We start from the raw sequence: 103,595 nt of genomic DNA, 5'->3' as shown, positions 1-103,595 counted from the left end.
CATCGCAGAACAGCAAGCGCAAAGGTTCAGTGGCCGAAAGTAGCGTGCATCCAGGCAGAAATTTGAAATGACTAAAGTCTTGTGAGTTCACAAGAATAAGAATAAGAGGAATATGAAGTTCAAAAAGTGGCAAAAATTGAACTACGATAACAGATCATCAGGGTATGAAAGATCAGGGCCACAAGAGAGACTCCTGGGATGCCCTTAATGTGCCATATCTTAAACTGGATGGTGGTTTTGTGAGTATACACAAATATAAAATTCATTGAGCAGTGTACTTTCTTCCTCAGCCATAGGCTCCAGAATCCTCTCTGGCCTCCCAGGCTCCAGTCTCTCCTTTCCAGTTCATCACCTACATAGCCTTAGAGGCTACGTAGCCAACCAGGTCCCTCTCCTGCCCCAGCCCTCTATAACTCACTGGCAATAGTAAACCTCTCCTACGCATTATTATAACAGTCTACATCTTCAACTTGCTATTTATTCTATATTCAAAGAGAAAGAAGAGAGAATGACATGTTAAGACTCTTCTAACAAAGACAATGCAGTCTATGGAGATTTTAAAGTTACAGACATAACACACAGATTTAAAAGTTACAGATGTAAAACATAGATGGAATCTGGGCACGGCTAGTCAAGTTCTTTGCTTTAAAGTCTCTCATGAGGACACAAAGTGTCAGCTGGGGTTCCAGTCTCATTTGAAGGCTCAGCTGAGGAGGAATCACTTCCAGTCATACTTGCTGAGAAAATTCAGATTCTTAAGGGACGTTGGAACAAGGACCTCGGTTCCTTGCTAGCTATTGACCAGAAGCTACCTGTCCTCAGTCCCTACCCATGGGTTTCTGCATAGGGTGGTTCACAACCTGGCAGCTGACTTCTTCATCAAAGTGAGCAAGTGAGTGAGAAGAAAGAGAAAGAGTCCAGGGAGGACTGAAGTCATAGTCTATTATAACTGAATCTTGAAACGAACATCCCCTCACTCATGCCTTAGAAGCCTGTCAGTAGGTCTGGTGCACTTACACAGAAAGGGGGTTACACAAGGACTATACTCACTGCTACTAAAAGAAGTAAAAGCTAGACCTTGCCTATAGCACAGACTTAACCCTCAGAACCAAAAACAATTAAAAGAAGAAGAGGAAGAAAGAAGAAGGAGGAGGAGGAGGAGGAGGGGAAGGGGAGGAGGAGGGAACGGGGAGGAGGAGAAACAATAGACACTCTACAGTGTGCTGTGTGGCTAGGCTGTGATGTTTAATAAATCAGGTATATTGTATGTGTGTGCTTGTGGCACTGGGGATTGAACAGGGGCACTTTATCACTGAGCTACATCCCCAGTAATTTTTTTTTCCTGATACAGGGTCTGACTAACTTATCTAGGCACCCTTGAACTTGCAATCCTCCTTACTCAGCTTTGAGAGTAGCTGGGATTAAAGGCATCCTTGACGTGTCTTTGTGTGTGTGTGTGTGTATGCGTGCACTTGCGGCTTGCTCTGGCACATGTGTTAAGTGAGAGAACAGGTTAAAATGTGGAATGCTTCACAAATTTGCATGTCATCCTTGTGCAGGGACCATGTTAATCTTCTCCATATTGTTCCAACTTTAGTATATGTACTGCCAAAGCAAGCACCCATCTTTTTAAAAAAAATATATTTTTAAAGTTGTAGATGGACACAATGCCTTTATTTCACTTATTTATTTTTCTGTGGTGCTGAGGATCGAACCCAGTGCTTCACAAGTGCTAGGCAAGTGCTCTACCACTGAGCCACAACCCCAGCCCCCAGCCTTCTTTTTTTTTTAATTACTTTTTTTTCTAATAAAACTTTATTTACAAAGACAGGACTGGGAATATTTGACCCATAGGCCATGACTTGCTGATCTTTGCCGTGTACTATTTGTTATAACACATCAAACTGGACATATATTTAAATATCTGAAAGTGGGAAGATATGGAATTCAACCTCAATACCATGAGGGGTTCTTCTATTCCCAGCTGAGACAGATTCTTTTTTTAAACAGTCCTGGAGATCATGCCATGTTCAGTGTGTTTGACTTACAATATTTTCCATTTATGAGGGTTTTACCAGATTGGAACCCTATCATAAGCTGAAGAGCATTTGTATGTTAACCAGGGTAATTTATACATAGCATAAATTTATTGCTGGAGGCTGAGAAGTCCAAAGTCAAAGTATAAGTAAATTTAGTGTCTGATGAGGGCTCCCTCTCTGCTTCAAAGATGGCACCTTACCAGGCATGGTGGCCCATGGTCATAATCCCAGCAGGAGGATAGCAAGTTTGAGGCAAAGGCACGTAGTTGCTCTCTTCTCAAGGCAAAGGTCTTCCTTAAGACTTTTTTTTTTTTTTTTTTTTTTTTTTGGTACTAGAGCTTGAACCAGGACACTTTATACCCCCATCCCTTTTCTTTTTCTTTTTTTTTAAGATTGTCTTTTTAAAATATATACCTTGGGGCTGGGGAGATAGCTCAGTTGGTAGAGTGCTTGCCTTGCAAGCACAAGGCCCTGAGTTCAATCCCCAGCTCCGCAATAAATAAATAAATAAAATAAAATATATACCTTTATTGGTGCTGAGGATAGAACCCAGGGCCTCACTCATTCTAGGCGAGTGCTCTACCACTGAGCTACAGTCCCAGCCCCCTTTCCTTTTTAAATTTTGAAACAGAGTCTCACTGAGTCGCCGAGGCTGGCCCCAAACTTGTGATCCTCCTGCCTCACCTCCTGAGTCGCTGGGGTTACAGGTGTGTGCCCCACACCTCACTCTTGATTCTTCTCTTTTCCTCAGGATTGACTGGGAGTGTAGCTCACTGTCACTGCCTCACACATTCAGAGAATACTGGACCATGTATCACCAGTTCAGGAAAAGACTCGATTTCAAAATTCAAAAAACATTCAATGTCTATGAATGCATGTCACTTCTACACCATAATAAAATCGAAAGATCATAAGTTGGATCATTGTAAGGTGGAAATCATCTGTATTTTGTTTTAGAGCAGCCCACATGAACTCGAACACTGTCCAACAGAATCCCCAACAGAGTATAGTTAGTACTAGTTTCTCTCTTTTACTGATGATGCAAAGGCAGAAAGAAGCTGAGGACCGTGTAGTCATGCACCTTGCTATTCACACCCTGTTCCTTGCCAGAGACCACTGGCTCCTACCCTCATACCTATGCTTACCAGCATCTCAGGAAAGTGAGAAGATGAACACAGTCTTGGCCTGATGGCAGACTTGTCCTGAAGGTTCTAATTACCATGCAACCCATCTTCCCTCTAGGTCACTTTGAGTTGCTTTTCTGACACTAGAAATGAACAGCCTGGGCTGGGGTTGTGGCTTAGTGGTGGAGCCCTTGCCTGGGACTTGTAAGGCATTGAATTAGATCCTCGGTACCACATACAAATAAATGAATAAAATAAAGCTCTTGTGTCCATCTACAACTAGAAATATTTTTTTAAAATGAACAGGCTGACTAATAAATTCAAGGGCATGCAGTTACAGGCAGGAAGAACAATAAGAACAAAAACGTTTAGGGGCCCAGAAAGAGTTATTTCTGGGGTGAGAAATCAAGTTGTTTTGCAAAAAAATCCCTCCAGAGAGGCCATGGGAGTGTCTGCCCCAGAAGCTTGTGAGAAACATGGTCCTGACCTCACCTTCCTCCTCTACCTCATATCATTCCACCCAAAATGTACTCTAGTGACTCTTGCTGGTGAGCTCTCCAATTCCTGCCAAAACACTGCCAGGATCCAAGATCTCCATGGAAACTGTGTGTTTATTCAGGGCAGGCATCAGTGTCTGTCTTGGGAGAAGGTGACTCCAATGATTTTCCTCACCTCCTCGAGGATCTCAGCCAAGAGCTCACTTTCTGCCAGAGGAATCATAGGACTTTCCTTCAGGCCTAGGAGAGAATGCAATGAGGCTCCTTTTAGCCACACACCACAACCAAAAACAAATAAACAAACAAACAAAAAAAACCCCAAACAACAACAAAACACTATAATTCCCACAATTCCCCAAAGATAGGCATACTTGGTTTAGATAGGTGGGTGCCCCAGGGCATTCTGGGAAATGCAGTCCCAAATCAGCCACCTGTGCATCTGATGGTGGGGGGCAGGTGACATCTACCTCCCAGGCCTGGCCCCTGCATTGCCCTCCACATTCTTACCTTTGCGTAGGCACTCGCGGACATGAATGGCTTCGTATCTCATGCCTGACCCATTCATAAAATTAAACTTCTTTGGGACTTGGGGCAGTGGGAACTCCTTATGCTCGTCATTCACCACCAGATTTGTTGGGCACCAGGATGGGAAAACCTGGGGGAAGATAGAAAGTGGCATGCCACCCTCACCAACAGGGCTGCTAGGGTCTTCCACCCTAGAGCATGCCAGGTGAGGCTCACCGGCCTCCCTCCGGACCCTGGTGACTGAGGGTGTGCCCCCTCCATCCCAGGTTTGGGCCCTACCCTCTCTCTGGTTGCGGGGGATGGGGTTGTTTCTTAGTGGTGCCACTGTCATACTAAAATCCTGTTGTCTCCCCAAAAGCAAACTTCTATGCTTGCGGCCAAGTGCTCCTTAGGCCCAACGAGGAGGGGTTATCTTCATATCTTTGTGAATCCCCTTAGCAAGAAGGATGTTCAGGGGCTGGGGAGATAGCTTAGTCGGTAGAGTGCTTGCCTTGTAAGCATAAAACCCTGGGTTCGATCCCCAGCACCCAAAAAAAAAAAAAAAAAAACCAGAAGGATGTTCAGACCATCCAGCACCTTCTTATTGACTAGGAGGCCTCTTCTTTAACCCCAGAGCCCCAGGAACTTAAATTGTTGCCATCCTCATTTCTAGTCCAAAACAAAAATACAGAGGCATGGTTGAGATCCCTCAGAAACCCAGGACAAGGCTCAAGTTCTTATTTCTTTTCCTTTCTCTTCCTTCCTTTTGCTTTCCCTTCCTCCCTTCCCTATCCCACCCTATCTTCATCTCTTCCTCCTCCACTCCCTCCCTCCCTCCCTCCCTTCCCCTTTCCCTTCCTCCCTCCCTTCCCTTCTCCCTCCCTCCCTCCCTTCCCAGTGCTGGGGCTGGAATGCAGGGCCTTGTGCAAGCTAAGCAAGTACTCTACCACACCGCTACATCTCCAGTCCAAGAATAGAATTTTTTCTGTGAGGAAGCCCAGTGAGGTTGACCTTTGATAACATCCAGATCCTTCCCTGGAAGGTATTCCAAACACAACTGCATATTTAGAAATGTGGCTGATAAGAACTGATTCTTGGGGCTGGGGTTGTGGCTCAGTGTAGAGTGCTTGCCTAGCATGTTTGAGGCACTGGGTTCAATTCTCAGCACCACATATAAATAAACGAGTAAAACAAAGGTCTATCAACATCTAAAAAATATTTTAAAAAATAAAAAAAGAACTGGTTTCTTGCTGGGTGTGGTGGCACAACACTGTAATCCCAGCAACTAGGGAGGCTGAGGCAAGAGGATTGCCAAGTTCAAGGTCAGTCTCAGCAACTTAGTGAGACTATCTCGGGAAAAAAAAAAAAAAAAGAGAACTGAGGTATAGCTCCATGATAAGGTGTCCTGGGTTCAATCCCCAGTACCAAAAACAAACAAATAAAAACAGTGGTTTCTTGGACCTGGGTGTGGCTCGGTGGTAGAGCACATGCTTAGCATGTGTCAGGCTCTGGGTTCTTTTCAGGACTAAGGACACTTGGCACTGGCACTCCAATAGGTTCACCCTCTGGAAGGACCTCAGAGGCTCAAACCCCATCATTCGACTTGGTTGTCAAGGAGGATGGGCTCTGTAGAAATGGGGTAAGAAATGGGTGGTTGAGGCCAGTTCCCTAGTTGCCCTTCTGATGCTGAGGGCTGATTGCCAGCACTCAGGCCTGTAGTCCCTCACCTGGACCATGCCCTTGGTACCGCTCACAGAGGCCACGTTGGGGAGCTTTGTGCTGATGCTACAGGTGAAGGTGCCATGGACCCCTCCTGGGTACTGAAGTAGCACTGAGACAGTGTCGTCCACACCTGGAAGGAAGTCACAGGGCAGGGCGGGGCTGAGTCTCTGGGGTGAGACTGCATGGGCCTCAAATTCTGCTCATGGAAACTTGGCCCAGAGACCTTGCTTCTTATACAGCATTGAAAAAGAATAAGGTACGAAAATATGAATGATCCTCAAAAACACTGCTGAGTCAAAGAACCAGACACAAAAGGTCACACGTTGCATGATTCCATTCATATGGCGTGTCCCCAGTTGGCAAATCTGTAGATCTAGAATGTAGAGTAGTGATTGTTTACAATGGGGGGAGGAGAGGGGAGAATTGGGGAGTTATAGTTAAGGACTTGGGGAGGGTTGTGGGTTTTTTGGGGGGTAGTTTTTTTTTTTTTTTTTGATTGAACCACCCAGGGGCACTTAACCACTGAGTCACATCCCCAGCCCTTTTTATTTCTTGTTTTATTTTTTATTTTGAGACAGGGTCTCACTAAGTTGCTAAGGGCCTCACTAAGTTGCTGAGGTTGGCTTTGAACTTGCAATCTTCCTGCCTCAGCCTCCTGAGTCACTGGGATTATAGGTGTACATCACCACACACAGCTTTAATTCTATTTTTTTAAACAATATCTTCATTGTATTTATTTATTTTTATGTGGTGCTGAGGATTGAACCCAGTACCTCACACATGCTAGGCAAGCGCTCTACCACTGAGTCACAGCCCCAGTTCTGATTATTTGAGACGTGCTCACTAAGTTGTCCAGGCTGGCTTCTAACTTGCAATCCCCTTGCCTTGGCCTCAAGAGTAGCTTGGATTAGACGTGTGGACTGCCACCACCTGGCTAAAAATTCTTTTTCCTGTATTGGGGTTTGAACCCAGGGCTCTGTGCGTGCCAACAAGCACTTTGCCACTGAACTATATCCCTAGCCCTGAAATTATTTTTATTTCGTTTGTGTGTTCTCTCCATTTTTGTTTGTTCATTCATTTAATGATTGCTATTGGAAGGCACTGTTTTAGAGTAATTCTCTTTGCAACAAAGTCTTCCTGAGACAACTTCAAAAAATAATAACCATTTATATTTCTTCTTCTTTCTTTCTTTTTTTTGTACTAGGGGTTGAACCCAGGGGCACTTAAGCACTGAGCTACATCCCCAGTTCTTTTTATTTAATTTTTAAAAAATTATTTAAAAATTTTTTTAGTTGTAGATGGACCCAATACTTTTATTTCATTTATTTTTATGTGGTGCTCAGGAACAAACCCAGTACCTCACATGTGCTAGGCAAGTGCTCTGCCACTGAGTTACAATTCCAACCCTTTATTTTCATTTTGAAACAGAATCTCGCTAAGCTGCTGAGTCTGCCTTGAACTTGGGATCCTCCTGCCTCAGCTTCCTAAGTTGCTGCAGTTATAGGTGGGTGCCATCACATTTGGCTCATGGTTTATACTTCTTTTCTTTTCTTTTTTTAAAAAACATTTTTGGTTGTCAATGGACCTTTATTTTATTGACTTATTTATACGTGGTGCTGATAATTGAACGCAATCCTCACACAGGCTAGGTAAGTGCTCTACCACTGAGCCACAACCCCAACCCTGGTTTATATTTCTTTTTTAAAATATTTTTTAGTTGTAGATTGACATAACTTTATTTATTTATTTATTTTTCTGTGATACTGAGGATCAAACCCAGTGCCTCACAGGTGCAAGGCAAGTGCTCTACCACTGAGCCCCAGCCCCAGCCCTCAGGGTTTATATCTCTTAACTGGTGACCATTTGCTGCAACCATTACTTCATCAACTCCCACAATAACCCTATTATTGACACTTTACTAGTCAAGTATTAAGACTCAGAGACATGGAGGCACTTGCCCAAAATCACACAGTAAAGTCCCAGTACACAGCTTACCTGCTTTTCAACACTGATCTTCCCTGATTATCCTTGGGAAGGTCCTCCAGCTGATTCTCATGACTTGGGAGACTTGTTCCTAGCAGGGGGCTCCCAGAGAGAAAGGCTTACTCCTACTGCCTGCCATCAAGGAGTCTAGCATTGACAATACCTGTCTCGTGGAGTCTTCCCACTGCTGAAATCTTCTCTGGCTTCTGCCCTCCGAAGACCATGGAAATGAACTGGGAGCAGTAGATTCCAAGGTCCAGCACACTGCCACCAGCTTGGGCCCAGTCTGTGGTCCTGGGTATTTGGTTAAGGTTCTGCCCAAATTCTACCCGAACCACTCGAAGATCCCCCACAGTTCCCTGGGCCAAAACAGATCTCAGAGCCTCCATGGCAGGGAAAAAACGGGTCCAGATGGCCTGCAAATCACAGAAGAGAAATTATAGGGCACAGGAAGAGAAGGAGCAAGGTCAGGGCCCAGGAATTGACCACCCAGTTCTTTTCCCTCCTGGGCTCCAGTCTTGAGGAGGCACCTACTTCTCCCATTCTCCAAAATAGGGGTCCCTTCCCTCCAAACCTGCCTGTCTGTCCTTATTCTTCCTCATTGGGACCATCACCCCCATTGAATTGTGTCCCCTGCCTCATTCATGTGTTGAATTCTTAACTCCCCAGAACCTCTGAGATTGAGTGTATATGGAGACAGAGTTTGTTTGTTGTTTTTGAGATGGGGTCTCACTACGTTGCTCAGGCTGGTCTCAGACTCCCAGGCTCAAGCAATCCCCCTCCTCAGCCTCCTGAGTAGCTGGGACTATGGAAGCACCCCACCTCTGAGTTTTTTAGAGTGGTAACTAGGTTAACATGAAGTCATGAGGGTGGGTTATAATCCAATATGACTCGTGTCCTTATGAGAAGAGGAAATTGAGACAGATACACCAGAAGGAAGACCACGTGAAGATGTGGAGAAGCTGCCATCTGCAGGCCAAAGAGAGAGACCTCAGAAGAAACCAGTCCCACTTAAACCTTGATCTTAGACTTTTGGCCTCTGGATTTGTAAGAAAATACATTTCTGTTGTTTAAACAACCTTGTTCATGGTGCTTGAGTATGACGGCCCCAGCAAGCTAATAGGCCCAGTCTGTTCCCTGATGTTGGTTCACCCTCCATATGGCCCTGAGATAGCTGGGCCCCGCCTGCTTGAAAAACAGGATCCCTTCAGCTTAAGAAAATTTCTTAGGGGAGATGGAGACAGCCAGATTAGCTCCAGTGTAAGGGGTTAACAGACACTAGAAAATGAGGAGTTAAGAAGTATACCAGTCTTCAAGCCTGTGGAATTAAGATAATGCACCAGGAGAGGAGAGGGTGGGAAGACAGCTCTGCCCTATGAGTCTGTGCAGTCAACAGGGACACCAAGAAGCCTGAGTCAAGAAAGACAGGTCACGGGGGGCTAGGGAGATAGCTCAGTTGGTAGAGTATTTGCCTTGCAAGCACAAAGCCCTGGGTTCGATCCCCAGCACTGAAAAAAAAAAAAAAAAAGAAAGGTCACTAAAATCAAACCCACTGAGATAGGACAACAGTCTTCCTGTTCTGGAAATAATATTAGGGACTCTTTCAGATGACAAGGGGCAGATTCCAGGTGGTGAGGGACAAATGCATGCATAGAACAATCACTAACGTCTCCTACAGACACCTTTACTCTAGCAGCATAAAGAAAATCACACTGGCAACAGAGGCTGAAGGAGACATGTGCAGTGGGAAGAAGCTTGGCAAAGCAGAACAACTGCTACGAAAATCCTGTCTCCACACGCCATAGCAGCAAGAGACCAAGTCCCATGTCAGGCGTGGTGGCACACTGCACCTGCAATACTAGTGAATTGGGAGGCCAAGGTAGGAGGGTTGCAAATTGGAGGCCAGCCTGAGCAACTTAGCAAGACCCTGTCTCAAAATATAAAATAAAAGGGGCTGGGGATGTGACTCAGTGGTAGAGCATCCCTGGGATCAATCCCCAGTCCACTAAAAGTAAAATAAAAAATACTTTAAAAGAATAAAGAGCCTTGTACCTATCCTAGTTGTGCCCTCATCTGATTCTTCTGATGGAAAGTACAAGAATCCATCAACTCGGTGACAGTCCCAGAGGGATCTTTTCTTCTCTAAGAGCTGACTCTGTGTTACCTCTGCTCAATACCCTTCTATGGTTCTCCATTTCCAAATGGCAGTTCCCTTTCACTTGGAACATATTATAGGCAAGATATTGTGTACATGCTTTGCATTATAAACCCTCCCAGCATTTCTGCCTGGTGGTCAACAGCATGTCTACTTCATTGATGAGAAAACTGAGGCTCTCAGGTCCTATCATTTGCCCTAGGTTACACAGTAAGTACAGAATTGGTGTCCTTAGGAACCATCACACTCCCCAGCATTGAAATTGCTTCTAGGTGCTATATGGCACTCCAGGTACTGCCTACTGCCATTTGGCAACCATCTTAATTTCTGACAATCTCCTGGACCCTTGGATAGATAAATCTAACAAGGGCAAAGCAATGGTTGCTAGATGTTGAGGGTTGGTAGAGGGTTCCTTGGTCCATCTAACCTTGATCCCTGGCAATTCACCAAAACTAAGCCCTTTTTGAAAGATTGAAAAATGATTCACACAATCCAAGCAAGCCCTGCCATGCTTGCCGAGTGCCAAAAGCTGTGTCTCTCAGTGATAGATGTTGCCAGTAGATTAAACTACATCCTGGTAAACGCACTAACCCGGGTCCATTTCTGTGCCCGTCTTCACTGTTGGCAAACTCTTTCCTGTGTTCTCCCAAAAATGTCTACTGGCAACCATAAACTCGCCTAGCGACAGCAAGCAAAGCGATGTCAGATGCTGGAAGGGCCGGTCCACCCTCACCTCCATAAGGAAGAGGCCCCGCGAGCGGGCCTCCGCTACCATCTCCCGAACTTCCGCGGCGTTCACGCCCATGGGCTTCTCACACAGGACGGCTTTGCCAGCTCTCAGGCACAGCAGCACCGCGGCCTTGTGCTGGGGATGCTGGGTGCCAATATAGGCCACCTCTAGGGTGAAAGGAAGGAGGTCGGTCAAGAGGTCAGCAGCCCTGCCCACCCCAGACCCGTGGGACCCTCCCACAGTTTAAAGGCCTCGCCCCCAGGTCCCAGGGACACAGAGGACTGTCCCATCGTTCTCCCATGAGGAAGCAACTAAGCAAATGCTGTTGCCTCTAACCATTCTCTACCAGCAAATCTATTTCCAGCCTTCGAAATGAAGGTAAGAAATCGCTGCGTCAGCATGGTGCGGTGGCTCATGCCTGTAATACCAGCGATTCGAGAGGCTGAGACCAGAGGATCACGAGTTCAAAGCCTCAGCAGTTTAACGAGGTGCTAAGCAACTCAGTAAGACCCTGTCTCTAAATAAAATACAAATAAGGGCTGGGGATGTGGCTCAGTGGTAAGTGCTCAGAATTCAATCCCCAGTACCAAAAAAGAAAAAAGAAAAAAAAAGAAAAGAAAAGAAATAGCAGCGTCCTCACGTCCTCACCACTCCAGCAGGAGGTAGATACTATAATTTTTATATGATTGCCAAATGAGTAAACTGAGAAAGGTAAGCAGAAGGAAAAATCGAGAATTCTGGCAGCCTGACTCCAGAGCCAGGTTTTGTCCACAATGCAGTCACGCCTCTTTTCCTTTTTTTTTTTTTTTTTTTTAAATTTTTGGTGCTGGGAATCGAATCCATGACCTTGTGCTTGCAAGGCAAACACTTTACCAACTGAGCTATCTCCCCAGCCCCTAGGCCATGCCTCTTGATCCAGGGCAATCCAGAACATTAGACACCCTGGTCACAGAGTCGTGCCCCCCACACACTTTTTTTTTTTTTTTTTTTTTTTAAGAGAAGGGGATCTCGCTGTGTTGCTGTGTTGCCCAGGTTGATCTCGAACTCCTGGGATCAAGTAATCCAATCCTTCTACCTCAGTCTTCGGAGTAGCTGGGACTGCAGGTGCGTGACTCATAGGGTCTATTTAGGCCCTCGCCACTCACCCACATTCGGGTCCTTGGCCAATTCTTCATAGGAGCCATAGGCCTTGGGGATGTCATGCTCCAGTGCAAACTCCTTCGCCCGGTTCAGGTCGCGGGCAGCCACCGCCACCACCTGAAAGGGCGCCAGGGTCAGATCCAGGGGGTGGACCAGGAATGGAAGACAGGTGATGGAGGGGGCGCCGGGTAGGGAGAGATTAAGTGCTCCAAGACCCAGAGGGGAGATGCGGTCGTGGGGAAGGAGGTGACGGGGGCGCTGGACCCTTGGGTCCTGGGAAAGGGAGATCTTGGGAAAACAGTCCTTCTCGTCACAGTAGTTCAGATCAAGGAACCCCCCCCCCCCCCAAACCTCAAGCACAGGACAGAGGTGGAGAAGGAGCCAGCAGATAAACAGGTAGTTAACTGCCTTGGGAACTCAGAAACCTGGGATCCTCCCTCGCGGCTCAGCCCCCGGAGTCCGCCCACCCTCGTCGCCTGTTAGAAAGGGCTGACCTGGTGCTCGGAGCGAGGCAGCGCGCACAGCACGGTCGTGAAGTCGTTGGAAATAAGGCCGGCTGCCACAATGCCCCAACGGAGAGCCATCCTTACGAGTCTGGGTCGCGAAACCCTGGGCGCTGGGGGGGTCTCCAGCAGGGGTAGGAAGACTGAGGCTCCGCCCACCAGGGGGCGAGTCTCTGCCCACAGCTCCCGTAGCTGCCACGCCGCTTCTCATTAGCCTTGAGTCCCAAGAGCAAAGGGGGCGGTCGTTTGGGTCTAGCATCCCATTGGAAGAGCGCCCAGTGTGGCTCCGCCTCCCAGGGGCCGCGGGGCGGGCTGGGGGGCGCGGTGAGCTTTACATTCTATTTCCAAATTGTGGCTTGAAAGTCTTGTGCTCTAAATTTTGCTCTCTGGACTTTGTCGCGACCTTTCCCACTTTACTGCTTTTGTGTATTTGTGTAAAGGTTAATTGGGGTCCAGCGATAAGGATTAATTAAGGGGAGAGCAATAAAGAGGCAAGCTCATGGGCTGGGGTTGTGGCTCAGTGGTAGAGCTTGCCTATCATGTGCGAGGCACTGGGTTCGGTTCTCAGCACCGCATATAAATAAATAAAATAAAGGTCCATTAACAACTAAAAAATATTTAAAAAAAAAAAAAAAAAAAAAGAGGCAAGCACACAGGATGGCAAAGAGCAAGAAGTGGCCCCTGTGGTAAAGCCAGTCCAGTTAGTCCAGTTTATTATATTCCAGGGTCATATCAAGTTACCTAGGTACGTGCAGATCACATAACTTGCTTGCCTCTCAGAGTACCAAAGGTAATTATAACAAGATAAAGCCTCCAGTCCTCAAGGACAGAGGAGTTGCAGAGCATTTCTAAGCCATTCAAACAGAAGGGCTATTATTGTCCTAGGAGTTTGCTCCACTCGAGGACATCGCTGAAATCCCTACATATTTGTGCGTGCGGTGCTGGGGATGCGACCCAGGACCCCGCACCTGCTAGACAAGCAAGCTACACCTGCAGCCCCAACAACACTTTACTGACAAAGCCTGAGCCATTAAAGAGTTGTCGAGAGAGAGAGAGAGAGAGAGAGAGAGAGAGAGAGAGAGAGAGAGAGAAGGAAGGGACAGCAGAGGTAACAGTCATTTCTAAATCTGGAGAGCCCTCCCCATAGACAGGCCACCAGGAACACTTTCCTTCTTTGATGTAATTTCTCACCACACACCTGGGAACTAATTTCTATTGCCTCGGGTTCACAGTGGGGCAAACTGAGACGCAGAGAGCCTTGTAAGTCTTTTGGGGTGGGGTTCACAGCAGGAGGGGAAAACCTGGTAACTGACAGCTTCCAGAGGGTGTATCTTTGGAAACCAGGCTGTTCTCCTCCTCCTCCTCCTCCTCCTGGACCTTGTGCATGCTAGGCAAGTGCTCTACCATTGAGCCACCGCACCCCCACGCCAGCCCTTCTGCCTGGCCAGGTTGTAACAGGGCAGTGGGGTAGGTTTTATGGAAGTTGAAGAAAGTAACAGGGGAGAGCCTGGGAGACAGTTGTGGTTTATTGGACAAGTTTGAAAGAGATTGTGACTGCTCAAGAAGCATTCAGGGGCCACAGGCTGGCAGCCCCTCCATATGTCCTGGTGTTTTGTACAGTGTGGCAGGCTGGAGGAGGTGACATGTGTCCTTTCCATTGTGTCCTCACTAACGTGTCCATCCTCACTCAGAAATATATGTAATTTGTTCTAATTAGGTATACATGACAGTAGAATGCATTTTGACCCATCACACATAAATGGAGTGTGACTTCTCATTCATCTGGTGGTACATGATGTAGTTATGCAGGTCATGTGATCATATAGGCACATAGGGTAATAATGTCTGATGCATTCTACTATCTTTCCTACCCATATGTCCCCTCCCCTCCCTTCACTCCCCTCTGTCTAGTCCAAATTACCTCTATTTTTCACCCCCTCCCCTTATTGTGAATTTAGCATCTGCATACCAGAGAAAACATTCAACCTTTCCTTCTTTGGATTGACTTATTTCACATAGCATAATATTCCCCAATTCCATCCATTTACCAGCAAATGCCATAATTTCATTTTTATTTAATACTGAGTAGTATTCCATTGTGTAGATGTACCACATTTTCTTCATCCTTTTTATTAAATTTATTTTTATTGTAAACAAATGGGATACATGTTGTTTCTGTTTGTACATGGAGTAACAGCATACCATTTGCATAATCATACATTTACATAGGGTAATGATGTTTGATTCATTCTGTTATTTTTTTCCTTCCCCCCCACCCCTCCCACCCCTCCCACCCCTCTTTTCCCTCTATACAGTCCCTTCTTCCTCCATTCTTGCCCCCTCCCTCTCCCCATTATGTGTCATCATCCACTTATCAGTGAGATCATTCGCCTTTTGGATTTTTGAGATTGGCTTATCTCACTTAGCATGATATTCTCCAATTTCATCCATTTGCCTGCAAATGCCATAATTTTATTATTCTTTATAGCTGAGTAATATTCCATTGTATATATATATATACCACAGTTTCTTTATCCATTCATCCATTGAAGGACATCTAGGTTGGTTCCACAATCTGGCTATTGTGAATTGAGCAGCTGTGAACATTGATGTGACTGTATCTCTGTAGTATGCTAATTTGAAGTCCTTTGGGTATAGGCTGAGGAGAGGGATAGCTGGGTCAAATGGTGGGTCCATTCCAAGTTTTCTAAGGAATCTCCACACTGCTTTCCAGAGTGGCTGTACTAATTTGCAACCCCACCAGCAATGTATGAGTGTACCTTTTTCCCCACATCCTCATCAACACCTATTGTTGCTTGTATTCTTGATAATCGCCATTCTAATTGGGGTGAGATGGAATCTTAGTGTAGTTTTGATTTGCATTTCTCTTATTACTAAAGATGGTGAACATTTTTTCATATGTTTGTTGATTGCTTGTAGATCTTCTTCTGTGAAGCATCTGTTCATATCCTTAGCCCATTTGTTGATTGGGTTATTTGTATTCTTGGTGTAGAGTTTTTTGAGTTCTTTATATATTCTGGAAATTAGTGCTCTATCTGAAGTATGAGTGGCAGAGATATTCTCCCACTCTGTAGGTTCTCTCTTCGCATTGCTACTAGTTTCCTTTGCTGAGAGAAAGCTATTTAGTTTGAATCTATCCCAGTTATTGATTCTTGGTTTTATTTCTTGTGCCATGGGAGTCCTGTTAAGGAAGTCTGATCCTAAGCCAACAAGTTGAAGATTTTGACCTACTTTTTCTTCTATAAGATGCAGGGTCTCTGGTCTGATTTCAAGGTCCTTGATCCATTGTGAGTTGATTTTTGTGCATGGTGAGAGATAGGAGTTTAGTTTTATTCTGTTGCATATGAACTTCCAGTTTTCCCAGCACCATTTGTTGAAGAGACTATCTTTTCTCCATTGCATATTTTTGGCACCTTTGTCTAGGATGAGAAAATTGTATTTATTTGGGTTTGTGTCCATGTCCTCTATTCTGTACCATTGATCTACCTGTCTATTTTGGTGCCAATACCATGCCGTTTTTGTTACTACTGCTTTATAGTATAGTTGAAGTTCTGGTATTGCGATACCCCCTGCTTCATTCTTCCTGCTAAGGATTGCTTTAGCTATTCTGGGTTTCTTATTCTTCCAGATGAATTTCATAATTGCTTGCTCTGTTTCTGTAAGGTACATCATTGGGATTTTAATTGGAATTGCATTGAATCTGTATAGCACTTTTGGTAGTATGGCCATTTTGACAATATTAATTCTACCTATTTAAGAACATGGGAGATCTTTCCATCTTCTAAGGTGTTCCTCAATTTCTTTCTTCAATGTTTTGTAGTTTTCATTATAGAGATCTTTTACTTCTTTGGTTCTTCATCCTTTTATCTGTTGAAGATCATCTGGGTTGATTCCATAGTTTAGCTATTGTGAGTTGAGCTGCTGTAAACATAGATGTGGCTGTGTTACTGTAGTATGCTGATTTTAAGTCCTTTGGGTATAAACCTAGGTGTGGGATGTCTGGGTCAAATGGTGGCTCCATTCCAAATTAACTTGGGAATCTCAGAGAGGTGTTTTACACCTTAGGCCACAGAAGCAGTGACATCATCAGTATCAGCTTACTTAGTTTGCTTGTGTGACCAGCATCCCAAGGAGTAACTGTCCCAGTGTACATGCAAGAAAGTAGCTTTCTACAGATAACACTGACTTGCCCTAGTTTCCACGGTGCCCAAGAGAAAGCCAGTGTCCTTCTAGACGATAGGTATCTGTACCTTCTCGTCCAGGCTTGCTCTCATTGTTCCCTTAACTTGGCTATGTTTTGGGGAACAGAAAGGGAGCATTTGGGGACATTGTGTTTTATTGACACCCTTTTCTTTAGGGATGATACATTTTTCAATGCATTTGTTTTTACAAATAATATTTTAAATTTATGATAGGCTCATATGAATGTAACCTCATTGTAAGTCAATGAGCATTTGTACTTCTATCAATGATTACTTAATTAGAACTTGAATTAACTGTGTTCTCCTGGGTTATTTTACAGTAGCAAACAGTTCCTTGAATCTCATGGATTATTTTTTACCCAAGGCTGCATGCCCAGTGAAGGTGGCCGGGCTTTTTCAGCAAAGTAACTCAGGCATGCAGACTGCCATGTGCTCTGTTAATCTGTCATGGGAGGAAGAACTGTGACCAACATGTGCTGGATCTAAAAACTTTTGGTTTCAAGAAAACTTTAGGCTCATTTTTTTTTCCAATATGGGGATTGAACCCAGGAAAGTTCTACCACTGAGCTGTGCCCCCAGCCCTTTTTATTTTATTTAGAGATAGGACATTCCTAAATTGCCCAGGCTGGCCTCAAACTTGTGATCCTCCTGCCTCAGTCTCCCAAGTATCTAGGATTAAAGGCATATGCCCACACCTGGTGGGAATGGGACTATTTCTAACTGCCAGACACATTGTGTTAAGGACTTTGCAGGAAGGTGCTAGAGAACTATGATTCCAAAAAAAGAAAGGTGGTAGGTGAGCGTGATGGAAGATGGGGCCAAAAAGTAGAGGGGAGACATTGTGCAGGGATGGTAGGAGACATTCTCAGTGGGGGGCAGTGGGGACAAGCAGCTCCTTCTTGCAGTACCTGCCATTAACATCACTCATAGTCACTCCGTAAACATTTGATGCTGGACTTGGCCACAGACTGGGGGACTCTGGGGATGGGGAGGGAGTGAGAGGATGAAGAAGGTGGTGGCTGGCACTGAAGAGAGCCCAGGCATGCTAGAAGCCCCAGAGAGGAACCTACACCAGCCTGATGTGCTAGCAGACGGCTCCATCTGTCTCATAGAGTGACACAAATAAGTGTCTTATTTTGTCTCTCCTTCAGCAGAATTCAAGCCCAGTGAGGACCGAGTCTGGTTTGTTCACTGCTGGGTCCGAGACAGTGCCTAATGGGTGCCTAATGGGTTCATTCATCTTGAGGGTTCGATGAATGGATGGGTGGATGGATGGATGGATGGATGGATGAGGTCCTAGAGAGAGTGCAAATGATTCTCAGACACAAAGCATGCCTGGTGGGAAAGCATGACCCTCACATCCTTCCTTCCCCCTCCTCTCCTGTTTTCTTTTTCTTTATTTATTTTTGGTACCAGGGGTTGAACTCAGGGGGAACCACTGAGCCATATCTCAACTCTTTTTTTTTTTTTTTTTTGCGGTGCTGGGGATTGAACCTAGGGCTTTGTGCATGTGAGGCAAGCACTCTACCAGCTGAGCTATATCCCCAGCCCCCCTATTTCTTCTTTTTAAGACAGGATCTCACTAAGTTGCGTAGGGCCTCTCTAAATTGCTGAAACTGGCTTTGGATTCATGATCCTCTTGCCTCAGCCTCCTGAGCTGCTGGGATTACAGGTGTGTGACACTAAGCCTGGCTCTTTTTCTCAAACTCTTTAAAAATTTTGCTGTATTAAGAAAAAGGGATGGGAGTGTGTGTGGCGGGGGGAGGTGCATGTGCGTGCTGGGCATGCTGGTATGTGCCTGGTCTGTAATCCTGGAGACTGGTCTTGAGAGGCTGAAGCAGGAGGATCACAAGTTCTAGGCCAGCCTCAGCAATTTAGGAAAACATAGGACTGGGGCTGTAACCCAGTGGCACAGTGCTTGCCTGGACTGAGCAAGGTCCCAGGTTCAATCCCCAGTATCAAAAAATAAATAAATAAAAATAAAGTCCACACAGGAACTTCTAACCATGTAAGGGATGGGCAGCGGTGCTTGGCAGAGATCATAGCATTTATTCATTAACTTGTTTGCCAGCCAGAATACTTGGAGTGCAGATTCAGTGCCAAAAAAAGAACACTGCATAATGTTTGAGGGTTTGGGGCCCAGCCTGACTGGGTCTCTGCCACTTACTAGCTGTGGGACCTTGAGGACAAACACCTCAGCTTCCCTTATTTACTTTGTCTGCAAAATGGTGCCAATAATAGTTTGTTGTGAAGATAAAATCAATTATTATAACGTGCTGGGGACAGCACCTGCCACGTCCTAAGTGCTATGGAAGAGTGAGCTACTACTATATGTCACTGTGTATTTGCTACTGTGATGAATGATGACCCTCCTAGTAGTAGTAGTAGTAGCAGTAGTCATATTAAGAGAATTCTGAAGCTGGGCACAGCGGCACATGCCTGTAACCCAGCGGCTTGGGAGGCTTGAGGCAAGAGGATCACGAGTTCGAAGCCAGCCTCAGCAATTTAGCAAGACCCTAAGCAACTCAGTAAGATCCTGTCTCTAAATAAAATAGCTTTTAAAAAACTGGGGATGTGACTGAGTGGTAAAGAGCTCATGGATTCAATCCCTGCTATAAAAAAAAAAAAAAAAAAAAAAGAGGATTCTGGTTGCTGCTCTCAGTACCTCCAGGGTGCAGTAGGGGAGAGATTAAGAAGATTATTGGTGTTGGGCTGGAGTTGTAACTCAGTGGTAGAGCACTTGCCTAGCACGTGTGAGGCACTGGGTTTGATTCTTAGCACCACATAAAGAATAAATAATATGTATTTAAAAAAAGAAGATATTGGTCTTGAAGTGATGATACTTATCATGGGAAATGCACAGTGCCAGTTTAAAACCAGAAGACGAGAGGCTAGAGGCTGGGAAGAGGCAGGCTAGGGCAAAGGTGTGGCAGGAGAGGACGAGAGGTGAGCTGAAACTGAGACTGGGGTTTTGAGGGTACAGGGGAGTTGACCAGGCAGAACAGGAGGGACAAGACTAGGGGACCCATGAGCCAGAGGCTGTGGGGGATGATAGGGCAAAATGAGCCCCATGGTCTGGTCTGGTGATGAGCAGACCCCTCAGGGGAATGTTCCGAGATGGGAGACTGCGGGGAGGAGTGGAGAGGAAAGCAGTGGCTAATTCCATTTTCCGTTGCTATCACTGAATATCAAAGACTGGATAACGTGTGAAGAATAGAGTTTTTTATTTTATTTTTATTTTTTTTTCCGGTGCTGGGGATCAAACCCATGGCCTGTGCTTGCAAGGCAAGCACTCTACCGACTGAGCTATCTCCCCAGCCCTAAGAATAGAGTTTTATTGCCAGATGTGGTAGCACATGCCTATAATCCAGAGACTCAGGAGGCTGAGGCAGGAGGATTGCAAGTTCAAGGCCAACCTCAGCAACTTAGAGAGACTCTGTCTCAAAATAAAAAATTAAAAAGGGCTGGGGATGTGGTTTATGGTAGAGTGCCCTGATTCAACCCCAGTACTAACAGATAGATAGATAGATAGATACATAGTTTACTTAGCTCACAGTTCTGGAGGCTAGGAAGGGACCACCATGGAGCCCACATCTGTTCTACTTCTGGTCAGGGCTTTCTTGCTTTAGCATAACACGACAGGGCATTTGTAGCGAGACATAGCAAGAGAGGGTGAGAGAGCTCACCTTTATTTATTTTTATTTTCTGTGGTCCTGGAGATCCAACCAAGGGCCTCCCACATGATAGCAAACCTCTACCTCTGAGCTACACCACAGCCCAGAGCTGCCTTTGATAACAAACACACTCCTTGAATCCTTGAATCCACGCTCTCATTCATTAATCAAATTAATACATTAACCCCTGACTCTGCCTCGTGACTCAGTGACCTCTCAAAGGTTCCAGGACTCAAATGCCATTAACATATTACTTTGGGGATTGTTTCCAACACTTGACATTTGGGGACAGGCCAAGGCAAGATGGCTCACTCTCAGAGCCCCCCGACTCTTTCCTGAGTCTGTTTCTTTCATTTTCTTTCCTTTTTTTTAAAATGAAAAATATTTTAATAGACACACATACCAAAAAAGTCAAAAACAATAAAATCAAAAAGCATTGAAAGCATTACATAGTGCAAACACCAAAACGATAGAGAGCTATTAACTTAGTGGTGCTTATAAAAACTAGGCAAGAACACATGAAGACACCTCCCTCAGTCCTCGTTTAGTAAGCCAGTCACCACTCTGAATTACTTTAAATTTCCTCTTTCTCCTACTTTTTGAAACCTCCTTTGCTATTGCTGTTGACGATGACTACGACTGATTAGAAGGACTTGGAAAGCTGCATGTTCCCTATATCCCAGCAGGGCACTTTACGCCACTTCCTCAAGCTTATGTAGGAAGAATTTTTGCACATCAAGACCAAGGCAGTTCTATCAGGATGGACTCTTCCATCCAAATTTGCACGATTCTCTCAGGACACCAGGTAACAGAACTCTTCTAATTGAGTCTCATATCAAGGACAGGACAGAAGCCAGAAGTGTGGGTTTTAGTAAGCAACACAGGCTCTGCTCGGCAGGCATGAAGGAGAATTTGTGCTCAGCTTCCAGGACATGAGGTATTCTGAATATATACCCCAAGGCTTGGTCTAGCGAGAATGCAATGACTTCTCATGCCTTCTTCAAGGCAACAGTAGGTTTTAAAGGTGCTCCCCCACACTTAATCCCCAGAACAAACCATGAGGTAGAAAGGGTCGGTGTGCGTGTGCTCATTTTACAAATGATAAAACTGAAGCTTAAAGACGTTCAGAACTAAGACTCAAGTCAGTGGGATAATCTTTCTCTATCCAAGAGGCACTGATCAGTGCATAGCTATGAACTACAGAAAAGTCCTACTCAGAGGTTGATTATGACTCCTGTGCCAAGTGTCGAGGAAGCCATGTTCCTTTCACTTTCCAACAAAACTCTTTTTTTTTTTTTTTTTTTTTGGTACCAGGGTTTGAACTCAGGGGCACATGACCACTGAGCCACATCCCCGGCCCTTTTTCATATTTTGTTTAGAGTCAGGGTCACACTGAGTTGCTTAGGGTCATGTTAAATTGCTGAGGCTGGCTTTGAACTTGAGATCCTCCTGCCTTGGTCTCACCCTTAGATTCTTTACTGTGATGAAGTCAAGGTCCTGGAAGGTTTGAGTAGCAGTCTCCTGTCTCCTTGGACCCCCACATAGTGACAAGAGTAAATGATGATGATCTGGTTTGGAACCTCACAGAAGCTGGAGTGTTTGGGGTTGAGATTAAACATCAACAGAGCCAAGAGCAGGAGGGGGTACAGAAGAAAGACAAGTTCAAGGGGCAGGAGAGGCCCCAGTGCCTGCAGCTGCTGGTAGACAGGTCCCACCAAGGGCTCAACACAGACCCTGGGCTTAACAGGTGAGCAGGGACTCAACAGGATGGGGGTGGGGGGTTCAGCCCAGGGCGTGGGACATGAGGGAGTGAGGAGACACGTGGGCCAGAACATAGCGTGTTTTAAGAGATGAAGACTCAGAAGGGAGGCAGGAAGTCAGACGCCCAGAGATGGAAGTACTTGTTTTTTTCTGTCTGCCATGACCACATATTTAGTGGCTTAAAATGACACAAACATATTCTCCCACAGTTCTGGAGATCAGAAGCCCAAAAATGGGCCTCATTGGGCTAAAATAAAAATGTCTGCAGGGACAGACATGATGGCACACTCCTGTGATTCCAGCGACTCAGGAGGCTGAGGAGGATCTCTAGTTGGAGGCCAGCCTCAGAAATTTAGCAAGACTCTCAGCAACTTGGCAAGACCCTGTCTCAAAACAATTTTTTTTTTAAAGGACTGGGGATGTAGCTCAGTGGTAAAGAGCCCTTTGGTTCAAAGCTCTAGTACTCCTCCCAAATGTGAGAAGGGCTGGTTTCTTCTGGAGGCTCTATGGGGAGTGCTAATCTTCTGTTACTGTGACAAAACACCTGAGACCATCAATTTTTAAGGAGGGATGATTTATTTTGGTGCATGGTTTCAGTCTATGGTCACTTGACCTTGTTGCTTTGGACCTGTGGTGACATGCATCATGGTGGGAGCACAGGGCAGAAGCTGCTTACTTCATGGAGGTCGGGAAGCAAAAAGAGAGGAGAGGTGGGATCCCAATATCTCGTTCAAGGGCACACCCCCAATGACCTATCTCTCTCCCATTAGGCTCCACCTCTTAAAGGTTCCACCAACTCTGGATAGCACTACAGATTGACAGCTAAATCACAGGTTTCCCTACCTTCTCCAGCCTCTGGCAGCTGCTTATATTTGTTGGCTCATGGCCTTCCTCACTCTGAAGTTCTGTTGTCACATCACCTCCCACCATTATATCCTCACTGCACTCCAATAAAGACCTTTCAGATTCTATGGGGTTCACCAGGAGAATGCAGGATCATCTCCCCAAATCAAGACCCTTAACTCATCTCATCTGAAGAGTCCATTTTGCCACACAAGGTCACATAGTCACAGGTTCTGCAAATTAGGACATGAAGATCACTGGGGAACTAGTATCCTGATACCCCAAGGAGAGGGTTTTAAACGTTCACTTTATTGATATTGACCAGTGGTGAAGCCAACATGTGAGTAGACCATTGCCATTGAAAGGAGAGTTACAATTCCCAGGGGGACATACCCAGGAGGGAGGAGCCCCAGGGTGGGTCAGAACATGGGAACCCCTGAGCAGAGCTTCCATGGCAGTTTCTGTGGGACTCACTGGTGGGGCCTGGGAGCAGGCATAGACTAGGCTAGTTAGAATCACTGCAGCAAGCTCTGGGGAAGGAGCTCGTCTTGATTGGTCCAGCCCTTGGCCTTGGGGTGATCATGGACCGAATGTTAAGAGTCCCCGATACAGGAGATTGGAGGGGTGAGCTCTGAATTGGCTGGGACTCGTATGAAACATGAGTACAGATGTTCCTGGACAGACCTGTGGGACCGGACAGTCCAAGGAGAGAGTCATCATTTAAAAACATGTGTCCAGGGACCCGGGCAGGACAGTTTGGTATAGAGCACTTGCCTGGCCTGTGCCAGACCCTGGGTTTCAGCCCCAGCACTGAGACAAAACAAAATCCCTCGAACTTTCCAAACAGGTGAACTTCACTGTAAACAAACAAAAAAAGTATGGGAGCTGGACACAGTAGTGCATGCTGGCAATCCCAACTAGTCAGGAAGTCAAGGCAGGAGGATCCCAAGTTGGAGACCATCCTGGGCAACTTAGGGACCCTGTCTCTAAATAAAATGAAAAGGGCTGGGGATGTAGCTCCAGGGTAGAGTGCTTGCTTTTTATTTTTTTGAGGTGCTGGAGTCTCACACAGCTAACCAAGCGCTCTACCATCAGACTACATGCTTAGACCATCAATAACGGCCGAGAGACATCAATAATTGTCTATCTTATGCCAAAGGATGACTGGCTCTTGCTTGCTTTAAACTAAAATAAAATGCATAGAACTAAAATAAAATCAGGTGCTCCTACTAGACTTATTTAAACAGAATTTCAGTGCTGGGGATGTAGCTGGGTGGTACAGCATTTGCCTAGCATGTTTGAGACTCTGGGTTCCATCCCCAGCACCCACACAAAACAAAAACTAGAATTTAATCTCAACAAATATTCTCTTCTTTTCCCAACTTGGTTCCAGGAAAGTGTCTCCATTCCAGTGAGAATCACCACTGGTAGATGCCATCTTGGTGGACCATGCCATCACTTACGCCTCAGGGCCACTGGGACGTAAGAAAAGAGCTGCATGGGTCGGGGGCTTTGGGGACAGATTACTCTTCCACTTACAATGCTCAGGACAGGATGTGGTCTCTTCCTTTGCCAGATGTTGGTAAAGATATGTGACATCAGAGCAGCTGCAGCTACTTTGGGACCACGGGGGAGTTCCACAGATGGGGGATGGGAGAACCTGGTTCCCTGACAACCCTGAAGCCTTCCTACCTTGGGCTTCTTTCTTTTTTCTTTTTTTAAGCTCAGGTTTGTGTTTTCTCTCCTTGTGACTAAAGGGGTCCCATGGGAAGCCAGTAAACTTGTGAGGAGCAGACTGTAAGAGGACTGTGGCAGGTGACATGCGGGTGACATTTTGGAGGGAACAGCATATACACATGGACACAGAAGCATGTTTGTTCCACACAGTGCATTGAGATGGAACTGGAGCACAGTGCAGGGGAGGAGCCCTGGGAGATGAGGTCTAAAGCACGGGCAGGACCAACCTTCAGGGCCTCCCAGGTGAGGTTAAGGGGCTGGGACTGGGTCTTGGGGGGGCAGGGGGAGCTCCAAATACCTCCCAGGGCAGTGTGGGGTGGGGCTGGGGGCCAAGAGGTGGCTGGAAGCCAGGGGTCCAGGGAGAGTCCAGACTCCAGGTAGCAGAGCTAACCAGCTATGCTGAGAGCCCTCCTGTCCCTCAGCATTCAGCCACAGAAAGGACACTGAGGCATCACTGGTCCCACCAAAAGTAGGACAAGGTCTTGCAGGACCATCTAAGTTCCCATAAACCAGAAGAAGCTGGGCCCAGAGCAGCAGGCAGGATTCCAGGCAGCTGTGGGGACACAAGAAGCCTGAGCAACCTCAACCAGGGGCAGCTGAGGCCAAACCCTCTGGGAAGGCAGGCACAGAGCTGGTGCTCCTGAGAGCAAGCAGGGGCATCCCCAAATTAAGCTGACCCAGTGGGTACCTGATTGGACATGAGAGAAGGCAGGCCCCAGGGAAGGGACAGGAAGAAAGAACCACAGACTCAGAAGCTAGGAAAGCTGAGACCTGCAATATGGTCGTATACAGGGCCTGAGAAGCAATGCATGAAACGCTACCCTGTCCCCCTCCTCTTGGAGGTCGTGTGCTGCTGACCCTGGAGAAGGCTGGCTGAGAGACTTCCTCCAGCTCCTGTCAGCTGTCACTGTAGGAATGAGGAGGGCTGGGGTTCCTGGAGGATCATAGGTGCTGAGAATCCAGCTGGGGCACCTCAGGAGGCTGTTCAGGAATCTTCTTTTCAGAAGTATCAACATCCTTCTGGTCACCAGCTGGAGCTGGGACAGGGACATCACCTGGAAATGGAGGAGGAAATGGTGACACCCAGTCCTAACCCAGGAACCCAGGAGTCCCAGCCCTCCTGCCTCGGCCCAGGACCAGCACCTGTGTCGGGGTGGAACTTGAGCTCTCCTTCAGGGCTGGCAGGGGGTGCGTTACGGGCCTCCTGCTCCTGCTTCCTTTGCTCCATGTGCAGAACGGCCTATAGGAGTGGGGCACACAAGGAGGTTATGACACTGGCTTTCCAACTTGCACGGGCCTGGGTCCCCAAACTGAGACTCCACTGCAACCTGTTAAGTGGTCTTGGGCTAGTCCCCTTTCTATGGGCCTCAGTTTTTCTCAATCACTGAGAGGTAGGCTTAATCCTAATTAAGGATCCAGTTCTCTTCTGTCATGGCTTGAATGCTGCCTTGGGACAGGGAAGCCCTCACCGAATCCTTCTCTTCCCTGCCTGGCCTTTCCCCCTCATCAACATTCCCACTGCGCTCATCTAACATGGCGGTCACGGTACAGCCAGCAAACGACTGCCCTTACTTAAGATGGCAGCTGAGGATCTACCAGTGATTAACAAGGTGGACACAGGCCTTCCCAGTCTCTGGGCACCCAGATGGACAAGGACAGTGCCACCAGAGACCCAGAGGAAGGGCCCAACTTCCCCAGTCAGCTCAGTCAGTCACCTGCTGCAGCTCTCTCTTCTGGGCTTCCAGGCGGCCCTGAGACCGCCCTAAGGCCTCTGTCTCCTGGCTGAGGCGCTGGGCCTTGGCATTCAGCTCTGCCTCCCGGGCGGCCAGCTCCTCCTCAAAACGCCTCAGCTCTTCCTCTGTGTAGGCTGGGTGCATTTCCACTGTCTGCAAGGTCCCAGACAAGGGTCATCAATAGGGCCAACTCCAGCCTTGTCCCACCCATGTTGGAGAGGGCTCTGCCAAAAGAGGCTTAGAGAAGGCTGGGAGGCTAGAGGTGTGTAGGTAAAAGAGACCCCAGCGGAGGTGGAGTGTGTGATAAAGGGCTAGAAAGAAGACAGCACAGAGACCCAGAAATATGGGACAGATACCTACAGAAAAGGGGACAAAGACCCAGAGAGTATGAAAAGCTGCCAGAGATCTTGAAAGAAAAGTTAGAACTGGGAAAGCAAAATATTTAGGCTCCAGATTGTTCCCAATGTTCTTACCTCCCATCCCTCCCCAGTGTCCCCATATTCCTTCCTCTGTGTGGACGCAAGGAACTCCTCCAGGGTCACTAGCCGGTCCTGGTTTGTGTCCACCTGGGGAACCAGAACAGGGTAAGGGCCAAGAGCTGAGGCCAGTGCCCTCCCTGGCCCATTTCCCCATCTCACATTCTTCATCACGTGCTCCCGCATGCGCAGGCGCTCCTCCTCCATCTCCCGCATGTCATCCTCCTCGTTCTTTGGGTCGTACACCTTCTCCAGCTGCGGGGTTGTGTGAGAATTATAAAGTACTGAGAGGGCCAGGATAACTTCTTGATACACCAGACAACTTCAACACCCAGCAGGACTCGCCTCACAACCTCTCTGCCCTAGGGGCTGCTGGGAATTGTAGTCGTCCCTGAACTCCCACCCAGGAAGACTGAAGGGGACCAAGAGGACCCCTGAGGGGACATGTGGCTGATGTGGGTGTTCCCTCTGCCCACAGCTTCTAGGACACTCACCTCCTTCGTGAAGAGGGCCTCTAGCTCCTGCTCATCCAGGACGCCATCACTGTTGATGTCTGAGGGGGAGGAGACAGCAAGGTGTCTAGGGGACAGAGGACGGGGTGGGTCTGATTTCCAAGGGACCAACTGGTAAAGAAATTTTGGGACTGATATGGGGATTACCAGGGGACAGGTAATGATGGGTCTCTGGCAGTGGAATGGTGACATGCAGGTTCCAGCACCCCTGCTAGGCCCATTTGCTAGGACAGCTCATTCCCTCGTAACCAGAGTCCTGAGAATGGAGATGAGTTGGGCCCACTGTCACACGGGACTCTCTCTGTACTTAGTACCCGGTACTTCAGACACAGTATCAGCCCCTTTGCACAGAATCCAGGGTGGGTAGGGACCTCTGCCTCCCAGGGCTGAGCCAGGGCTACCTCCAGTTGCCAGGGACCTCATCCAGCTTCGGGGCTCCAAGCTCACCATATTCCCTGTCTCTGCCCCTCCCTTTTCTGCTCATACCGGATCAACAACCTGTTTCTACTGAGGCATCCCAGAACCCTTGACTATTTCCTTAGCTTCCACTGTTCCTCTAAGGCTGAGCCTCCAGTCTCCTTTGCCAGTTTCCATCTCAATTCTTTTGCTGACCTCTATGTATCTGGTGCACCCCAGGGATCTGGCTTGGGGGCCACTTCTTCACCTATACTGGATCTGTGCTATCTAATGTGAGAGTCGCCAGTCACATGGGCTGTTTAAATTTAAAATATTAAGATTTAACAAAATTTAGGGTTGGGGATGTAGCTCAGTAGTAGAGCGCCTCTGTGTTCAAGTCCCAGAACCTAAAAATAAAAGATTAAATACAATTTGAATCTCAGTTTAGCAGTCCCACTTGCTACGTGGCAATACTAATAGCTGTAGGTGGCTGGTGGCTGTCATACTGGAGAAGGCAAACATGGTACTTTTCCCATCAGAGTTCTACTGGCCAGGACCTTCCCTGGATGCACTCTTCCAGCTTTTCAGATTTGAGAGTCATCCACAAATAGCCTCCACACTTGAACATGCAACTGTCTACTCTCCCTCTCTACCTGGATGTGTAACAGACACTCTAATTTAACCCGAGCAGACCCACCTTCCCCAGCAATCACATCCGTCTCATGTCTAGAGGGAAACCAGAAGGTTCCTTGAAGTTGCTTGGGACAAATACCTTGGAGCCACCTTTGACCCTCTTACAAATAATCCAGTTTACTTGCAAGATCTACCAGCTGGACTTTCAAGGTGATTCCAGACTCCAAGCACTTCTCCCTATTTTCCATGGTCCAGCCACTCACATTTCACCCTCCTCACTAGACTCCTGGCTTTGGCCCTTTCCCTAGAGTCTGTCCTCAACATAGCACTCAGGTAGATTATGAAATCCAAGTTCCTTTTCCTTGCCACAGGGCCCCTGGTGGAGGCTGCAACCTCTGCAATCACTCTTCATGCATTCTGCTCCCACAGCCTGGAATCCCAAGTTCATGCTCCCTACGTGAGCTTGCTGTCCCCCATCTAAAATGTTCTTCCTCCAAACAGCCACAAAGTGCAAACTTTGTGGAGTTTGTTGTTCAAATGTGCTCTCTTGAAACTCGCAGCCACTGCAGCCACACGGGGCAACTGCAATTGGCATCAAGTACCACAAAAAAACACAAATGAAATAAGCCAGTCACAAAAAAGGCAAATTCTGTATGATTCTACTCAGATAGAGACGGAGAGCAGAAGCGTGGCTGCCAGGGGCTGGAGTGAGGGGTTAACAGGCAGTTGTTTGATGGGTACAGAGTTTCAGCTATGCTAGATGAAAAGATTCCCTGGGAACTGGATCACAACAATGTAAATATACTTTATGCTACTGAACTTTATGTGCATTTAAAAATGATTAACATGGGGGCTGGGGTTGTGGCTCAGTGGGAGAGCACTTGCCTAGCATGCATGAAGCACTGGGTTCAATTCTCAGCACCACATAAAAAAATAAATAAATAAAGTTACTGTGTCCATCTACAACTAAAAATTTAAAAAAAATTTTTTAAAAAAAGATTAACTAACAAGGCAAAAAAAATTTGTTTTTGGTACTGGGGATTAAACTCAGGGGTACTCTACCACTGAACTATATCCCCATCCCTTTTTATTTTTTATTTTGAGACAGGTTCTCACTAAGTTGCTATGGGTCTCACTAAGTTGTCCAGGCTGGGCTTGAATTTGTGATTATCCTGCCTCAGGCCCTCCTAATCACTGGGATTACTGGTGTGTGTCACTATGCCTGGCTGAAAAAAAAATTAAATAAAAAGACTTCATTTATCAAAACTAAGAAAGAAAACAAAAATTCAGTTCCTCAGTCAGTAGTCCAACTACTCAGTAGCCACATGGACTATTGGCCACCATGCTGGGCAACATGGCTGTGGGTCTCCTCACTACAGAAGCTTCCAGTTGGACCCTATAATTTCACAAAACCCTGCCTGATACAAGTTATCTACAGAGGCTACTGAAATCCCTTAACCTAGCTGTCTTCTTTCCATCTCCTGAGACTCCTGCAGAACTCATTTCATTGATTCTGAGATACCTTTTCCTCTTCTGTATTTTATCATCCCTAAAATTGAGATGCATCTGATGGATGGTGTTATCAGTTTAACTGGCTTCTGTAAAACCCTAGTGCCTCTCACTCACCTCTCTCATAAGTCACTAAAATACAGTATGATCTATTTGCCGACTGCCTCGATTGGGGGAATTCTGTCTTGCTCAGTTTTATCCACAGGGTCTTAACAAAGCTTGGTCCACACCAGTGAGCCTAGTTAATATCTGCTAGAAGAACAAATTAGGTTCTACGAAGCCCTGGTGATAAGTGAAGCTTCTGGGGTCAGGGACCGGGGAACACCTGGCAGGGTCTGGCAACACAGGCCCCTTCTCAAACAAAGAGGAATGTGCCTCTGATCCACTACAGAGAAATGGCTTTCCAGGGTTCTGGACGTCTGGTTAGTAGGGAGCAGCCAAACCTGGGTGACAGGGTTCCCATAGGGGATCAGGGTTTCTGGGCTGCTGTGGTTTGGGGGGCACTCAGGCCTCATCTGAGATGTCCTAAAAGAGGCTCAGCCCTTCCAGGAAAGATCCTATCCCTAGCAAAAGGGAGGACCAGGGCCTTCGGGTCAACCAGGGGAGATGAGTTCAGGCCTCTGAGGCCTGATTAAGCCCCAGTGGAATGGGAAGACCCCTCTCGGCAATCAGGCTGGGTCAGAGACTCCAGGTACAGCCTGGGTCTGGGACACCCTCCCCACCTTACCATGCAGTATGAAGAAGGTCTTGGGGTTAAACCTGTTGGGGTCTAATCCGTCCAGTTCCTCCCATACCTCCTTCAACTGGGCTTGGCTGCCCTGTGGAGGGGAGAGGCAGCAGCTCATGAGCAAGGAGTCTGGATGTCATGGGACAGAATTAGAGAACTCTTTACCCCATCCAACAAATATTCCCCTCAAGTAAAATAAAAATCAAGAAAACTACAATTCCCAGTAGCCCCTGGGACAGGCTAATACAGTAACAGGGGCTTTTGCCTCAGGGGCTCCTGGAAGTTGTAGTTCTTCAACTACTTCAGTCTTGTGGTGCTCTGAGAGCTGAACATGGGCACACATGAGCAACCTTACAGGCACATTGACTTTGGGGTGCTCCCGGTGCCGGCGCTGTTGCTCTTCCAGCTTCCTCTCTGCCTCTTTCCGCTGTTCCTCACCCAGTGACTCTAGGTAACGGCGTCTCTCATGTTCCTTGAGCATCTCGTAGCGTTTGAATTCCTCATGATGGGCAGCATCATACTGTGCAAGGTCCCGGGTGGCCTGTGGAAAGGCAGGAGGTCACTCACCAAGTTCTAGCCCTGGACAGGCCCTCGGCTGGGAACCTGGTCAGAGGCAGCTCCAACCTACACCTATGCCAAGACCCATGACCTGATCTCACTATCTTGCTCTCTGTGGCTATTCCTGCCCTAGAACACTCCCTCCTCTCTGTTTAGAAGCGAGTATATGAGTTGTGCAATAGCAACTTTGACCTGCTTCTCTCTACTCTTATCATGAGTTCTTGGAGAAATAAGTAAGGAACAACATGGTAGGTGGTCTAACATGGAAAGCAATGTAGTTGGATGCCCAGGATTCAAATCCAGGGTCTATGGTGTGATCAAATCTCAATAGCTATATAATTTTTCTTTCTTTTTTTTTTTTTTTTTTTTGGTGGTATCAGGGATTGAACTTGAACCACCCAGGGGCACTTAACCACTAAGCCACATCCCTAGCCCATTTTTAATTTTATTTTGAGACAGGGTCTCTTCAAGTTGCTTAGGGACTTGCTAAGTTGCTGAGGCTGACTTTGAACTTGCAATCTTCCTGCCTCATCCTCATGAGCTGCTGGGATTACAGGCATGCACCATGGTGCCTGGAAAATTTATGTTGTTTTATGCCACCAAGTCTCGTGATTTGTTGTTACAGTAGCCCCAGGAAACACCCCATGAGACGCTGTTGATATCTGACCCACAGAGCTCTAAGGGTAGTGAAAAGCCAGGTATGGTGATGTACACCTGTGGCCCCAGATAATTAGGAGGCTGAGGTGGAAGAACTACTTGAACCCAGGAGTTCAATATCAGCCTAGGCAACATACAGCCAGACTCCAGCTCTGAGGCAGGAGGACACAAATTCCACACCAGCCTGAGCAGCTCAGTGAGACCTTGTCTCAAAAGTTAAAAAAAATATTTAAAAGGTCTGGGGATGTAGCTCAGTGGTAAAGAACTCCTGAGTTCAAACTCCACCATAAAAAAAAAAAAAAAAAAGAAAGAAAGATAGGGGCTTGGGTTGTGGCTCAATGGTAGTGCGATTACCTGGCATATTTGAAGCACTGGTTTTGATTCTCAGCACCACATTTAAATAAATAAAATAAAGGTTAATTGACAACTAATATGTATGTATACAAAAGAAACAATAAGGTAATGAATCATGCTGTTTTAAGCTAAGTTTGTGACCATTTGTTATAGCAGCAATAGAAAACTAATACAGCATGTGTGGACAGACTGCAGAGAGGGAGTCTCAACCTGGATGGCTGTACCTCCAGGAGACAGATGTCAATGTTGGGAAACATTTTAGCTTGTCACAAAATGGGGAGATCTATAAGCATCTATTGAGAGATCTATAAGCAACTATTGGGAGGAGACTAAAGCTGCTGTAAACAGCCTACAATGCACAGGACAGACCCCAACACAGCTATAGGTGGTGGAGGCAGAAGCAGAGATCCCCATGAAGACATGAGACAGACAGGGTAGAGACAGTGGGACTAGAGAGAAGTGGATGGTTTCTGGAATGTTTCAAAAATAAGTGGCAAGAAATTTATCAGGCAATTTGGGGGAGTATCTCAGTGGAAGAGTGATTGCCTGCTGGGTGTGAAGTCCTGAGTCTGAACCCCAGCACTACAAAAAACAAAATTCATTTGTCAACAAAATGTCTGATGTTATTATTTATCTTCATGACCACTAGATGGAGCACCAGAGGAACCAGAAAAGAAGGGCCTGAGCCAGGCAGGTCCAGAGAGAGGGCAGAATCTCTCCTGGGAGTGCTGGGGAGTTAGGGAAAGGGCCATGAGCAAGGCAGCGGCCAGGTAGGCCTGGCAGCCTCTTCCACTCCCCAGGCCTCTCCTTGGCCTTTCCCACAAGACAGGGCTATTGACCTCATTTCTTAGATGCAGAATCTTGGTTCCTTCGGCCCCTATAACAAGGGACTACTCTTTTATTTGGGGGCTGGGGATATAGCTCAGTATTTGGTACTGGGCATGGAACCCAGGGGTACTCTCCCACTGGGCTACATCCCAAGCCCTTTTGATTTTCTGCAAAGTTGCCCAGACTAGCCTCAAACTTGCAATCCTCCTGCTTAAGCCACCAGAGTCGCTGGGATTACACGCAAGCACCAACCCAACTTACCAAGAACTTAATGACTTAAAGTGATACAAACTGATCACCTCATACTGGAGTCCAGGTGTGAAATTAGTTTCACTAGGTGGAAATCAAGGTGTTGGTGGAGACAGAATCCCTCTACAGATTCTGAGGGAGAATCCTCCTCACCTTCTCTGGCTTCGAGAGCTGATTCTGTAGCCCAGGGACCCTTCCCCATCTGCAAAGCCAGCAGCATGGCATCTGGCTCCAGCTATCCCCACTGCCTTCTGTTTCTTTTTCTGCAGTGCCAGGGATGGAACCCAGGGCCTCATGCATGCTAGGCAAGCTCTCTACAACTGTGCCACACCCCCAGCCTGGACTTCTGCTTCTATAATCCAATCTCCCTCTGCTCCCCTAGGGCCCACCTGGATAATGTAGGATCGTTGCATCATCTCAAGATCTTTCATTAATCACACCTTCCATGTCAAATAATAGTCACAGGTTCTGGGATTAGGACACAGGCACCTTGGGAGGGCACTGTTGGGCCTGCCATGAAGTCACAGAGAGAACAGTCCCTACCGCAAACCACATAGGAAGGACAAGGCCAGGGGGCAGCAGAGCCAGGCCTGAGGGCAGCAAAGTCCACCCTGCCTACACCTGCAGCTCTCCTGCAGACACCTGGGGGAGGCCTTCTAGAGACCAGCACCCTGAAAAGCTTCCTTCGGTGCCCTTCAGCCCAGCCCCTCCATACCGTCTGGATGAGCAGCTCCAGGTCTCGGGCCTCAAATGTGTGCTGGTTCTGTGGGTCCAGGTGTTCAAACTGCTTCAGAAGATTTAGGTGATCCACTTGCACATCTGGATGAGGGAAAGTTCAAACCAACACATGGAGCTGGGTGCGGTGGCGCACACCTGTAATCCCAGCTACTAGGGGGCTCAGGAAGGAGAATCAAGAGTCTGAAGCCAGGCTCAGCAACTTGGTGAGGCCCTAAGCAACTTAGCAAGACTCTGTCTCAAAATGAAAAATGAACAAGGGCTGGGGATGTGGCTCAGTGCATGAGGCCCTGGAGTGAATCCCCAGTTCAGCAAAAACCAAACAATAAAACACGAAGGACTTCCTTTCTTTCATCTTGGCCAGGCATGCCCTAAGGGAAGTTACAGAGGGTGCAGGGAAACCCAGAGGACCACCACCTGGGCCTGCGGGAATCAGGGTGGGCATCCTAGAGGAGATGATCCCACCACTGAGTCAGATGCTTCAAACGCTTACCACACGCCAGGCCCTGCTCTAAGCACTTAAACTACGTAAGTCACTGACTTTTCACAACAAACTGATAAGGTGGGTTCTATCATTAGCCCCATTTTATGGATGTGAAAACTGAAGCTGAGAGGGGATCTGACTTTGGACACAGCAGGAAACAATCTGTCACCTGGCATACATCTGGCCTAGAAAGATGAAAAGCACAACCGGGGAATGACCACGTCACCAAAGAGGACGCTAACACACAAGGGGAGGTTCTTCTGAGCAGGACAGTGAGGGTGGGTCAGTGAGAAGGCTGAAGTGGCATTCCCAATGAGTCCAAAGCTCCGCAATGCAAAGAGCACTAAGAAAGAACGTCACAGGCAGAGGGGACCCAACGGGCGAAGGTCCTGAGGTAAGCAACGCCTATCATCCTCCATCAATTACTAACGATGCTGTGCTAGAGGCCCACAGGAGGGCACAGGCACCTGTCAATGGGGGCAGGTGGGTGTGGGGCGGGGGTCGGTCTGGCCTCCCAGCAGCAATGGGACAGCAAACTTGAGTCCTGGGAACCTGGGGAGCCACCCAGAGCCTCTGCGCACTAGATGAGCGCTCTGCCACTGAGCATCCCCAGTCCACACGGCAGGTGCTGAACCAGGTGGGGCAGGACTTGACCTGGGGGTCACACCAGGCTAAATAACTGTCTCATAAAAGTGATCCAGGTCCTCATCCCTGGAACCTGTGAAATCCGTGACCTTGGACTGTGACACTCCCTTGAGATGGGGAGTGCTCCTGAACTGTCAGAGGGAGTCCGAAACATCGTCACGGGTCCTCTGAGACCAATAGAAGGCAAAGGGAAGACTAAAGAGAGAGACTACGCAGCTGGCTTTGCAGACAGCAGAAGGAGCTGCCGCCAAGAAATGCAGTCCTGCATGCTGCAAAGGACAAAGGTGCCCCGAGAGGCCCCCAGGGCCTTGCTCAACCTTCACTCCACCCAGGAAGACCGATTCCCAGTGTCCCCTCTCCAGACTGAGACAGCACACGCGTGCTGTTTTAAGTGCCCCAGTGCCGTGTCTGTGTCTCTATCCCTCAGACTCACGTGCTGTAGCTCGATTCCCAGCGTGAGAGCGCTGAGGGGGCCTCGAGGGCTCTGTCCTCACAAACGCAACCAGTGTCCTCATAAGAGAGGCCTGGGGGGGGCTGGTGCCTCTGCTCCTTAGGGAACACAGCAGTGCCACCTGTGAGGAACGAGCCCTTAGCAGACGCCGAGTCTGCGGGGGCCTTATCTTGGACTTCCAGCCCCCAGCACTGTGAGCAATCAATGTAAACAGAACACAAAGCTCGAGGTACTTTGCCAGAGTGGTCAAAGGAAACGAAGGCCCATTAGCTGCTCCCAGTGGCCACGCTGTGGAAATCAGAACAAAGGGAACAAGCGTGGCAGCTGGGACCCCCGGGAGGGCGAGGACGGCAGCTGGACTGGGCAGCAATGGAGGAGAGAAAAGGTCAGGTTTGGGGATGTTTTGGCTTTTTTTTTCCTTTTGGTCCTGGGGACTGAGTCCAGGGGTGCTCTACCACTGAGCCGCATCCCCAGCCCTTTTTATTTTTCACTTTGAGACAGGGCCTTGCTAAGTTGCTGAGGCTGGCCTCCACCTTGCAAATCACCTGCCTCAGCCTCCTGCAGCACTGGGATTTCAGGCCTGCACTACTGCACTAGCTCAGGTGTGGGTGTGATTTGAGCTGTGAAGGGAACAACAACAACAACCGCACAGCGATGCTTGGTACACACCAAGCAGCCAACACATAGGAGGGATTTTTCTTCTTAGTGACAAGGGAACTCTGAATATACCAGAGACTGAAATGGAACCCTTAAAGCAGCAGGCACAGATGGACGGTAGGAAGGCCACAACCGCAGGTTCCAGACCACGCTCATCCTCCTCCCCCCACCTCACAGATGCAGCACCAGCCCAGGGCCGGCATAAGAGGACTCAGCACGTCTGGTCCACAGGTGGGAGTCGGATGGGCGGATGGGAAAGCCAAGTCCAGCCTCCTGTCTACCCTCAGCATCACCTGTCAACAACACTCAGCGTCCCCCACCTGTGCCATCAGCACCTCATGGGTGTCAGGAGATGAAAGGAGAAGTTGCAGACACCAGAACGTATCACAAAGCCACAATGATGAAAGAGGATGGTTCACAGGAGCCAAAAGGTACAAACAACCCCAACGTCTGTCCATCAACTGGTGAGTGGCCAAACAAAATATCCAGAAAATGGAACATTATCCAACTCTAAACATGGATGGGACCACGTGGATGAACCTGATGCAGAGGGACAGAAGCCAGGTGTAAAAGGCCACATACGTATGAAATGTCCACAAGAGGCAAATCCAGAGAGGCAGGAGGCCAATGAGCAGCCATCAGGGGAGAGTAGTAGAGTGAAGCTAATGGAACTGGGTTTCTTTCTGGGGTGATGAAAACATTCTAAGAGTGACTTTGGTGATAGTTGCTCCATACCTGTGTATTCCCTAAAAACCAATGAACCATAGATGGGGGAACTGCAGGCATACACATCCTATTTCAATAAAGGTATTTAAAAGAAAGAGCATGTCGGGGAGCTCAGAGTAGAGCTTGCCTGGCACATGTGAGGCACTGGGTTTGATCCTCAGCACCACATAAAACTAAATAAATAAAATAAAGGTATCGTGTCTATATACAACTAAAAATATTTTAAAAAATTAAAAAGAGAGAGAGAAAGAAAAAAAGAAAGAAAAGAAAGAGCACAGTCTAGGCACCTATGCCAACAAACCCTGTACAGCATCTGGACGTAGGAGGGGGGTCTCAGAATCGAAGCCTGCCCAGTTCATTAAGAAATTATTATTATTTTTTTAAAGCTGAATAAAGCAACTACGCAATACAGCCCCAGTTCTTCTGCCATGTGAAGACACAGTGAAAAGGGCCACCTATGAAGCCGAGGGCGGCCCCCGCCAGACATCGGATCTGTTGCCGCCTTGAGCGCAGACTTCCCAGCCTCCAGAACAGTGAGTATCACGTATTCCACTTGTCCAATGTGTGTGTGTGTGTGTGTGTGTGTGTGTGTGTGTGTGTGTGTGTGTGTCTGATATAAATGCTAAGAAGCTACAGTCTTTCCAGAGGGGAGGGCAAAGAAAGAAACGAAGGGGGCCCAGGGTGCAGCCAGGCAGTCGAGCACTTGCCTAGCGTGCGCAAGGCCCTGGGTTCCATCCCCAGCATCGCAAAACAAATTAATGACCATGATGTTTTAAAAAGAATATCAAAACAGTGAAATGGAAAACATATGAAGGAATGTTAGCGTGAAATCATGGCAGGGAGGAAAGTCAAGCAACCTCTTATGCACATTTTACAGGAGAGTGAGGTTCCATCTGCCCAGAGGTCTGGAAGCCAGGCCACCCCACCCTGACCCGCCTGTGCTCACTGGTCTCCTGTTCTGCATCCATCTTGGCTTTGAGCAGCATCCGCAGCCGTGACACCTCCTGTCGCTTGAGCTCATCCAGCTTGGTGCGGACATGGTGGCTGACGAAGTCCAGTTCTCGGCTCAGTTTCCCACTCTGCCAGGAGAGATATGAGACACCAGTCAGGCTAGGTACCCAGAGAAGGCACCATGGACAGCCTCATCCTCCCCTGCTCACAGCTGACCCTGGCTTCCCAGAGCCTACAGGACCAGGTCCTAGCCTCTCAGCCTGGCATGTGAGGCCCTGACTTCCTAAGAGACTGCAGCTCCCATCACATATCAAGTCATGTGTTTGGTTCCAGTTGCATTAATCAGGTGTGGGCACCCACATTCACAAGGCTGTTGCCCACCACAGGGCCTTTGCACATGCTATCCCCACTGCTGGGATGCATGTCCATCATCCCTACCTAGCCTAACCAGACCCTCACTGTCCTTCAAAACTCAAAGCATATGGGACCTCTCTCATTCAAGGATCCCCGATCCACCCTGTGCTGAATACAGTGCTTCTCAGAACTACCTCTATCATCACCTTGCTTCTCAGAATCAGAGATGACCATGCCCCTCTTTCGCTCACAGGACCCCCCAGTGTTCCCATGACACTAAGGTCCTGCAAGTCTCCCTGTCTTTAAGTCAGCACGAGGAGCCAACGGCAAGCAGCTTGAGGCACCAGAAAGCTCCTTCTGCACACACATTTCCTCCTGCCTGAAGCCACATGCTAACTTCCGTACCTCGGACACTCCCACCTGGTACTCAACCTTACTCAGCATCTCCTGTCCCCAGATGCTCTCTCCCCCTCATCAGATTGGATAGGCTCTGTTTGGGGCTTCCCTTTGAGACTTCAATGGTGTACTTTGTGACTCACGTCCACCTCTCTAGCCCACAGGGAGCTTGGCTCTTGCAGACACCACAGGACAAGGTGACCACAGTAGCTGTCACAGCAACAGCAAGTAATCCTGCCTGCTAAGTCCATCCTCTAACCCAGACCACAGCCCCAACTGACAGGTGTACAAACTGAGGCCCAGGAAGAGAAGCAACATGGGCCAAGGCCCTCAGACAGTGTATATGGATGGAAAATCAGTTTCCAGCCTGATGACCACTGGAGTCAGGTCTCACAGGACCAGGAGTCCTGGGATTTGGAATTCAAACCCCAAACCTGATGCACTGTAATGCAGCACACCCTTTTCCTGGATCTCAAAACTGAGGCCAAGCTGGGTGTGGTGGCCACACCTGTAATCCCAGCAGCTCAGGAGGCTTAGGCAGGAAGATCACAGGTTCAAAGCCAGTCACAGCGTTTAGTGAGACCCTAATCAACTCAGTGAGAACCTATCTCTAAACAAACAGGGGATGTGGCTTAATGTTTAAGCGCCCCTGGTTTCGATCCCTGTATGAAAAAAAAAAAAATAACAGCCCCCTTCCCCAAACTGGGGCCAATATCACTGCCACCAGCACAATGATGACTGGCATTTATGGCCAGGTCAGGACTTGAAGTGGGGCGACTGCTGATTCACAGACTTTGCTCCCAGCAGGGAAACTGCCCATTTCCAGAGGGGGAAACCAAGGGAGAGAGAGAAGTGACCATCTGCCTGGGACAAGAAAAGGTGGAACTGAGATTGAACCTGGAAGAGACCCACTCAAGAAGGTGCCTGACTGGCCTCTCTGAAGTCACTTCCCAGTTGTGTCCTGGACACACGGTGGCTTCCTGGGTCTGTTTCCTGAGCTGGAAGTGGTTGTCCCACTCAGGGGCCAACTGGATTGGGACAGATGGGAGCTCCAGGAGGGTCTGGAGGTTTCCAGGAGGACCAGGGCCACCTCCCAATCTGTCTCAGTCCTTGGGGCCCCTCCCGGGCCAAGGTTTGGGACAACTCTGGGCTGGAACAGTGAGTGGCTCTTCCACATTTCCATGCGGAGGTTGGGGACAGGGTCAGGCAGCTCTATCTTCCCACAGGGAACTTCCAGGGGATGCTGCCTGGGGCTGGGCTAGAAGGGGGTTGCTGTGGTACCAAGCTCAGTCAGCCCCTGGGTGAGTAAACACTGCTACCAGGGCCTCAGTGTCCCCCTCTGTGAAATAGGGACAGTCAAGGCTCCCTTGGAGGCTGAAGATGAGAATGAGCGAGAGAGCCCAGCGCCTCTACACTTTGACTCCTTCCTCTGTAGAAGGTGCCATGCTCAGCACTCTGACAAACCGACCCCACGGGGCCCGTGCACCTTGAGCCCTCTGCATGTCCTCCCTCTCCCACACAGTCTGACTGTGAGGGACCTCATGAGGCGAACTCCATTATTATCCCCATTTTATACAGGAAAAAACTGAGGGACAGCAAAGTGAGGTTCCATACCTGGTAAGTGGTAAGAGACAAGACTAGAAGATGCCCATCTGACTTCCCCCTTCCTCACATATTCTAGGGGGCTCCCAAATCCCTTCCCAGCTATGTGTCCCTGAGAAGCACCCTTTTCTCCTTGAGTTTCACTTTCTAGAACCCGGTCAGAGCTGGAGCCCCATGACCCCTGTGGGACCCATATTTGCTCTACAAGCAAGACCCCCCACCCCCACCTTGATATCCTCGGCGTTGGCAGCCTGCAGCTTCTCCCGGAAGTGCCCGTCTGTCTCCAGCACGTTGATGACCTCCTGTAGGTACCGGTGGTAGTAGAGGCCCGTGTCCTGAGGCAACAAGGACAGACATAGCAGCCCACCTCTACCCTCTCTGGTTCCTTCCCATAGACAGAAACTCAGTCCCACTCTTGAGTGGCAGCTGAGCAACCCAGGGACTTGCCCCATGGAGCAGGAGCCAACTTCATGAGATAAGATCTCGGGGGCCAGCAGACCTGGGTTCCAACCCCCATTGGGTGTGTGATCACAGGCCAGATGCCTGACCCCTGGGCCACAGTCTTCACCCTTCCCAGGTCTGCAGTGAAGATGAAATGAGTCATTCGGATATACACCCAGCCCAGCGCTGACGCACGGGTGCCTAGAGGGTGCGTCCTTTTTGGGAAACAGCGAAACACACTATGGTTGGTTCACTCTTCAACCAGCACTGACAGAGCCCTACTATGGGCCAGGAGCTATTCTAGGGGATAGCAAGTGACAAGACAAAGATTGTTGGCCTCCTGTCTTATCCCTGAGCTTTACTCTTTCTCTCTATAAAAGGGACAATATAGTCATCCCTCCGTAGGGATGATGGATTGGTTCCAGAACACCAATACATACCAAACTCCATAATGCTCAAGTCCCCTATATAAATAATGTAGTATTTGCACATAACCTACCTGCATCTTCTTGTATACTTTATTCATGTATTTATTTTGAGGTCTTGGGAATGGAACCCAGGGGCTCATGCATAGAGGCCACTCTCCCACTGTGCTACATCCTCAGGCCACCTTACTCAGGTTTATAAGCCTCCATTCTTTCTATTAATCTTGGAATAAAAAAGTAAAATCTCAGCTGGGTGCAGTAGTGCACACCTGTGATCCCAGGTAGGCTTGAGGCAGGAGGATCATAAGTTCAAGGCCATTCTAGGCAAATTAGCAAGACCCTGTCCCAAAATAAACAACAAAAAGGGTTGAACTGTGGCTCAGTGGCAGAGTAGCCCTGGGTTCAATCCTCACTAAAAAAAAAAAATAATAATAATAATAAATTCTCTACCATGGTTCACAAGATCCCACATGATCTCCTCTCTCCCTTGCTCCAGCCCCACTGGTCTCTTCAAAGTCCCTCAAAACACTCTGCTCTCTCCCACCACAATGCCTTTTCCCAGACTGTTCCCTTCCCACTCACACTTCCTTCCCTGCCTTTGATCCAACATTCTTCCCTCTCCGACTTCAAGTCAGTTCACCTGTCCTGCCCTCCCTGATCCTCACCCCATCACCCCAGGCCCTGTTCTGTCTTCTCTCTCAGTGAGCCAGGCTGGTCTAAGGGGTCAGGGGTGTTACAATAGCTAGTTTTAGTGATTAGCACTGTTCTGACTCAGAAGATGCTCAAGAGAATGAACAATGGACAAGGGACTCAAAGGTGCCCTTCTGTTTGCAAAGATTTCACCGGATGAACACCTAACATACTGGGTGGGTACCTGCCACACAAGATTGTTGATATGATCTATCCCAAGATGCAGTGACCTGTCCATCCTCAGGCCACAGATCAGGGTGCTGGATCTTTAAAGTTCCAACTCTTCTAAGGGCAAAGGTTTCATCCTTGATAAACACTTGTTGGAATTAATAAACTGCCCTTTTTGTAATTTAAATTACATCTCCATGAGCTCCACGCAGTAAGACTACCCTAGCTAATTAGTATGGTATTGCTGTGGGGCTGCTGGAAATAACGTTCTTTCCCCTCAACCCCCAAATTCCTTCTTCCGCGGGGAGGATCTTAAAACAAACAGGTTTACGTGGGGAGAGATGCTGACATTTCACTTAAAATCTGACTTGATTTCCACATTTCTGAGTCAGGGACCCCCAGTTTTTCACCAAGTCACATCCCTAGGTACTGCAAAGAATGGCAGGTAAATGGTGAGGCATGGAGTCCCTGGAGTATTCGGCCAGTGGGGAGGGGTCGGAGGGCTTGTGTGCGCGGGCGCGGGGATTGTACCACTACAAACCTCTGGCCAGAGAGCAGGGCAGGAATACTCACCGGGCTCTCGGTCGCGGGGCTCTCCTTCTCCGGCACCCCCCGCTCCAGGGGCACAGCCAGCCCGGCCCGCAGCAGCAGCGGTGGCAGGAGGAGGAAGAGGGCTCCGTGCGCCCAAGTGGGAGGCATGGCGGCGTGGTCTGTGGAGGAGGAAGGGAGGCGGAGAGCTGGATAATGAACGATTGTCCCAAGCCTCGCTCTTGCCCGGACCCGGAGCGCAACCCCGGGCCGCCCCCACTTCCAACAAGCAAGAGTCAATGCATTTCGTTACGTGTGACCCAGTATACCAGGCCTCTAGTCTTCCCTTCCTCCAACACCGGAGTCCGGGTCCTCACATCCAGGAGTCCTCGCTCCCAACACCCCGTTCCTCAGACTGAAGCTCCAAGATCTTGACCTCCGCCTGCCCAGACCCCAGGCCCCCAGCCTCCTCTTCTCCCAGGACCTACAAGTACCGGCACTCAACCCATCCTCCTCCAGGGCTCAGTGTTCCAGCCCTCTGGCCCGCATCCTCCCCAGCACTCGGATCTGGAACCCCAGACCCTCACCTCTCTTCACTGCAGAGGGCGTTTTCCCGGGCAAGGACCTCCCCTGCGTTTCGGGTGATTTCCCTCCTAGGCCACGCCTACTTTCCAGCGGAGGATCCTCCCTAGGAGCTTGATTGGTCCACGTTAGCTCAGGACTCCTGCGCCCGGGTCTAACGGCGCCACCCCTTGCGGAAGCTTCTCCCCTATTCTCGAAAGTCTCAGCTCCCTTCTTACAAGCTCCGCCTCTTAACGCAACATTTCCTGCCTTGTAGGCAACCAGAGCGAAGACCTTTAAAGAGAACTACAGCTCCCGGCAGGGCGGGGAAAAAAATGAGTCTACTTCCGCGGACATCTTGGCTTCATGGGAATTGTAGTTTTCCCATTTATGTTCGCCCACAGGCACTTGCAAGTTACAGCTCACCAGCAATTGCACAGCTCACCTTACAAGTTTCTTACAAGTGATACGTAGAGCGAGATTGTGAAGCGGCCTCTCTCAGGGTCCTTTAAGAAAGAGCCGTATTTCGTTCCAATTCAGAATGCCTGGAGCAGGGTTGCCTGGCTGCAGAGGTGACCCCGGGTCATTGCTTTGTTGAAAGTGGAGCACGGGGGACCAGGAAGGCAGGAACTAAGGCAGGGCCTAGTGAGAATCCTCCTCACTCTCAGCCTTTTTTCTTACCCTGCCTACTTCCCAGAGACCCAGAGATTAGATCCCCAGCTCCCAAGAGAGGGTCAGGTAGGTTTAAAGTTTGGCCACAGAGGGTGAACACTGAGGCTGAATGAGAGAAGCTCTCCAAGCAGGAGGGAGAAGTGGGTGTCTCCAGGATCCCAGGCAGGTGGACTCTGAGGGTCTGGGACCACTGGAGGTTCCAGGTGTTGGGGACCCAGAGCCTTGATGCCTGGGTGCAGGAAAGACAAGTATTTGGGGAGAAAGAACTGGGCTCCTGGGTTTCTGATGTTGATAAAGCTGAAATCAGACTACTGGGTCTCATTCAGTCAGGTATGCGGCAATTTGGGCTGTGTGGGTCCAGGAGAGAAATTAGGTTTAGGATTAGGTGTTGAAGGATAGCCTCCACTAGGATGTTGGATCTGTGGCCTGACTTTGTGTCTTACTTCTCCAGAATGTCTCGGGAGAATGACACTTGGAAGAAAGAGTGAGTGGGGACACTAAACGGGCAGTGGTGGAGTGGAGGTGAAAGCAGAAATGTAAAGCTTGATTGTGCCCCCTATGCATTCTCTGTCTCTTTCTCTCAGCTTGGCATCATAACCATGTTTACAGGCTCGGTACCATCAGCCTTGCAGGAAGGGGCTGGGAATCTGGACTCCTGGGTCCTACAGGGAGGGAGCAACTAGTGAAGACTCCTGGGTCTGAAGTAGGAGGGATGGGGGCCTGGACTCCAGAGTCCGGAGACAGCAAGGGCCTAGGATCTCTATTCCTGGATTCTAGATGGTCCAGTTCTGAGGAAAAGATCTTCAGAACTGGGGGAGCAGTGCCAAGTTCTGCACCTTCTGTGACCTCACATGTGCTCAGAACCCAAGTTGGGCAGGTAGTAGGATAAAAGGGAAGAGCTCTTGAGCAAGGGAGGTGCCCTGCTTGCTGTCACCACAGACCTATATCTCTCTCAGGACCCTGGGGGATGAACTTGCTGCTCTACGGTTGCAGAAGCTGGAACAGCAGGTACTAATGCCCAGGAATCTTGCCACCCCTTCTCTTCCATTTTCCAAACTTCCTCAGAAGCCCCATCCCCAGGATTTGCTGGTTCCAGGATCACAATGGTCTCTGTGAATCTCAAGTTTAGAGACTTCTGGGTCCCTGATAATTCTCCCAGGCCTTGGGAACCCTTTTCTCCAGGAAATGAGAAAAAACGAATTCGGGAAGCAAACCCTGGTGATGAAACTCCAAAATTTCTAAGGACCAAGAATTCTAGAGGGCAGGATAACTAGGTCTTGAGGGAGGAGGTGGTTGGGTGCTAGGATTTTTGGATTCGAAGGAGCTGAGGGATCGAGGGCCTGGGCACCTGGAACCCAGTGGAGAAATGGGCTCATGAATTCTCCCACTGGGCTTCACTTGGCACTGTCCTGGCCCCATGCGCCCCCCTCTCCTCTTCCTGCAGTGGCGACTATTTGAGAAGAAGCAACGACGGAAACGCCAGGAACCCCTTATGGTTCAGGCCAATCCTGAGCTTTCCCAGCGGCACCGGCGACTGCGGCGGCGGGAGGAGCCTTTCCTGAGTGACAGCGGTAAGAAAAGGCTTTTAGGGCTCAGTGGGGGAGTTAGTCTAGAGCGAGGGATTTGGGGGAGCCCGGACAGCAGTTAGTGGGGTCAAGGGGAGGGACGTGATGGAGCCCTGGGTGGGGCCTCTAGACAGAGCTCAGGAGAACTTGAAAACTGGACCTGAGACGGAGGGGGCGGGGCATGATGCAACTGGAGGTGGGGCCAAGAGAATCCGGTGATTGGGCTTGGAAGAGCGGGGGGCGGAGCCTGGGGGAGGCAGGTTGGAGCGGCACTCAGAGTGGCGGGGCTTAGGCTAGGGAGTATGGAGGATGCCAGGAAGTGTTGGTTTCCAGGCTTGTGTTATTTATTTATTCACTTATTTAGCGGTAGTGGAGAATGAACCCAGGGATTCGCACTTGCCAGGCAAGTACTGTGCCACTGAACTACATGCTCCGCCCAGAATTTGGGAAACTTAGAGACGAAGTCTTTGAGAAATTGACTATAAGAGCCTGCCATAGGATTGTTTAGGCACGGAGTCCGCGACAATTTAGCAGCCTAGCTGTGCTTTTGCTTGAGCCTTGGGATGGAGTTAAGAGTTCTAGAGCACTCTTGAGGGTTTGGTTGATCAGCGAATCGCCCCATGTCTGGGAGTCCAGTTTGTAGATTGTTTTAATGGGCCTCGCTGCACCTTCTCCCAGGCTTTGGGAACCCTTTTCTCCAAGAGAATGTGCCAGAGGCACATCTGCGTTCCGGTGCCCACAGTGCCCCAGTCACCATGAGCTGTGGTGGAGATGGCAGCAGCGAGCTCAGGCCCCTGGTGTCACCGACAGAAACAGGTACCCTCAAGTCCTCAGACCACTTACACTCCAGAACACTGCTCTCTGAATAGTCCAGGAGGTTGCTCCTGGTTACCCAAGCCTTGCTGTTCAGGCTCTCAACCCCCCACCTCCATCATACCCAGGAGTTAAGGTCCCAAACCACCTCCTTCATCACCTAACAATCTGTCTCCAGCTCTTCCTTCCCTAATTCATATTCGGGAATCCTGCTCTCCAGTCTTCATTCCTATCTTTGCTTCCAGACAGTTCCGATCCAGAGTTGGAGGAAGTCTTCGTGGAAGATTTTCCTGAATCCTTCCCATCCTATAGAGAGGTTCTGGGAGCTTGTCGAAGGGGTTGGCCAGACCGACAACAACCTGGTAATTTCAGGGATATGTTTGTGAGATCTGGCTCCCAGGTCCATGGGGCAAATCATCCCCTTTTATTTGATAACACTTTTAATGAGTAATGATGTCATTCACTTATGTCAGGTTTACAATTCCATGGGTTTTAGTGTATTCAGAGTTGTGCAATCATCACTACAATTTTGGAACATATTCATGACCCCAAAATGAAACCCTGTACCCCTTAGCATTCACCTTTTATTTCCCCTTAAAAAAAAAAATCCTAATCTACTTTCTATCTCTTTAGATTTGCTCATTCTGGATTTTTTTTTTATAAATAGAATCATATAATATGTGGTCTTTTGTGTCTAATTTCTTTAACTTAGCAAATTTTTAAGGGTCATCCATGTTGTAGTACATTGTAGTACATTTATTCCTTTATTCTCATGTTAGGCAACAATTTCATTGACAAGTTCTTTAATTGGCATCCCAATCTCTCCACCCCATCTTTTTTTTTTTTTTTTTTGTACCAGGGATTGAACCCAGTGGTGCTTTACTACTGAGCCACATTCCCAGCTTCCTGAGCCACTGGGATTACAGGCATGGCCACCATGGCCAGCTCTCCACCCCATTTTAATTCCTCAATCTCTCTGATGCTGTCTTTGGGACAAGAGAAAGAGAGAACTCTGAGGCTGGGAGCGAAGCTCAGCGGTAGAGCCCTCAGACTAGCATGCACAGGCCCTGGGTTCCAATCCCAGCACTGGAGAGAAACAGAACTCTAATTCCTCATTGTCCTTGGGACCAGGGCAGTCAGGAACTCCTCAGCCTTTGTAAACCCACAGGTACACAGGGGAGGAAGAGGATGTGAGGGAGATGAGTAATCAGTAGAGACTGAGTGAGAAACCTGGAGTTGTGGCCTTAGCTAGTTAGCACCGTTGATCTGTCCCACACTCCAGGACCCAGGCACCCTGAGCAAAGTCTCTGGCTTCTTCTACCACTTAGGGACCAGTGCAGAAGACCAGAATGAATTCCAGGATGTCCAAGATGAATATGGGGCACCCAGTCTGGCACCAGACCCTGGAATGGATGGTGACTGGGGACATGGAAGCTTGGCATTCTGCAAGGTGTGAGGAGGCACAGCCATTAAAGATTTAGGAACAGGCGGAGGATAGATAGCTTTAACCATCTGGGGAGGGTGGGGATACAATTCTGCCACCCAATCGAAGGCCTTTTTCTCACCTTTCAATGGTGGACAGTACTATCCACAAGGTTGTTGTGATCAAGTTAGCGGAGGCTTTGTGTGTGTTAGAGAATTCTAGAGGATTTAAATCAAACTGGATGATTTGACTTGATGTGGGCATGACAGTTAAAATGTAGCACATGAAGATGGGCAGGTAGAGGGGGTGGGCGGCTCACGCTTGTAATCCCGGCTATTCTAGAGGCTGAGGCAAGGAGGGTCGCCAAATTCAAGGACAGCTTGAGCAACTTAGTGAGACGCAGTCGCAAAACAAAAATATACAAAGGGCTCAGGGTGTAGCTCAGTGGTAGAACTCAGCTGAATTCAAGTCGGCTGGGGGGGATGCAGTGGCAGCTGATGCAAAGGCTGCAGCCTGAGAGAGCGGAGCAGTGATATATAAGGTCCAGTAGGCACTTTGATGTGGCGCACATGCTGTAGATGCTTTCACTTGGTTAGATAGGGGTCATATTATGTGTCTAGTTGAATGGGCGGTACTATCAAAGGATTTTCCAATCCGAATTAGTAGATGGAGTGGACGTGGTTACAGGAAAAGCTAAAAGAGTTGGCCAATCAACAGATGTTCAGGGCTGGCTGGGCTGGCTGAGATGCTTGGCCAATAAGCAGAAAGCATGAGCGGGAGAGGGCGTAACCTTGAACTGGACAACCAATCAGCTGTTGCCAAGGTTGGATCCCGACTGTCCCTGGATTTTGAATTTGGCGCGTGAGCTAGGGAGAAGACCCCGGAGAAAAGGAGGAGGAGGAGTCGGCGTCTGCAGGGGCAAGCTCCGCAACTGCCGCTCAGGAGGTGTCCGAGGTCCCGGAAGGCGAGGGCTCTACCGCCACGGAGGGCGGAGCTGGCTTGCAAACCGGCACCCGCTACTCCCCAGGCCCTCGGCTGGGAGAGGACTTGGAGACCTACGTCCTGCGGCCGGCGCCGCGGGGCCACACGGTGCAGTGTTGCATCAGCCGCGACAAGCATGGTGTAGACAAGGGCATGTTCCCCATCTACTTCCTCTACCTGGAGGTAGAGCACGGCCGGAAGGTGCGGTCACCCCTTGGGGCCCTTTGGTACCACAGCTAGGGTAGAAAGCCCTACCTCACAGGGGCAAGTCCCCCTCCTTTCTGAGCAAGAAAAAGCACATGTCAACTCCAACCAAGCCCTGCCCTCCCGAACACTAAGATCCTTTCCTTATTGTGTACAGCGGCATAGGTTCTACCCATCCTATAATCAAGTCACATCCACTCCAGAGTTGGGTCTGCTCTTTCAAGGTCAGGTCATACCTTCTCAAGGTCCAAAGCTCCACCTGTTTCACCCCTCTGGAGGTTTATTGGTCCCTTCCTTGGCCACTCATTGAGACTTCTTGGCTGTAGGGCCCTAACCAATCCTGGGATAAACATTCCTCCTCACAGGTTTTCCATTCTAGAGCCAAGACAGGCTCCTTTCAATTTGGTCAGTCCCATCCAGTGTGGCCTCTTTTCCTCTGGGTACTCTCATTTCTCCCAGAAAGTTCCTTTTTCCCTACAGAGAGCTAAACCTGCTTTTCCTGGATGAAATGTCTTCCAAAGGCCTGTTCCAAGCTGAGGCCTTCCCTATTCTCCAAAGCCAATCCCTGCCTGAGCTCAGCCTCAGCCCAGGATCCAGTGGCAAAGGAAAAAAGGGAGATATTAAGATGTAAAGTTTCCCTTCGAGACCCGGTTGATTGGTTTTCAATGAGAATTTCTCCCAGCTAGTTCTGGGACACTTACTGCACCATTACTCTCTCCTCTGTAATGAGACACGACATTTCTTTGTCCCTGGGCTCCTCTGTCTCTAGCCAGATACCAGAAATCCATTCTGATGGGCTGTCCTTTCCTCCGCAGCACTTCCTCTTGGCTGGGCGAAAAAGAAAAAGGAGCAAAACTTCTAATTATCTCATCTCCTTGGACCCCGAAGACCTGTCTCGGGATGGGGACAGCTTTGTGGGCAAAGTCAGGTGGGCAAAGCCCAAATGTATTGTGAAAACAAGGTGGTAGAGAACCTGGGAAGGGAAGGGGACTACATTTCCCTATGGCCATAGGGCACAAGTTCCACCTGCTTTAGGGCATAATGGGTTTTGTAGTTTGGGTTATTTTTGTGTTGCGTGTCATTTTTGTTTTTGTTGGTACTGGGGGTTGAACCCAGGGGTACTTTGCCACTGAACTACATCCTCAGTCCCTTTTTATTTTTATTATTTTATTTTATTTTGGGTATGAGGGAGTGAAACCAGGGTTGCTAACTACTGAGCCACATCCCCAACCATTTTTATTTTTTGTGTTGAGGCAGGGTCTTGCTGTGTTGCTTAGGGTTTTGCTAAGTTGTTGCTTGCAATCCTCCTGCCTCACTCCCCAGCCACTAGGATTACAGGCATGCTCTACCACACTTAAATGGGTTTTGTAGTTCTACAGGTTGTATATCCAGGGGTTTGGGAAGAGAAAAGAAAAAGGTTTTGATAGTATAAAACACAGGCTAACATTTAAGACAAATTCCTTCTTGAGAGATTTGGACTGGAACCCCTAATTTATGTGGGAGAAGAGATCTGGGATGTGTGAGTTCTTGTATCCTAGAGAGAAAAGGGTCCCTTTCTCTCTCTCTCTCTCTCTCTCTCTCTCTCTTTCTTTGTGTGTGTGTGTGTGTAGTGGAGATTGAATCCAGGAGTGCTTTCTCTACCATTGAGCTACATGCCCAGCCCTTTTTATCTTTTATTTTGAGACAGGATCTCACTAAGTTGCTCAGGTCAGCTTCAAATTAGTGATCCTCCTACTTTAGCCTTCCAAGTCACTGGGAAACAGTCATGCACCACTGCATCCAGCAGGGAAGAGGGTTCCTCTAAGGGGCCAAAGCAGGAGGCTAAACACATGGCTCACCAAAGGAAGAAAGGGCGAAGACCATGGATACAGGGAACATGATTCTTACCTAGAGGACTGATTTGGGAAAGCACTTACAGCCAAAGAGTAACAATTATTTTACTTTCATTCTACCAACTACCTTCCGTGAGCAGATCTAATATATTGGGCACCAAGTTCATCATCTTCGACAATGGGACTAGTCCTGATCGCAGGCATTTCGTACCAGAAACTGACCGGCTCAGAGAGGAGCTGGGAGTTGTATGTTATGTGAGTGTCCCTGGAAAGAGGGGAGAGGAGAGAGAATGAATTAATGAATTAATAAAGGGCAGGGCAAGAGAGTTGGGAAGGAGAAGCCAGGCTAACGGGAATATTATATTCCCAGGAGACTAACGTTTTGGGATTCCGGGGACCTCGGAAAATGACTGTGGTCATCCCAGGAACCGACAGCCAGGGCCAAAGAATCAGCATCCAGCCACAAAAAGTGAGTCCTCAATGGCGGGCATCTCTGGGTCCGTGGAGGAGGGACTGCGGGGGGGCCGTCCTTTCAGGTCATGAGACGTCAACTGGAGGACTTCGCCAGACACCAGTCTCAAGGAGTAAAGGCTAGAGATTCAAGAATTCTGTGTCGGGAAGAATAAAAGGCTGGCTGATGGTAAGTTAACAAACCCTGTTTCACCTTTGAGGAACAAGAGTCGTTACTGAATCGCCTCCAACGGGGGTCCAGCCAGGGGCTGGTCCTGCTGCAAAACAAACCCCCGTCCTGGAGCGACGAGAGCGGAGCCTATGTGCTCAATTTCCACGGTCGAGTCACTCGGGCCTCGGTCAAGAACTTCCAGATCGTGCATCCAGAAGACCGTGAGCTCCTGGGAACCGGCTTACCTGGGCCAGGGGGCATGAGAACTACTTCTCCCATCAGCGCTTGAGCGTTTTTCTGGGGAGGGCGAGACTTCTCGCCATTGCAAGGCCTATTGGGAATTGTAGTTTACACCGCCCTCAGAGGGTTTCCCAGTTTAATAAGAGCGCGGTATCGCTTCTTGGGAGTCGTGGTTCCTGAAGTTCTGAGGCAGGGAACTAACTGGGTCTGGTTAAGGCTGAGTTCTTGATTTTCTCCTTAGCGGACTACCTGGTTCTTCAGTTTGGCCGCGTGGCCCCAGATATGTTCACTATGGACTTCCGATTCCCGCTTTGTCCACTCCAAGCCTTTGCTATCTGCTTGTCCAGTTTCGATGGGAAGCTGGCGTGTGAGTAACTCAATAAAATACCATCCCCTCACTAGTTTCTGTGCCTGAGTTTAGAAAAAGGATCCCAACATGCCTCCTCCTCCTTTTGTGTATATGTGTGTGTGAGCGGGGCGGGGGATTGGACCTAGGGGTGCTATACCACAGAGCTACATCCCTGGGCCTTTTTATGTTTTATTTTGAGACAGGGTCTCACTAAGTTACTGAGGTTTGCCTTGAACTTGCAATCCTCCTGCCTCAGCCTCCAGAGTAGTGGGATTACAGGCGTGAGCCACCACACCCAGCACCAATACTTATTAGATACTGCTTGCATGTACAGGCCAGAACTCTAGGAAGTGGACTGTGTAACTGCACCTATTCCTGCAGGGCCCACAGTCATCATGGGAGATGGACCCTAAACAAAAAAGGCAAAAATTCAGAAAAGCACATGCAGCCACAATGTTAATTCAGAGCAGGGCAACTCTAAAAGTGACAGTCGTGTTACGTGTGAAGAATCAGGATAAACTAACTGAGCAAGAGGGCCCTGGTGGGAACATTAGGCAGCAGGCAAAGCTCCCCAAAGGCCTTGAAGGTTAAAAGGGGTGTGGTTGCCTTGGGGAAATAGAAACCTAGTGTGGCAGGAAGCTAGGGAACCAGTGGACCTCTGGCCCACCATTGTTTTAACTGGACAGACCCTGTGAGCTCAGAGAAGGGTTCTAACCTGTTGATGTAAACTTGAGTGGGTAATTGAAGACATGCATAGTAAATGTGAACTTACTTTAACAACTTTGGGGGTTCCTATAATCCCATAAGGTAAGTAAAATCCCATAAGGTGTATAAAATTGTTAGGTATGTTGCAGATAAGGAAACAGTTTTTGCACACAGTACTTATAAATATGAAGTCAGGCAATGGAAAGTTTTGAGGAACACAGCAGCTGGAGAATGTAAAGGCCACAGAGAATTAATTGGGCCTTAACACATCAGGGAGGCACAGACAACTGAAGCTTAACTTTTTCTTTCTCGGGATAGGTGAGTCAAGCCTCCAGTCCTCTTGGGAGGATGACTGCCCAAGTTTAATGAAATCTAGGCAGCTGCCAAAAAAAACTACAAAACCAATTAGCCCTTCATACTGCTCCCCCCCCAAATCAGGAACCCAAGAGTAGGATACTGTCAGTACACACACAGAGACATTGCTCGCTACAAATCAAAAAGCTTTATTCCGTAAATAAATCAACACTTTTAAAAAATTAATAAAATTAATAAATAACAAGCAACCATTTGGTCTTAGCCACGCCTCCCACTGAGGTTCAGGCAGAGAGCTGGGGCTTCAGAAGAGGTGTGAGGGGGTGTGGCCATTGCATGGCTCAAGGGCGTGGCCTGGACTGGAGCCTCTGAGGAGATCAAGGGGGAAGATAAGGTCTGGGTAGAGGTAGGTATGGGGGCCAGAGAACTGGGTGCATTCCCAAGGCGTGCCCAGGCTCTTGCCCGGGAGGCAGGGGTGAGGCAGGGACCCAGCACCTCCTGTGCTTGGGCGATGCGGCGGGCAAAACGGCTCCGATCCCGAGCAAGCTGCTCCCAGGGGCCCCGGCGGGCGGCCTGGGCAGGGCCTGCCCAGACAGTCAGGAAATGTACCGTGACCTTCTCAGAGAAGCGCACCTGAGGACAGACAGACAAAGATATATGGAGACATAGGGTTCCAGACAGAATCAAGGAAAATCAGCTACACAAAAATGCTTGCTATTTGGCTAGTCACATGCCTGTCATACTTCCAAATGACTCACTGGAGAAAGATGGTTTCCGGGAGCTGCCTCCTCCTCCCATAGGGGCCTCAGCCTCTTACAGAGGATTGCAAGATAATGCACAGTCCTCCCAGAAGAGTTCCTATGCAACCTGCTGCAATGTACTGGGACCCAGGAGTCCTGGCCTCCAGCCCTTCCCCATTAGACCAGAGTTCCAGCTCCCAGTCCCCTCCACCCTCCAAATTTAAAAAGATCTGGGCCCTTTGCACCCACCTTTCTGGCTTTTGAGGGAGATTCAGGGTCTGGATCCTGGGTGGGTGTCCGTGATGACCTGAGTCGCCTTTGTAGTCTGAGGGGCAGCTTAGGAGCAGTCCAGGGAGGTGGTGGCTTCTCTCCAGGTAAGTAGATGGCCACTCGGAAGGGGCTGGTCTCAGCTTCCCATTCCTCCTCAGCTTCCTCTTCCTCGGTGTCCTTTCCAGGTAGATACATCCAGCCCCTGAGGTGGGCACTCTGGGCCTGAAGGGAGGGGCAGTGGCCCCAGGCAGCTGCTCCAGAGCCCTCTCCTCTGTCCTCATTCTGCTCACACTCATCTTCCTCCTCGGTGTCCTCCCCAGGACGATACACCCAGGCCTTGACAAGTGCACTTGTAGGAGGGGTGGGAGACGAAGACTCAGCTTCTTCCTCCTCCTCAGTTGACTCCCAGTCACTGTCCTCATCTTCCTCTGTGTCCTCCCCAGGATGATACACCCAGGCTTTCAAGAAGGCACTTGTAGGGGGGGTGGAAAAGGAAGCCTCAGCTTCTCCTTCCTCCTCAGCTGATCCTGAATCACTATTCTCCTTGTCCTCTGTGTCCTCCCCTGGCCTACACACCCAGGCCCTCCCCGAGGCACTTGTAGAGAAAGAAGGAAGACCCTCTGTTCCTAAAGCACTGTTGTCATCCTCCTCTTCCTCTGTGTTCTTACTGGGTTGATACTCCCAAGCCCCAAGATGCTTCTCTGCTGGAACCGAGGACCATGGCTCTGGGTCAGCTTCTCCTTTCCCAGGGGCTTCTAAGGCCTTTCTGCCCTTCTCCCCAGGCCTCTCGCCTGAACAATATCCCCAACCGCTGGAGTTGCAGCCTGACAATGAGGGGGAAATGGATGTCTTCCTGGCTTCGTTTTCTGTTCCTTTTTCCTCCGTGGCTTGATCCTCTTCCTCCCCTGGGCAATACCCACAAGAGCTGAGTTTGGAGCCTGAAGACTCAGGGGAAATAGAGGCAGCAGGAGCGCCTTTCTTGATGGGTTCTTCATCTCTGTCCTCCAGCACTGGATATGGTTCCAAGTGTGATGGAGGATAAGAGACCTTGGTCACTCCCTCCACAACTCCCTCTTCTTCAGTTTCCTCCTCCCCAGGACTCTTATCAGAACCTTGCAGGGCTCTTATCAGCAGGCTGGGGGACAGGGACTGGCCATCTGTAAATTCCCTTCCTTGCTCTCTGGGGACTCTGTTTGCATCTTCCTCATTATATTCATCTCCTGAAAGTCCCCAAGCTTCAGAAGGGGAATTACTGGCCTTTAAGTCAAGGCAGGGTGCCAGGGCTGCTTTTCCACCCTCTTCAGGTACTCCACCGTCTTCCGCCTCCCCTTGAGGATGCTGGACCCAGGTCCTATGGGAGATGGCCAGAGAAGCCTTCACTTCTCCCTCCAGGCCACCTTCTACCTGATTTTCTCCTATTACTGCTTTTAACAGCCAGGGCTGTGGAGGTCCTGGGCCCCTCAGGCGGCTCCAGGCCCTGCCGAGGAAGCCCATCAGTGGGGACAGAAGGTAGAAGGAGTGGGCTTCCCTCCAGGGCAGGTTGTGATGGGGTACTTGGCCTGGGGCCATCTGTCTAGGCTGAAAAAAGGGGAGGAAAAAAAGGAAATAAAATTTAGAAACCATTTAGGAAATAGTATCAGGGCATGACCCTGAGTCATGGCAATGGAAATAGCAACAGGAGATTCCTTTCTAATCCAAGCCACGCCCATCTCTGTTCCTTGTTTCCCTTCTGAACACCCAGTCATCTGGGTCTCCTGCTCTCCTTCCTTAGATCTAAGGATCCAAACCCCCTCCTTTTACAACCCAGAAGTCCCAATCCCAAGAACAAAGATCTTTTTACTCGCTTCCCTTGGGACAAAGTCGGTCTCCAGTTCTCTTACTCTCCTGAGGACTGATAAACCGCCTTCCTCCCTTGGAGCCTCAAAATGTTCTGACCCCCAGATTTCCTTCACTGGGGACCCAGAACCTGGCTCCTAGACCCATTCTCCCTCAGGCTTAAGACTCCAGGCTCCCAACCCCTTCCCCTGCCGAAATCCGGACCGCCCACCCCGGTGACTCCAGATCCCGGAGTCAGTCCCCCATCCCGAACCTCCCCAGACTCAGGAGTCCAGGCCTCCAGGCCCTCCCTCCACACTACCCCGAGTCCCGACTCCAAACCCTCCGGTTTCGGAACCAAAAGTCCAAGGCTTTCCTCATTATTGATTAGGAGTCTGACTTCCATCCCCCAACTCCCCGGGGCCCTAGGTATTCTGATCCCTAACTCACCGACTAGGGGCGTTAGTGTCACCCTGGAGGTAGGAGCGCCGGCTCGGTCTGCCAGAAGCGATCGCAGGTTCGGACGACTCGAAAGGCCAGCGCGTTCATCTCGCCCTCAAGCGTGGGGCTCGCGGGGCTCGAAGTATCACGGGCTGCCTGAAGCACTGTCGCGACAAACGGATGCGGAACCGCGTGGCGTCTCACATGTACTCATCCACGGCAGGGAACTGATCCAATTAGCTCTGACGCAGCCTGCAAAGCTTTTATAGTCAATCGCAGCCGACGTGGTGACGTCACGAGGAGAGGCGGGGTTTCGAAACGTCTACGCTTTGGGTGGGAAGTGAAAAACAACTCCGGACCTCTGGCGGAAATTCCAGGCTTTGTGACGTTACGGCGGCATTTCCAAGCGTGGTCACGCCCCGAACAAAGTAGCTGTCAATCAGATGCGTGGACCGCGTAAGCTGCTAGCAGACGATCTACTCCTGTTCCAGGCGCGTGCTTTCCCACCGCAATTTAACCTGCAGGTGTTAGTCTAGAGTCTCCCAACTTCACGTTCAGTCGACTTCCTCCTCAACCTGGGGAAGTGGAGACAATATTATTCCCACCTCACAGATAAGGAAACGGAGGACTGGAAATGATATCGTTTGCTCAGGGTGATCACAGAGTCCAGCTTGATTGCAAATGGGAACAAGCATATAAGCACCATGATTTGCTTGGCTCACTGCTTTCCTCTCAGTGGCTATAACCTTGTGCCTGGCACATAGTAAGTGCTCAACAAATACAGAGTGTGGCGAATGACTGCTAAAGCCAGAGCTTCGGCTCCTTCGCACACACAGACACAAAGCTACTTTCTTGATTTTCACTGCTTCAAATTTGGGCAAAAACTCTACTTAGGAAACTGAAAATCTACCTGGGTGGCATTCTGCTACAAGTTCCAGGCCCAGGGACTCAGTTCCAATTCGCAGACCTCTTTCCCTATCGGATCCATAATATTTGGCGCGCGGGGGGGGGGGGGGGGGATCAGGGATTGTACTCTGGAGCACTCAACCACTGAGCCACATCCCCAGCCCTATCTTGTATTTTATTTAGAGACAGGTTCTCACTGAGTTGCTTAGTGCCTCACTAAATTGCTGAGGCTGGCTTTGAACTCAGATTATAGCTGCTGAGATTATGGTATGATCCATAAACTTTGTGTGTGTGTGTGTGTGTGTGTGTGTGTGTGCGCGAGTGTGCGCACACGAGGGCCTTGCACGTGTTAGGCCAATGCTGTACCAATGAGCCGCACTCCAGCTCTAGTTCATAATTTTTTTTTTGAGGTGTTAGGGATTGAAACATCCAGGAGCATTTTATCACTGAGCTACATCCCCGGCCCTTTTTATTTTTTGTTATGAGACAGAGTGCCTCACGTGGCCTCCCAACTTGCAATCCTCCTGCCTTAGACTCCCAAATCGCTGGATTTACAGTCGTTTGGCACCACACCCAGCTGTTCTGGTCCACAGTCTTGCTTCTCAAAATATGCCCAGAAACCATGTCTCCTTCCTGAGGGGTTGTCCTCAGTGTAGGGGTTGTCCTATTCTAAATAGGATTCTCACCTGGATATGAGCTGGAGGTCTGAAACCAGCCACTTGACCCAGCCCTAACCAGAACCCAGGACTCTTTGACTTCCTCCTCCCTCAGGGACTGACCATCCCCAGCCCCAGCCAATCAAACTGCACTTCAAGGCCTCTGGCTCAACAGAACTCAGGAGTCCTGACTCCTAACACACACCCTCTCAGGCACCTGGGAGTCTGGATCCCTACCGCAATCCTTCCAGGGTTTCAGGAATCTGAGCCCCCTCCCTTTGTAAGACCCAAGTCCCCTCCCCTGAGGGTGCCAGTGGCCAAGGTCCCTGACCACAACAAATCCAGAAGATCCCTAGATTTCAGTTCTTAGTTCCAAACAGCCCTTAGAGGACCCAGGAGTCCAGGGGAAACAGTCCCTCCCCTTAGATGTGGGGGCAGCTGAGCCAGGGGTCAGGCTATGGTGGGGAGGCCAGAAGGGGCGGGGACAGCCAGGATTGGGAGGGGAGACAGCAGCGTGGGCGGCTGGCAGAGGGAGGGAAAGACCAGCAGAGAGGAAAGAGAAACTGGGAGAGGGAGGAAGAGAGAAAGGAAAGAGGAGAACCCGATAGAGAAAGGGAGGAAACAGCAGACGTGGAGGGCCAGAGAGAAAGAGAAGAAGAGACTGAGTTCAAGGAAGACAGAGGGAGACAGAGATAGATAGACAGAGAGAGAGAGAGAATGAGAATGAGATAAAGATTTAGGAGGAAACAGATTTGGACAGAAACAGAAAGATTGTGGGAGAAACTGGAAGAGACGGAAACTGGAGAGACAGAAGGTAAGACTGTGGGGAGAGACAGTCTAAAAGACATAGCGGGTGTGAGAGGAGAGAGAAAAAGGGAGGTATTGATTGAGAGAGAACAAGACAGAAGACAAAGAGACAAAAGGTGGGAGTGATCAAGTGAGGAGAGAAAGAAGAGGTGGGAGACGGTGATCCCGTGCCCCTGCCTGCACTGTCCTCTCCCCATCACTGGGACCCCAAAGCTGGGTAAGTTCCCTGCCTGGGCTGGGAGGGGCTGCCGGGTGCACATTCCTGGTACTGCAGGGCTGGGCTTGGGGAGTTGACCGGGATGCTTTAGGGGTGGGTGGAGGAGACAGGTAGCCTGGAGCAGCAGGAAGAGGCAGGGAATGGGGTCCCTAAGCACAGAGAGGGTCACATTCCTGGCCAGAGCTCAGTGGGCAGGAATAAAGGAGCCCCTATTCTCTGACTGGGCTGCAGACAGCTGCCCCCTCCTCGCAGCTGCCAGTGCCGCCCACCTCTCTTGGCATTGCTCTTGGTATGCAATCCAGGGCCATGGCCTCCCCCAGCCCCCCAATCTGAAAACAACAGACTCTTTCTCCTCAGCCTCCTCTGACCTCCAAGCCCCTGACCCTATCTCTGTCCCTGGCGGGGTCAGCTACAGAGACACAGTCCCTTTCTCTCTGTCCCCAAGTCCTTGATGGAAGAGGGCCGGCCTCGGAGCAGCCTCAGTCTGGCCAGCAGTGCCTCCACCATCTCTTCACTCAGCAGCTTCAGCACCAAGGTCTGAGCTTCCCGGTTGGGATGGGGAAGAAGGTGGGGATCTGGGCTGCCCGTCCCCATTTCCTAGTCCTGGGTTCTGTACTCCTCTGGGGATTCCAGTGGTTAAGGACAAGGCTCCTTAGCCATGGGTATGTGAGACCTGGAAAGGTCCTACATTGCCCACCAGCTGCAGCTGGGAATTTGGAGACATTCCCAACTCTTGTTCCCACCCCTCCTATTTTTCCTAATTCTAAGCCAGAGAACAACTTCACTGCCCAGCTAAGTCTCTGCTAGGAACTGAGGTATAATAGCTACTCTTGATGAGGACTGTAAATTCCCACCCAATTTACCCCCTGATGAAACCCAGTAAGGAAAGACACTTCTCAGCCAATAAGATCCCAAGAGCACATCCAAGATGCTCTCATTCCAATAATGCCAGCCAAAAGTCTAGTGAAGACCCCATTTCCTTGTCTTCCTGCTATTTCCATTTTCCCATATTCAGAGCCCAGATATTTGATCCTAGCCTTGGTCAGCACCACTTCCAAGGGAGGGTTTCCTGCAGCAATCTGCCTGTGTGATGTGTATCAGTGGAATGGGAGGATTTGGAGCCTCCTCCTTACCTTGGACGTCTTGCTGAGGGATGTCATTCTCTGGCATCACAGCATCCTTCCATCCTTCACTTCACCAATGGCAATTCCTCCTGCTTATGGGGCCTTCACAGCTAATAGTCCCAGTTCAGATCCCAAAGGTTCACATCCCTGACTATGGTGGCCAAGGGTATGCTCTCTTGACAGTGGGCCCTTGATTCCCAAATTCCTGTCCCACAGCCTCTTTCCTCTTCCTTGCCTCTGAACACCTCTTCCACCCATCAAAAGACTCTCAACTCTGCACTATGAATACCCTCCAATTCCGACCTCCAAGCTCACCCCTCTTTGAGCTGATTTCTAAGGGCAGTGGAGTGAGGGCCTAGAGTTGCCCACTCCACAGTCTCTGGAGCCCATCCTGAGACCCATTCACTATGTCCCTCTTCTGTCCTTAGAAGCCTACTCAGGCAGTGAACAAGGTCCATGCCTTTGGGAAGAGGAGCAATGCACTCCGAAGGGATCCCAACCTGCCTGTGCACATCCGGGGCTGGCTTCATAAGCAGGTAGCGTCAGAGAAAGGCTGTGCTGCTGGCTACAAATGCAAATGATCAGGTTTCACCCTAGCTCTATTGAATCAGGAACTCTGGGGATGGGATCCAGGACTCTTGTTTGAACATTCATTCCTTCCTGGTGCTCAGGTTTGAAACTCCCTGCAAACCAATAAAGTAGGGTAAGCAATATGAGCTTTATTCTAAGTGTGATGGTAAACTTATTTTGAAAAGGGAGCTCACGTGATCTGGTTCATAATTTTAAAAGATCATGCTGGAGTCTGTGGGAACAGGTTGATGGGGAAAAGGGCCCGAGGTTGGAGCTGATGGAGTGGTTCAGGCAGAGGCCATGAGAAGACATAGCACCGTGTACCTGGCCTCTGTCTCAGGCTCCAAAATAATTGGACTAAGTCTCTGAATATAAAGCCTCTGCCCTTGTGGGGTACACTGTCTCATCCAAACCTTCCTAAAACTTCTCAATTCCCAACTGACAGATGAGAAAGCATGAGAGTCCTAGGGGAAAAGATTGGTGCAAAGGCATAATTTGAAAGTGGTGGAGCTTAGAGTCAAACGCAGGTCCAGCTGTGTGCAAAATCTAGGTTAAGCACAGCTTGGTGGCCTCCAGTTCTCCATTTGAACCTATTACATCAAACCTGCATCTCTGTCCCTCCCCTCTCTTTGGTTTCTGTCCCCCTCTCAGTTCTCTGTCTCTGGGTCTCTGTCTCTGTGGTCAGTCTCCACCGACCTTCTTCTTTCCCTCTACTCCCACTCTTTCTCCCTTCTCTCCCTGCAGGACAGCTCCGGACTACGGCTCTGGAAACGCCGCTGGTTCGTCCTCTCTGGTCATTGCCTCTTCTATTACAAGGGTCAGTGCCCCAGCTTGCATGGAGTGGGAAGGCCCTTTCCCTACACGCCCTTCCCTCTAGCATTTTGGCCTCCTGATCCACGTGATCCTTGACTCCAGCCTTCTCTTTGCAGACAGCCGTGAGGAGAGTGTCCTGGGCAGTGTCCTGCTCCCCAGCTACAGTATTAGGCCAGATGGGCCAGGAGCACCCCGAGGGCGGCGCTTCACCTTCACGGTGAGTTCGTCCATCCTTCATGATTACGAGTTGATGATTTACAGGAGGCAGCGGGGTGGATGTACACTGGAATATCCTTCCTTACTGGAGATAAAAGGTCCTGAACAGGGTCCATAGCATCCTCCTTTTTTGAGAGCCCCAGGGTCTGGGTCCCAAGCCTTCTCTTCCCACAGGCAGAACATCCCGGCATGAGGACCTACGTTCTGGCGGCTGACACATTAGAAGACCTGCGGGGCTGGCTGCGGGCCTTGGGTAGGGCCTCCCGCGCTGAGGGAGACGATTGGTGAGTGGAGGTCCAGCCTACACCCCTGTCTAATCATCCCAAACTCCTCCATTGGAGGTCCTACTCCCATCAATGTCCGATCACAAGCCTTCTAGCTAAGGCTCCACCTTTCAGGCCCCTCCTCCAGGGAATTTAGGGTTCTTCCAATCTGCAAACGGCTTTTTCTCTTAATCCCCGCCCCAGTCTTGCCCCGCTCTGCCCCGAGAGTTGACCCTCCAATTAGGGGATCTAGCAGACATTCTCAGCTCCGTCCCATGAACTATCGACGCCTCGCTCTGATGATCTCCATCTTCTGAGGTTACTATCTAAACAATGTCAGCTAAAAGACAAGACCAGATATATTTTTTAAATGTCAGATTGTCTCTTAGGCTCTGACCCAGCTTGTCCCAACGCGTAGGCTGGTTACGTGACTCCCTAGCCTTGTCACCTGAATGGACCCGGCGGCCCGGTACAAGTCACTTAATACTTTAGGGGCCTCAGTTTCCTGCAAAATGGGGGCAATGGTTTATAGTGCACGACTCCCGTTTTGGGGTGGGTTGCTGTGAAAAGAGAATTGTGATGAGGTTCAGAGGAGTGATGTTTCTTTCTGTGCCCACTTCCCAGTGGACGACCCAGGACACCCGCAAGTCCCCAGCGTGGGGAGGGCCCTGGAGGCCCCGGGGGTCCCCCCGAGGTGAGCAGAAGGGAAGAGGGGCGCATCTCAGAGTCACCAGAGATGGGTCGGTTCTCTAGAGGTCATGGCCGACCTGGGCTGCTCACTCCCAGCCCCACAACCGACTTCCAGTCTGGACCCCGGATTCGGAGGACTAGGAGCCCAGAGTGAGTAGGACTGTTATCGTGGGGGTGTGGCCTAAAGAAGGGTGGGGGCGGGGCCGGTTAGGGGCGTGGCTTATCACTACAGGAGTGGCGGTGCATTGCTGGGGTTCCTGTGGGTCACAGCCTGTCCGGGAGATGTTCCAAGGAGAAGTCACCAAGGAGAAATTGTTCAGAATCTGCCCAATAGAGGAGGATTTGACTCCAGAGGGACAGTGAGATACAGCGAGGGCGACGCCTTGAGGCTGACATGAAGAGTGGGGCGGACAGGGGAGGGAACGTGGGTCTAGTTGACTCTGTTCCCGAATTCTCTTCTTCCGACAGCCTGTTCGCACCCCTCTCTCGCCCGCCCTCCCCTCTGAGCCTTCCGCGTCCCCGTTCTGCTCCTGCGCGGCGGCCCCCTCCCTCCTCAGGAGAGGCAGCGCTCCCTGCCCGACCTCACACCCCTTTGAGTCGCATCGATGTCAGGCCTCCTCTGGATTGGGGCCCCCAGCGACAGACCCGTTCCCGGCCCCCAACTCCCCGCCGAGGACCCTCCTCCGAGGCTGGCGGAGGAAAGCCCCCCAGAAGTCCCCAGCACTGGAGTCAGGAGCCCAGACCACGGAGAGGAGAGGTGAGGGGTCTGGGAACTACAACTCCCTTCAGGCTTCACAGCTAACTCCCCCGGGCGGGACCCCAGGCTATTTCCCCTGGGTATAGTGAGAATTGTGTTCCATAATAGTCAGCAGGACGAGCTGTGCGAGGGAAATGTGGACTCCATTTCCCATCGGACCTCAGGATGGTCTTTCCTCCTGGTCTTGGGCCTTTGCTCCTTGAGTATCATGGGGGTTGTAGTCCAGAATACTCCGCCACACCTGTAGTCCCAGTGATTTGGAAGGCTGAGGCAGGAGAATCTCAAGTTTGAGGCCAGCCTCCCCAGTTTATCGAGGACCTGAACAGCTTAGAGAGCTGCTGTCTCAAAATTAAAAATAAAAAGGACTGGGGATATAGCTTAGTGGGAATTCTGGACATACCCATTTGATTATTTGTTGTTAAAATATGCTACTTATTTTTTCTTTCAGTATTGGTGATTGAATCCAGGGTTGCTCTACCACAGAGCTACACCTCCAGCCCTTCCAGCCCCTTTTGTTTTTTATTTTGAAACAGGATCTTGATAAATTGCCCAGGCTGACCTGGAATTTTCAATCCTCCCGCCTCAACCTGCAAAATCACTGGGCTGACAAGAGAGTCATCAAGCCTGGCAGATATACCAATTTCTAAACATCTCTATTTCAGTATTCCTCTCAGGCCCCTTCTGGCTCCTCCACTTATCTCCAGCTCCCCCCAAGACACCCTGGGACCCGGGCCTCTATGGTTTTACTGGTAGGTATCCTGGAGCACCTGAATTTACTAGAGCCCGGTCCCTACTTTCTTTGCCCTGAGGGATTTCATCTCCTGATACTGTAACGAGCTGTGTAGTAAAACAACTGAATTTGTTTCCTTACTGTTTTGGAAGTAGGGGCCTGAGAAGTCAAGGTGTCTAGCCTGTGCAGGGCCCTGCTTCCTTTTGCCTCTCTCCTAGCTTTGGCCAAATCCCTGCTGTTCTTGGATTACATCACCCCAGTCAGTGCCTCCATCACATGGCCATCTTCCTGTGTGATAGTCTGTTTCTTTTTGCAGTTCTGAACCCAGGGCCTCCACAGGCTAGGCAAGTTCTATACCCCCAAGCCACATCTTTAGTCCTTGTCTGTGTCTATCTTCTTGTATAAGGATACCAGACATCATTATAATTTATAATTTAAAAATTACAGCAGTTTAATGATCTTTGTGGCTTTACTTATTTACTTATTCATTGGTACCAGGGATTGAACCCAGGAGCGCTTTACCACTGAGCCACATCCCCAGTCCTTTAAATTTTTTTTTTTTTATTTCAAGACAAGATCTTGCTAAGTTGCTGAGGCTGGCCTTGAACTGGTGATCTTCCTGCCTAAGCCTCCAGAGTTTCTGGGATTACTGGTGTGTGCCATTGGATCAAACCCATGACTTGGAGTTTTAATGTAAGAGACTCCATTTTGATCTTAGCCTTATCCCTCAGGGCCCAGTGGAGAAGCTTTGTCCAAAACAATGACCTCCGATAATTTTTATTCAACATTTATACCTGCAAACACTCTATTCACAAACAAGGTCACATTCTCAGGTACCCAGGGTTAGGACTGGTGCATATCCCCCATCTTGCCTACAACTCAGTGAGACCCTGTCTCTACATAAAATATGAAAAGTGGGTGGCATGTGGCTCAGTGGTTCAGCGCCCCAGGTTCAGTCCCTGGTACCAAGAAGAAAAAAAAAAGACAAAAAATAAAAAATGTAAAGACACCCCAAATAAAGTTCCTTCATTAATTATAATATTTGCCATGGCTATTGAATAATAGAGCTCATTGGATCTTCCTGAAGTCACAAATCTGGCAGTTGGTCTGCTGAGATTGTTACTGAACTAAGGCCAAAGGCCTGAACCTGCCCTTCCCAATAGAACAGGTGAAACAAGGTTCAGTCACCTGTCCCAAAAGGCAAATCAGAGAGGAAAAAGCAGGAGTTGTTCTGGTGACTACACCAGGACAAACAGAGCAGGCTGGAGCTGGGGCTCAGTGGTAGACTCCTTGCCTAGCATGTGAGGTACTGGGTTTGGGCCTCAGCACCACATAAAAATTGTGTCCATCTACAACTTAAAAAAAAAAAAATACAAACCAAACCAAGAGTACCTACCTACCTGTCTTCAAGGTGTCACCAGTAGTCTTGGGGTTACATAGGAAAGGAACAAAAGCAAGCATTGGGGCTTGTTTAGCTGAAAGTCTCTGTTGGCCAGTGGTCTGGTTGAACATTATCTCAGCATCAGAATAGCTTGTAGGGAGCCTTGACAGTGATAAGAAAGTGTTGGGGGGTTAGTTTGTCTCTTGTCACAAAATCTTTATCCACTAGACCTGCAGTTCCTGGAATTGGTGGTGGTGGTGATGCAGAGAAAGAACAAATCAGAAAGGCAAACTGGAATTAATTAGGTTGATAATGGGCCCTCTTTCAGGTTTGGGGCAGTGCTTAGAGACTTTGAGGCACAATTTTGGTGGTCTGGAACAGGATGTTGTAAGAGCTGGCAGTTGACAATCTGTTGATTATGATGTCTCTGGAAATCTTGGAAATATCCTCGTTACTCTTACCTTGGCCAGATGCAGAGTTCAAGTTTGAGGTAGTGAAAGCAGGCAGATGCAACATGGAAGCAAAGATGCCAAACTTTTATCCTGTTTTTGGTTACCCATTGGTCTTTAGGCCCAAATGAAGAGTCAGTGCTTTTAGCAAAAACAGCCTTTAAGCCCCTGTTATGAGATTTGCTAAAGCTTAGCAGCCAGCTAATAAGGAGAGGGGTGTTTGTAGGTGGAGACACACTTTGGCATAGCATCAAGTTACATTAAGGACCTGCCTGTCCCCTTTGACCCTTGACTTTTCTTCTTCTTAGCCAGGTCCCCCCCTGGACTCAAACTTCCACCAAAGCCTGGAGACAGATGTAAGTTCTCCTGATCCAACCTCTGCTGAGTTCCCTGAGTTATAAAGAGAATGTTCAAGATGTGGGGGGAGGGGAGGAGCCAGATGGGTCCCATAAATAGTTTCTTCTCTCCTTTTTCCAGACTCTTTTGACCAAGTTGTGCGGGCAGGACCGGCTCCTGAGGAGGCTGCAGGAGGACATAGACCAGAGGCAGGAGGAAAAGGTGCCAGGCAGGGCAGGGGCCTCTGGCCTCTCCAACTGCCTCTACCCGTTTCTGACTGGGAGCCAGGATGCTGTTGGATGGCCAGGATTTGGGGGGCTGCCTCTCTGGGGCTGGGTGTGGCTTCCAAAGTCTGACCACTTTCCCCTCTTGACAGGAGCAGCTAGAGGCCGCCTTGGAGTTGACCCGGCAGCAGTTGGGTCAGGCAGGCAGGGACGCTGCAGGTCCTGGGAGGGCTTGGGGTCGCCAGCGCCTGCTGCAGGACCGGCTGGTCAGTGTGAGGGCTTCCCTTTGTCACCTGACTCAGGTGAGCATGGGGAAAAGGGTACTCCCTTCCAGGAGACCCAGGACTGTACAGTCGGTTACCAGGGGACTGTGAGGGCTCATAGGCACAGAGTTCTTGAGAATTCCATTCATCCCCAATTTTATTTTTTTTATTTTTTATTTTTTTTGGTGCTGGGGATCGAACCAGGGCCTTAGTGCTTACAAGGCAAGCACTCTACCAACTGAGCTATCTCCCCAGCCCCTCATCCCCAATTTTAAACTAGTAATTCTGATCATTGTAGAGGGCAAAGGGCAAGCAGCCAGTAATAGTGGAGCTTCATTTAGTAACCTAAGAGGGTGATTTTTTTTTTTTTTTTAATATTGGGAATTGAACCTGGAGTCTCATCCATAATAGGCTGATTTTGATATGGTTTCCTGGCTTTAGATGAACTGCCTCCCACAGTGGCTATGTGACCATAGAAAAGTTTTTTAAACCTTCTGGGCTGTAGTTACATCCTGTGTAAACCGTAGATGATAAAAATAGGATTTTCTGGGCTGGAGATGTAGCTCAGTAGGAGAGCCTTGCTTAGCCTGTGTGAGGCCCTGGGTTCCATCCCCTGTACTGAAGGGAAAAGATTAAAGTACTTACTTCATAGAGTCATTGTGAAAAATTACATTTACTTATGTAAATGAATGCATATTTAACACTTAGTAAAGTACCTGGTACTTGACAAACCATTTTTAAATGTTAGCTGTAATTATTATTATGTGTAAACAATAGAGACACATTTAAAAATATTTAAATTATTTAAATGTCTGTAAAATGGTGGCAAGAATAGTACCTGCCTCACAGGAATTAAAGGGGTGCATACTGAACACACAATAAGTACTCAATAAATGTAATAATAATAATAATTACTATTATTATGATCAGTATTGTTATTATTGGCTAGGAGGTTTCTGCTGCCCAGTGAGCACAGGTGTTGTGGTCTTGACTGTCCCAGGAATTCATTAGATCTGTAGATTACACCATGCTTAGGGAATGCATTGGCAACTTGGGGATCCAGAGAACCCTATTATTTGTCTACACTAAAGGCTCATTGAAATTGTAGGTTCCATATGACTCTGGGGTTCCTGGTAGTCCAAGGGAAGAGGCCCATCGGGATTGTGGTCCATATGATCCCAGAGGCCCAGGGTCCAGGCCTCTGTTCCTCCTCTTCAACTGGGAAAAAATGGGGAAAGATATGGTGGGTGGGGATGCTAATCTTGTGTCTCTCCCTTTCTGGAACCTGAGGAGCGAGAGCGGGTTTGGGACACATACAGTGGCCTGGAGCAGGAACTGGGCACCTTACGAGAGACCCTCGAGTACCTGCTGCACCTCGGTTCCCCCCAGGTACATCCCCTCCTACCGCCCAAGCTCCACCCTCTCCTCCAAGATCTGCCTGGAAACCCTTTCATAATTTAAGTACACCCCCCCCCCCGCACTCCACCCTCAGAGTCAAGCCCCGCGCCCACCCTTCAGTCTAACCTCTATTGTAGATAAGACCTCTTTCCACTTTCAGATCCAGTTTCCTCTCTGGTTCTAAATCTCCCGCTTATGTGGAAGCCCCGCCCCCTCTGCCAAAACTCCACCCTTCAGCCCTGTCTCCATCTGGCAAGTTCGTCTCTGGCACCCTGCTTCTTGAATGTCGCTGTTAAATTTATCCTCTGGAGTTTCCAGTTCTAAACCCAATCCCTTAATTTAAACCCTGCTCCCAAAAATATAAACCCCAGTGCTTAGCCTCAGGCTCGCTTCTTCATTCTCTGTCTATGCACTCAGCTGTGATTCATACATGTTTAGTTAAAATTCATACATGTTTAGTTAAAAATGTCGACTTAGTGTGTTAAATGCGGTCTCACAGGTTTGCTCCACACTTTTCACGCCAAGCCCCTCCCACTCATCCTAAAACCCACACCTTCACTCTAGTCTCCTGCCCACTGAAGTTTAATCTGGCTCAGCACCAGCAATATATAAAAGAACAATACATGACATCCAAACTGGATTTATTACAGGAATAGAAGAGTAGTTGAACCTTTGAAAATCACTCCATATATTTTGCCACATTGGACAAAGCAAAGGAGAAAAACCACATGAATCATCTTCATAAAATCTGGAAAACATTTATCAGAGTTTCACCCCTACTCATGATAGAAGCTCTCAGTAAAATAGGAACAAAGGGGAACTTCCCTAATCTAATATAAGACATCTATGTCAACCTGGGTGGCCCAGCCTGTAATCCCAGTGACTGGAGAGGCTGAAGCAGGGGGATTCCAAGTGCAAGACCAGCCTGGGCAACTTAGTGAGACCCTAAGCAATTTAAAAAAGGGCTCAGTGGTAAAGTGCCCTGGGTTGGATCCCCAGTATCAAAACCAGACATACAGCAGGGTGCTCCATCGTGCATGCCTGTAATCCCAGGGGCTCAGGAGGCTGAGACAGGAAGATCATGAGTTCAAAACCAGCCTCAGCGATTTAGTGAGGCCCCAAGCAACTCAGTGAGACCCTGTCTCTAAATAATACAAAAAAGGGCTGGGGATGTGATTTTGTGGTTAAGTGCCCCTGAGTTCAATCCCTGGTACCAAAAACCAAGCAAAAAAAAAAAACCCCAAATGAGGGGCTGGGGAGATAGCTCACTCGGTATAGTGCTTGCCTATAAGCAGAAGGCCCTGGGTTTGATCCCCAGCACCAAAAAAAAAAAAAAAAAAAAAAAAAAAAATTATTTTCAGATGATATGGTATGTCTGTGTAGACTCATCAAGATCACTAAATAAAAGGTGAATAAAAGGTGAATGTGCAAAAATCAATTGTCTTTTTATTTACTCATGCCAAACAATTAGAAAAGAAATGTTGAAAAACAGGAGTTTGAAATAACATGAAAAATTGAATACCTAAGAATAAATCTAGTGAAAGATATGCAAGCCATCTACTTTGGAGATGCAAAGCAAAGGTCTATAGAAATGGAGAGATTTATCATGTTCATGGGTAGGAAAGACACTGTTGTAAAGATGTGGTGTCTCTTTCCCCAGCGGGGATCTGCAATCCTGGTACGTATTTGGAAGGTTTTTCTGTGCAGATTGACAAGATGACCCTGAATTGTACCTGAAAGTGTTGAAAGCCAGGAATAGCCAGGACAATCTCTAAGAACAAAGTTCAAGGACCAACACGACTGTTATGTCAAATCTGAGGATAAAGCTACAGTTAATAAGATGGTTCATTCTACATTACCACAAGATTAGACAAATGGACCAAAGGACTACAATCGGTGTTCAGAAACTGACTCCCATGTATTTATGTGTCATCTATTCCGGGTAGAAACAGCTCTGCAGAGAAGTACAGAAAAGACAGTCCTCTCTATTAAATTGGATATTCATATTGGGAGGAGGGAATCTGACTCCATAAACATGGCCAAGCTGCTTCATACCCTTGCATGACCTATCAGCTATAACCCTCCTGCATTTTCCCGCTTTGGAGTGACTAATCCTCTCCTTTCCCCAGGATAGAGCATCAGCTCAGCAGCAGCTGTGGATGGTTGAAGACACCCTGGCTGGTCTGGGTGGCCCCCAGAAACCACCGCCCCACACTGAGCCTGACTCCCCATCCCCTGCGCTCCAAGGCGAGGAGTCCTCAGAGAGGGAGGTGAGACTTGCACCTCTACCTCCTCCCTCAGCTTCCTGTGTCCTATAACCCTGGCCCAACCTGTTACCCCAACCACTTCTTTCCCTCTCCCTTGGTCACTTAACCAACTTCAGGCAGGTACCTTCACCTCTGAGAGCCCTTCTTTCCTTGTGTGTTATATAGATGCCCTTGGGCATTTTCAAGGGTTGGTTCCAGGACCCCTTTTGGAGACCAGAATCTTTGAATGCTCCAGTCTCCTATATAAAATGATGTGGTGGTTTGCATATAATGTACACGCACCCTCTTGTGTACTTAAAATCATCTCTAGGTGACTTACCATACCTAATACATGTAAATATTATAGTTGGCATACTGTATTGTTGAGAGCAATAATGACAAGAAAAATTTCTGTGCATGTTTAGTACAGATGCAATTTTCTTTTTTGGCAAATTTCAATTCTCAGTGGGTTGAATCTGCCTATGTGCATTACCTGTGGATGTGTAGGGCCTACCACCCTGCCATCTTGATCCAGTCTTGCTGCATACTCTGTGTGGGTGAGGGAAAGGGTTCCTGTCAGAGGGATGCGCTGGCTGTAAATTAATAACTATGAAATTTATTTAATAGAAAAAAACCACAGGAGACAATTATCTTTTGAATCAGGGGCATGAGGGATTGAGCCACGCTAAAGGGTCTTGCTCTAACAAACTGGAGGAGCCCCCACTTGGTTTATTTATAGCGACCCATATCAAAGGGGGACTGGGAGGAGTGTCTTCCATGAGAAACAGGATGGGTTGGAGTTAAGCAAGTCATTTTGCTCTAGCAGGTCACTGGCACATCTAGGGCATGCAAATTCTGGTGGTGAGCCACTGCACAGAAACCACATACTCCAGGCAATCTGAAACAATATTTCATGATTGCCAGTTCCTGAAAGTCAGATTCCTCTGTCTGATGGTCCAACCAAGTCTGGTTTTATTTGCAGGCTATGGATGGCACTCTGCAGTCCAGGGATATCCCTCCAGTCAGCTCCTGACCTGCCCTGAGAGCTGACTATGTGCATTCCTTCCCAGCCCACATTCCATGATGTCATTCTGGTAGTTTGAAATCAACAGGGTAGGAGTATTTACACCATAGGCACTGGCATGTGGGACAAATCAGGGCTCTGCGGATTGAACCCAGGCATGCTTTGCCACTGAGCCACATCCCCAGCCCTTTTTATTTCTTATTTTAAGACAGGGTTTCACTAAGTTGCTGAGGCTGGCCTTGAACTTGCAATCCTCCTATTTTAGCTTCCCAAGTGCCTGGGATTACAGGCATGTGGACAGGCATTTGTTAAAAGCATTCACTAGACACCACTGATCTTTTTTTTTTTATTATAGTAATTCATATTTTTATACATTTATTTTATTAATTTATCTTTTAATGTGGTGCTGAGGTTTGAACCCATGGCCTCGCACATGCCAGGCAAGTGCTCTACCACTGAGCCACAACCCCAGCCCCAACACCACTGATCTTTACCCCAAAGGTGGAGAAACAGTGACTGAAAATTGCTTGACACACACTTAGCCCCCAGAAGCCAGGACAATTATTGTCATAGCTGGGATAGAATTCCTGGGTTTGCACTGACTTTCACACCATGTATCCAGAAGACCTGGGTTCAGAACACAGCTCTGCTGTCTTTGAGATATCAGACATTGACCTCATTCTGAGCCTCAATTTTAGTATGCATAAAATATAAGTGGATATATATAAGTGTCTTACATGTACAAATGCAATCCTCATACCAAAAGGTGAAATATGATCCAGAGAGGTAAAGCAACTTATTCAAAGTCACAGAGGTGGATTATGAAAGCAGGACCTTGGACTCCGAGTTTACAATTCTTACCTTCCTCACACTGTGTCTGCGTTGCTAAGTGCCTGACAAAGGAGTGTCATAATAATAATGATGACAATAATCATTATTCCCTTTTTCTGATCCCTCCAGAGTCTGCCTGAGTCCTTGGAACTGAGCTCCCTTCGGTCCCCTGAGGCTGATTGGGGGCGGCCCCCTGGAGGTGACAGAGACCTTGCCAGTCCTCGCTCAGGTGAGCATCCTCTTGGAGTGGGAGTTTCTTTTTGTTCTATCCTCACCAAGACCCCTTCTGTCCTGCCAGGTCTTGGATCTCCAAAGGTCTCCAGGGCTTCCAGTCCTGAGGGTCGCCGCTCCACTTCTCCACAGCTGGGAACCAAGGTAGGCCATATGTGACCCCTCTCCTTACCTCTGTCTTCTAATCCTACCATCTGCCTACCGATCTGCCTACCACAGACCCCTTCCCCCGAATCCTGGGGAAATAGCTGGGAGAGGAGAGTTCTAAAGCCACAATTAAAGCAGAGAGCACACGATTTATTAAGAGTATTGGGACCAAATTTATCTCTACCACTTCTTTTTTTTTGCGGTGCTGGGGATCGAACCGAGGGCCTTGTGCTTGCAAGGCAAGCACTCTACCGACTGAGCTATCTCCCCAGCCCTATCTCTACCACTTCTAAGCTGTGTGGCTTTGTGTCAGATTAGACTTCTCTGTGCCTCTATTTTTTCATCTGTAAAGTGGAGCAAAGAGCAATTTCTACCACCTAGACCGATGTGAGGATTAAAACGAAACGAGGGGCTGGGGATGGTGGATCAGTGGTAAGAGTGCTTGCCTACCATGTTTGAAGCACTGGGTTTGATTCTCAGTACCACATACAAATAAATGAATAAAATAAAGGTCCATCAATATCTAAAAAAATTTTAAAAAACATTTTTAAAAAAATGAGATTAATTTCTCTAAAGGGCTGAAAACACCAAGTCCTTCATTCATTCATCAGTTCATTCCATCACCAAATGTTTATTTGCTGTTCTGGGGATGGAACCCAGGGTGTAGTGTTTGGCAAGTGCTCTACCACTGAGCCCAGTCCATTCCCTCTGATTTTCAGGACAAAAGAAACAGAGAGGGTAAGAAAGAATCATTAAATCCTCTCTGAGATTGTCCCAAAATAATCTTGACAATTCAGTGGCCAGTAAATTACCTTCCTCCTTTGGTTGTGGCTGAAGAGAGTTCAGAGTTCAGAGAAGCAACTCAAGAGTCCTGCCCACTAGAGGGGGAAGAAGCTTGATGTGTCCAGGACGCCCCCTGCTGGGGATTCGGGCTTCCGCAGGGCAAGAGATGGAGTGAGGCCAGAGAAGTGGGTGGGGACCAGGCCACATGGGGCCTCAAAGGCCTTTATTCTCAGGGTGGGTGCCACAGGAGGCCTGCAAGAAGGGGAGAGTGTCAGCTCTGGGTGTAGAAAGACCCCTCTGAAGTGCTGTGGCAAACTTACTGGCAAGGGCCAGACCACAGGCCCGAGGTCAGGGAGAAGAAAGAGGAGGCCCAAGGTTGGGGCATGGGGTACTTCTCTCCCCAGGTCCCCACCGCCCGGCCCCGGATGAGTGCTCAGGAGCAATTGGAGCGTATTCGCAGGAACCAGGAGTGTGGACGGCCTCTTCCACGCCCCACCTCCCCTCAGCTGCTCACTCTGGGGAGAACACTGTCCCCAGCCAGACGCCAGGCAGACATGGAACAAAAGGTGAGTGGCATAGGGTTAGGGGGTGGAGGGTGGGGTGGTAAATGGTCTTTGTTTTGAGTACTGAGGATTGAACTTAGGGGTAATTTACCACTGAGCCATGTCCCCAGCTGTTTTCTATTTTATTTAGAGACAGGATCTCACTGAGTTGCTTAGGACCTCACTAAGTTGCCAAGGCTGGCTTTGAACTTGAGATCCTCCTGCCTCAGCCTCCCAAGCTGCTGGGATCACAGTTGTGCACCACCTGCCCAGCCCTTTTTAATTTTTTTTTGTTTCAAGACAGGGTCTTGCTCAGTTGCTTAGAGCTTCCATAAGTTGCTGAGGTTGGCCTTAAACTTTCAATACTTCTGTCTCATGCTCCTGAGTTGCTGGGATTACAGGTGTGCATCACCATGCTTAGTTATTCACATTATTTCAATAGGAAGAACATTCTCGACTTGATGATCAGGGTATCTTACATTTCTCAGGGTGGTCTCAACTTAGACTTATATGGAGAAATAGGCAAGTCATGTGAGTGTGTGTGTGTATGTGTTTGTGTATGTAGGCACAGGCTGGTGTTTACTGGTGTTCAGAGCTCAGGAAAAGTTAATCACTGTTAGTGCCATTGGGCAATTTCTTTTCTCTTTTTGGTACAGGGTACCATTGAGCACTTAACCACTGAGCAACATTCTCAGCCCTTTTTAAAATATATTATTTAGAGACAGAGTCTTGCTAAGTTGCTTTGAACTTGAGATCCTCCTGCCTCAGCCTCCACAGCCACTGGGATTATAGGCGTGCACCACCACACCTGGTCCACTGGGCAATTTCATAACTTCTCTGCCCTTCCTCTACTTCACCCTCCAAATGAGAAGTGAGGTTTCCAGGACAGGAATTCTAATGCCACAATTCCTTTCTAGTCTGTCCTAGGAGCTGCAAAATGGCTCAGAAGCTCAGGGTCCTGGAGTAGGTAAGGAACTAAAGGGTGGGTGAAGGGAACAGGGAAATCAGTTTGCAGAAGGGGAGGTGAGTCACACTGTCACAAGTCTTCTGAGTACTGAATTGCAAGTGGCAAAACTTTTAGAGCCTCTCGAGTTTCTGAGGCATCTGAAACAAAACCAGGAAGCCCTGGCTCCGCAATAAGAACTGCAATTTCAAGAAGTCTCTTGAACTAAAAATCCCTTAATACACGGGGGCTGTGTAGAAAGTCCTTTTGGGACAGGTGCTAGGGACTACAATACCCAGAAGAGCAGGCGCCCCCGCTTCCTATACACCCTCCCCCCGCATCTTGTCTTTCTTCTAGTCCTAGGAGCACCACACCTTACTTGCCGACTTCCGAAGGCCACAGGGAGCGGGTCCTTAGCCTCTCCCAAGCCCTGGCCACTGAGGCGTCGCAGTGGCACAGAATGATGACAGGTGAGGGATAGGGGATCTGGACTCCTGGGTTTTACGGAAGGGTGAGTTTGAGGCACGGACTCCTAGGCTCTGTGAGGAGAGGTGTGGGGGCCTCTGGGAATTCTTAGTCGTGGCAAAGAAAGCGGGGCAGGGATTGGAAGTTCCAAATCGCAGGCAAGAGAGGACCAAAATCGGGGGCATTCGGGAGGAGGGGGAGGAGGCTGGGGGGCTGGTCCCTGAAATAGACTGGGGGTCAAACTCCTTGGTCTGAGGGCGGGGGCCTGGGGTGGGGACCCCTGGGTCTGAGTGAGGAAGGCTGGAGCTTGGTCTCCTGGGTCTGAGAGGAGGGCTGAGTCGCAGTTTGCCATGGTCATCACCCACTCCGCCTCTCTAGGTGGAAATTTGGACTCCCGGGGAGATCCTCTCCCCCCTGCGCCGCCGCCCCCTTCGGACTCCACTCCCCAGGTGACCTCTCACCCTAGCTGCTCTTCAGTGGCTAATTCCGATTCCGCGGGATTCTCGCGCGATGGTAGTGGACGTGGTGGAGGCCCCGCCCACTGGGAGCCCACGTGGGACTCCGGGAACGCCCCTCCCGCCCTGACCCAAGAGGAGGGGGCGTGGCCACTGAGGGTCACGTTGCTCCAGTCCAGTTTCTGACCTGCCCAGATGTGGCAGCCAATCGGAGTGTGGGGGCGTGGCCTGGAAGAACCGCCAGGAGATCTGGGACCTGGCTGGCAACCTGGGGGCGTGGTCTGGTCCCCACCTGGGAGGGGCGTGGTTTTACGGTCAGCCTTTGATTTTCCCCAAAAATGTCCAAATTTGCATTAAAACTTTGAACTTTAAGTCAATAGTTTCTTTCTGTGTGTTTGGGGTTGTGATACTGGGGTCTCTGAGGAGCAGAGCAGGAGTCGTGGATGTCTGGGTCCTGAGGAAGTAAGGAACAGGATCCTGGGACTTGGAGAATCTTCAGCTGGTGTGTCCGAGGGAGGAGGGGATGAATACGTTGAGTCCCGGCTTAGGTGTGTAGAGGGCTGAACGTCAGGAATATTGAATTTGGGGCAGGAGGGGCTGGGACCTGGATTCCCGGGTCTAAGGGAGGAGAGCTGGGGCTGGGGCCAAATTCCCAGGTTTCTGGATCTCCTGGCAACACCCCCATGGTCGGGCTTCCAGGATTTAGCCCCTATTTATGGTTCGATCCCTCGGCCTCCCCGGACTTCAGAGGTGGAAAGTCTCTCAGGGAATGGCAGAGAGACAGACTGACCTGGAATGGCTGCGGGAACGCGCTATGCCGGGAAGGTGGTGATTGTGACCGGGGGCGGGCGTGTCATCGGAGCTGGGATGGCAAGAGTCTTCGATGAGTAGGGGTCTGGTTGCTCCATACTTTGGGGCCTAAGCAGAGATGAAGGGAAAGAGGAAGATAATTGGGGCAGAGGAGGGGGTGGGAAGAAAAAACTCGACTCCGGATTTTTATAAAATTCAATTTGCAATTGATAACGAAGGGTGCCAAGGACGCGATTTTTTTTGTGTCTCCAAAAGCAGTTACTTCCCTTTTTCTGGGTCTGTTAGTGTAGCTGCAAAGTGGTGGTTTGGGGATATGTCTCTTGCAGGTTTGGGGGTGTACTCTGGAACCCATAAATCGGGCCTGGGGAGTTGGAGCAGGCACCTGGAGGGGCAAAGCGCTGTCCTTTGTCCTAGGGGATCATCCTGGGGGACCCCAGGAGACTGGAGTCGTGAGTGGGAGGCGGGGAATGACCGCAAGAGGGCAGCAGACCTTGCAAGGTCTGTGGGGCCATAACGGGATCTCTCACAAGTGGTTATCTGCGACAAGGATGGTGAGTGAGGGTCCCTCAGTCCTCACCTCAGTACCTCCTCCCTCAGACCCAGGGGTCCAGGCCCAGCCTCCTCCCTCAGACCCGGGGGTCCAGCCCAGCCCTCCTCCCTCAGACCCAGAAGCACAGACCCAGCCTCCTCCCTCAGACCCAGGGGTCCAGGCCCCAGTGTTTCTCTCCTTGCAGAGTAAGGAGGTCAGGCCCTGGAGCAGCGGCTTCCTGGAGCTGTCTTCATCCCCTATGACATGACTCAGGAAGAAGACGTGAAGGTGAGAGCAACTTTCTCCCTGGCTGTGTTCTCCTCTCCGTGTTTACACCTGCTCTTCCCTCCAACTTCTCTGCTTCCCTGGCTAAATCCTTCCTGTCCCAAAGGGTGTCAGCCCACTGCTCTGTCTGGTTGTCATGTCTGCTGGCCATGTCACATGGCTCCTGGACACCTCTTTTACCTCCTGTCATGGGGATAAAAATGAGTGAATCCCTTAGAGGAGGTCTCCTGTGACATTTCTCCTCCTATTTCTGGGTCTCCTCGCCTTTCCTTTAGTCAGCATCTCTGCATTATCTGCCCTCTGGATCTCTCTCTGCGCACCCCCACCCCAGGTTCTCTGTCCCTCTCTCGCGGCCTGTGACCCCCTGCTGCCTGAGGTTTCTAGTATGAGGACTTCAGTGCAGCTGTGGCCAGCCCCTTGTTCTCTGGCTCCCTAGCTTCATGTCTTCTGTCTGCCATTCCCGGTAATCCTGGGGCACCTTCTTGTTCTAGCTCCTATCCCCTCCGCAGTGCGTCCAGCCCCCCGCTCTCCGCCTTGCTCTGGGGCCCTGGTGCCTCTGAGGTTGGCACAGTAGCACTCATCACAGGACATGTCCTTCCTCCTCAGACCCTGATTTCCAAGACCATCCTGCGATTTGGCCACCTGGACTGTGTGACCAACAATGCAGGCTTCCATGAGGCCTAGGGCCATTCTGCACTGTGCCACCCACATCCTGGCCCCGGACTCCTTCCTCTTATCCCTCAGTTTCCCTTCCCTCCCCACCTGCTGTCCCCATCTTCCTTTCTGTCTGCTTGCATAGGACAGTTCAGCCGTGGTGCCTGCACACCTTGGCTTAAATCCTGGTTCTCTTCCTTCTCTGCTGTGTCCCTAGTTCTGAGCCTCACCTGCCTCAGTTTCCACATCTCTAGAATGGGAATCATCATCATTGTCCCCAGGGTGTTGGGATCACTGATGGAGATAAACTGCTCAGCCCCATAATCCCTGTGACTACCTCGGGCACATAGCTGTGACCTGATGGCCTCACTTTGTTCTTGTATGAAGTTCGACTGATGGTCCTGAACTCTGTTAGTGACACTGGAGATGTCCATCTGGTGCACGTTTCCCGGACTTCCTACAGTGGCTTCTAAGGGAAATTCCATCAATTTAATGACCATCCTTCCTGAGAATGCCCCTGGTTGGTAAACCAAGACTCAGAGACTGAATCGATTCTCCTGGGGTTGCCCAGCAAGGCGGTAGTGCAGAGGAGTGCCCTTGTCAGCTGGGTTCACCTTCTCTGGACTGTGTGTTCCTTCTTAGATTGTTGTAAGGATTTGAAGGTTTGAAGGTACTAGTTCCTCTGTGTCCTTTGTCTGTTCAACAGATGTTTATTGAGCACTGCTGATCATGCCCCACCTCCCATCCCAGGGAGGAGGGATTTAATAGTGAACAAATCAGAACACATCCCTGTGCTCATGGCATTCACATCACAGAGTCAAAAAGCAGACCAAAAAAGATTGTGAATTTGCCTGCTTGCTAAAATTTATTTGGAACCCAAAATTGGTACTTGCAGCACTTTCCTGGTTATTCATGGACAAGCATGGAGTTGCCACAGTTTGAATCTCTGTAGCAAGCATTTCCCATCCAGATCCGACAGGCCGACTCGGCTGTCAAACAGAAAACTCCCTTATGGAGGCAGAGCCGTGGCAGGGCAGCTGGCTCCTGTCTGGGGCTGGCTGGGCTGGTTTTAATCTTAACTCTGACACCTGCTACTGGAACATCCTCAGGAAACTCCCTTAACACTACGGAACCTTGTTTTCTGGTTTGTAAAATAATCTACCAGCAAAAGTTGTTCTTAGGATTTAAGATTATCATCTATGTTAGACAGATGTTGGTGTACAGACCTGTATACACGTACACCCGTACACACATGCCAGCTCCCGTCTGCTGAAGGTTGATTTTTCTTCCCTCTGCCACAGACTCGCTTCCTTCTGTTTATTTAGCAAACACACTTATGAACCTTGCGTCAGGGACAAATACTGACTAATGAAGTCTGTAGACCCGAGAATGAGATGTTACCCTCACTCTGCAGATGAGGAAACTGAGGCATAGCAGGAACAAGGGATTGCCACGGTCACATGGCCAGGGAGTGGCAGGACTGAGTCAAGGCCAGCCTTCTGCCACTGGAGGCTGCCTTCTCATCAGTCCCCGAGGCAGCCCTGTCCTGCGTCCCCTTCCCTCCCATCCTCCTGGGCAGGGCTCATTCCTCCTCTCCCCTCAGTGGCTGCAGGAGACCTCGGCCCAGGGATTCCGGTAGCTGCTGGAGTTCAGTCTGCTTGGGGACTTACACCGTGACCAAGGTGAGCACTGGTCTGGCCGCAGGCTCAAGCCGCCTTCTGGCAATCAGACCGTGAGGCTCATTGTATCTAAAAGCAAAATCTTGTCTGATTTTTAGTTTGCTCTTCTTATTTCAAAAGGACCCTGTTCTTTGTGGAAAATGAATGGGTGCAAGTCTGCACATCTAGCAAAACCTGCCTGGGTGACTACATTGCTCAGCCTTCTCAGGAGCCTTCCAAATTGCTGCAGTGGTGGTGGCAGGGATGTTAAGAGAACAGTGTGAGGGCTGGGCTGTGGCTCCGTGGTGGGGCGCTTGCCTAGCATGTGTGAGGTGCTGGGTTCCATCCTCAGCACCACATAGAAATACATAAATTAAATAAAGGTATTATGTCCATCTACAACTAAAAAAAAGAAAAAAAGAACACAGCGGGAGAACCAGGTGTAGCAGCGCAGGCCTGTGATCCCAGTGACTCAGGAGGTTGAGGCAGGAGGATGGCAAGTTCGAGACCAGCCTTAGCAACTTAGTGAGACCCTGTCTCAAAAGAAAAAATAAAAAGGGCTGGGATGTGACTCAGTGGTTAAGCGCCCCTGGGTGCAATCCTTGGTACCAAAAAATAAATGAACCAAGACAAATATTTTACATAAATAACTGAGTTTCTCTTAAAAAGTGGACCCATGGGCAGGGGCACCATCTGTTAGGTACAGCCCAGCTATCTGTTACTTCAGTCCCCACCTCTCCCTAGTGGGCTCCCTGACCCTGTCACCTGTGAGTGACTTCTACAGAAGCTTCACGTGGTGTAAGGGTTTAGAACTCGGGGCTACCTAAGTTTTCTGTTGCTTCCTACTTACATTGTTGTACAGGTATTAAACCTTATTCTGTGCCTAAGTTTCTCATCTGAAAAATGGGACCAATAATGGCCTCTAATTCAGACTTGCCCTGGGGATCAGATGAGATTAAATTAAGCTAGGCACAGTGGTTGCACCCCTGTAATCCCAGCAACTCAAGAGACTGAGAGGATTCCAAGTCGGAGGCCAGCCTCAGCAACTTAATGAGAACTCATCTCAAATGAAAATTAAAAAAAGAACTGGGGATGTACCTCAATGGTAAAGCACCCCTGGATTCAATACCTAGACTTAGACCTAATAATCATGATAATAATAGCAACAATAAAGTAAATTCAATACTCATTAAGTTAGAAGACACCTGGCATAGATTTACCCTCTGTAAGTTATAGTTTATCATGAACCTTGTATCTCATGGCCAACCCTCTTCCCTCTTTGTGAGAGTCATGTTGGGCACATGGAGCCTGGGGGAAGAAGAGGAGGAAAGGAGAGGTTTGAGCTGAATTCTGTGTAGGTGGGAGGGAAGTGGAGAAGTAGGGCATAGGGTGTTTCCCATACTGAGAAGAATGTGCAAAGGCTCTGGGACAGGACCACTGGGTATATCTCAGGAAAAAAAAAAAAAAAGTCTTTTTTTGTTTTGTTTTGGTACCAGGGATTGAACCCAGGTTGCTTAAGCACTGAACCACATCCCCAGCCCCTTTTATTTTTTACTTTGTAACAGGTTCTTGCTAAATTGTTAGGGTTTTGCTAAATTGCTGAGACTGGCCTCAAACCTATAATCTCTGGGATTATAGGTGTGCACTACCACTCCCAGGATCTACCCTATTTTTCTATCTATCTGTCTGTCTATCTGTCACTGGGCTGCAGATTTAACTGCATGGTAGAGTGCTTGCCTAGCATGCATGAGGGTCCTGGGTTCAACCCCCAGCACCAAAAACAAACAAAGGTGAATGGTAGAGTGCTTACCTGCCTGTCTTTCTTCCTGATCAACTAGTTTCCTCCCCACTGAACTATCTGAATATAAGTTGTGGGCATGGTATTTTTTGTTGTTGTGCTGGGGATGGAAATCAGGGCCTTGTGCACACTAGGCAAGAGTTATCCCAGCCTGGCATGTGCCCTTTTACCCCTAAATACTTTGGAGTGAATTTTCCAAAATCAAGAACCATCTCTTATACAGTCAAGTAAGACTTTCAAAATCAGGGGGCATGTGCACCTCACCGTTATCCCTCACCTATGAGGCAAAGAGAAAAGCCTTGTTTTAATTTAGAATTAGATTTAACTTTGAGTTAATTTTTTTAAAAAAGATGGGCATGGTGATGCACATCTGTATCCCAGCTACTTGGCAGGCTGGGGCAGGAGGATCACAAATTTGAGGCCATCCTGGGCAACTTAGTAAGACCCGGTCTCAAAATAAGAATAAATAAACAAAATGGGTTGGGGATGTAGCTCAATGGTAGAGAACACCCAGGTTCAATCCCCACTATCTAAAAAGAAAAAAGAAAAAGAAAAAGAAATCTGTGAGCACTTGAAAGTTGCTGCCATCACCATCACTACCAAAATCCCTTGGAAACTATTTTATTTACTTACTTATTTAATTAATTAATTTATTTTTTGTGGTACTGAGGAATGATCCAAGGGGCACTCTATGACTGAACCGCACCACCAACCCTCTTTATTTTTCGAGACCGGTTCCTCACTAAGTTGCTGAGGCTGGTCTCTACCTTCTGATCCTCCTGCCTCAGCCTCCTGAGCCGCTGGGATCACAGGTGTGCCCCACCACTCCTGGCCCTTGGAGACTCTTTAAATGTTGATTCTGGGGCCCTGCCCAGGAAAAGGTGTTGGGAGGAGGGTCCCTGAACCAGAATCTGCAGGTCTTTGGCCTCCCTGGGAGATTTAGATATAAGCCCGAGTTTGTGATTCCCTAGGCTGGAAAGAATGAGTGAGGGACTAGGGATATTTAATGTGGCCACTCGCAGGCAGTAGAGATCCACAGGAGGTGTGTGAGCCTGGGGGTGTCATCATAGACTCTGGAGCTGGGCTGGTTTTCGGCCACTCATCTCTTATGTGTTTACCTATCAAATACTGACAGGGCCAGACACCATTCAGGTGCTGTGGACACACGGGGCAAAGTGCATGTGGAGCTTGTAGCTGCGAGCAGCCAGGTGGCACTGCGTAAACACAGGAGGGACACCACACAGGTGCATGTGCTGTGGGGGTCCTCCCTGCCACGTCCTGCGTGGAGGAGGAAAGGGTTAATTGCCAGAGGAGGAGGATGGCGGTTTTTCTATCTACTACCCAAAAACTTACCTACGCAATAAACACTCTTTTTGTGAGAGGGGGGTGTGACGGGTCTGGCCACACCAGCTCTGGCCTCTGTCTTTGTTCCTCTGTCACCTTGCCAAAGCCTTCCCGGAACTCCCTGTGAGAATTGCACAGCCCACACTTCCCTCCCCCTCATCCTGCTTTCTGTATTTCCTATCCCCACTCTTCTAGCACATTCCATAATACACTCATCTACCTGTTTGTCCCTACCTCCCCCCTGGAGGTCAGCTCTACCAGGGCGAGATCTCCCTCTGTCTTGTTTCCTGTGTGTCCTTGGTATGTGCCACAGCACCCAGCACACAGTAGGTGCTCAGTAAATGTCTGCTGGATGAGCGAAGGAGAGGAAATGGTGTAGTTTCAAATGCGCCTCAGCAGGTGCAGTGGCCAGGGCTGCTGGTGGATCCCATGAGGCTCCGAGACTGGGAGGAGCGAGTACCACGGAGCCGGGCGTGCCTTGCCGGGGACAGAGGCGTGACACTTGTTCAGGAGACACTGAGATAGGTGCCCAGGAGGGGGGATCCGGAGGAGATCCAGACGGGGCTCCGAGGCAGATCTAGAAGATGCCGGAGGGAACCGGGATCAGGCCTGAGTGAGACTGGAGGACGTCCAGGAGGCAGGGCGTGGGGAAAGCCAGGCCAATGAAAGCCAGCAGCTCTGTAGCTACCTAGGATGCTAAGTGACCTTTAGAGGCCTGGGGAGAAGGACACTGGCCAAGGAATGCGTTTGGGGGGAGAGCAGGAGCGTGGGTGTGCCTGGGGTGGGAGGAGGAAGCCATGAGCCCGCCTCCTGAGGAGGAAGCTTCACAGTGGCCCAGGGGCCTGGGGATTCCCTGGGCAGGAGGGCAGAGAACGCCCCTCACCAAAGCCCACCTACGTTATTCATGTTTACAAGATATTAGGGTTCCTAATAGAGTTATCAGAAATTCTCGTTTGTTTATGGGTTTTGGTGCTTTACCGCTGAGCTACATCCCCAGCCCTGTTTTATTATTTAATTATTTATATGTCAAAAATTTTTTTTAGTTGTAGATGGACAAAATATATTTTGTTTATTTATTTTTTAATATGGTGCTGAGGATTGAGCTCAGTGGCTCTCGTGTGCTAGGGCAAGTGCTGCACCATTGAGCTACAACCCCATATTATTTTTTTTTTAAATTTGAGATAGGCTCTCACTAAGTTGCTGAGGCTGGCCTCCAACCTGTGATCCTCCTGCCTCAGCCTCCCAAGCCATCCACATCAAGCCAGGAAAATGGCAGAGAGATCCAAAAGGCTGTAAGTTTTGCAAAAATAGAAGGCAGTACTTTTATCCCTGGAGAAGACAGTTTCTCTGAGTTCTACAGAGAGCTCTGTGGTCAGAATGTGAAGAGGGAGGCCTTCATGAAATGCACCCCATTTTCTGCCAACTTCTGGGCAGCTCCCTGGTGGTCCCAGATTGTAGGTGTGTGCTACCACACCAGGGCAGCTGTGCCACCTTGCAGGGTCGTCTTGGGGTTAAATGAGCTAACTGGTGAGAAGACCTGAGAACAGGACAGATATATACCAGGTCCTTCCTTCCTTCATTCTCACATGCAGCATGTGAGAAGGGCATATGTACTACAAAGAAAAGGAATTGGACCCAGGCATGGGCAGGTTGCAGTTTTAAATAGGATGGTCGGGGAAGGCCTCACTGGTAGGTGACACTGGAACAGTATTTGAAGGAGCTGAGGGAGTGTGATGACCCAGGACTGCCCCAGTGTAGGATTGAAAGTGTGGACTGGGAATGTGCTCAGTGGCCATGCCTGTAATCCCAGCAGCTCAGGAGGCTGAGGCAGGAGGATCACAAGTTTGAGGCCAGCCTTAGCAATTTAGGGAGGCCCTAAGCAACTTAGTGAGACTTTGTATCAAAATCAAAATAAAAAGAGCTAGAGATTTGGGTCAGTGGTAAAGCATGCCTGGGTTCAATCCTTAGTACCCCGCCCCCCAAAAAAAAGTGTGAACTGAACACCCCATGTTCCCAGAAACCCTTCTGTCCTGGGAAAACTGGGTTGGTTAATTAGGCCATGAGAACAGCAAGTGCAAAGGCCCTGAGGTTGGGACACATGGTGCATTTGAAGATCCAGCACTGAGGAAAAGGTGGAGGTTTGCATGAGCTGGCAGGGTAAGCAAGAGGGAGTTTATTTAGATTCCCATTCTGAGAGCCTGCCGAGGGTGCTGGCTTGTGCTCATGAATGTTTAGAGGCAGAACAGGCCCTGGCTGGCTGGTGCAGCTACCCAAGGCTGGCAAGAGGAAGGGTGGAATTTGAATTTATCCAAGGTCATGTGTAAAGAAACCACCACACTCACACACATGCTGGGATGAGTCCGGGACCGCCAGGGAGCTGCCCAGAAGTTGGCAGAAAATGGGGTGCATTTCATGAAGGCCTCCCTCTTCACATTCTGACCACAGAGCTCTCTGTAGAACTCAGAGAAACTGTCTTCTCCAGGGATAAAAGCACTGCCTTCTATTTTTGCAAAACTTACAGCCTTTTGGATCTCTCTGCCATTTTCCTGGCTTGATGTGGATGGCAGTTTGAGTAACATATAAAGACCCAGAGAGAGGGAGGGCAGAGACCCAGTAGAAGAGACGTGGAGAGAAGAATAATCCCGTTCAGTCAAGGAGCAGCTCCTCAGAGCTGAGACCCAGAGACACTAGGGCAAACCCTGGAAAGTGCCACCAAGATCAACTAGGAATGTGGAGGAAGCTGACCAGTGTGCCAGAGGTCAGCTTGCCTGTGGCTTGTATTCATCACACTGGGGGAGACCCAGAGGCTTGGGGACTGATTTTGCCTCCTGTTTCCCTAGCTGGTCCTCCTCCACCTGCAGAAGAGTTGAGGCAACGTCATCAACATCTCCAGTCTGGTTGGGGCCATTGGCCAGTCCCAGGCGGTTCCCTACGTGGCCACAAAGGTACACCAGCCCTTGCCCCTTCCCTTCCTCCCTACCCCACTTTCTGGGAGCCTACAGCTCTAAGCCCAGCTCAGCTCTAAGCATTGAGCTCCTTGTGACCGGGGGTGCAGAGCCAGGGAACCCCCACACCCAACTCCCTGATTCAGCTCTGAGACACAGCAACCTGTGATAAATGGCTCTGTGGCATGTTTCTCTCAAGAAACGGCAAATTAAGAGGCCTGTAGCGAGGGAAGGTGTCCTCATTCTGATGCCCCTGCTTGATGCCCCCTGGCTGGAAGGAGGGGACTGGAAGGGCCCCATCTTCTGCGACTGAGGTTTCTTTCTGGCCTGTTTCCTACAGGGGGCAGTAACAGCCATGACCAAAGCCTTGGCCCTGGATGAGAGCCAATATGGCCTCGGAGTCAACTGGTGAGCTCCGCGTAAGCTGAGAGCTTCCTGCGCCAAGTGGGAAGGCTGGGAGTGAGCCCAAGAGGCAGCAGTTGGGATACACTTCTCTGATCTCTCTCCCCTCCCCCAGTGTCTCCCCTGGAAACATCTGGACCCTGTTGTGGGAACAGTTGGCAACCTCAACACTGACCCCAGGGCCACAATCCAGGAGGGCACTTTGGCCCAGGTAGGAGTTGGGGGCCAGATCCAGATAGAGGAGGTTTGGGGGGTGTGGCCATCAGGTGTGGGCTCCCTGACCTCTTTTCTCATTTTCTCTCCCCAGCCCCTGGGCCACATGGGCCAGCCAGCTGAGTTTGTAACCCTATTCCTGGCTTCTGAAGCCAACTTCTGCACAGGCATCGAGGTCCTTGTGACTGGGGGTGCAGAGCTAGGGTATGGGTGCAAGGCTGCTCGGGGCAATCCGTGGACCTCCCTGCTTGCCCACATTTTCCTGCCCAGCATTTCCCACCCCAGACTCCAGCCTGTTCCATCTTCCTCCCAGGTCCCAGGTCCAGCCCTCCAGACGTTTAATCCACATAGGAATACACCACACCACCCCTCAGGTTCCCCACAGAGCAATCTGCAGCCAGAAGGAGAACATCTTATGTTTATTTCCTGCCCTTTATACAAATCTGAGCACACCAGGGTTACCCAGCCCATAAGTTGCCTCCACCCTGAAGGATGGCAGTTCCTGGAGGGCCTTGAAGCAGATGCCCAAGGGGCTCACGAATGCCAGGTAGAGCAGTTCAGTTTCACCTGGGTGCTAATTAGAAGTCACACAGGGGAGAGTACATTAAACGCTAATTAGGATATAATGGAGAAGGAAAAGGCCTCCTGTTTGTTCTTGATCCTTGGGGAAAGTGGTTTTGACCTCCTTGCCTGTAGAGCAGGAGAGTGGCTACCAAGACAAGTTCCGAGGGAAGAGGAAGCCGGGTTGAGACATTTGGGTCAGAGGGAGAGGGGGCTAGGCCCGGGACTCGCGAGTTTCGGTTTGGGGAAGACTCGGAGGAAAGCCCCGCAGGTGAGGGGGTGGGGCTGCAAAGCTTCTGCGGATTGGTCGCCGCGGGGCGTGTTCGGCAGTCGCTGATTGGCTGCGGGGGCCGGGCGCGGCCTGTGGCTGGACGTTGGAGGAGGACTGGGACCGAGAGGAAAAACAGCAATGTCTTCAGGGGAGGGATCGTGATTTGGCTCCTCTGCCCTGTAACTGTTCGAGGTGGGGGAGGGGGAGACAGGGGCTAGGGACAGAATCTGGTGACGTTGAGGGGGTACAACTTGGGGGGAAGTGTCCCAAAATTATGGAGGTACAACGGCTTAGGGACCTCGTTTTGAGAACACAGCAAAGATGAGATTTTGGTGTAATTGTAACGCGGATGCAGGGATTTAGGAGACCACTGATCACGAAAAGTTTGGGGAACACAGTGATGGGGGAGCACAGTCTAGGGGGTCACTGCCTCAGGTTTGAATTGCTAGAGGGATCCTGAAGGACTGCGATTGGCTAACTCTGCCTCTGGGGTCCTGAAGCTGGGGAGGTGCTCCTGGAGGGGCGTAACCAAGATGCCCTGCGCTGGGGTTTCTTCTTTGAGGGTCACTGATGAGTTAGGGGTGTGAGTGTGTGTAATTTTTCGGGCTTCACTGATTAAAGGGACTAGGCGGAGGCATGGCAAACTTTGTATGGTTTTTATTTCAGAGTTACAAATAACACGCATATAGCTTCTCCTTGTTAAGAAAAGCCATATTCAAACAGGAAAAGTATCCAGATTGCAGAGCGAAGTTCCTTTTTCATTTCTATCTGTCCCACTCAGCAGAGTCCTTTTCCAAAAGTCACATTTCTCTATGCCTCCGCTGACATTTACAGTGAGCTTTTCTTTTTCACAAAGGGATTGTGTAAACCGAACTTTCTGCTCCTGGTTTTTGCCTTCTCTTACCTCGAGATGCTTATCCTGGCGGGCACTTCATGATAATCTCTATGGAAATGCATTTTCAAAAACTACTGCGTGTATGAAAAGAAAAATAAAAATGAGGGAGGAGCGTATTAAGTTCCTGTCTCGTATAGCGCATGTACTCTGCAGCAGGGCCTGGCTCCCAATTGGGGAGGTCTGGCAGGATTGGGGTGGCCCGCGGGCAAGCATCCTGCGGGAGGGGGCGTAGTGGGGCGGGGCCGGAACGACTTTCTCTGGGGCCGCGCCCCGGGCGGGCGCAGTTACCCGCCGCACCGATCATGGCCGCACTCGCGCTGGGGCAGGTGGGTTCGCAGCCCCGGCCGGGGGTCTGGGGAACGCCGGGTTGGGGCGCACTTCCGGGTGGATCATGGGAGCGCAACCTTTCCTACTTGTCGCCGCTCCTCTGGCCCTGAGATTCCGCTGCGGGGTGCGTAAAGAGATGAGGTCCCTTGGAAACGAGCCCTAGGCTTTAATGGGCGGAGGTGGGGGCAGGTAATTGGTGGGGAGGGGACCTGGACGAGGTTACGGGGGGAACGTGGAGGAGGGGCCCGCCCGGGAAGGCCCGGGCCCAGAGTGGGGGCGGGAGGTTGCGACTGAAGTAACGTTGGTGGGGAGTCGCTAGGCAGCAGCCTGGGGTTGGGGGGCGCCGGGATCGGGGGCCCAGGACCTCTAGGTGCTGGGGCGGGAGGAAGGCACTGACCTTAGCCTCAGGTCTAGGCTGGGAATCAGAGCCTGGGTCCTGCTTCTTGGAACGAAAGGTGGTAAATGGGGCATGTTTATGTGAACCTTTGCACCTGGTTTAGAAATTGAGGCAGCTTCTCCCTGTCAAAGTGACAGGTCCTCCAGGCGAGAGTGGGACAGTCTCTTCTTAGCGATATGAGGTCACACAGCGGAGTTTCGAAGAACCTATGATCGTAGAGAATAAAGTTTCTTGGGAAGGAAACCGTTGGGTAGTTACAACCCTTGACAGCTGCAGCATAACCTTGGGAGAAATGTTTCCTGTTAACTTCTCACCTGACTTTATCTAAGTCTCTTATCCCAGGCCAATGAATAGCAGGGCAGATTTTCACTTTCCCCAGGTCTCAGTGAGTGACGGGGATAGTGTTGGGCAGACATTGTGGGACAGTCCTGGGATATGACAGGGGCATCCTGAGCACTGATGGTGACACAGCTGAGCTATGGGTAGGACAGTGCTGGGCTCTGACAGGTATGGTTTGGGGCTGTGATGTGGAGAATCCTGCGTTGGCAGAGTACCACCATAGTAGGTGAGTCCTGAACTCTAATGGGACATTTCTGAGCTCCGATGAAGACCGTTTGTCCTGTAATGGAAACAGTCTGGGGTCAAATCCTGAACTGTGATGGGCACTGTCAGGGACCCCCCTGGGAATGTCCTGGGGTGTGAAGGGGACAGTGTTGGGCCATGGTGGGGTAGACTGACATGGGAATAGTTCTTTGATCTGAAAGACACAGCCCCTGGAACTTGACAGGGACAATTCTGGAATTTAGAGGGGGAAGATTTTGGCTTTGGAGAGGGGACAGTCCTGAGCTATGTTGAGACACTACTTGGTTCTAGTGGGGAAAGTCCTGGGAAGTGACAGGGGCCATCTGGGGTTGTGATGTCTATAGGATAGTCCTGGTCTGTGATGGAGAGTAAGTCCTGGGCTACAAAGGGGAAGTTCTGGATGTGATGGGGTCAATCCTGGGCTGTGACAAGGACAGTTTGGGGTTATGACAGGAAAACTTGTGGTGTTTAATGATTAAACTCTTGGGCTCTGTCAGGACAGAAGTCCTGTGCCACAGGGAACACAGAGGAGGCTCATTCATATTACAGAGCCCTTCCTTGTGCACCTGCACCCCTTCTTCATTTCTTTTTCAAACTGGGGATTGAACCCAGGGGCACTTAACCATTGAGCCACATGCCCAACCCTTTTTATTTTGAGACATAGTCTCACTAAATTGCTGAGAGCCTCACTGTGTTGCTGAGGCTGGCCTCAAACTTACAATCCTCCTGTCTCAGCCTCCAGAGTCACTGGGATTACAGGTGCATGCCACTGTGCCTAGCCCCCTTCATTTCTGTTTTCTTTTTGGTACTATGGATTGACCCCAGGGGTGCTTAACCACTGAGCCACATCCCCAAATCTTTTTTTTTTTTTTAATTTTGAGATAGGATCTCCCTAAGTTGCTTAGGGCCTCACTAAATTGCTGAGGCTGGCCTCTTGAGCCACTGGAATTATAGGCATGCCCCACCATGCCTGGCCCCTTTCTTTCTTAATTCAGCCTCAATCCTTTTACACTTTGTCTCTGTAGCCCCCCTGCTACCTGCACATCTCCTTTGGGCTCCACCCTATAGGTTGGGGTCTGTGATGGCAGGGTAGCTTTACTCCTTGTCACCAGGGTTCTGACACCATGCCCAGTGCCTTCTCTGCCTCATGGGCGTGCTCTGTTTTTCTGCCTCTTTTGGCTCTGCCTCTAAACTTCTCTGAGATGTTTTCTCTCCCTCTCTCCTCACTTCTCTGGTCTCCTGCTTGAGGTTGTCTGAGGTCTCACTTCTGTCTGTTGCTCTCCTTCCTCATGCTGTCTCCTGGCTTCTCTTTATTCTGCTCAGTCACTTCCCTTACCTTTATTACCTCTCCCTCTCTCTTTCCCTCTCTCTCCCTCTCCTCTCCTTTCTTCCTCCCCTCCTCCTCCTCCTCTCTCTCTCTCTCTTTCTCTCTCTCTCTCTCATATCTTGTTTTTTCTGTGATAGATACATTTTGGTAGCTCTTGGCCTTGACTCCTGTTCTTTTCAGGTTGTTCTCCATTTTTGTTTCCTTTTCTCATTTTTCTGCTTCCCTCTCTCACTCTTTTATTCATTTTTCAGGCTCCCTCTGCTCCCCTGTGCTGGCTGTCCTGCACTGGTGTTCCCTCTCCATACTGTGGCTGTCCTGTCCTCTCCTGGGTGGAGCCTTGGCCACAGGGCCAGGCAGGCTTCTTATTACATACAGGCCTTGTGGGGGAGGTGCACACTCCCATCAGTGATCATCCCAGAGCCCCTTGGGCCCACCCCAGCCAAGCCACATCTCAGCCTTCATGGCCCAGAGTCTGTGACACTGCATCCCCATAACCCTGTCTCCCCATGACTCACCTGCTGACCAGTGACCACTGCCATTCTTGTCCATTCTTGCCAGTTGGTGACAACTCTCCTGGCTCAAGGGAGCGGGTAGCCTGCTCTGTACCCCTTAACCTCATGACCCAGCTGCCTTCCTGCAGGGTTGGGAAAGAAGCCATGTGAGGTGGAAGATCACCAGGATGGGCCACCCTGCTAGTCCAACAGACCCGCTGTGGCCTGCTCTCCCTGGGGAGGGCCACGAGGGAAGTGTGCACCTGAGCATGGTCTGCTGATGACTTGGGTGGCCCCAGGACCTGTGCTGCCCTGAGCCTCCAGATCTGAAGGGAGTTAGAGTCGCTGCTGAAGCGGCACCCGTGGCGTTGAGTTGGAGGTTTCAGGTGGTCTTGATCTAATGTCCTGAAGGAATAAGTCTTTAAACTCATGGTTCTGAGGTGGGAGGGAGGGGGCTTGGACTCCTGAGTTCTCAAGGAATGTGGCCTATGGGCCCCACACTTGCCTAACGCCTGTCGGCACTTGGGTCCCCTGGGAGGCCCCACTTACCTGCGCACCTTCCCAGGGCCTTGCCTTGTCTGAGCTCGTCTCAGGATGAGGTCAAAGTTCCCTGGGGTGGGAGGTGCTTACTTTTGACTTTGCCCAGCATGAAGGAAGGGGCCTGGAGCTGAGTCAGCTCTTTTTGGGGATGGCTCTATTGGGACCAGGGCTAGGGGCACTTGGCTAGAACTCAGTGCTCTGCCTGAATGCACTGGGACTACACACTGGAAACCAAGGGTCCTCCCAGGTGCAGAATGTGGCAAATGGAGTAGTAGAACCCTTGCTGTCTCCCACTGCTGGCCATGTCACCTTCCTCACTTCTCTTTCCATCACAGATCTGGGCCCGGAAACTTCTCCCTGTCCCTTGGCGTTTGTCTGGTCCTGGAAGATATGCCTCCACCAACTTCAAGGTGAAAGGAGGGACCTGAATACCAGGGTCTGAGGGAGGAGGGCTGGGGCCTGGACTCCGGATCTCAGGGAGGAGAGTGGGGTCCTGGACTCCTGGGTCTGAGGGAGGAGGGGATTGGCAGCTGGATTTGGGCATCTCCAAAGGTCCACAGCCTGGAGGTGCAGGTGGGTAGCAGTGGGGTAGCCCAGCAGCCTGGAGAAAAGACGAAACTACATTTCCCAGAGACCACTGGTCAACGGAGATGTAGTTTTTCAGTTTGGTGCCTTTGACCAGATTCCTGGACACCTGGGTTTCCCATCTTTTCTCAGGCTGCAGATTTGCAGCTGCAAATGACACAGGAGCCTCAAAAGAAGCCCAGCCCCAGCGATCCCCTGGTGTTTGGGAAGACATTCACAGACCACATGCTGATGGTGGAATGGGACAGGAAGAAGGGCTGGGGCTGGCCCCGGATCCAGCCTTTCCAGAACCTCATTCTGCACCCAGCCTGCTCCGCCCTCCACTACTCCCTGCAGGTGGTGTGGTGACTGACCTCTGTCCCTGTGTGCATAACCTTACCATGTCTCTTGCCAGTGCCACCTTCTGGTTTTGCTTTCCACATGCTTCTTTCCACTCATTCATTACCAGCCTTCCGGGGCCTCCTACGCTGCACACTGGGGTCCTGGTTCCCTCACTTGAAATCTCCACCCTGGTTACAACTTGGTGCAATCTGGGCTTTGATGAGGCAGTGTGGAGGCCAGGGTCTTTCCAGTCTAACTTGAAAGCAAGGGGGCCTTTTCTGGCAAAAAAGGAAACTTAGGGTGTTAGTGGGAAAGGGGCCAGTTGGTGCAAAGGCCCAGACAGGGAAAAACCTGGCATATTTGGGAGGAATTGTGGGACTGGAGTGTGTCAGAGGACACTAGGGGGGGTTATCAAGGCCACAAGAGAAACCGAGGGACTGGACATTGTCCAAGGGTGCTGGGAGCCATGGAGGACTCTGAACAGCAGAGGTGCAGGGCCAACCTGGGTATAATAAGACCCTGCTCGTGCTGTGTGGAGTATACACTGAAGTTGAGAGACTGGAGGCCAGGAGGTCAAGGCTGGGGTGATGGTTCAGGTAGGAGAGGATAAGTAGGAGTGGAGCTCTGAGCTGTGGGAATTCTGTAGCAGCCCTAAGGAGCTTCCCATCTTTTTTTGCAGCAGCATAGTATTCTATCCTAACAATGTACTTTATTAGGCAGTCCCCTATTATTGGGTACTTAGGTTACTTCCAGTCTTGTGCTATTATAAACATAGTTAAAATAAACAATGAAGTGCACCTGTCACTTACTTTAGGTACAAGAATATCTCTTCAATCAATTTCTACACCTGGGTGAAAGTGCATGTATACTGGTAGTTTTGAAAGGTATTGCCACATCGACTGCTCTAGAAGTTGTATCAATTTCTACACTCAACAGCCTAGCCTGTTTCCCCAAACCTTGGACAGGTTTTGTCCAACTTTTATATTTTTTCCAATTTCCTAGGTGGTTTTAAAGATTCTCAGCTATTTTATTTTTGTTTATTTTGCAGTACTTGGGATTGAACTCATACTTGCACATGCTAACCATGCACTCCACTACTGAGCTATGTTCCCAAACCTGCAGAGGTTTTCTTTTCTTTTCTTTTTTTTTAATGGAATCAAATGTAATCATTCTTTTATTTTTTGGTTTTGTGATGTGTCATAGTTAGGAAGACTGTCCCCAATTTAAGATGTAAGGCAGTTAGCTTACATTTTCTTCTATAGCTTTTATGGTTTAATATGTATTTTTTTCCACTCAGAATTGCAGTCTTTCTGGAATTTTTCTGGTGTGAGGCAGGGATCCAATTTAATTTTTTCCTAGGTGGGTGTTTGGTTGTCCATCCCATTCATACACCAGTGCTCCCAACCACAGCTCTGTGTTTTTATCCCAGTTCTGGGGATCGAACCCAGGGTGCTCTACCACTGAGCCACAGCCCAGCCCTTTTTATTTTGAGACAGGATCTCACTAAGTTGCCAAGGCTGGCCTCAAACTTTGGGTGCCCTACCTGAGTCTGTTGAGTACCTAGGGTTCCAGGCTGGTGTCACTGCACCCCACCCCCACACCTCTTTACCCCTTATTAGTTGCATTTTCTCTCCAAAATATCCTGGCTGTCTTCACTCATTTTTCTTCCATTTATTTATTCATTGGATCAACAAAACCCATGCTGTGCCAACCATGGTCCTAGGTGTGGGCTCAGTGGTACTCTGAGCATGCCCAGTGCCCTGGGGCTCTTTCAGCCTCAGGGGAGCAGACAGGCAGGCAGACAGGAGCCAAGGGCAGTGATTAGGCCCTGATGAGGGTGGGGGAGAGGCTGCACCACCAGGGGTATAAAGCTGACATTTACCTGGTTGTATTTTGCTGTTTGGTTTGGTTTTGACAGTGGTGCTGGGGACGGGGCCCAGGGCCTGTACCTGCTAGGCGAGCACTCTGCTGAGCCACAGCCCAGCCCTGGGGTGTGCATTTAAGCTGAACCCCATGAGACGAGCTGGAAGACGTGGGTGAAGCCAGGAGAGGACCATGCTGCTGTGAACCCTGGGAGTGGGAGGCGTCGGAGGTGGCAGCCATGGGAGAGTGGTCGGCAGTTGGTCTAGGAGACTGCGGGTGGGAGGCCAGGTCCCCCGGGCCTCAGAAACCAAGGGGAGGACTTGAACTTTCTCCTGAGAGTAGTGTGGTTGGAGTGGGGATTAACTTTTTTTAAGTAAAAAAAAAAGTTTGTATGGGACATTCGCAACACAGAAGTAGATCACAGGCTGCACTCGTGTCCTGGCACCTGCTTCGTTGGTTGGCTCCACCAGAGCCTTGTCTCCACCTTGAACTTCCACCTTCTTCCACTTTTCTTTGTGATCAGAAGCAAATCCAGGACATTGGTTTCTTTTGTCCACAACTATTTCAGTATCTCTCTAAAATGCCAGGCTCTTTAAAAAACCCATGACTTTCACAATTTACCATTCCTGAAAAACATGAGCAGTACCTGGAGGGCCTTCTGTGGGGTGTTCTCTCTGGCTCGTACTGGTCCACACTGCTTCCTGTCTGTGGCCACCTTAAGTCTCCCTGTGTCTGTCTGTCTGTCACTTCCTCTAGCTGCGAGTTACTCTCTCTCCACTCTCCCTAGCTCTGATTCCATCTGTGTCTGTGTCTTGGTCTGTCAGTCTCTGTCCTGTTGTCTCTTGCTGTCCCTCTGTCCGTGATGACCTGGGGGTCTGTGGCATTGAGCTCCCACACAACTGCCCCCGCAGCTCTTTGAGGGCATGAAGGCGTTCAAAGGTGCGGACCAGCAGGTGCGCCTCTTCCGACCCTGGCTCAACATGGACCGGATGCTGCGCACAGCCCTGCGCCTCTGCCTACCGGTGAGTAGCCCCGCCCGCCTGGGAGGGGCCAGGGTGCGTGGGAGCTGCACGCCTCCTGGCCTCCTGACCCGTGTGGGGCCCACCAGAGCTTCGACAAGGTGGAGCTGCTGGAGTGCATCCGCCGGCTCATCGAGGTGGACAAGGCCTGGGTTCCTGAGCGTGTCGGCACCAGCCTCTACGTGCGGCCCGTGCTCATGGGCAACGAGGTGAGCCGGGCCCTCGAGGCTGGGAACCTGGACCCCTGGGCCGGAGAAGGGAAGGGGCTGGGCCTGGACTCCTGGTCTTAAGGAGGAGGCTGAGTGGACTCCCAGGCCTGAGGCTGCCCCTCTGCCCCCAGGACTCGCTGGGTGTCAGCAGTGCTACTCGAGCCCTTCTGTATGTCATTCTCTGTCCTGTGGGTTCGTACTTCCCCGGAGACTCCGTGACCCCTGTCTCCCTTCTGGCTGACCCAACGTTCATCCGGGCCTGGATGGGTGGCGTCGGTGATTACAAGATGGGAGGGTAAGTAGCCCCCGTGCCCCTGGGATGTCCCGTGTGCTGGACACCAGAGGCGCAACTGCAGTGCCCTGGCTTATGGGCGTTTCTGGACGTCAGGTATCTTCACTGCCCTCTTTTACATGTTGGGGCAGCTCTGCCCACGGACTGGGATATGACATCGCACTGTGTGTGGGGCTCAGGGCTAAGCACTGTGTCCCTGTGGCTTCCCTGAATGGTGAAAGCCAGTGTTGGAAAGAGGAGGAGAGCACTGTACAGATGGACAGATGCACTCAGAGATGGGAGGGCCTGTGTGAGGTCAGCGGGAAAGCCAGGGTGCTCCCCTGGAAGCCTCTAGAGAGGAAGTCCACATCTGGCTCATTGGTCTCTCCCCAGCATCACCTGCCCTTGATCACCCAGTTTGGGCTGGGTCTCCCGTTCCTGGTTCCCACAGTCACGTGGACCTCCTGTGTCATCCTCTGTCCAATAGCCTGGGCTCAGCAGGGTAGGGAGGAGGCAGTCGGGTCTCCTGAGTGACCGAGGTGGAGGATGGCCACTGGCATGCTGGGACAGGAAGTGTGGCTGGGGGTTCATTCAGGTTCTTTCAACACACATCTCATGAGCTCTCCCAAGACCAGGCCCTGTGCTGGCTGAAACCAGGGGCACAGATAGTCAGAGCCAGCCTGCCTCTGGAGCTTCTGTCTGGTGGGAACTCCAGGGTCCAGAGCCACATGGGCTCTGATGGTGTGACATAGGACACTGTGACATTCTTCACAGAGAAGGTGACACTTTACTTATGAGTAGAAAGGATGTTTCTTGGGTTCAAAAGGTAATAAAGCCAGTGCTGCTGTGGGCACATGGAGTCCCAACTACTCAGGAGGCTGAGGCAGGAGGATCATTTGAGGCCAGGTTCGAGACCAGTCTGGGTAACAGTGAGACCCTATCTCAAAAACAGAAAAACATAAGGAAAATAAAAGGTAGTAGATGTTTTCTAATCATGGGGCCACATGTGTGGGGATGGAGGGGACAGATAGGATCACAGTGAATGTCCAAGGAAGAAAAAGAAGATCAGTTTTTTTGGAAATGATCATGGAGGGCATTTGAGGATTCGGTTTGATGAAGGATGAGGAAAGTGGCCCCAGCCCAGCACTTGTGATCTGGAGAACGGGAAAAGACAGGCACTGGCAGACATGGCACCAGGGTCTGGACCCTAAGGGAAAGGCTGGGGAGTCTGTGCTGGGGTCACTGTGAGCTGGGGAGGAGCAGAGTCAGCCCTGGGATGGCAACTCTTCAGGGCCATGGTGGGGGAAGGTGGGATCCCCTGCCCAGTCCGACCAGGTGGCCTTCCACCAGGAATTATGGGCCCACAGTGTTATTGCAACAGGAGGCACAAAAGAAAGGCTGCGAGCAGGTCCTCTGGCTGTACGGGCCTGACCACCATCTCACCGAGGTGGGCACCATGAACATCTTCGTCTACTGGACCCACGAGGATGGGGGTGAGCCCGCCATGACCAACCCACCCCAGGAGGAAGTGGCAATACCATGATCCCTGGCAGGTTGCAGAGGCCAGGGATTCTGGGCAGCGGGAGGTCCCTAAGAGGATGGGCAAGTGCTGGAAGGTTGTGGTAATGCCCCGTCCCTTACGCTGTCCTAGTGCTGGAACTGGTGACGCCCCCGCTGGACGGTATCATCCTGCCTGGCGTAGTCAGACAGAGTCTGCTGGACCTGGCTCGGACCTGGGTGAGGGCCGGTGGGGTACCTGTGCCTGGGTCCCTGCGTGTTGGGGCTGTGGTGGGGACTGGGTCCAATGTCAGGCCTCTGTCCCTTCTCCCTGGGTCTGTCACCCTCCCTGGGCTTCTTTCTCACCACCCTGCAGCAGGCTATCGCTCTGTGGATCCCGGGATCTCTGCCTCTTGCCCACAGGGTGAGTTCCGGGTGGTGGAGCGCAAGATCACCATGAAGGAGTTGCTGCAGGCACTGGAGGAGGGCCGGGTGCGGGAAGTCTTTGGCTCAGGCACCGCTTGCCAGGTCTGCCCTGTGCATCGAATTCTGTATGAAGACAAGGTGAGGTGCGGTGGACCTCATGGGCAGGAGAGAAGGGGCTACCCAGTTCTCATGGCATCTTCTCCCCTAGCACCTCCACATTCCCACTATGGAAAATGGGCCTGAGCTGACTCTCCGCTTCCAGAAGGAGCTAAAGGCGATTCAGGTGAGCTGGACTCACTGGGGAAATGGGATACATTTTTGTTCCCCAGAGAAGTCGTGTCCCCTGAGCATCTGGACTAGGAGCCCAGCCCCCCTCAATAATCCCAGGAATGATAAGGGTACCTCATGTTGGCCTCTGGGTCAAAAGCCTACTGGGTGAGTAGGCTTTTCAGGAGTCCCAGGGGCCTGGACCACCAGCCCTTAGGGCTGAGTAACCCTGTCTTGTAAGCTTCAGGAACTCCAGGATAACACATGGGTTTCAGAAGCCCCCTTCCCATGAGTCTGGCCCTGGGTCTCCTGGTGGGAGAGCTCCCCTTTCCATGAGTTTGTGGGACCCAAGCCTGCCCTCTTGCCACAAAGTCTGCCTCCCAAGATTCCCTGGGGCCCTGGGCTATCCCTCTGGCCTGAGAAGGTTTCCTCATACGAACCTCTGGCCCTTGAATGCTTCCTCCCATAAGCCTCTGGAGGCATTTCTATTCTGAGTTGCCAAGAGAGCTTTTCCAAGAACCTCTGGGCTCCTTGTGCTCTAGAACTAGAGCAGCTGGGTTTTCTGGCTGCCTCTCCTATGGACTTGAACTGTGCATCAGGACCTGGGACTACACTTCTGGCTTGATCAGGCTTTCTAAGCTGAAAACAACTTTTTCCAAAATCCTTCGGGGCCTTACAGTAACCCCTCTCTTTGTAACTACATCTCCTTTAGGCCTTTGTGCCATTGCCTTGATTTTCCTGCCCCGGGATTGTTGGTAGGCCTCCTGGGAAGTGGACTACATTTCCCATGAGGCCCTGGGGCATAGTTCCGAAAGCACTCAGTCTGGGATGCCCCAAGGCCTGGTGGGAGTTGCAGTGCAGCTCCCCCTCACACTTCTCCGTTGCCCTTCAGTATGGAACAAAAGCCCATGAGTGGATGCTTCCAGTGTGATGCTCGGCCGCGCCCGACAGTCTTCAGATCAGTCAACCTGAAGCATCTAGCCGGCCCTCACAGCCCTACCACTGACTCACCCGAAGTGCAATAAGGAAGGCCCCAGGGGCCTGGACTCCTGGCTCTCTGACACCCCCTCGTGGTCGCTACACTCCCAAAGTCATAAGGGCCAGAATCAGGCATTTTGGACCCTCACCCCACATCTCAGGCTCCAGGGATCAGGTACCCCCCAGCTGCTGCGTGTCCTGGGGGTCAAGGATGTGCCTTGGCCATGACTTTGCATCTCTCCGTTCTCATGCCAGACCCTGGTGCTGCTATTGGTTACTTTCTCTCTGTTCTTGCTGCAATTTTGAAATAAAATGCCAAAGAACAAGACATTCAGTGTCATCTCCAGTGACTCAGTTCTAGGATTCTAGGGGCCTTAAAATAGGAAACCTGGTTTTCAGCCTATTTTATTTTATTTTTATTCTTTGTACTAAGGATCAAACCCAGCAGCATTTTTACCATTGGGCTGCATCCCTAGTCCTTTTTTACTTTTTGATTCTGAGACAGGGTCTCACAAAGTTGCTTTTGGCCTTGGTAGGTTGCTGAGGCTGGCTCTGTTCATGGCATCTGCCACCACACCTGCCTGAGCCCATTTTATTTTCAAGGACCCAATAATCCAGGCTGCAGTGTCGTGGTGGTCCCTTCTGCTTCTGCACTGAGCAGGGTCCACCCTCCTCGCCCGAGCCTCCACACTTCCCTGTCTTGGGAAGAGCAGTTCCACTGTACACCCAGTCACTAGGCCAGACCCCTCGGTACTATAGCCCTCTCAAAGCCAGCTGGTCCCCAGCCCTAGTCCTCCCGCCCTGACTGCTCTGTCCCTTCCTCTTTGTACCCTAGGCCCTGGCTTTGGCTCCCGAGCCTGTGTTCTTCCTGTACCCTTGTCCCAGCCTCTTCTCTGACCTCCTGGCCTCCAGTCCATTCCCTACCTGGCCCCAAGGGATAGTTCTACCCTGCTGAGCTGGCCCGGTTCCTCAGGGGTCCCCTGCACCCTCAGTCAGTTCTGCTGAGTATGGAGCTGGGTGCTGGTTCTCCACTGTGGAGGGAGTTTAGGAACTCCCTGATAGTCCCTGTCACCTCTGTGTGTTTCTGTGTGTCCTCATCTTGGCCAACTAACATACTTCAACCACTGATGTGGATCTTTAGAAAGAGGGTTAGGACCAGGATATCCAGTTGCTGATCTGGACTTAAAACCTGCTCCTGGGATCTGCTTACTGTATGACCTTAGCATGCTATTCTCTCTGATGCTGTTTGCTGGAGGGGACCCTGAGGGGACCCTGTGGGACTATTTGGCACATATGGCTAGTGGCCCAGCCAGCGGCCCTGGAGCTGAAACTGGTTTCTCAGGGCAGCAGCTGATCATTGCTACATCCCCTCATTCCATCAGGGGAAGTGAATGGGCCTTGGGGACCCAAGGGAAACTCTGGAAATCCAGAGGCTGCTGGGATTCTTCCCCTTGATAGGGGAATCTACAAGAGCTAACTCTTCTTCCCTCCCTCTTTTTTTTTTTTTTTTTTTTTTTGGGTACTGGGGACTGAACTTAGGGACACTTAACCACTGAGCCACATCCCCAGCCCTTTTTCTTTTCTGGTACTGGGGAATCGAACTCAGGGCCTTGTGCTTGCGAGGTAAGCACTCTACCAGCTGAGCTATCTCCCCAGCCCCATCCCCAGCCCTTTTAAGATTTTATTTTGAGGCAGAGTCTCACTAAGTTGCTCAGGACCTCCCTAAATAATTGAGGCTGGCCTTGAACTTGGGATCCTCCTGCCTCAGCCTCCCAAGCCCCTGGGATTACTAGCGTGGGCCACTGCACCTGGCCCTTCCCTCCTTCTACTGTTGACAGTTGGAGCTGTTGCAGCCATTTTGTGCCCGCAGAGTGCTGCTGCCCTCAAGCTTAACAGAACACTAGGTGAGAAACTTCCAGTCCTTCTATGAACAGTTTCTAGATTGCTTTGTTTTGTTTTGAAAAAGTTAGAAGAAGACAAAAACCTGCTTTCGCCCCTTCCATCAGGTCATGTGTACTTTGAGACTCCCAGTTTGGTTGTGGGGCGATTTGCAGCCAAAGCCCCTTTGCTTCTTTGTATTTCTCTGTGGCCAGAGCTGCTTGTGCCTAGGGGACAATCCCTGACCCAGGTGCAGCCTGTTCTGTTGCTGACCAGTGGCTGGGCCCCAGTGGAAGCTATAGGACAGATTTTTAAACTAAAAGACCTGGAGGGAATGGTCAGGCCAGAGTAAGCAGCCATTGTTAGGAGATAAAGAGGGTCGGAGGCCTTCCGAGGGCCCTGAGGCTCCGAAGGGGACACCAATGTTTTGAAGGTCACTGACTCACAACAACTAAGACCGATGGAGAGGGCAGCATGGAAACATGCACTAGCTTAATTAAGGAGTAAACCTTTTCTTAATTGTTAGTTTTAGTTTCTAACTTGCTAAACATTGATAGAGGTCACTCACATAAACGGAAGCTCTCGAGGGTTCTCAAATATTTTTAAGCGTTTCATCAGCGGGTCTCAGGACCCAAATGTCTGTGTACCATGCCTGGACACAGCAAGCTGACATGTGGGCTAAATAATAAAGGACGCAGCAGCGCTGATGCTGTTACAGTTCTTCTCAAAGGAACATTGCTTCTGGTTTTGCATTTGCAGACATTTAAAAAAGGGTCCAAGTTTTTTCTGTGTGAGATGGACATTCGGGAAGGTTGAGTGTCTGCTTGGCACTATTGCTTCATTTGATCACTTTTCATCGCAAATGTGATTCTTAGGATGAAAAATTATTGGGGTTCACACATTAAAATTTCAGAAAACCCTCTTACATTGCCTGATGGGACATCAACTTTTTTTTTTTTTTTTTTCTTTTTGATACCAGGGATTAAACCCAGGGGCTCTTCAACACTGAGCCACATTCCCAGCCCTTTTTAAAATTTTAAAGATTTTGAGACAGGGTCTCCTTAAGTTGTTGAGGGCCTTGCCAAATTGCTGAGGCTGGCTTTGAATCTGTGATTCTCCTGGGATTATAGGTGTGCATCACCATGCCTGGCTTCAACTCTTTTTTAAAAAACACCTCCTGGCCCTATGACTTTTGGGGAGTGAGTTCAGCCTCTGTTTTCTTTTTTAAAAATGGGGATAAGCCAGGTGAAGTAGTGCATCCCTATAATCCCAGTGACTTGGGAGTCTAAGGCAGAAGGATCAAAAGTTCAAGACTAGCCTCAGCAATTTAGCAAGACACTGTCTCAAAATCAAAAGGGCTGGGATGTAGGTCAGTGGTAAAGCACTCCTGTGTTCAACCCCCAGTACCCAAAGTAAATGAATAAATAAATACATCAATGGGAATAATAATAACACCCATCCATTAAATCCATAGGGAGGATTAAATGAATTCATAGATGTAAAGTGCTTAAAACAGGGCCTGGTATGTAGAAAGCAATATAAACTTGACATTATTATTTGTAGGGTTGGGGGTTGAGCCCAGGGCCCAGGACACACTAGGCAGGGGCTCTACCCTGAGCCACATCCCCAACCTTGTTCTGGGTTGTATTTTCTCATTCAGTTGTCCAATTGTACAAGAAAACAAATATCTATAAAGATTAAATGTATTTAACTTTACAAAAGTGACTCTTTTTCTAAATATTTCAAGTTATCTTCATGCTTAAAGAGGTCTTCATTTAAAGATTACAAATATACTCTAAGTTGAAGGAACTAAAACGTGAGTTTCATTTAATTCAATTGAAATTTGAAACAGTGCACAGAAATACAAAACTTTCACAGAAGTGGGGGGTCATTGACTTCTTGTTTGTTTGTTTTTTCTTTTTTCTGTCTTATTTTTATTTTATTTTTTTGTACTAGGGATTGAACCCAGCAGTACTTAACCACTGAGCCAAGTCCCCAGTCCTTTTTATTTTTTTTATTTTGAGACAGGGTCTTGATAAGATGCCAGGGCCTCGCTAAGTTGCTGAGGCTGGCTTTGAACTTGTGATCCTCCTGCCTCAGCCTCCTGAGTCACAGGGATTATAGATGTGCCCAGGCCCAGCTTCTTCTTCTTCTTCTTCTTCTTCTTCTTCTTCTTTTCCCCTTTCTTTCTCTATTTTGGTACTGGGATTGAACATGGGGTGCTTTAACACAGAGCTGCATCCCCAGTCCTATTTGAAATAATTTTTTTTAAATTAAATTTTGAAATAGGGTCTTGCTAAATGGCCCAGGCTGTCCTCAAACATGGAGCTCTGCCACCATCTCCCTGGTCCCTGGGATTACAGGCACACACTACTGCCCCGGCTGGCCCGGGGTTCATGAGGCCCCGTGAGACCCTTCGACCGATTGCCAGCACTGCCCCCACAAAAAATGATTTTTCTGTAATTGCCTCAACCTCACTAATCATGTTTGAGTCATGCCTTTTAGACACAAATACTTTTTATTGATTTCCAAAAAAGAAACAATAATTTGTAAAGAATAAAAAAATAAGAATTAGTTTAACTGTGAACACTGTCAGTTCAAAGGTAACGAACGGGTCAAGAAAATTAATAACACCATTTATTTTATGTAGGAATGTACAGTACCTTAAAATATCAGTCATTGTAATAAAAAGGACAGGGGCTGAGGTTGTGGCTCAGTGG

At 49.6% G+C, this 103,595-nt stretch overlaps 7 protein-coding genes, 1 long non-coding RNA gene and 1 other non-coding gene across 20 annotated transcripts; 4 read left to right on the top strand and 5 right to left on the bottom strand.

Annotated features, from left to right (window-relative positions):
- Positions 1-1,514: 1,514 nt before the first annotated feature.
- On the bottom strand, positions 1,515-1,621 carry LOC124967654 (U6 spliceosomal RNA). The gene has a single exon (XR_007105576.1). It is a non-coding gene; the product is annotated as a U6 spliceosomal RNA (small nuclear RNA).
- Positions 1,622-3,756: 2,135 nt separating this feature from the next.
- On the bottom strand, positions 3,757-12,609 carry Dhdh (dihydrodiol dehydrogenase). The gene is made up of 7 exons (XM_047528901.1): positions 12,389-12,609; positions 11,900-12,011; positions 10,758-10,921; positions 8,033-8,285; positions 5,892-6,016; positions 4,168-4,315; positions 3,757-3,900 (listed from the first exon to the last, which is right to left on the bottom strand). Exons 1-7 carry the CDS (start codon positions 12,476-12,478, stop codon positions 3,791-3,793), a joined length of 1,002 nt encoding a protein of 333 aa, XP_047384857.1. The 5' UTR covers positions 12,479-12,609; the 3' UTR covers positions 3,757-3,790.
- A 12,323-nt stretch (positions 12,610-24,932) lies between these two features.
- On the bottom strand, positions 24,933-43,263 carry Nucb1 (nucleobindin 1). 4 transcript variants are annotated; one of them, XM_047528855.1, is made up of 13 exons: positions 43,108-43,263; positions 42,566-42,702; positions 40,496-40,603; positions 37,912-38,044; positions 33,983-34,086; positions 30,977-31,162; positions 30,622-30,712; positions 27,339-27,397; positions 27,007-27,099; positions 26,842-26,934; positions 26,351-26,521; positions 25,779-25,875; positions 24,933-25,690 (listed from the first exon to the last, which is right to left on the bottom strand). In XM_047528855.1, the coding sequence occupies exons 2-13, from the start codon at positions 42,689-42,691 to the stop codon at positions 25,578-25,580; spliced, it is 1,374 nt and encodes a 457-aa protein (XP_047384811.1). In that variant the 5' UTR covers positions 42,692-42,702; positions 43,108-43,263; the 3' UTR covers positions 24,933-25,577. The 4 variants fall into 4 exon arrangements, with proteins under 4 accessions (XP_047384811.1, XP_047384812.1, XP_047384813.1 ...); XM_047528856.1 differs by having other exon boundaries at positions 43,015-43,113; XM_047528857.1 differs by lacking the exon at positions 43,108-43,263 and adding an exon at positions 43,009-43,098.
- Positions 43,264-43,486: 223 nt separating this feature from the next.
- Positions 43,487-51,808, top strand: Tulp2 (TUB like protein 2). Of its 2 annotated transcripts, none has more exons than XM_047529136.1 (13): positions 43,487-43,653; positions 44,205-44,237; positions 44,710-44,761; positions 45,198-45,324; positions 45,997-46,134; positions 46,377-46,493; positions 47,460-47,581; positions 48,425-48,736; positions 49,555-49,667; positions 50,712-50,826; positions 50,942-51,040; positions 51,243-51,414; positions 51,675-51,808. In XM_047529136.1, the coding sequence occupies exons 2-13, from the start codon at positions 44,206-44,208 to the stop codon at positions 51,806-51,808; spliced, it is 1,533 nt and encodes a 510-aa protein (XP_047385092.1). In that variant the 5' UTR covers positions 43,487-43,653; position 44,205. The 2 variants fall into 2 exon arrangements, with proteins under 2 accessions (XP_047385092.1, XP_047385091.1); XM_047529135.1 differs by having other exon boundaries at positions 43,487-43,819.
- Positions 51,809-52,969: 1,161 nt separating this feature from the next.
- Positions 52,970-56,291, bottom strand: Ppp1r15a (protein phosphatase 1 regulatory subunit 15A). Its single transcript, XM_047528579.1, has 3 exons — positions 56,075-56,291; positions 53,789-55,387; positions 52,970-53,432 (listed from the first exon to the last, which is right to left on the bottom strand). The coding sequence occupies exons 2-3, from the start codon at positions 55,376-55,378 to the stop codon at positions 53,061-53,063; spliced, it is 1,962 nt and encodes a 653-aa protein (XP_047384535.1). The 5' UTR covers positions 55,379-55,387; positions 56,075-56,291; the 3' UTR covers positions 52,970-53,060.
- Positions 56,292-58,227: 1,936 nt separating this feature from the next.
- On the top strand, positions 58,228-75,899 carry Plekha4 (pleckstrin homology domain containing A4). 4 transcript variants are annotated; one of them, XM_047529976.1, is made up of 20 exons: positions 58,228-58,651; positions 59,097-59,186; positions 60,204-60,311; positions 61,090-61,162; positions 61,275-61,375; positions 61,549-61,658; positions 62,262-62,477; positions 62,796-63,084; positions 63,747-63,833; positions 65,953-66,000; positions 66,122-66,202; positions 66,357-66,506; positions 67,758-67,856; positions 69,995-70,135; positions 72,096-72,165; positions 72,265-72,341; positions 73,532-73,693; positions 74,587-74,636; positions 74,970-75,082; positions 75,456-75,899. In XM_047529976.1, exons 2-20 carry the CDS (start codon positions 59,103-59,105, stop codon positions 75,716-75,718), a joined length of 2,322 nt encoding a protein of 773 aa, XP_047385932.1. In that variant the 5' UTR covers positions 58,228-58,651; positions 59,097-59,102; the 3' UTR covers positions 75,719-75,899. The 4 variants fall into 4 exon arrangements, 3 of the variants coding, with proteins under 3 accessions (XP_047385932.1, XP_047385931.1, XP_047385933.1); XM_047529975.1 differs by having other exon boundaries at positions 72,096-72,195; XR_007105548.1 differs by lacking the exon at positions 74,587-74,636 and having other exon boundaries at positions 72,096-72,195; positions 75,456-75,479.
- Positions 75,900-76,127: 228 nt separating this feature from the next.
- Positions 76,128-87,182, top strand: Hsd17b14 (hydroxysteroid 17-beta dehydrogenase 14). Its single transcript, XM_053743309.1, is given in 11 exon segments — positions 76,128-76,433; positions 76,873-76,893; positions 77,077-77,159; positions 77,763-77,833; positions 79,404-79,467; positions 79,469-79,492; positions 85,451-85,555; positions 85,896-85,963; positions 86,073-86,116; positions 86,119-86,168; positions 86,265-87,182. Coding segments are annotated over 11 exon segments (1,161 nt in total). The 5' UTR covers positions 76,128-76,327; the 3' UTR covers positions 86,790-87,182.
- Positions 87,183-87,645: 463 nt separating this feature from the next.
- On the bottom strand, positions 87,646-91,608 carry LOC124967172 (uncharacterized). Of its 4 annotated transcripts, none has more exons than XR_007105472.1 (4): positions 91,571-91,608; positions 91,285-91,426; positions 91,046-91,164; positions 87,646-88,827 (listed from the first exon to the last, which is right to left on the bottom strand). It is a non-coding gene; the product is annotated as an uncharacterized LOC124967172 (long non-coding RNA). The 4 variants fall into 4 exon arrangements; XR_007105473.1 differs by lacking the exon at positions 91,571-91,608 and having other exon boundaries at positions 87,646-88,341; positions 88,622-88,827; positions 91,285-91,522; XR_007105475.1 differs by lacking the exon at positions 91,571-91,608 and having other exon boundaries at positions 87,646-87,971; positions 88,622-88,827; positions 91,285-91,516.
- Positions 88,080-99,325, top strand: Bcat2 (branched chain amino acid transaminase 2). 2 transcript variants are annotated; one of them, XM_047529260.1, is made up of 11 exons: positions 88,080-88,223; positions 91,897-91,971; positions 92,279-92,482; positions 95,242-95,352; positions 95,439-95,558; positions 95,690-95,853; positions 97,180-97,322; positions 97,481-97,566; positions 97,750-97,890; positions 97,961-98,035; positions 98,912-99,325. In XM_047529260.1, exons 1-11 carry the CDS (start codon positions 88,200-88,202, stop codon positions 98,948-98,950), a joined length of 1,182 nt encoding a protein of 393 aa, XP_047385216.1. In that variant the 5' UTR covers positions 88,080-88,199; the 3' UTR covers positions 98,951-99,325. The 2 variants fall into 2 exon arrangements, with proteins under 2 accessions (XP_047385216.1, XP_047385217.1); XM_047529261.1 differs by having other exon boundaries at positions 88,172-88,348.
- The last annotated feature ends 4,270 nt before the right edge of the window (positions 99,326-103,595 follow it).

Source organism: Sciurus carolinensis, chromosome 16 (assembly GCF_902686445.1).
Source record: "Sciurus carolinensis chromosome 16, mSciCar1.2, whole genome shotgun sequence".
Classification (NCBI taxonomy): domain Eukaryota; kingdom Metazoa; phylum Chordata; class Mammalia; order Rodentia; family Sciuridae; genus Sciurus; species Sciurus carolinensis.
The sequence above is the reverse complement of the archived record's forward strand: the minus strand, read 5'-3'. Positions and strand labels throughout refer to the sequence as shown.

Coding starts and splice junctions, on each gene's coding strand:
- Dhdh (XM_047528901.1), bottom strand. CDS start 12,478: ATGGCTCTCCGTTGGGGCATTGTGGCAGCCGGCCTTATTTCCAACGAC. Junction 12,012..12,388: donor TGCCTCGCTCCGAGCACCAG/GTCAGCCCTTTC, acceptor GCGCCCTTTCAG/GTGGTGGCGGTGGCTGCCCG. Junction 4,316..5,891: donor GTACCAAGGGCATGGTCCAG/GTGAGGGACTAC, acceptor ATCTTCCCCCAG/GTTTTCCCATCCTGGTGCCC.
- Nucb1 (XM_047528855.1), bottom strand. CDS start 42,691: ATGCCTCCCACTTGGGCGCACGGAGCCCTCTTCCTCCTCCTGCCACCG. Junction 27,398..30,621: donor GACCTTCTTCATACTGCATG/GTAAGGTGGGGA, acceptor CCTCCCCCTCAG/ACATCAACAGTGATGGCGTC. Junction 27,100..27,338: donor AGGCCCTCTTCACGAAGGAG/GTGAGTGTCCTA, acceptor ACAACCCCGCAG/CTGGAGAAGGTGTACGACCC.
- Tulp2 (XM_047529136.1), top strand. CDS start 44,206: ATGTCTCGGGAGAATGACACTTGGAAGAAAGA. Junction 45,325..45,996: donor GCCTTTCCTGAGTGACAGCG/GTAAGAAAAGGC, acceptor ACCTTCTCCCAG/GCTTTGGGAACCCTTTTCTC. Junction 51,041..51,242: donor TCAGCATCCAGCCACAAAAA/GTGAGTCCTCAA, acceptor TTCACCTTTGAG/GAACAAGAGTCGTTACTGAA.
- Ppp1r15a (XM_047528579.1), bottom strand. CDS start 55,378: ATGGCCCCAGGCCAAGTACCCCATCACAACCTGCCCTGGAGGGAAGCC. Junction 53,433..53,788: donor CTCCCTCAAAAGCCAGAAAG/GTGGGTGCAAAG, acceptor GTCTGTCCTCAG/GTGCGCTTCTCTGAGAAGGT.
- Plekha4 (XM_047529975.1), top strand. CDS start 59,103: ATGGAAGAGGGCCGGCCTCGGAGCAGCCTCAGTCTGGCCAGCAGTGCC. Junction 59,187..60,203: donor TCAGCAGCTTCAGCACCAAG/GTCTGAGCTTCC, acceptor TTCTGTCCTTAG/AAGCCTACTCAGGCAGTGAA. Junction 63,834..65,952: donor GGGCCTCTATGGTTTTACTG/GTAGGTATCCTG, acceptor TCTTCTTCTTAG/CCAGGTCCCCCCCTGGACTC.
- Bcat2 (XM_047529261.1), top strand. CDS start 88,289: ATGGGAGCGCAACCTTTCCTACTTGTCGCCGCTCCTCTGGCCCTGAGA. Junction 95,353..95,438: donor CCCTGCGCCTCTGCCTACCG/GTGAGTAGCCCC, acceptor GGGGCCCACCAG/AGCTTCGACAAGGTGGAGCT. Junction 97,567..97,749: donor TGGACCTGGCTCGGACCTGG/GTGAGGGCCGGT, acceptor TCTTGCCCACAG/GGTGAGTTCCGGGTGGTGGA.